This window comes from Pan paniscus, chromosome 4, assembly GCF_029289425.2.
Source record: "Pan paniscus chromosome 4, NHGRI_mPanPan1-v2.0_pri, whole genome shotgun sequence".
Taxonomy (NCBI): Eukaryota; Metazoa; Chordata; class Mammalia; order Primates; family Hominidae; genus Pan; species Pan paniscus.
This window is the reverse complement of record NC_073253.2, coordinates 50,910,198-51,049,610: the sequence shown is the minus strand read 5'-3', so window position 1 is coordinate 51,049,610 and position 139,413 is coordinate 50,910,198. Positions and strand designations below refer to the sequence as shown.

General features: G+C 37.7%; 1 long non-coding RNA gene across 1 annotated transcript; it reads left to right on the top strand.

The window, feature by feature from the left end:
- The first annotated feature begins 24,933 nt into the window (after nt 1–24,933).
- Nucleotides 24,934–107,669, top strand: LOC129397772 (uncharacterized). The gene is made up of 4 exons (XR_008625372.1): nt 24,934–24,996; nt 103,883–103,933; nt 107,109–107,207; nt 107,566–107,669. It is a non-coding gene; the product is annotated as an uncharacterized LOC129397772 (long non-coding RNA).
- Nucleotides 107,670–139,413: the final 31,744 nt, after the last annotated feature.

The following is a 139,413-nucleotide window of genomic DNA, read 5'->3' as shown; positions in this document are numbered from 1 at the left end:
GTTAAATTATTATTAGAGTGAGGAAAAAAATAAAAATATTTTCAGAGAAAGTCACTGAGAGTTTATCACCAGCACATCATTGCTGAAAGAAATACTAAAGGACAGACATAAAGAAGAATGAAATTCAATCTAGAAAGTGCTCAATTGTTTAAAAAAGAAAGAAAGAAAGGATAAGCAAAGGAATTGCTAAATATGTAGGCAATGTGAATAAATATTGACTAAAAAGTAATAATGATGACTAACTTGGAGAGTTATAAAAACAAAGTCAAATGAAAATATTAGACACTAGAATGCATGGAAGGTCCTTGTACTGCTCAAGAGGAGGTTAGAAATACTGATTTTGTCAATTCAAATATTTATGTTAAAAATGTAAGAATAATCATTTTATGCCAGGAAATAAAATAACTTCCAACCAGTGAAGAGGAAAAGAAGGGAGAAGGAAAATACAAAAAAACAAACAGAAGACAAGAAAGAAGAAAAAAAGCATCTCCCCCTCCAACAAAAGAACATTAAATAGAAGACATGAAGTAAAATGGTAAAAGTAAATAAAAATATATTAGTAAATTGGATAAAAATCATAATCCTGCCATGTTCAGTTTATACTTATATAAAAAGAGTTATAACAAGTTTGAAAAGATGTAAAAGGCAAATGCTACCTCAAAAACAGCTGAAATAGCCAAATTAACATCAGCCAAAATCCACTAGAGTATAAAAGCATTAATAGGAGTAAAGAGGGTTACTATATAATGATTAAAAAATTCACCATGAAGATTAAATAATCTTGAACTTTCAAACTGTTAACATATTTTCAAATTTTATACATTAAAAATCAAAAGAATCACAAAAGAAGATGATAATTCTACAATAATAATGGGAGTTTTAAGTAAACCTCTCATTGAAAAATCACCTGGAGAAGAAAATTAATAAGAATTAAAAAAACTTGAACAATAAATAAGATTTATTAGTCAAATTCTGAACCCAACAATTAAAGAGGATACTTTAAAAAACATGCATAAAGCATACACAAAAATTGTTAGTTTACAAAACAAGTTTCTGCAAATACAATTAAAGTTATCTCATAGACATAATCTCTGACCAAAATCCAATAAAATTAAAATAGATAACAAAATAATAGACAAATAGGTCAATGGAACAAAATGGAGAGACAAGAAGTAGGCCTACGTAAATAGAGTCAATTGATCTTTGACAAAATAGCAAGAGCAATCCAAAAAAGAAAATGTAGTCTTTTCAACAAACAGTGCTGGAGCAACTGGACATTCACACGCAAAAAAATGAATCTGGACTTAGACCTTACACCTGTCACAAAAATTAACTGATATGAATAACAGTCCCATGTGTATAAAACTCTTAGAAGATAACATAGGAGAAAAGCTAGATGAACTTGGTTATGCTAATGACTTTTTATATATGACACCAAAGGCACAGTCCACAAAAGAAACAATTGATAAGCTGGATTTCATTAAAATAAAAAACTTCTTCTCTGTAAAAGACATTATCAAGAGAAAAAGACAAGCCACAGAATGGGGGAAGATGTCTGCAAAGACGTATTTTTTAAAGAATATTTATCCAAAAGATACAAAGAACTCTTAAAACTCAACAAAAAGAAAATAAAAAACCTGATTAAAAAATGAGCGCAAGACCTGAAAAGACACCTCACCAAAGAAGATGTATAGATGGCATATAAATTTACGAAAAGATGTTCAACAGCGTATGTCATTAGGGAACTGCAAATTAAAACAGTGAGATACCACTACCAACTTATTGGAATGGCCAAAATCCAAAACACTGACAAGATCAAATGCTGGCAAGGATGTGGAGCAACAGGAACTCTCATTCATTGTTGGTATGAATGCAAAATGGTACATTCATTTTGGAAAACAGTTAGCAATTTCTTACAAAATGAAACATATTTTTACCATGCAGCTTAACAATCATGCTCCTCGATATTTACCCAAATGAGTTGAAAACTTACATCTATACAAAAACCTTCTCACAGATGTTTATATTAATAGCAATTTTATCCATGATTACCAAAACCTGAAGCAACCAAGATGTTGTTCAGTAGGTGGATGGATAACTAAATTGTAGTATATCCAGACTATGGAACATTATTTATTACTAACAAGAAATGAGCTATCAAGCCATGAAAAAAGACATGGAGGAAACGTAAGTGCATATTAATAAGTGAAAGAAGCCCAGCCAAAAAGGCTACATACTGTATAATTTCAGCTATATGACATTTTGGAAAAGGCAAAACTACAGAGACAGTAAAAAGATCAATGGCTGCCAGTGGAGGGAGGGATGAATAGATGAATTTTTATGGCAGTAAAGGTATTTTGCATGCTATCTGAAATCTTTTATTTTATTTTTTTTTTTTTGAGGCGGAGCCTCCCAAGTAGCAGCCTCCCAAACATCTGGGACTACAGGCACATGACACCACACCCAACTAGTTTTTGTATTTTTAGTAGAGATGGGGTTTCACCATGTTGGCCAGGATGGCCTCGATCTCTTGACCTCGTGATCTGCCTGCCTTGGCCTCCCAAAGTGCTGGATTGCAGGCATGAGCCACTGTGCCTGGCCTAAAATCTTTATCTTAAATAGACTCAAATGGGCTATTTTACTCTTAATTGGCATGACTAGAAAATCCCGATTAAATAATGCTTTTGAAAAACTGCGAAAACTTGGCTTTAGGTCAATCAATATTGTAAAAATGTAAATTCTCTCTAAACTTATAAACAGTCCAATTTCAAATTATCAGTATGCTTTTGTTGCAACTTGACAAAAATAATTCTAATGATTTCTAAAAGCATGTACATGCAACAATGGATAAGAAATTCTAAAACAGGGAATATAAACAGGGTTTACCTTGTCAAATATTAAAATGGGTTAAGACAATATAATTTTGAGGTACTGTGAAAATAAATTTTAAAGTGTATGGAAATTTATATCACGATATCATTTTAAATTAATTAAATAAAGATGGATTATTTGGAAAAAAATTGGTGCTGGGAAAATTTTCTAGTTATTTGGAAAATAATGAATCTGAGTTCACTGATGTAAATTCTAAGTAGACCACAGACTTAGTGTATCTATACAAGCAAAAAACCCAAAAAACTAATAGACTAAATAAAAACTATAAAAGCAATATTTTCTAAGTGCTAGGCACTGTTTTGAGCTTTTCTTAAAAAACTGTATATCTTTTACAGACTTGAATACAGAGGCAGATGGAGGTTAAGAAACTGGCCAAGTTCACACAGCAAGAGGAAAAGCAGGGATTCTGAACACAGTTGGATTTCAGACCCAAATTTGCCCTAGGCACTGTGTTGCACAGCATGGCTGCAACGGTCAATTTTATGTGTTATCTTTTCTGGACCATGGATGCCCAACTAAGCGTTTAAACATTTTGACTGGGTGAGTCTGTGAACCCTTTCAGAACCCCTTTCTGAAAGAGATTAGCATTTGAATTGGCAGATTGAGCAAAGCAGACTGCTGTACCCAATACGGATGGGCCTCATCCAATCTGTTGAGGGTCTGAATAGAACGAAAAGGCAGAGAGGAAGGTTGCATTCACTCTGGCTGACTGCTTGAGTTGGGACATCGATCTCCTCCTGACCTTGGAGCCTCTAGTTCTTTAGCCTTCAGACCTAGACTGGAACTTACACAATTGGCTCTCAGGCCTCCAAACTACACCACTGGATTTTCTGGGTCTCCAGCTTGCAGACAGTGGATAGTGGAACATCTTACCTAGCCTTCGTAAGTGAGCAAGCCGGTACTTATAATGAATTTCTTCATAAATCTGTTTCTCGAAAATCCTAATACAGCTACCCTAGATAACATGAAAAAATGTATGCAGCAGGGTGGCCAAGGCGGGCAGATCACAAGGTCAGGAGTTCGAGACCAGCCTGGTCAATATGGTGAAACCCGATTGCTACTAAAAAATACAAAAATTAGGTGGGCGTGGTGGCACATTCCTGTGCTACTTGGGAGGCTGAGGCAGGAGAATCACTGGAACCCGGGAGGCAGAGGTTGCAGTGAGCCGAGATTGTAACACTGAACTCCAGCCTGGGTGACAGAGCGAGACTCTGTCTCAAAAAACAAACAAACAAAAAAGTGCACAGCAAAAGATCAGTATAAAATCAAAAGAAAAATAGCAAACAGGAAATTGCTAATAATACAATTATCTACCACCAGCTGAAGGTCAATGTGCCTTACACAAAATTAACAATAATTAATTTTAAAAAGATACCCATTTAATATAAAGACAGGCAAATTCCATGAAATAACAATTCACACAATTAGGAACACAGATAACTGATAAATATATGAAAGGATCTTTATTCCCATTGATTAAAGCAATACAAATTAAAACAATGCAATAGCTTTTGTAACTATCACATTGTCAATGATTAAAATATTGATAATACCAGTGTGCCAAAATGTGGAGAGACAATTACTCTTTTACGCATTATTACTTAGTGGCAGCTTATATTGGTGCAATACTTTAAAGTGACAATTTAGCAATATTTATTAAAATATAACACATCTACATCCAGGAATTCCTTTAAAAGAAATATCCCTACATGTATGCAAAGATATGTAAATATAGAACATTATTCATTGCAATATTGTTTATAATAGCAAAAAACTTGCAGGCTTTTTGCTATTACAAACAATATTGGAATGAATATTGTAATATTTTTATGTTACAATGGGGGACTAGTTAAATTCAAAATAAGCTGAAGAATTAATAGTAATGATTTCTACAGGAGGAGTTGGAGGATCATGGGAGAATTCCAGTTTTTTTCTTTTTATGTGCCTTATTTCAATCTTTCCCATACTAAAGTAGCACTTTTACAATAAGAAAAATAATTAAGATATAAAACATTACTTTTAGAAAAGCCTCACAATTTTTTAAACAGAATAATAACACCAAATAAATGTTCACAAGTGGATACTCAGCATTATATTGAAAGGATTAAATGATAATATAATAAACTATAATATGATAACAAAGGATAATTTCAGGAATCCAAGAATGTTTTAGTATTAGAGAATATATTTACAATATGTGAAAAAGTCTAAGGAAAAGTCGATTTGACCATCTTAGTAGATGTTCTAAAGACTAGATGGATGTCAATGTTGATTTTAAAATATATAAATATATTAGTAGATGTAGAAGAATATCTCACTAACTCTTGTAAGATGATCTCTCTGAACCCAGTAGCCAATGTCATACTTAACAGAAACCTGTAGAATAATTTCTTTGAAATTTGTAAAATATAAGAATATCCCAAGGATCTCAAAGGATATCCACTATTCTTACTTGACAAGATTCCGGATATTTCAATAATAAGAAATATAAACATAAATGGGGAAGAAAAAATATTTTTAAAAATGATGTAACTGCGTATTTGGAAAACTCAAGTAAAGTAACTGAAATAAAATTACAGCTAATAAGAGAGTTCAGCAAGATGGTCAAAGACAAAATAAATATGTGAAATATCAACAGCTCTGCTATATACCAGTGAAAACTAGTTAGGAGGAAAGGGAGAACCCATTTATCTTCATAAGTAGTTTAACAGATAGTTAGAAAGTAGTCTACAAATATATTGGTAGATATTTATTAAACCATGTTACAAAAACGGTTGTAACAATAGTCAACAAAATATTAATTGTGGTTACTATTGAGTGGTTAGATAATGCTGGATAATAAAAATATTATTTTTATTTTCTTCTATCTTTCTTGTTTTTTAATTTTATGTTTTCTCTATATCTTCTATAATATATAAAATTATAAATTATTTATTTTAAAAATAATTATCTTTTTATAGATTCGGGGGCACAAGTGCAGCTGTGTTACATGGATATATTGTGTACTGGTCAAGTCTGGTTAAATTATTAGTTTAAATATATGTCATAATCTGTGATTACTAGAATCACTAACACCATCACCTGTAAATTGATTACCACAACAGTAAGCCACATTTCAATTCGTACTGTTGAGAAAATATCAAAATTTGCATAACAGTTTGCCCATCATATGTCAATTCATTCTGCCACATTTAAAAAGAAGTCATGGGAGATAAGTGTGGGTGCTAGTTCAGAATGAGATTCAGCATTTGTTCAATATATTTCAAACATTTTAACACATTGCAAAGGTGCTGTTCATTTATCAAAGCATCACAGATACTTCTATGAGTAAATTTTGAAGGAGTAATCTTGTGACTGTTCAACCACCTGGAATAAAACAAAATGTTCCAAATTCAATTTATTTTATCTTTTAAGTAAACAAAATGAAGTGCACAGGCCTTGACACTGTCCTTGTTGAAGAAAGTGCATCTCCACAGTGGAGATGGATTCTGATTTACTGTCTGAAGATATGCTATTGTCCTTTAATAATGTTTTGAAGGCAGATACTAGCCCTGATGATCATATCCAATGTGATTGTGTTATTTACTTGCCACAGTGCTACAAAATAAATTAATTTTCCTAAATAATAACAGGATGATCTAAAAAGAAAGTTATAGTACTTGACCCCTGTCTTTTAAAGTAACCAATTCCTAGTGCTTTAATTGAAAGGATGGCTGTGTTAAGGACAAACTCTGCTGTTGAGCAAAAATCCAGTTAGTTATTAAGAGCACTTTCTGAGGTAACTTCAGTTAGACTTTTTCTCTAAAGCTGCTTACAGCTGTGAGAGGGAGTCAATAAAGAGTGAGGCTAGAGGGAAGGAGAGAAAAGGAGAATTCAGTATGATACTTCTTATTTGAGAAAAGAGCATTGTGGACAAGCTCTCTTGAATTAGTCAAAGAAACATATCTAGACTAATAAAAATGTCTTCTTGATTCAGGCAGAAGGGAAGTCAGATAGGACCAAAGCAGGCAGAGCCAGGCTTTAAAACCAGGGGTGTGGGTGGGGGGTGCTATGCTGATTGGGGCTGTGTGGTACACTTAGAGGGAGTTATGCTTGCATGCCTTCTCCACCAGGTCTTGGGCACCCCTCATGCCCTGCCCTCAGTTCTCCCTCTGTGGTAGAGAGAGAATAAAGGATTTGATAGTGTCTGTGATACCTGGGAAACCCAATTATTTGTTTTTTGTTTGTTTTGTTTTGCTTTTATTTTAGTACAGACAGGGTTTCACTAGGCTGCTCTCCAACTCCTGACCTCAAGCAATATGCCTGCCTTGGCCTCCCAAAGTGATGGGATTACAGGCATGAGCCACTGCACCCAAGGAAACCCAATTATTTTGGGCTCTGGATTGTCAGGCGGGAGACCTGAGTTACTCATTTTGTGTTTTCACTGCTTCCCTGGTTTTAAAAGGTCGTTGTGACAAGAGCGATAGAAGGAGCTTGTTCAAGATGCTGATTCCTGGCCACCACGCCCTGTGCTTCTGGTGCAGTAGGTCTTCAGTAGGACACAGGGACTTGCATCTTTAGCCAGATCTCTGGGTGATTCTAATGTGATTTTTTTTTTTTTTGAGATGGAGTCTCTCTCTCTCTCTTGCCAGGCTGGAGTGCAGTGGTGTGATCTCAGCTCACTGCAACCTCTGCCTCTTGGGTTCAAGTGATTCCCCTGCCTCAGCCTCACAAGTAGCTGGGACTACAGGTGCGTCCCACCACACCCAGCTAATTTTTGTATTTTTAGTAGAGGCGGGGTTTCACCATATTGGTCAGGATGGTCTTGATCTCTTGACCTCATGATCCACGTGCCTCGGCCTCGCAAAGTGCTGGGATTACAGTTGTGAGCCACCGTGCCTGGCCTGATGTGATTTTTGACTGTATCCCAGATACACTGAATTAGGTGATCCTGACAGGTAAAAGTCAAGGCTGAATGGAGACATGGGGTGAAATAGTATAGGACATTGTGGGCAGTGTACCTTCTTCTCCTTATTCTCTGCTGCATCTAATTTACTATAATTGGCCTTTTAGGTGGAGAGGAGTAAGTGGTAGTATGTGAGTTCATCAAGGCACTTGGATGAAACCTGACAGAGAATCCCTTCTGTATGGGAATTCCTAATTTATATTCATTGTTAGTAGAGAGGTAAGTCAATAGAAAGGAAAGTGAGATGTTGGGAGGAATGGTCTCTATCAGAATCATGCCTTTTTCCTTCTTATCAATATCTCAGAATTTGCAAGGTCTTTCGAAGAGAAAGTTGATGCAACTTCTGAGGAGATGGCTCAGTACAAAGTACACTGAATTATTACCAAGTCTTAGTAGGGCTGTGGGTTGAGTCAAGTAATCATCTCACAGAAAGAAAAATAAGCTTCAACAGAGCTAATCCTGACTGAGTTGAGAATTCCTAAATGAACTGTAAAATTATAACTGTGCAAAGGGACTCTATAAAGGCCATGTTTATGTATATATATTTGGCAAAGCCTGAAAAGCACAGAGAGTCTCCAGCTCTAATCAGCCCATTTAAAAATTGTGCCTACTAAAGCTCTAGTATAATAGACCATTTGATCCTTATTTTAAGAGAACTAAAGGCTTTCCAGATTCTGCACAGGACTTTACTCTGTGAATAGGTCCTTAGTGTGCAATTAGTCACTTTTGTAGCCATTAATTTTAGACCACTTATTGCAGAATTATTTGTTCTCAAGTCTGCCTGCCAAGAGTACATATGTGCTAAGGTGCTTACTGTACTAATTAATAACATGGCTGAGAATGATGAAGTGATCTGATGGAATGGTTCATTTTTCAAATTAGGGGCTCCCAATTGGGGGATTAATTCAAAGATGAGTTTTTGCCATCATACTCACAAGTGAGACTTTAAAAAGTCTGGAAGTGCGGCGCTTGTACCTGAGAACTGGGGTTAAAAAGGATTTTAGAAGACACTTCCCTGACAGAGAAGGCTGAAGAAGAAGACTGTGAGAGACAGCAGCTGCCTGGCAGGGTTGGCCTTAAAGCTCTCTGCATTAGTCTCAGGAGGTCTCATGTTATGCTCAGTAGAGTTTAAATGTAGCCAAGATATTGGAATAACACTGAAGAAGAAGAAACACACATGTCAAATTATAACTTTGGGAATCATTGATTTTATGCCCAGGAAGGGAGAAGATTTTGGTAATGGGTTCTGAAGCCATTTATTGGGCCAAATGCTGGAGGGAAGTGGTGAGAACACAACTAAAGATGTATGGTTAAGTTGTGTTAAAATCTGTCCTGTTTTAAACCGTCATAGTTCATGGGTTTATTTTTGTCTAGTACTGTGTTCTAGAGGTAAAAATTTGGTATAAATTATAACTTGAAGAACGAATTGCCAAAGATTCTTTCCTGAGCTGGACCATCTGGGAAGAAAATAGATACATTGTTTAAAGATAGGAGAACAGACCGGTGAGATGGCTCCCACCTATAATCCCAGCACTTTGGGAGGCTGAGGTGGGAGGATTGTTTAAGTCCACGAGTTTGAGACCAGCTTAGGCAATATCGTGGAACCCTGTCTCTACAAACGATAAAAAAATTAGCCACGTGTGGTGGCCTTGTGTCTGTAGTCCCAGTTACTTGGGAGGCAGAGGTGGGAGGATCGCTTGAGCATGGGAGGTTGAGGTTGCAGTGAGCTGAGTTTGTGTCACTGCACTCCAGCCTGGGCAACAGAGCAAGACTCCATCTCAAGAAAAAAAAAGATAGGAGGACAATGTTGTTCTAGAGTTTAAAGCACCACAGATTGTCTTTCTGAGATAATCTAATGACCTCAAAATATATTTGGTACTAGACATGTAGAAAAGCTAGACCTACCTTGGAGGACCTATCAAGATTTGTGTGTTTATCAGACCCACAAACATATTATATTATTCTCAGCCATAACAGCCTCACTGTCTGGGGCTTTTAGAGTGATAAAATATTAGGCAGTGACTAGATTTTGCACATAACTTTGACGTCATAGTATTTTGTTTTGATGACTTGTTAGCTAATTGTTTGAGTTGCAGGATTACAAAACGTGTGAAGCAGTACAGATTTGATTTTAGTGGAAAAGGCCTAATGATGGAATAAAATGCAAATTTGTTTCTGTAAAATATAACCAAGGGACAAGTAGTAGAAATCAAACTGAATCCTCTTTAGAAATATTTCGTTTCTTATACTTTCATCTCTATTAGCAATTTACATGTTCATTTTTTCAGTGCTAATTTAAAAGAAAATTTAGCTACATTAAGAATGAATTTAAGACCAGGCGTGGTGGCTCATGCCTGTAATCCTAGCACTCTGGGAGGCTGAGGTGGGAGGATCACTTGAGGCCAAGAGCTCGAGACCAGGCTGGTCAGCACAGCGAGATCTGTCTCTACAGTTATAAAAATAAAAATTAGCTGGGTGTGGTGGCGCATGTCTGTAGTCCCAGCTAATTGGGAGGCCAAGGCAAGAGGATCCCTTGTGCCTAGGAGTTTGAGGCTGCAGTGAGCCATGATTGTGCCACTGCACTCCAGCCTGGGTGACAGAGTGAGACTGTCTCAAAAAAAATTAAATTAATAATTAATTTGAGTTGGTGTTCATGGCAAGCCTATAATATATTCATTAGAGTGGATATTTAAGTGTTCCAGTTACTTCTGGGCATAGGCATTTTTATAACATTAGAGAATCCTTCTATTTACCTTTCTTTTATTTTTTTTAAAGTCTCTTAAGTACCAAAAGATCAAACCCAAAGGACTAAAGTTGTTTATGTAACTCAAAAGAAACTCCAGCATAATATAAAAAAGATGATAAGTCAGGAAAAAGGAAACCACTGTCACCACTCTCAAATTAGTCTGTTCAAAATGTTTACTGTCAGGATCATTTTTCCCAAGGAACATATACATTTTCCCATTCTCCTGTTACAGCTGACATTTTTTGAGGTGGGGGGGGGCAGAAAAAAATTTATGGAATTAACCATTATTATAACTTTATGTTTTTCTCATTGTATTCATCAATTTTTTGATTTTAAATATTGTGAAAGATAAAGAGAGGATCAAATAGTTTATCTTCACATGAGGTAAGACTGTTTATGTCTGATAATGAGACTTGCCAGTGTTGTACCTTCAAACTTTTAGATGTTGCATTTGTTATTGTTTAAAGAATAATCCGTGGAGTGATTCTAAAATGTACACAGTTGGTCCTTCATATCTGTGAGTTCTGCATCTGTGGATTCAACCAATTTTGGATTGAAAATATCCAGAAAAAAATGTGTTCGTACTGAACATGTACAGACTTTATTGTCATTATTCCCTAAACAATACAGTATAACAACTATTTATATAACATTTGCATTATATTAGGTATCATAAGTAATGTAGAAGTGATTTAAAGTATACAGAAGGATGTGCTGGGTAATATGCAAATACTGTGCCATTTTATATCAGGGACTTGAGTGTTGATAGATTTTGGGATTTGAGGGAGGTTCTGGAACCAATCCCCTGCCGATACCAAGGGACTACCTATCGTATGTGCTTTAGGGAAAGTTGTAAAGTGAAAACTTTCTGATAGTATTTTTAAAGCATTTGAACATGTCATCCAAATTATCCAAATGTGTGCATTTTATAGTATAATGATATCTCATATTTAATCATGCAGAAGCACCTTCTGTGGAATCTATGAATTTTAGAGGATTTTGGAGAGTTTTAACAAGAGAGACATTTTGTGTAGTGAAGAGCGCAATGAACTGGGAGTTGGTCTGTGGCCTCTTCTGAGGATGATTTTTTCCTACTTTCTCAGGCGAAATTAATCACAGTATTGTTAACCTTGAGGGGTGGTATGACTGAAGGAGGCTTCTCAGGTGCTGGTTTTGGATTGTGGCGCTAATTACACAAGTGTGTTCATTTTATGAAAATGATTTATATACTTATGCATGTATGTAACACTTTAAAAAGTTTTAAAAAACTGCTGTCTAAAATTTAAGAGGAAAATACAGTTATGGCTTTGATAACAGCAGCAACAAAATCATGTCCATCCTATTCCCACTGCCTCCATGCACACCTCCACTGCTGTGTTTTCCACATTGTATTCTAATAATCTGTTATGATGTCACCACTGTCAGACACATCACCAGGGTAGAGAAGAAAGTGGCATTGCAGGAAATGTCTACAGTGGTGCCTGGCACTAGTGTACTTGTCATGTAGAAAAATAAGAGATTTCACTATGGGGTGGCTAAGACTTTTTCTAGTTTGAAAATTCTGAGAATATATTAAAAATACAAATATATATGTACCAGAAATATATTAGAATGTTAATAACATCCCATGGTGATTGAAGTTAGTGAAAATAAGGATAACTAAAAAATAAAAACTACAAATAAAAGATGGTTTCAAAATATAAGCAGGGCTTCCAATTTATGAAACTAAAAATTGAATTAATCTTCTGAGGGTCATACTTACTAGTTTAATTCAACCTTGCATTTTCTGTTAGAGGAAAGCATTTTATATAATTTGAACTTGTGGTGATAAGGAAAAAATCAAAAGCAATATTACTTGAAAGTAGACTATGGTAAGTTAAAGATGTATACTATAAACATTAAAGCAATCAGTAAATTAACACAAAAAAGTTATAGCTAATAAGCTAACAGTAGAGATAAAATGAAATAAAAATATAGTTAATACTAAACAGGGAAGAAAAAGAGGTACATAGGACTGAAGAACAAATGGGAAAATAGAAAACAAATAGGAAGATGATACATTTTAATCCAACATCAGTGATCACAATCATTGTAAAATAGAAACTATTTTCAACTGAATAAAAATAAAACATCAGATGTAAAAATTTTTGCTAAAGTAACTGGCATAGTACTCAGAAGGAAATTTATAGTTATAAATACTTATATTAAAAATACACGTCTGAAATAAAAGAAACTAGGAAAAGAGAGTCAATTATAAGCAGAGCAAGCAGAAGAAAGGAATTAATGAAAAGAGTAAAAATCAATGAACTAGAAAACAGAAAAGCAATAGAGAAAATCAAATAACCCAGAAGCGGATTCTTTGAGAAATTTAATAACATTGATAAACGTCTAGTCATACTGAGAAGGAATAAAAGGGAAGATACAAATTACCAATATCAGACTTTACCACAGATTCTACAGATATTAAAAAGATAACAAGGGAATCTCAGGAATAACGTTATGCCAACAGATTCAAAGACCTTGAGAGACGCCAGCAGATTCAAAGACCTTGAGAGACATGAATTACCAATCTCTCTCAAGAAGTAAACTTGAGATAGATATTCCTTGTGAACATAGAGGTAAAAAACTCTAAGCTAACTGAATCCAACAACATATAAAATTAATAAGACGTCATGTCCAAGTGAAGTTTATCCCACGAATTTGTCAGTTTAACATTTGAAGATATCAATTAATGTAATTACCCATTCTAACAAATTAAAAAGGAAACACCATGTGATTATTTCAAAGATTTTTTTTTAAAAAAGCATTGAACAAAATTCAGCACTTGTTCATGAATAGAAGGGAACTTTTTCAACCAGGTAAAGGGCATCAGTGAAAAACCTACAGCTACCATTGTACTTAATGGTGAAATCATATATATTTATAGCTTAAGATCAGGAACAAGGCCATTATACCTGGATGATAAGATACATATTATAGATTAAAAAATATCTGAATAGCTTCCTTTGGCTTTTGGCATTTTATCAACATGATAATAACAATAATACAAATAAAAATCATGGCTAATATTTATTGTATATATATTATAATATTGTAAGTGCTCTAAATACATTATCTCATTTAACCCTCACAATAACCTTTAGTTATCCTCCCTATTTTATAGCTGAGTTTTAAAGACATTAAGTAACTTGTCAAAGTTCATATAGATGGTCAGTGGAATTCACATCTTCATAACTCCAGTGGTGATATCTTTCAGCCAAATAAAACAAAAATCTTCACTCAGGAAAATTTTTTATAGTAGCTATTGATAACAACTCTGGTCTGAACTTTATTTTTCTGTTAGTTCATTATTTTTGTGCTACTTATTGCTGGATAAATCTCGGCTGATGTTTAGCATCTTTGTTTTATCCATGGAGACTCCTTAGTTACCTGCTTCTCTTGAGCATCTGGAAATCCTGGGTATTATTTGGGACCTGGGTTTACAGAATTTCTCGTATCATGCCTTGAACATACGAAATTAAACTCCTACCCACACTCTAGCCTTCTTTCCCACTCCTCCCTCCACCAACTACCCACGCCCATAAGGTTAGTTATTTTCCTTTGCTCAGTTGACAGCTTGGCTAAAAATGAAAAGAAAAATTCCACTGCTTGTAGCTACTAGCCAAGAGAGAAAGACAAAAAACACCCAATTATCTGGAACTAAGGTAATTTTTTTTCTGTGTTTATTATAGATATGTCCTTACTCCCATTTCAGTGTTGGAATAACTATGCTTCTGCAATTGACTGCCAGATATTATTTTTTGGAAGCCTTTAAATATTTCTGGTTTTCTTCCTTCCAGGCCCGTGATAGGATTGTGTTTCTTGGCCACGTTGTGGTTGAGTGGGTTCTGGCTAATGAGTTGTGAAAAGTGATGTATGTCACATTTAGCTGTTGATGTGAGACCACTGGAATTCCTTTCATCCTCTGCAAAGTGACCTGCAATGTAAGAGATGGTGGCTCCTTTATCAGCCTGAGTTCCTCAGTGATGATGATAAGCAGCTTCTCTGTCTATCTGTGGCTGGACATATAGTCTGAGTAAAAAATTGATCTTTTTTGTTTTAAGCCATGAAAACTTTCTTCCACAAAAAGAATGGTATTTGTGGGAATAGATGTTATGCTTCTATAAAAATATTTTAAAATGTGGATATTTTAAGAACTAAAATCATAGAGAAAATTTATAGTTACACCTTAAAATTTTTTTAAAGGATGTAGTGTGGTAAAGCAGAAAGCACATTGCCTTTTGTGTGACATTAGGGTCAAGTCAGCTTTGCCACCCCAAAGTCAAAGCAGGTAACTCTCTGAGCTCAGTTGCCTCAGCTGAAAGGGATATGCCTATGTCTGCACTGCTGTAATTTTTAAGTGAGACCATATATGAAATGCCTAGCATGAGAATAATAGTAAGTAACATTTGTTTAGTGCTTGATGCATGCTAGGCACTGGTCTAAACCCTTTATACATATTGCTATGGACTTAGTTGTCCCCCTGCCTCAAAATTTGTATATTGAAGGCTTAACCCCAGTGTGAATATATTTGGAGATTGTGGTCTTTGGGAGGTAATTAGGGTTAGATGACATCATGAGGGTGTGGCTCCTCTGTTGAGATTAGTGGCTTTATAACAAGAGGAAGAGAGAGAGAGACCACTCTCTCTCCACAATGTGAAGACACAATGAGAAGGTGGCCATCTGTAAGGCAGAAAGAGAGCCCTTACCAGAAACCAAATCTTGCCAGAACTTTAACCTTGGACTCTAACCTCCAGAAGTGTGAGAAAATAAATTTCTGTTGTTTAAGCCACCCAGTCTGTGGTGTTTTGTTATAGCAGTCTGAGCAGAGTAATATTATTTAATCCATTTTTTCATCACAACCCTCTGAAGTAATTTCTATTATTATCTTCTCTCTACAGATAAATAAACTGAGGTATGGAGAGGAAAGTTATTTGTGCAGGGTCACACAGTGATTCCAACCCAGGCAGCCAGTCTTTAAGCCCATTCTCTTCACCATTGTGCAATACATGAGAACACAAGTATAAATTTCAAGTTACAAGCTGTTAGTAGAGTAATGCACACTTATTAGGGGGAGACACATTCCAAGACCCCCAAGGATGCCTGGAACCTCTGTAGTACTGAATCCTACATATACTATGTTTTCTCCTACACATACATCCCTATGATAAAGTTTAATTTTTAAATTAGGCACAGTAAAAGATGAACAGCAAATAATGAATTACAAAATAGACCACATAACAATATACTGCAATACTGCAATAAAATTATGTGAATGTGATCTTTCTCTCTCTCTCTCTCAAAATATCTTATTGTACTGTACTCACCTATTTTTGGACCTCAATTGACTGAGGGTAACTGGAACCTTGGAAAGCGAAACCATGAATAAGGAAGGACTAGTGTCCCGAAAAACTCACTATCCAGGAGGATAGTGGCCAGCTCAGGGAGTGGTCCTCACATTTCATGTTGCGGCTCCTCATAGGTACAGGGTGTAGTGCAACTGGTATAGTCATTTGGTTTGCTCATTTATAATTATAGGGTAGAAAACAACGCTTGTATTGTGTTTGAGCCTGGAGAATGGGCCTCTATTTGGGAATGTGAGGTGGGGAGACAGATACCCAGAAAACGTAATTAGGCTTCCTAAATATGAGATAGACTAGAAGAGTCTGAATGTGGGCTCTTTGTGCCCTGGTGTGAGTAGCTGCAGAACAACTCCTAGCAATGATGCTCATGATCTTGAAGTCAAAATTCTGAGGAAAGTGAAATTTTGTACTCAAAAGGTTCCAAGCTTATGGGGTAATTGTGCATTCAGTGATCCTCTCATCCTATCTCTAAATGCAAAGTCGGTCTTCGTGTGGACATGATGCTAATGTCACTCTGTTTCCTCTGCATACAGATAGAGCATGCAGAGGACCCAGATGTATTTGTTGTGACTTAAGGACAAGGCTTCAGTAGGAGATTATATTAATCACCAACTCATAGGCCTGTAAACTTGAGTTCTATGTAGTTAAGTATACCATATTTTTCGTAAACACTAAATTAATTGCAAATGTTTTTTTATTGTCATCATTTTGGAGAGATTTATCTTTCAAAGCAAAGAATTATCTCTAACTCATAAATTTGGTCCATGCTTCACTTAGAGGAGTGTTTGTTTTTCTAACTCTAATCCTCAGAAATCAGCCATGAGGTTCCCAAATATTTCAATCTTGTTAATGACTCGCTTTCAATTCAAATCCCACTTCTCAATATCTCTTTGAAATAGTTGAGAAGCCCTGTCATTTTTCAATTATTCCTAGTATGGTAAGAGGATTTGAAGTTATCTATTAATGAGCCCTGTTCCCCTCTGGTCCTTCCCTACAGCAATTCTCCATAGCAGGGAGGAGGTTGATACATGGCCCTAGATTTGGGGAAGGAGGGTGGACTAAACAAGTTTGAGATAATGTTAAGATTGAAATAGAGGGTCTTTTGGTCACAAGCATGCTACCCTCAATTCAGTTCTCTAAGGGTAGGTTGATATTTGATGTTCAATGTTAGAAAGAATATAAAAATATGGGCAAGACAGCCCCCATTTACTTAGCACTCACAATGTACAAGCCATTGTTTACCAGTCACATCTTATCATTAAATCCTTACAATAACACCATGAGTAAGTATTACAGTAATCACCATTTAAAGGTGAGCAAATGGAAGCTTAGAGGGGTTAATAACTTGCTTACTTGAGACATAAGGTTGCAAAGCTGCTTAGTAGCATTGCTAGGATTTGAACCTGAGTGTGTCTGAGCCCAATATCTTAGTTTTTAGCCCCGTGCAATGCTCCATCACCTAAACAGAGAATATTGGGGAGAATCAGAGCAGGGAGTCAGAAAAAAGCATTTTCTTACTTCTATACGCAAAAGACAACAAGATCCTCAGTTTTCAACATTTATTCAGCAAACATTTATTAAGCCCCCATAATATGTAGGGTGCTGTGTGAGGGGGTAGTGTGTTAGAGGCACAGTGTTAGGGGCACTCTGTTATGTACACTCTGTTAGGGGCACTGGCATCTTAAGGTGCCAACTCTATTACAACTCTCACCTATGACAAAGAGTCAGAATGTAAAGAGAAAGCTCACTTATCTAATGGAGACCAAAATGCTAAGACAGCAGTTCAAAGTTCTAAATAGTTTTTCAGACTCTCTCAAAGATTTCCTGGGGATATTTCAAAATTCAATTCAATTCAATTCGGTAAGTGTTAATATATTAAGGCTGACTATATGCCTAGCAGAGTGTCTGTACTGAGGATACAAAGATGAATAAGGCAACTTCCCTGCCCCTGAAGAGCTCTCAGTCTAATGGGGACTATTTATCTGTTTCAGTTGCAAATGCAGAGATTCTGTTACACACCTAGATAGATGAATGTATCAATGCCTCTATTCCCAATAAGGTTTGAAAAGCATTACATTAAGTGCCTACAATAAAATCCCATGGAGAGAAAAATGTAAAGTAATGAAGAAAAGGGGAAAAAGGTTAGAGTAGGGAAATTACGCTTGGAGAAATTATTAGTATATGAGACTAATATTTCTAATTAGTTTAATGTTCTGCAGAACTTTTCTTTTTTTAAATTTATTTTGCTTAAGTTCTGGGATACATGTGCTGAAAGTGCAGGTTTGTCACATAGGTATACATGTGCCATGGTGGTTTGCTGTACCCATCAACCCGTCATCTAGGTTTTAAGCCCTGCATGCATTAGGTATTTGTCCTAATGCTCTCCCTCCCCTTGCCCCCCACACCCTGACAGGCCCTGCTGTGTGATGTTCCCCTCCCTGTGTCCATGTGTTCTCATTGTTCAACTCCCACTTATGAGTGAGAACATACGGTGTTTGGTTTTCTGTTCCTGTGTTAGTTTGCTGAGAATAATGGCTTCCAGCTTCATACATGTCCCTGCAAAGGACATCAACTCATTCTTTATTATGGCTACAAAGTATTCCATGGTGTATATGTGATACAGTTTCTTTATACAGTCAATTATTGCTGGGCATTTGGGTTGGTTCTGAGTCTTTGCTATTGTAAATAGTGCTGCAGTAAACATACATGTGAATGTGTCTTTATAGTAGAATGATTTATAATCCTTTGGGCATATACCCAGTAATGGGATTACTGGGTCAAATGGTATTTCTGCTTCTAGATCCTTGAGGAATTGCCACACTGCCTTCCACAATGGTAGAACTAATTTACACTCCCACCAACAGTGTAAAAGTGTTCCTGTTTCTCCACATCCTCTCCAGCATCTGTTGTTTCCAGACTTTTTAATGATCGCCATTCTAACTGGTGTGAGATGGTATCTCATTGTGGTTTTGATTTGCATTTCTCTAATGACCAGTGATGATGAGCTTTTCTTCATATGTTTGTAGGACTGCATAAATGTCTTCTTTTTAGAAGTGTCTGTTCATATCCTTTGCCCACTTTTTGATAGGGTTGTTTGATTTTTTCTTGTAAATTTGTTTAAGGTTCCTTGTAGATTCTGGATATTAGCCCTTTGTCAGATGGATAGATTGCAAAAATGTTCTCCCATTCTGTAGGTTGCCTGTTCACTCTGATGATAGTTTCTTTTGCTGTGCAGAAGCTCTTTAGTTTAATTAGATCCCATTTGTCAATTTTGGCTTCTGTTGCAATTGCTTTTGGTGTTTTAGTTATGAAGACTTTTCCCATGCCTGTGTCCTGAATGGTATTGCCTAGGTTTTCTTCTAGGGTTTTTATGGTATTAGGTTTTACCTTTAAGTCTTTAATCCATCTTGAGTTAATTTTTGTATAAGGTGTAAGGAAGGGGTCCAGTTTCAGTTTTCTGCATATGACTAGCCAGTTTTCCTAGCACCATTTATTACATAGGGAATCCTTTCCCCATTGCTTGCTTTTGTCAGGTTTGTCGAAGATCAGATGGTTGTAGATGTGTGGTGTTATGTCTGAAGCCTGTGTTTTTTTCCATTGATCTGTATCTCTGTTTTGGTACCAGTAGCATGCTGTTTTGGTTACTGTAGCCTTGTAGTGTAGTTTGAAGTCAGGTAGCTTGATGCCTCCAGCTTTGTTCTTTTTCTTATGATTGTCTTGGCAATGCGGGCTCTTTTTTTGGTTCCATATGAAATTTAAAGTAGCGTTTTCCAATTCTGTGAAGAAAGCCAATGGTAGCTTGATGGGGATAGCATTGAATCTATAAATTACTTTGGGCAGTATGGCCATTTTCACAATGTTGATTCTTCCTATCCATGAGCATGGAATATTTTTTTTCCATTTGTTTGTGTCCTCTCTTATTTCCTTGAGCTGTGGTTTGTAGTTCTCCTTGAAGAGGTCCTTCATATCCCTTGTAAGTTATGTTCCTATATACTTTATATTTGTAGCAATTGTGAATGGGAGTTCATTCATGATTTGGCTCTCTGCTTGTCTATTATTGGTGTATAGGAATGCTTGTGATTTTTGCACATTGATTTTGTATCTAGAGACTTTGCTGAAGTTGTTTATCAGCTTAAGAAGTTTTTTGGCTAAGATGATGGGGTTTTCTAAATATACAATCATGTCATCTGCAAACAGAGACAATTTGACTTCCTCTCTCCCTGTTTGAATATCCTTTATTTCTTTCTCTTGTCTGATTGCCCTGGCCAGAACTTCCAATACTATGTTGAATAGGAGTGGTGAGAGAGGGCATCCTTTCTTGTGCCAGTTCTCAAAGGGAATGTTTCCAGATTTTTCCCATTCAGTATGATATTGGCTATGGGTTTGTCATAAATAGCTCTTATTATTTTGAGATATGTTCCATCAATACCTAGTATTGAGAGCTTTTGTCATGAAGGGGTGTTGAATTTTATCGAAGGCCTTTTCTGCATCTATTAAGATAATCTTGTGGTTTTTGTCATTGGTTCTGTTTATGTGATGGATTATGTTTATTGATTTGAGTATGTTGAACCAGGCTTGCATCCCAGGGATGAAGCCGACTTGATCATGTTGGATAAGCTTTTTGATGTGCTGCTGGATTTGGTTTGCCAGTATTTTATTGAGGATTTTCACATTGATGTTCATCAAGGATATTGGCCTGAAATTTTCTTTTTTTGTTGTGTCTCTGCCATGTTTTGGAATCAGGATGATGCTGGCTTCATAAAATGAGTTAGGAAGGAGTCCCTCTTTTTCTATTGATTGGAATAGTTTCAGAAGAAATGGTACCAGCTCCTCTTTGTACCTCTGGTAGAATTTGGCTCTGAATCCATTTGGTCCTGGACTTTTTTTTGGTTGGTAGGCTATAAATTACTGCCTCAATTTCAGAACTTGTTATTGGTTTCTTCAGGGATTCGACTTCTTCCTGGTGTATTCTTGGGAGGGGGAATGTTTTGGGGAATGTATCCATTTCTTCTAGATTTTCTAGTTTATTTGCATAGAGGTGTTTAGAGTATTCTCTGATGGTAGTTTGTATTTCTGTGGGATCTGTGGTGATATCCCCTTTATCATTTTTTATTGCATCTATTTGATGCTTCTCTCTTTTCTTCTTTATTTGTCTGGCTATCTGCCTATCTGTTTTGTTAATCTTTTCAAGAAACCAGCTCTGGGATTCACTGATTTTTTTGAAGGGTTTTTTTTTTGTGTGTCTCTATCTCCTTCAATTCTGCTTTGATCTTAGTTATTTCTTGTCTTCTACTAGCTTTCGAATTTGTTTGATCTTGCTTCTCTAGTTCTTTTAATTGTAATGTTAGGGTGTCAATTTTGGATCTTTCCCACTTTCTCTTGTGGGCATTTAGTGCTATAAATTTCTCTCTACACACTGCTTTAAATGTGTCCCAGAGATTCTGGTATGTTGTGTCTTTTTTCTCATTGGTTTCAAAGAACTTTGTTATTTCTGCCTTAATTTCATAATTTACCTAGTAGTCATTCAGGAGCAGGTTGTTCAGTTTCCATGTAGTAGTGTGGTTTTGGGTGAGTTTCTTAATCCTGAGTTCTAATTTGATTGCACTGTGGTCTGAGAGACTGTTATGATTTCCATTCTTTTGCATTTGCTGACGAGTGTTTTACTACCAATTATGTGGTCAACTTTAGAATAAGTGCTATGTGGTGCTGAAAAGAATGTATATTCTGTTGATTTGGGGTGGAGAGTTCTGTAGATGTCTATTAGGTCTGCTTGGTCCAGAGCTGAGTTCAAGTCCTGAATATTATTGTTAATTTTCTGTCTTGTTGGTCTGTCTAATATTGACAGTGGGGTGCTAAAGTCTCCCACTATTATTGTGTGGGAGTCTAAGTCTCTTTGTTGGTATCTAAAAATTGTTTTATGAATCTGGGTGCTTCCTTATGGGGTGCATATATATTTAGGATAGTTAGCTCTTCTTGTTGCATTGATCCCTTTACCATTATGTAATGCCCTTCTTTGTCTTTTTTTGTCTTCATTGGTTTAAAGTCTGTTTTATCAGAGACTAGGATGGTGACCTCTGCTTTTTTTTGCTTTCCATTTGCTTGGTAAATCTTCCTCCATCCTGTATTTTGAGCCTATGCATGTCTTTGCACGTGAGATAGGTCTCCTGAAAACAGCACAGCAATGAGTCTTGTCTCTTTGTCCAATTTGGGAGTCTGTGTCTTTTAATTGGGGCATTTAGCCCATTTACATTTAAGGTTAATATTGTTATGTGTGAATTTGATCCTGTCATCATGATGCTAGCTGTTTATTTTGCACATTAGTTGAAGTAGTTTCTTCATAGTGTCATTGGTCTTTATATTTTGGTGTGTTTTGGCAGTGGCTGGTACTGTTTTTTCCTTTCCATATTTAGTGCTTCCTTGAGAAGCTCTTATAAGGCAGGTCTGATGGTGACAAAATCCCTCAGCATTTTCTTGTTTGTAGGATTTTATTTCTCCTTCACTTATGAAGCTTAGTTTGGTCGGATATGAAATTCTGAGTTGAAAATTCTTTAAGAATGTTGAATATTGGCTCCTACTCTCTTCTGGCATGTAGGGTTTCTGCTGAGAGATCTGCTGTTATTCTGATGGGTTTCCCTTTGTGGGTAACCCAACCTTTCTCTCTGGCTGCCCTTAACATTTTTTCCTTCATTTCAACCTTGGAGAATCTGAAGATTATGTGTCTTGGGGTTGCTCTTCTTGAGGAGTATCCTAGTGGTGTTCTCTGTATTTTCTGAATTTGAAAGTTGACTTGTCTTGCTAGGTTGGGGAAGTTCTCCTGGATAATATCCTGAAGTGTGTTTTCCAACTTGGTTCCATTCTCCCCATCACTTTTGGGGACCCCAGTCAATTGTAGGTTTGGTCTTTTCACATAGCCCCATGTTTCTTGGAGGCTTTTTTCATTCTTTTTTCTCTAATCTTGTCTTCATGCTGTATTTCAGTAAGTTGATCTTCAATCTCTGATATCCTTTATTCTGCTTGATTGATTTGGCTATTGATACTTGTGTATGCTTCACAAAGTTATCGTGCTGTGTTTTTCAGCTCCATCAGGTCATTTATGTTCTTCTCTAAACTGGTTATTCTATTTAGCAGTTCCTGTAACCTTTTTTCAAGGTTCTTAGCTTCCTTGCATTGGGTTAGAACATGCTCCTTTAGCTCAGAGGAGTTTGTTATTACCTACCTTCTGAAGCCTACTTGTGTCAATTTGTCAAACTCTTTCTCTGTCCAGTTTTGTTCCCTTGCTGGCAACGAGTTGTGATCCTTTGGAGGAGAAGAGGTGTTTTGGTTTTTGGAATTTTCAGCATTTTTGCACTGGTTTTTCCTCATCTTCATGGATTTACTTTGGATGGGGTTTTGTTTGGGGGCATTTTTTGTTGATGTTGATGTTATTGCTTTCTGTTTGTTTGTCTTTCTTCTAACAATCAGGTCCCTCTTCTGCAGGTTTGTGGCAGTTTGCTGGAGGTCCACTGCACCCTATTTTCTTAGGTATCACCAGCCAAGGCCGTGGAACAGCAAAGATTGCTGCCTGCTCTTTTGCCTGGGAGGTTCCTTCCAGTGGGGCACTAATCTGCTGCCAGCTGGAGCTCCCCTGTATGAGGTGTCTGTCAGTCCCCATTGGGAGGTCTCTCCCTGTCAGGAGGCATGGGGGTTAGGGACCCACTTGAGGAGGCAGTCTGTCTCTTAGCAGAGCTCCAGCGCTGTGCTGGGGGAACCCTCCTTGTCAGGATCTGCTGCTCTCTTCAGAGCTAGCAGGCAGGGACGTTTAAGTCTGCTGAAGCTGTGCCTTCCCCCAGGTGATCTGTCCCAGGGAGATGGGAGTGTTATCTATAAGCCCCTGACTGGGGCTGCTGCCTTTCTTTCAGAGATGCCCTGCCTAGAGAGAAGGAACCTAGATAGGCAGTCTGGCCACAGCCACTTTGCCACACTGTGTTGAATTCCACTCAGTCCAAACTTCCAGGTCTCCTTAGCAGTTTCAGAGGAAAACCACCTACTCAAGCCTCAGTAATGGCGGACGCCCCTCCCCCCATCAAGCTCAATCATCCCAGGTCAACTGCAGACTGTTGTGCTGGCAGTGAGAATTTAAAGCCAGTAGTTCTTAGCTTGCCGGGCTCTGTGGGAATGGGACCCACTGAGCAAGACCACTTGGCTCCCTGGCTTCAGCCCTCTTTCCAGGGGAGTGAACGGTTCTGTCTCGCTGGGGTTCCAGGCACCACTGGGGCATGAAACAAACAAACAAACAAACTCGTGCAGCTAACTTGGTGTCTGCCCAAACAGCTGCCCAGTTTTTTGCTTGAAATCCAGGGCCCCAGTGGTGTAGGCACATGAATCACCTGGTCTCCAGATTGCAAAAACCATGGGGAAAGCATAGTATCTTGGCCAGATAGCACAGTCCCTCACGGCTTCCCTTGGCTGGGAAAGGGAGGCCTCCCTGCTCCTTGCACTTCCCGGGTGAGGCAATGCCCCACCATGCTTCTGCTAGCCCTCTGTGGGCTGCACCCACCGCCTAACCAGTCCCAGTGAGATGAACAGAGTACCTCAGTTGGAAATGCAGAAATCACCCTCCTTCTGCATTGGTCTCTCTGGGAGCTGCAGACCAGAGCTGTTCCTATTCAGCCATCTTGCCTGCCTCTTCTGCAGAACTTTTCATGGTCAGCTGTTTGGCTTGATCTTAAGCTTCCTGGCTGTCTAAGCACAAAGGGAAATAGGATCAGTTACAATGCTCAGAATATCCACAAAAACATATCTGTTGCTTAGATGCAGCATACATTTTTCCTGGCATTAAAACCTGAGGAAAATTTTGGCTCTGAGTTTTCCTAAAGGAGAACCATGTGAAATAGTGACTCATTCTCAACACCACAGCACATTTCAATAATAAGCACAATAGAAATTTGCAAATGGTGGTTTATTAGCCCACCAGCCAAGTTAATAATGCCAAAGTGAAATTCTGAAAATAAACATCTGCAAGGACCATAGTGGTAAGTCCAAGGGCCCAGGTGCCTATTTCTCTGGCTTAAGCTGGAGCTAGAAATTCACCTGTAGTCTGGGAGATGATCTGTCTTAAATTACAAGCTCCTAAAGGAAAGAGTAGTTGTGAGCTGCTTTGCTGCTTTACTTAACCTTAAGTGCTTATGGCAGTTTAATCACCTGTCCGCCTTATGCCAGTGATTGCTCTCTCTCTCTCTCTCTCTCTCTCTCGCTGTGTGTGTGTGTGTGGGTGTGTGTGTGTGGGTGGTGTTTTGTTATTACATGTGTTGGAGTGAGACAGATTGGGGTTTGTCTCTGCTCTGTTACCTAAGTTGTGTTACCTTGGGCAATTTGCTTATCCTCCCTAAGCTTTAGTTTTTATCGTCTGTGGATTTGGGAGAGTAATATCTGCTTCATAAGTTTATTGGGAAAAACAGGTGAGGTAGTATACACAAGCACAAAGCTCTGTGCTCAGGGTAAAGCACTTGTTTAACAGTAGCTATTAAGGTGATGAAACTACTGTAATATTGGTAAAAATGTTACTGGCTTTTAAATTGCAGAGGGAGTCTCCCTTTTCCCTTTATGATTTTAATAACATCAAAAACTTTTATTATGCTAGTAAATTTTGCTAGATTCTATTCCTACTAGGAATTCAGTATAGCACTTATAATGCTTTATTTAATTTTGAATAATTTTTAAATATAATCCTAAAGCTTTTTTGGCTACTAGCCAAGACAAACACATGAGAATCCCAGATTTATAAAAGAAAATGCAAAACAAAATGAAACAAAACAAAAGCAGTTTAGCCTCACCAGGCTTTCCCAAGACTCTAGGCTAGTATCCCATAGGAAAATAGCATACATAGCTTAAAGAAATATACTGGAGAGTTGTACGGCTGTATGTCTAATTTTAATTAAAATTAAGAATTTCAGAAGGAGTGCTTTAGTTAATGCTCTTGGTTAATAGACAAGTGCTAATTTGCATATCTGGACAATGCATATTGAAAGCAGGTGATAAAGGCTTGTAATATTAAGGCTTAGAAAACAAATTGCTGGCTGACCTAGGACTGCATGTTCAACGTGTGTCAAGTCCACATGTCCATGTGCCTCCCAAAATGGCCTATACCTCTTTAAATGCTCATGGGTATAAATGTGTGCTCTTGATATTTTTCTTACCTTGAGGTCTTTCTTTTCTTTTCTCTTACATTATAGGTCTTTTGGGCAGCTTCCCTCAGGTTTGGTGACTCAAGGGCCAACTGAGTCTCTGACCCCACTCCAAGTCAATTCTCCGGGGACAATTTCCTCAGTAGACACAGAGAGATGTGGTTGAGCATTACAAATCTTTTGTTGAGTTTCACTGGAAATAGGAACGATTTGAATTCCAACAACTATTTGTTAAAAATCAGATCTCTGTGAATTAGAGCATGTAGTTATGATTTGAATGTTGCCTGAATGGCAGGTGGCATTGCATAGGGTCACACTGTCCCAGGCTTATTACATAGTTCAGTTTGGATGGTGGACTAGAGAACATCTCATTAAGTGTGCAAATTAGATGATGTTAAGTGGCTTGAGTATATGGGAGAAAAAGATTGAATTTTAAAGTAATCTTACAGAATGAATCACACATAAATAGAGGAAGGTTAGACATGATTATGCATTTAGTATAAGCAGAGAGAGAGAGGGAGAGACAGAGACAGAGACAGAGTGAGCGAGAGCAGCAGACTGGGATGATGATACCCACTGTGTCTAGTGAAGCCTGATGCAGAGTAATTGTTAAATAGACATTGGTTTAATTGGATTAACCCAATAAAGGTTCACTCAGAAAAGACTGCTCTTCCATTAACCTGGTTCATGAAGGCATCCAAAGTTATGGCTCTACGTAAACTTTGTAATTTTATAGCTATCTTCAGTGCCAGTTGCTTTAGTTGCTAAAAACAAAAGCAAAATCACCTCCTCCTCCAAAAGCCCTCACGGTGCAACAAAGAAGCAAAAGATCGTGTACTTTTTAGTCCTTTTATTTCCTCTTACTTCTATCCTGAAAATGCAGTTGAAGCTATAAGAGATGCTGATATAACTTTTAATTTAGATTTGGAGACTGATTGTACAGGGCCTACTTCCCATTTCTTGTTTACAAAAAATCCCCTTCACCGACAGGAAAATATTGAGTCCCCTTAGTAATTCTGGACCACACTCTCTCCTCTTACTGTGAACACAGTTGGGGTAGACACAACCGTTAGAATTATTGATATGCAATCTTGCTCAGGAATGAAGAGGATGGTGAAGAATCACAATTTATTGGCAGAAGGCTAAGTGTAGGTCAAAGGGCATCTTTTTCACAGGGACCCTTGGCAGACAACCAGAGAAGGTCCATCTGTTTAAAGGAGTGGTGTGCTTTGTCCCTTTCTGGAATATTCCAGTTCATATTCCTATCAAGTACTGGAAGTTTCTTTGCTGTGTGGCCTCTGTACACTGTCTCAAGCAGTTCTTTCCATTAGTCAGACTAAATTTAGAGGAAAATGACATTTGAAACAATTTATCATTATCTTTAATAGATGAGGTAAAATTAGTGTTTTGCTTTTCTCTTTCACTTATCTTTACTATTTGCTTTATTGTAAAGTCTACTTTGAACTCTGGAGCCCTGAAAGCCAAATTTCTGGGGGAAAGTAACCCAGGATTAAATACAGATTGACACTTGTCCCTTCTTGCTCGTGTGATTTTGGGCTGCTTCCCCCTCTGTAAAATTAATACAATGACACTTGCTTCCCAGGACTGAAATACTGATTACATGCTCTGATCCATGTAAAGCTTTTAGGATGGTATAGGAAAAGTAGCAAGGGCTGAATAAATGGCACTCATTATTATTATTTAGTAATGAGTTAATCTAGCCAGTAAGATTATCCCATTAGAATTATAGTCATAGTGAAGATAGTCGTATTAAAATATTATCAAATTTGAGACTTGCTGACTTTTGAGAAACCACCCATTTAGTTTTCTTGTATGTAGTGATACATTGTTTATCACAAGAAATTTAAAATCTATGCAGACAATACCACATTTTGATTTGCAGTTTTACTTAGGGAACAGGAATGAGTTAAGGCTTTTAGGAGGACAGGATGAAGTGGTATCTACTCAGACCACTAAAACAGCATTCCCATTCTGTGCTTCACAGACACTGGTATTTTATCACTTGCTAAGAAGCATAGCAGGAGAAAGGGTTCTGCAGTCAAATACATTCAGGCAATTTCTGTCATTGCGATAACTGGATGGATTTTGCCTTGGGCTGCTCAAGTGAAAAACCTAGGAATCTTTTAAATCCCTTTTGCCCTTGCCCCACAGTATCCATTTCACCAACAAGTCTTCTCTCTCTGCTTCCAAGTTACACCCTCTGCACATCCACATCTTCTTGGCTATCCCTTCTTACAGCGTATTCTAGGCTACCAAGAAACCTACCTGCCAGCTCCAATGCTTTGTGCTCTCTAGAGCATATCCAGACTGATCTTGGAACAGCTAAATCCCATTATACTTAATTCCCCTGCTCCAATTGCTCCTTGGCTTTCCATTGCACTTAAATCCAAATGCCTTCCTTTTCTCTGCCTGTCTCTGATCTTCTCTCATGTTCCATTCTGCTCCATTCACTCCACTCTGGCTCTGTAGCCCTTAGTTCTGTCCTTGAATATGACAGTCTCACTTCTGGTTTAGGGCATTTGCCTGGTAATCACCTGCCCAGAGAGCTCTCCCTTCAGAGCTCTGTTTTGTAGCCAACTCCTCAGACCACTTACCCTTACGTGCTGTATCACATCTCCTTGTTTCATGTTATTTTACTTTTGGAGGCTAAATTATCTTGTCCATTTGTTTGTTACTTCTTCCTAGCCTGCCTGGGGTGTAAGTTTTTGAAAGCAGGGATGTTGTTTGACCATCAGGAGCTTGGAACGGTGCCTGGCATTTCACAGGCATGCAGATGTTTACTGTATGAATGAATGAAATACTAGCTAAATAACAGCAGATGCTACACCTTACACAGCCTTAAAACTACTAATGTATGTTAGGAATCTCTGAGTAAATACAGCTATAGGAAGTTGTTTCCCTGCCTTATTTGACCACAGAACACTTTTTTGTGTGTGAAATATCTGTTCATAGGACACTGGTATTTTACTGAATATAATTTGAGAAACATTGTATTATGAATATTGTTGATAAAAGATAGTACTAAGCCTATTTCTGCATACTAGAGTTCATGGTGTGAGGGGTTCAAATTTATTCCTATTTTGAAAAGCCTGCCTTTGGACTGCTGCAGTGCCAGAAATGCATGCTGTTCTCATTCTTTTGCACTAATATATTGAAGCCTCTTATAATAACAATGTGCTATTTTGGAGCAAAATCACATTAAGTTTTCATTGGCCAATCATCTTGGCATGAATTAGTCCTCTTCTGTCAGACCACCTAGCAGAGGCCTGACTCTAAACCATCAGAGCTTTGACAGGTAAACTGTGACAAGAGAGGAGAGGGAGAGGCAGAGCATGGGCTACCCAGGCCTGGAGTAGGCTTGTGGGAACCAGGGAATTGCTGGGAGGATGGAGCCTCTGAAGGAGCAACTCGACAGAAGGAGTAGGGAAGGGAAGGTATGGAAGGGCTGTAGAGACCAACTCCCACTGCAGTTTTGAGCTGTCATTATTCCAGGAGTCCGGTTCCTGTAAGACTTGAGTTTTCTATTAGAAATGTGCTTAGCTTTCTGGAAATCTTCCACCTAGACAGCCATTTTAGGAAAAGTAGCCAAGTGGTGTTGAGGGCCAGCCTCCTGTTTTTGATTTAAAGATATATTGAATAGTAGTTCTTGAGGTCTTTTCCCGCAAACTCTAGTTTGCAAGCAATAGAAACAAAAATGGCAAAATAACATTTGTGTTCCCTAGATTTTTTAAAGATAAGCCTGTTAGCCATAAAGTAAATCATCATTTTGCTTTCTGTATAATCATATTTTTAGATGAAACTTGCAAAATGAAAACTTGGGGACAATTTTAAAATTTTAAATAAGGAAGAATATCTTGGGCACTATGACTGTAAAATGATTTGAAGTGCTATAAAAATGTTCCTAGATGTTCAATTAAATGCTTTTCTTAGACCTTGCAGAAGTTGTTAAACATCACACGTTAAACAAACGTTATTTCTTTCATTGTATATTTCACCTTCAAATGACGTGTGTGTGTGAGTGTGTGTATGATAAATATAATGTGTGTATTTTAAACCCTAAAGCAATTCTAGAAAAGTGAATGTCAGGTGGAAATTTGTTTTTCAAAATTCTTAGAATGGCTACATAGAATACTTTATTAGATGGCTACTTTAATTTTTTTTTTTTTTTTGAGACAGAGTCTCAAACTGTGGCCCAGGCTGGAGTGCAGTGGCCTGATCTCTGCTTTCATCCATTGGTGTGATCTCTGCTCACTGCAACCTCCGCCTCCCGGGTTTAAGCGATTCTCCTGCCTCAGCCTCCAGAGTAGCTGAGATTACAGGTGCCCACCATTGCGATTGGCTAATTTTTTGTATTTTTAGTGGAGACGGGGTTTCACTATGTTGACCAGGCTGGTCTCGAACTCCTGACATCATGATCCGCCAGCCTTAGCCTCCCAAAGTGCTGGGATTATAGGCGTGAGCCACCGCGCCCAGAGCTCCAGAATATTTCATTTGAAAAATGTTTCTTCTGGTTTCAAACAGTTTAATAACCATAATCTATTTAGGAAATCTTCTAGTAAAAAGGAATGAATACCAAAATGTTACTGAACTGATTTCTGATCAACAAAACTTAAAAAAAAGTAATTATTAATTATTACTGTTCCTGTTGATTTTTCTGTTAGAATTGTGCTTAGCTTTCTGGAACTCTTCCACCTAGACAGCCATTTTAGAAAGAGTAGCCAAGTGGTGTTGAGGGCCAGCCTCCTGTTTTTGATTTAAAGATATATTGAATAGTGGTTGTTGAGGTCTTTTCCCCCAAACTTAATAATTATTAATTGTTAAGAATGTTTTTAAGTTTTGTTGATCAGAAATCAATTTAGTAACATTTTAGTATTCTTTCCTCTTTACTAGAAGATTTCCTAAATAGATTCTGGTTTTTAAACTTTTTGAAATCAGCAGAAACGCTTTTCAAATGGAATATCCTGGAGCTCCAATATATAGAACAAATATCCTGACTTGCATGCTCATAAATTATGTGAATTTTAGAAAAATTTCTTAACATTTTTTACTCTATTTATTCTTCTACAAAGTGGAGATAACAATATTTATTTTATGGACTTGTTGCAAGGACTAAATTATATAATCTGTGGGTTATCTTGTGCTCAGTGCATGACATAAAACAGATCCTCAACAAATGCCCATTTTTTTCCCCTACATTTCTTCTTCGCTGTCCTTCTCTTTGCTCCAGTCATACCCACTGAGTTCCTACTATGTGCCTAGCACTTGCTAGATACTAGGGATACCAACAGTGAACAAGGCCTGGTTCCTGACCTCAGTCTGGTTAGAGAGGCCCTTTTCATTACACACCTTTACTGTGGCTTGAAGCTTGATGATATGACTTATCATCTTATAACGATGGAGATAATAGAGGAATATCAATATAAGTTCACATATAGTAGCCAGGGTTCCAAAGTCAAGTTAAAAATCACTCGAGGTAGACAAGTGATTTTGTGGGAGATTAATAAGTGTTTGGTACCCAGGATTCCAAAGTCAAGTTAGAAAACATTAGGGCAGACCAAATTAAGCTGGTTTCTTCACAGCATGGCTTCTCAGATCTTCTCTCTTGAGAATGTGCAATATGACTTTCTAAGGAAATTTCTGGCACTTCTGTGCACATATTAGGGGCTCAACAAATATTCGTTTATTCAAATCAGTGGTACACATATTTTGTGGGACTTTATAGAGAAGAAAAGGAAATTTCCAGCAGAGGCTACCATTCTCCTGTTGGCTATACTTCCTTTCCCTGTGTGGGATTCACATTGGACATAAAAATTTCCTACTTTCAATAAGTAGAAAAGGGGGTGAAGAGGGCACTCTAGGAAGGAGAAAGAGAATGTGATAAGTTCTACTTCGTTGTGGAGTAAACAGTAAACAACTATTTTTCTATGGAGGATTATGAATTATAGTAATTGAATAAAAGTTAGAATAAGAAGAAAATAGCATTCATGCAGTGCTTGAAAAGCTGAATAAAGTCTCAGTGAAGATGTTTTATAAGATTGTTCACTTTTCCACTGAGAATTTTGTAATAATTTTGGATTTCATGCCTGTTATTTCAACCCTGTGAAATGGTTAGGGCATTTTGTATAGTTGCATGATTCTAAAGCTCTTCCAAAGCAAGATAAGTAAAATGATAAGACCCTTTTAAAAAAAAAAAATCTGAAGTCACTAACATTTTAGAATGAAGCAGAAGCTGGTGAAAATGTAAACGTGTTTAGAAGTAATTTTATGTGTGTATGATAAAGTTGTTTACTGTTCCTCAAACAATATACCATATACCTAATTCTTACCATCTTCCCTAGTATGTTAGTCTGTTTTCACACTGCTATAAAGAAATACTACCTAAGACTGACAATTTATAAAGAAAAGAGGTTTAATTGACTCAGTTTCGCATGGCTGGGAGGCCTTAGGAAACATAATCATGGTGGAAGGGGAAGGAAGGCATGTCTTATGTGGTGGAAGGAGAGAGAGAAGGAAAACTGCCACTTATCAGATCTTGTGAGAACTCCCTCACTATCACGAGAACAGCATGGGGTTCTCCCCACCCCGCCATGATCAAATCACCTCCCACCTGGTCCCTTCCCTGAATTGTGGGTATTATAATTCGAGATGAGAATTGGGTGGGGACACAGAGTCAAACCATATCACCTACCTTCTTTTAATCCTCCTATTCCAGATATTTGTGCTAGGAATCCCACTGCCCTGATCCTGCCTCATGTTGCCCTCACCCTGACCACCTGGGGTCTTACTTCTCCCCATTTCCTTTCCATCTGCTTGCATGGACCACTATATTGGCTTTCCTGATGTTTGGGCTTGCACCGGAAAAGTATCTGTTCTAGATCCCATATTCCTTCTATCCTTGCTAGAGGTACTAACTCATCAGTCTACTAAACTGGTACTCATAGGAGAAGCTTAAAGAAGAGCTGAAAGACTCTCCTTCAGGTTCCCCAAAATTCTGTAAATTTTACTAGGATCTTTCTGAAGGCCAAATTCCATCTTTATGGATTGAATCCCAGTGTTCCTGAATCTGTCAATCACAAAGACCTCTTATAATTTTTTCCCACAATTTTATAAGATTTTTGTCTACTAAACAAACACAACCAATGATATACTTTTCCTATTAATTAGAGTTTCTGTTTAGCTTGAAGTAGGTATCAGCACACTGAGTTCTACAACTAAAATCACAAGAAACTTGATGTGCACATGTATTTCAGTCAAATGTAGGATATATAAAGAGACCTTTGATATTAAAAAAAGCTCTAGTACCCTAATTAGGAAAATCACTTAAACTAAATGAAGATTTAGTGAAAGATTTCAGGAGGCGGTATTATCTCTGGCTTGTTGGGAGATTTTGAAGAGCAATAGGATTTGATGCACCCTCAATTCATATTATATTAGCAGTTGCCAGTAGCTATTAGCTATTTCCCTTACTCTCATGAATATTTACACAACATATGTGTGAAAATTTCTCCTTTGTAGATGTATAGTTGGGGGAGGGGATTTCTGAAATGCAACTTTGCACTGATAATTTGTAGTATGAACTTAATGGTCATTCTTCTCCAAAGTTAGCAAATAATTGAGGGTAATCTTAAGCTAGTACCACAGAGGTTCCAAAAAATATACTAAATGTCAAGGATTTAGTGATTAAGAAAAGACAAATGCCAGGTCTTCCCTTACTACCATTCTCACTAGAAGATCGTTTTATCAGCTGATCTTCCCAGGAGGTGAAATCCTTTAACTACACAAGCTATATTTATTCTTGAGAACTGACCTTTTTATTTATGGCAATTTGAAGAAATAAAGGACTTCAATTCTTCATCGTGTTTAAGGAGAGCCACAATAGAGCTTCTGTACTAGCAGAGGAGAGAACAAACTGGAAAATCAGTCAGGAGCTGAAGTGGAGGAGTAAGTGTCTGTGACAGCACCTGAGAGTTAATGTTGAGAGAGAAAAATGAAGATCTTGCAAATCTATACTTGCTGTCAGATTCTGCAAATGAAATCATATTAATACTAAAGCAAATTGTGTGGTTTTTGGACTTCGACAAAAAGAGAAGAGAAAAGTTAAGGCTTAAAGGAGAAAAAATCAAATTCTTTCTATGAAATACAATAGTAAGGTAGAGAGTGGGAGAAAAAAAAATCGCTGGAAAAGGCCAGAGAGTAAACTTTTCATATTTGGTAACCAGGATAATAGATGTAAAGGGAGTCATTATTGAAGAAGAAATAAATGATTCTATACATTTATTAAAAAAAATGAATTGGAACCAACAAGTTTCATTTAAAAAAAGCACTTGGTATTAGAGTAGTTTTAAATTTATGGAAGCATTGCAAAGATAGTGCAGAGTTCTCATATAATCCACACCTAGTTTCCTCAACTGTTAACATCTTACATTAGTATATACATTTATCACAATTAGTGAACCAATACTGACACATTATTATTAACTGAAGTCCGTGCTTTATTCAGATTTTCTAAGTTTTTTCCTGATGTCTTTTTTTTTTTTTCATTCTAGGATCCCATCCAGGATACCACAGAGCATTTAGTTGTCCATGTCCCTTAAGCTCCTCTTGGTTGTGATAGTTTCTCTGACTTCTTTTGTTTCTGATGACCTTGACAGTTTCGAGGAGTACTAGTCAGGTATTTTCTAGAATGTTCCTTAGCTGGGATTTGTCTAATGTTTTTCTTATGATTACACTAGGTTATGAATTTTTGGGAGGAAAGCCACAGAGATAAAGTGCCATTCTCATCCCATCATGTCACGGGTGCATACTACCAATATGACCTATCACCGTTGATGTAAACTTCGGTCACCTGGCAGAGTTACTGTGTCTGTTAAGTTCACTGTAAAGTTATTCTTTTACCCCACACCCCATACTCTTTGGAAAGAAGTCACTATACGCAGCCCACACTTAAGAAGTAGTGAGTTACGTTCTACCACCTTGAGGGCAGAGTATCTATATAAATTATTTGGAATTCTTCTACAGAGATATATTTATTCTCCTCTAATTATTTATTCAATCATTTATGTATAGCAATATGGACTCATGGATATTTATTTTATACTTTGGGTTATACATCAATACTTCTTTATTTATTTTGTTGCCCAAATTATTCCAGGTTTGGCCATTGGGGACTCATTCAGTCGGCTCCTGTGTCTCTTTGACAAACACATTTTTGTGGTTAAAAACTTTTTTTTTTGAGAACTTTTTACTTGTGACACCACAAGATGCTCCAGGCTCATCTTCTGTGTTTCCTGCCTCAGTCTTAGAATCAGCCATTTCTCCAAAGAGCTCTAATTCCCTTTATTGGAGAATAATATTTTAAACCAAGATCTGGGCACTATATGCTGCCAGCAGGGTTTTAATGGTTTAAGGGAAGATGTATAGTGAAGCCTCATAACTTTATTCAGGAGTGAAATAATCTGCTTTTCCTTAAATATAATTTTTTTTTCATTTAAAATGTTAGTGTAGACTGCAACTTTTAGAAAAACAATCTCCAAATAATGGATAAAACCAGGGTTGGCAATTTTTTTTTCTGTAAATAATGAGATAGTAAATATTTTAGGTTTTGTGGACAACTCTGTCTCTACTCTGCCACTGCAGTGCAAAAGCAGTCATAGGCAATATGTAAATGAATAGAAGTTGCTATCTTCTAATCAAATTTTATTTACAAAAAAAACCAGGCTGGATTTTGTCCATGAGGCCATAGTTGCCAACCTTTGAATAAGACCAATGAAAATCAAACAAAAAATATTTATTGGGCACTTACAAGGTGTAAGGAATATACTAAAAGTAGATGTGGCAAATAAAAATAACAGAAAATGAAACAGAAAAATGGAAAGATTCAGAGATTAGGTGAATGACCTAAAGTGACTTGACTCTGGTCCCTTTCTTCCTCTTTAGAGGGAGGATTAGATGAATATCTCTGAGCCACTTATCAGCTCGAAATTCTACGGTCAAATAATTCACCCTCATTACTTACAGACAAGTGGAAATAGAACGTATGTGTAATAATAGCTTTATACTTTTTTTCTCCCAGATTGAGACTATTGACAACATCTGTTTTTGAGTTATCCTGTGCACAAAGCTATTTGATTTGGTTCTACGATAACTTGATTGGATATTCTGTTCACTACTAGGGCAAGAATTTTTAACCTGGATTCACTGGGTCTCCAGGAGGTTAATGTTTCAAATTTTGTATGACAGTGAGGAGTTTTCTACAAACATGAAATCAAATGCAAAATTTTGTGTGCCTATGTGCATCGTCTGGGTAAGTATTCTATAACTTTCACTAGCTTCCTAAAGAAGTGTGATCCATGTATGAGTTAGGAATAGGTTTACATATAATAGAAAACCTAAAATAATGGTAGCTTAAACAAGAAAGAGGCTTATTTTTCTTTCATGTAACAGAGGTAGGCAGTTGAAGGCTCCTATGGTGGCTCCTTAGTATCTTCATGGATTCAAGCTGCTGAGATCCTTAGCATATGGTTATCATATTCAAGGTCACTTCAGGGTCAGTATGAGTGCTCCATCATCACACCCACAACTAGACAGTAGAAGGGGGATGAGGGAAAGTCTAAAAAGGTGTATCTCCCAACTAAGTCAGCTCCCTTTAAGGAGCCTTCACAGACATTCCACAGAATCCTCCATGTGAGTATCATTGACTAATACTGGCTGCAAAGGAATGTGGGAAATGTACCTGTGAACTGGCCACATTGATACTCTGAATAAATGAAGGGTTCAGTTAAGTGAGGGAGGGATGCATATTGGATGGTCGTGTAGTAGTCTCTGCTTTAACTTTAAAATTCTGAAGGCTAAATTCTATGCTGTTACTCTGAGGCAGAAAACATTTAATTGAATGGTATGGGAGCACATTGTGCTTAGCAAAGAGTTATTCATTTACCCATTTACTATTGAGTAATATTGGGCTATTTATGGAAATAAACTGCACCAACACATTTAATGTTCTATTTGGAATCTGTATTCATTTCCTATTGCTGCTGTAACAATTTACCACAAACTTAATGGCTTATAATAGCATTAATTTATTCTTTTACATTTCCAGTTTCACTGGGCTAAAGTCAAGGTATTGGTAGGGCTAGTTCCCTCTGGAGTCTTAGGGGAGAATTTATTTCCTTGCCTCTTTCAGTTTATAGTGCCCACCTGTATTCCTTTGCTTGTGGCTCCTTCTTCCATCTTTAAAGTCCATCACTCCAAATTCTGCTTCTGTCATTACATTGCCTTTTCCTCTGACTCTGATTGCTTTTGCATTCTTATAAATACTGTTGTGATTACATATGGTCCACCTAGCTAGCACAGGAGAATATCCCTATCTCAAGATCTTTAACTTAATTATACCTGCAAATTCCTTTTTGCCATAAACCTTTTGTTTCTGTAGTATAATATCCCCCCAATATTCCCATGCCCTATTCCCAAGATTTTGAGGCATATTTGGGGGGATATGATATCACAGAAACCATCCTTTTGGGGTATCATACCTGTCACAAATCTGTTAATCATTTAGCCCCCACCACTTTTGGCTACAGAAGTTTCTATTTAATAAATAGATGCTTGTGGTTGAATTGAATTGTTGAAATGGGCATACAGGAAGCAGGTCTTTCAATTTCTGCTCAGGGAGAATTAAATTCATTCGTTCATAATTCAACACATGTTTATTTATTCAGCACCTGTTATGTGTTAGGCACTGTTTTATCCTTCTTCCCTTCCAAAATTACTTCTTCTGTAGTAAACGGAGATACAGTTGATTCAATTTTCTTATTTTATTTTTAGATTCAGTGGGTACACGTAGAGGTTTGTTACATGGGTATATTGCATAATGCTGAGGTTTGGACTTCTAGTGAGTCCATGACTTAAATAGAGAACATAGTACCCAATAGGCAGTTTTTCAACCCTCATCCCCACCTAACCTCCCTGCTTTTGTAGTCCCCAGGGCTTAATATTTCCCTCTTTATGTCCATGTGTACCCACTGTTTAGCTCCCACTTGTAAGTGAGAACATGTGGTATTTGATTTTCTATTTCTATCCGTAGTGAGTTATTTCACTTAGGATAATGACCTCCAGCTCCATCCATGTTGCTGTGATGAAAATGAATTTATTCTTTTTTATGGCTGCATAATATTCTATGGTCTGTATATATACACCAAATTTTCTTTATCCAGTCCATCATCAATGGACACTTAGGCTGATTTCATGACTTTGCTATTGTGAATAGTGCTGCAATACACACACAAGTGCAAGTGTCTTTTTGATAGAATGATTTTTTTCCTTTGGGTAGATATCCAGTGGTGGGACTGCTGAGTCATTATGATGCTTCTATTTTTAGTTCTTTGAGAAGTCTCCATACTGTTTTCCATAGAGGTTGAACTAATTTACATTCCCATCAATGGTGTATAAGCATTCCCTTTTCTCTGCATCCTTGCCAACATCTGCTATTAAATATTTTTTCACTTTTTAATATAGCCATTCTGACTAGTGTGAGATGGTATCTCATTGTGGTTTTGATTTGCATTTCTCTGATGATTAGTGATGTTGAACATTTTTTCATATGTTTATTGGCTGCCTTTAGGTCTTCTTTTGAGAAGTATCTGTTGGTGTCTTTTGTGCACTTTTTAAAGGAATTATTATTATTTTTATTATTATTTTCATGGATTTGTTTAAGTTTCTTATAGATTCTGAATATTAGTTTCAAATGCATTGTTTGCAAATATTTTCTGCCATTCTGTAGGTTGTCTGTTTGTTCTGTTGATTATTTCTTTTGCTGTGCAGAAGCTCTTTAGTTTAATTAAGTCCCATTTGTCTATTTTTGTTTTTGTTGCATTTGTTTTTGAGGTATTAGTCATAAGTTCTTTGTCTAAGACAATACCCAGAAGAATACTTCTTAGGTTTTCTTCTAGAATTATTATAGTTTGAAGTATTATATTTAAGTTTTTAATCCATCTTGAGTTAATTTTTTATATGGTGACAGGTAAGGGTCCAGTTTCATTCTTCTGCACATGGCTAGCCAGTTTTCCCAGTACAGTTTATTGACTAGAGTGTCCTTTCCCCATTGTTTATCTTTATCTACTTCATCAAAGATCAGTTGGTTGTAGGTATGTGGTTTTATTTATGGGTTCTTTATTCTGTTCCATTGATCTATGTGTCTATTTCTATATCAGTACAATGTTGTTTGGGTTTCTATAGCCTTGTAGTATAGTTTGTAGTATAGTTTGAAGTCAGGCAATGTGATGCCTCTGGCTTTTTTCTTTTTACTTAAGATTGCTTTAGCTATTCAGGTTCTGTTTCTGGTTTCATATGAATTTTAGAACTGTTTTTTCTAATTCTGTGAAAAATGATGTTGGTAATTTGATAGGAATTGTGTTGAATCTGGGATTGCTTTGGGTAATATAGTCATTTTAGCAATATTGAGTCTTCCTATCCATGAATGTAAGATGTTTTTCCATGGTAGTGTCATCTGCGATTTTTTTCATCAGTGTTTTGTAGTTCATTTTATAGAGAACTTTTAATTCTTTGATTAGATGTATTCCTAATATTTTATTTTTTGTGTGTGGCTATTATAGATGGCATTGCATTCTTGATTTGATTCTCTGCTTAAACGTTGGTGTATAGAAACACAACTGATTTTTGTGCATGAATTTTGTATCCTGAAACTTTTCTGAATTATCTACCAGGTCTAGGAGTCTTTTGGAGGAATCTTTAGGGTTTTCTAAGTATGGGATTGTGTCATCAGTGAACACAGATAATTGGACTTCCTCTTTTTCTATTTGGATATCTATTATTTCTTTATCATGCCTGATTGCTTTGGCTAGGACTTACAGTACTCTGTTGAATAGGAGTGGCAAGCGTGGATCAGCATCCTTGCCTTGTTCCAGTTCTTAAGAAGAATGCTTTTAACTTTCCCCTATTCAGTATGATGTTGGCTGTGGGTTTGCCATAGAAGGTTCTTAATATTTTGAGGTGTCTTCCTTCCATGCCTAGTTTCTTGAGGGTTTTTATCATGAAGGGATGTTGGATTTTATTGAGTGCTTTTTCTGCATCTGTTGAGATAAGATGATTATATGGTTTTTGTTTTTAATTCTGTTTATGTGGTGTTGATTCAATTTTCTACATCTGAAACCTGAGACTCATAAATTTTCTCTCACATCACACTTAATCAATTCCCAAATTGTGTTGACCCAGCCTCCAAAATAATCTGTCCACTTGTCTCCATTTCTTATGCTATGACCCAAGTCCAAGCCACATTTTTCCTCTTTTAGATTCTGCAATGTCTTTTAGATGCTGCAGATGTTTCTCTGCACCTGTTCCGAGCTCCCTCCATTTCATTCTCCACCACGCAGTGATCTTTTAAAAATGCAAATCCAATTATATCAGTTTTTTTGTTTAAAACATTTCCATAGATTTCGGTTGCTTTTAGAACAAAGGGAAAACTTCTTATTAGCAGCTGTCTTAAGGGGCCCTCTGCTTACTTTTCCAGCCTCACCTAACTATGGTGCCTCTTCAGTCCTCAAACATCCTAAAAAGATCTCTTCTTCCTTAATGCCTTTCTATGTGCTGCTTCATCTGTCTGGACTACTTCTTTCTCTGATTAATCCCTTGCTTGGTTTACTTTGGTGGGAAGACTTCTTTTTTTTTTTTGAGACAGAGTCTCGCTCATTGCCCAGGCTGGAGTGCAGTGGCGCAATCTCCGCTTACTGCAAACTCTGCCTCCTGGGTTCACGCCATTCTCCTGCCTCAGCCTCCCGAGTAGCTGGGACTACGGGCACCCGCCACCACGCCCAGCTAATTTTTTGTATTTTTAGTAGAGACAGGGTTTCACCGTGTTAGCCAGCATGGTCTCGATCTCCTGACCTCGTGATCCGCCTGCCTCGGCCTCCCAAAGTGCTGGGATTACAGGGGTAAGCCACTGCGCCCAGCCAGGGAAGCCTTCTTTAACCCTTCAGACCAAATTAGATCTAGGGAGATCTAAGAAATGTATTCTTTCATTGCAACATTTTTTTCATTGTACATTTTAGAACCATATGGAAATAATTAATAGTACAACTTTGGGTGTAACGTCTGTCTTTCCCGCTAGATTAAAAATCATTTGAGGATGGAAAGAGTATTTTATCAACATATCTCCAGTGCCTTGAATCATGCTTCTCACATACTAGGGGCTCAGCAAGCAGTTGCTTAATTGGTGATGGGAAAAAACTCCAGGGTATCTTCAAAACCTAAGTGGAACAATGAAAAGCAATACTCAGCTATTTTGTATTCTTATGAACCTTCTGTCTACTGTCTATTAATTGTGCACATAAGCTTATAGAGAACAATGAAACATTTTCATTTCTGAAGATAGTATTGCTGTTTGATGAGTGGTTCTCAAACTTTAATGTGTATTAGAGTCACCTGTGTCACCTGCCTGGTTTGTTAAAATACAATTGCTTGATCCCACCCTCAAAGTTTCTGATTCAGTAGGTCTGGGCTGGGGCATGAGACTTTTCAGGTCTCAATAGTTCAACAGTGATGCTTCTGCTACTGGTCTGAGGATCATACTTTGAGAAACACTGGCATAGACTGTCAGCTGCCAAGCAGCTTGACAGGCAATTCCATCTTTCTCGTTGGAAGGATATATTTTGCTCTCTTCAATCGGTTGAACTCACTGGAGATTGTACACTGGCTAAGGGTATATCTCAGTGTAGACAGTGAGTGACCTGCTACTAGCTATCTCCTCCTTATCTTCATCCTCTCTCTGAAGAAAGGGGTCAATGGCAATGGAAACTGACTTAGGTATCTGCCCAGTAGAGATTTGGTACTGAGAAATCCACTGTTGGGGGCTTCAGTTTAACTTGCAGTTGTGTTAAGATCAGTTCAAACATGTGTATGTTGCTGAATATATACACAAATTGGCATTGATAACCTGCATTTTACCTCATCTTTGAAAATCTTTAGTAAGAATTTGGCTTGCTCAGTCTAAATGTGTGGGGGTATATGGCTTACAGTTTGATTTTCACTGCTCGCAATCGAGTTCTGTGGAGCCACGTTTCGCTTGGTAACTGAGCACCAAAATAAATGTGGTTTTTTTTTTCCTTCAAACTAAAGAGGCAAACAAAACTACCCTTGAGCTAAAAGGAATTGAATGCCTGCAATCTTCAATGCCATGAACCCATTAAAACTCCCACTTGCTATTCCATGTATCCAATCAGTAAGGTGCAAATCAACCATCATACATTTCTCTGCCTGGGAAGCAGTGTGCATTTCTGTGTAATCAGAAGCGTGTTACAAGTGAAACTTAGTCACCTGCTTTTCCAGTGGTGTACTCTCTTAGGAAAGTGAGAGAGAAAAGCAGCTTTAAAAATAGGTCCAACAAAAAAGAAACAAGCATGCAAGTTGGATAGTAATAATAGATTATTAGCTATGCAAGGGAGGGTTGGGGTCAACTGATCCAATCTTGTTATTTTACAGGGGAGAAAGCCTCAGAGAAGCTAAGTCCCCTGCCAAGGTCATTGAACTAAATAGGGCAGACCTGGAATTCGGGACTTCTGTCTTCTAGGCCAGTGCTGTTTTCATGATGCCTTATACTTAAAAATTAAACTCTTATACCTGATTTATGTTCAATGTCCTTGGCAAGTCTTGAAATAGATTATACCTCTCTTAGGTTTCCTCTCTTCTCCTGGGGAGAAAACATATCCTTTCAGTGGAAAGCAGGGAAGCTTATGGAGACATCATTTTTAACTCCTCAGACAGAATTTGAAAGTCAGATGTTAAGCCTGCATCAGCAAAACCAGGGTCAGGGTATGCAAAGGGGATGCTAGCACTGAAATTGTTTTTGTATCTCACATCCTTAGCTTTATTATTGGGAATCTTTGATTAATGTCCAAATTCAGGATATAGCATCATTTCAACGATTTTTTGAAGACTCGTTGGCCGCAAAGATGAGAAATTCAGTCTTGCACAACTTAAAGGAGATTATTAAAATAACATAATAATTAGTGTCATATATTCAAAGATAGGGAATGATATACTACCAAGCCCAGGGGATTGAAATTGAAGCATTCTCAGAGGACCCTATAGTCAGTAAGAAAATTTACTAAGTACCTGTTATAGACCAGGTACTTGGGGACACGAGACCAAAAATCTTAAAGTCATTACCTCAAGGTACTGACATTGCAATAGGCTGTTCAGACAGTAAACATGCAAATGAATAAATAGATTATTTTCAGATCCTAATAAGTGCTGTGAAGAAAATAAAATAGGGAAATATGATAGGTAGTAATGGAGGAGGAGTTGTACTTTGGCTAAGATGGTCAGGAAAGGCCTTTCTGAGGAGGTGACATTTGAATTATGAAAGGAAGGCAGGGGAAGGATCTTAGGGAAGACACTTCCAACTGGAAGAAACAATAAGTGCATTTGCCTTCAAACAAAACTGAACTCGAAATGTATGCAGGATGAAAATAAGGGTGGTATAGTTCAAATGTGAGAATTGAGGAGAGGAGTAGAGATAAGATCAAGGAAGTGAGCCAAGAACAGATCATGCGGGGCCTTCTACACCTTGCTAAGAGTTTGTATTTTAATTTTAATTTGGACTCAGTGGAAATTCATTAAAGAATGATAAGCATAATAGTAGCCAATTTTGCTGCTATTTGTAGAATGGACTATTGTTTTAAGGCTGTTGCTAAAATTTGCTGGGAGATGATGATGAGGTGGTGGTGAAGAATTGGTGAGGGGCAGTCAAATTCAGGATAAGTTTTGAAATTTGAGCTTGCTGGACTTGCTGATGGGTTAGATATGGAATAATCAGAGAAGGAGAAGAATTAAGGATGACTTGTAAGACTTTTGACCTGAATGACTGAGTGAATATTTGTGCCATTTATTGAAAGGAGGCAGACTAGGAAGGTGTGGAGTGAGGAATCAAAAATTCTTTTTTGGCCATGGTAAAGGTGAGGTAATTGTTAAAGAGCCATGGGAAGATGTTGAATAGGTAGTTGGAAATTTGAATGTAGCATTCAGGGACAAATTAAGACTGGCAATGAAAAACTGAGTTGTCAGAATGTGTTTACAGTGTTTAAAACAAAGATATTGGAGGAGACTATCTAGGAAGAGAATATAGAGATGAGAAGAGAGTCAAAGGCAGAATCCCAGAGGCATAACAGTGGTTAGAAGAAACTGCCAGCAAAGGAGATAAAAGGAGAAACTAAAGAAGGTAGGAGGAAGCCTGGAGTCATAAAACTGTGAAAAAGTGATTTCAAGAAGAAATATCAACGCTATCAAATGCTGCTGAGAGGTCAAGTAAGCTGAGGACATTTGCAGTCATTTATGACTATAATAAGAGTTGTTTCTCTTATACAAAAGTCCTCATTGCATTGGGTTGGGAAGACAATTGGAGGCAAGGAAACATCTTTCACCACATACGGTAATATTCATTCTTTTGCCATATCAGGTAATCACCATTGGTTCTAGGGATTAGGATGTAGACATATCTTTTTTTGGGACCACCATCTAGCCCACTATGGAAAACTACTTGAAAACTTAAAACTGTTTTTCAGGACTTTCCTCTTTTTATAAATTTCTAAAGGATAAGAATTTGGAGACAAGATACAAATGTTAGAGTCAAAATTTGTGTTGAATCATTCTCTGAATAACCATCTCATCAAAAGGATTTGTGGTAATTTAAATTTATTAACTGAGAGTCCTGCTGAGCACTAGCACTAATTGGCACCCTTTGGGTTATGTGCCAAAAGATGCATTTGAACCAAACCTGTTTTCTTCCTGTTGAACATCTATACATACAGGATGGAACCAACAAATAAGTGTGGAAGAGAAATTGACTATATAGGTATTTTTCCATCTAATCTGGGCTTTATGAGATGTAATCAATTTATTAAAGAAGCAATCTGCTGTTACCTTGCTGTCCTTGTCGATCAAAAAGGGAAAAAAAGTATAAAAATAGAAAGTACCTTCTGGGCTTAGAAGAGGATGAGAAAAAATATTTGTAGCTTTATTAAGGCTGTTAGAGTTATTTCCTTTGCGACGTTGTGCGTTCTTTGTGAAATTCCCTCATTTTGCCTTCTTAGCTTGTGAAAGCAGTTACACTGCTGTCCTTCAGTCAGCCTTTCTTGGTGAAATCTCCCTCTTAGATAGCTGTTCTTGTCAGTGTATTTTCCTCCAGTCATCCAACCCCCAGATCCTGTGCACTAAATTAGAAAAGAGGAATTATTCTAAGTGTTCTGTTAATAACTGTCTCTTCAGGGATGACTAAAAACCCCGGTTTTTTTCCTTTGAGAAGCACTGTCCTCATGTTTACATCTAGTTTGCCTAATTAGACTTCAGATTAAACAGGGGCCTTGTTTATTCTGCAGTCTGTGGAGCATTTAGCAGTGTCTACAATGACTAGATCCACTTCTTTTGCCCCTGTTCCTACCCATGGGAACATGAATGGGCTGTAGGAATTGTATAAAGGAAGACATAAGCATTCTGGAGGAAGAGTATGGGTGGTTCCTCTTTGGCTTTTTAGCCCATAGAAGAGCTTGTTGGTCATCTGCACCTTCAGAGTGGTGTCTAGACTTGCTGGCCTGCCTCCCATGCAGAGGCAACAGGTAACATCTGCTGCCTTCCTCCTCTCTGGTTAGAGATAGCCATAAACCAGCATGCAATGGAGCCTTTTGGGATGGATTAGAGAGAAGCTTATCGGCTTTCTACAGTGCCAGGTGTAGAGGATCTATTTGATTGAAACAATAGACAGAATTACATTCCCAAAAGCATCCTGAGAGGGCATATGGCTTTAGTGTTTAGGTAAATTTCTGAATAAGAACCGGTCTCCAAACTTGAACAGGCTGCTTCTAGGTACTGAAGACTGGGTGATAAATGACATTCTCTAGGTATAGCCAATATCCCTTGCTTTAATCTCTTTTCTCCAGCAGAGTATTCCAAAGCATAGTGCTGACTGCCCAAAACCTCCCTTTGGAAAGACCTTTCTTATTTGAGGACAATAATTACATCATTCTTTAGCTTTCTTTTTTTCTAGGCAAATTTCTTAATATTCCCTCTTTGGACCTATTTTCTATTTCTTTAGTCATTTCCACAGCTCTTCCCTGAAACTCTGCCTTTTCTCTATGTTCCTGTAAAGGTATGGTGACCGAAACTACCCATAATGTTCTTATACAGGCCTCAGTGGGCCTCAGGATAGTACACAGTTGATCTATCGGCTAGATATCACTACTCTCATTTTTTGCTTAAAGTGAATATCATGGAGAAATAGTTTACTTGTGATGGTTAATTTTGTGTCAACTTGACTGGGCCAAAAGATGCCCAGATATTTGGTGAAATGTTATTTCTGAGTGTGTCTGTAAGGATATTTCTGGATGAGATTAATATTTGAATGTTAGACTGAGTAAAGCAGATTGCCCTCCACAATATAGGTGGGCCTCATCCAATCTGTTGAAAGCCTGAATAGAAGAAAAGGCTGACTAACAAAGAATTTTTCTTCTCTGCCTGACCATCTTGAAACTGGGACATCATTCATCTCCTGCTTCTTCAGACTTGGACTCAGACTAGAACCTTACCATCAGCTTTCCTGGGTCTTTAAACATATATTGTTCTATTTAAAGAATAGAAGTAAAAAAACATATATTGTTCTTATTTAAAGAACATGTAGCCAGTGCGGTGGCTCATGCCCGTAATCCCAGCACTTTGGGAGGCCAAGGTGGGTGGATAACTTGAGGTCAGGAGTTTAAGATCAGCCTGGCCAACATGGTGAAACCCCATCTCTACTAACAATACAAAAATTAGCTGAGTGTGGTGGTGCATGCCTGTAGTCCCAGCTATTCAGGAGGCTGAGGCAGGAGAATTGCTTAAATCTGTGAGGCAGAGGTTGCAGTGAGCCAAGATCCTGCCACTGCACTCCAGCCTGGGCAACAGAGTGAGACTCTGTCTCAAAAAAAGAAAAAAACCAGAATGTATATACTCATTCATAGCATTTTATGTGTGTGTGTGTGTATATATACCCACACATATATGTATGCATATGTATGTGTGTATATATGTATGTGTGTATATATATCTATATCTATATATCAGCTTTCCTGGTCATTAAACATATGCTCTATTTAAAGAATATAAGTAAAGAAACACATATTGTTCTTATTTAAAGAACGTGTATACTCAATCATAGCATTTTATATGTATCCATATATATACACATACGTATATATACACATGTGTATATGTATATATTTGTATGTGTATATATGTATGCTTCTCTATATATGTCTGTATCTATACATATGTATGTATGTAGCTATCAAAGACTTCCTGGGTCACACCAATAGGACACAGGAGTCAACTTCTGGGAGCTCCTACTGGCCAAAGATGGGAATATTTGAGCTTCAAAAAAAAAAAAAAAAAAAAAGGTTTGCTCTCCAAACACATTAGTCTCAGAAAAAAAATTGCTGCCATAGATTGAAATAATAAAAATCTATACATTCATAATTGTACTTCAAAAGGAAAAGAGTGTTCCATACTGACATTCTTTGTAGGTTGCTAGAGTACAAACTCATTTCCTCTGAAGAGTAACGATTAAAGGTAAAGAATTAAGTATGTATCCTCTTTTTCCTGTATAGACTGTATTTCATGATAGCCAAATAGATATAAATGTTCTTCTCCCACATCCCCACATCTTGAGTCATAGACCTCCAAGAACACACCTGTAGCTCAGCAAGTCAGGTGTACTACTTGTTGCAGTGAGGGAAAAATGCATGCCATGGAGAACTGTGGGGTATCTCGGTAACAGGGTGTTAAAAAGAACATATATAATTTGGGTGGCAGTTAGATGATATTGGGGATGGTTCAAGAAAAAGGGAATTTGCTCTGGATTGAGTGTCGTTAGGAAGGGAGGATAATGCTATGATTGGACATTTTTAATCTTATTTAAGAATGCCATATATGATTGAGTATTCAATAAATCTTGTAGGGCAGGCTAGAGCAAGGCTGAAGCTGTAATTATTACAGAAGAAGCAGTCACTCATATTATTTGGAAAAGAGGGGTGTTTGGTATTTTTGCGGTCTGCATAGTGACCTTGTTTTTGCTTGTGATTAAACAATATTATGAAATGGTCTTGTTTTTTTAAACCTCACTTCTTCAAAGTCACAAGCTGACCTGATGTTCTGGGAGATTGTTTACGTCCAACAAGAGAACATTGAAGTATAGCTGTGAGTGTCAAGCCAGCCTGCAGCCCTCAGAGTTTAGGAGCTGCTTTTCTGTTTCTCAGAAGGAGAATAGAGTAAAATAAAAGTGAAAGAAATAAAAGATTTGGATAATTCCATTTTCAACCTCTAATGAAATAATGGACCTGGCAATCCAGATGCTAAAATCATTAGGTGAAATGTTAATGAGGTATTTTATTATGGATGGTTCAGGCTGATATTACCTGAACCACTGAACAAAGCAAGACCCTGTCTCTCAAAACTAAAAAAAGGAAATATATCGTGTTGTTTATAAAAATGATATGGTGGTTACTTTAACCTGTTCTTATCTGTTAGAGATGCATTCTAAAGTATTTAGGAATAGAATGATATGATGTCTGGCATTTGCTCCAGAAAAGAGAAAAACATTTGGAAAGTTGATAGATGAAATAAAAACAACAGAAAGTTGCTAGTTCTTAAAGCTGCAGGATGAATCTATGGAGGTTGACCATTCTTTCTACTTCTGGATATATTTGAGAAGTTCCAGAACAAACAGCTTTTTGAAAAGGTGAGCATTGCTTTTGTATCACACCATTTGTTTGATTGTCCTCTCCTCTCATCAGGGCACCACAGCCTGCTATTAAGAATTAAAGAGAATAAGACAGTAACTCATCTCCTTTTCCAAGCTCTCAAGCAGAAATAGGCCTATTTCCTGAAGATCTGTTCCATGATTCCCAGATACTGCTTTTGCTCAGTCTCTGTTTAATATGGACTTTATGGGATAGGGCTCCCTAAAATGACAAAGGCTTCTAATGGTTATCAGTTTAAAACTTTATTTTTGCCTCATTCATTTTCTCAAGGTCATGTATCCATTGGAATAGAAAGGCATTTATTGAAAGAATTGAATACATCATAATATGGGCTATAAATAGTTCTTACATGGTGGGAGTCATATTCAACATTTCAAGGTTGAGCTGACAGTTGGTTGACCATAATATTACTTTGAAAATTTCTGTGGAATTAAGCATTTCATAGCATTTTCTACTCAGGAGCAAATTTTCTATAAATGTTCAAATTTTTAGAATCCTTAGGGAGCTGGGATAATAGTCATTGCTTAAAATGTATGAAGACTAAAAGCCAGTCCTAAACAAGTATTGCCTTTCTCTTGTGCTGTGCATTTTCAGTCTCAGTTTTGATCCCAGAGATAGAGGTGAATAACTTTCTTGCCCATTTCCCCTTACTAAACATGCATTGGACCTTTTCTTTTTACTCATCAGATTGGCATTTTTTATTTCTAATCCTTTTCAGCCGTTCTGACCAACTTAAAGTTTCATAATAATTCAAGGACACTTCCACAATGAAATACTATGTTTGTGCACACACCCGCAGAGTATCTGGAAGCAGAATTCTGTGTTATAGAATGCATGCTGAATAGAGTAATGAACAGCAGTTAGTTTGCTTTCTTGAAGATTGTTCTTTCTCAATTTTGGAAGAGTTTTTTTATAAAATAGATAGGGTATTTCTCTGGTCCCTAGACTAATATATAGGGTATTTCTCTGGTCCCTAGACTTCTATGGCATGGTTTTATTTACTTGTTCATCAAAATTTTATCTAATAAATGTCATGTTGATTTGAAGGTAACCCAGGTCACCATTTTAGATTGGCTTCATTTAAAAAGGGACGTTGATGAGAGGAAATGGAAAATGATTTATTCTGCATAAGGACAAGGTTAATAGCACAGACACTGAAAGTTAAATTCTTAAATCTTTTCCTTTAATTTGGAGGGGCTATTTCTCTTCCTTCTGTTTTTTTCATCTTTTCCAGCCCTGTGTTTTAGGGGGTTCTGACAGAAATAATCAAACAAAGCTGTTTGCTCTCCCAAACAATTTAGCCAAGTGCTCATCTGTGGACTGGTAGGACATCTTTCTCTGCATCATCTTTATGTAAGGAGACCAAATGAAGGAATGATATATGGGGCCTCTTGAGGGCTCAAAGAAAGAATGGTCAGAGCCTGCCCTGAGGGAGGGAGTGAGGAAAGATTTCACAGCAAAGATGATGTTTAAATGGATTGTTAAAGGAAGGGAAAGTACATGCTAGAAAGTGAGAGAGCTATGGGGAGATCTAAAACAGTAAAGTACATTTAGGAATTGCAACTAGTTCAGTACTGCTGAAGGATAGTGTGTGTGTGTGTGTGTGTGCGTGCACGTGCGCACCTACGTGTATGTGTGTTGGTGAAGGCAAAGTAGGAATGGCAATGAGTAGAGAGGGTATAACAAGGAATGACGATGGAGATGTAAACAAGGGTAAGATCACAAAGGGCTTTGTGTGTCTCATTAAGAAATAGAGCCAGACATGGTAGCTCACACCTGTAATCCCGGCACTTTGTGAGGCCAAGGCAGGTGGGCAGCTTGAGCCCAGGAACTCAAGACCAGCCTGGGCAACATGGTGAAATCCCATCCCTACGAAAAATACAAAAATTAGCTGAGCATGATGGCGGGTGCCTGTGGTCTCAGCTGCTCAGGAGGCTGAAGTGGGAGGATCACATAAGCCTGGGAAATTGAGGTTGTAGTGAGCCATGATATAGCATCACTGCACTTAGGTCTGGATGACAGAGTGAGAACCTGTCTCTAAATGAATGAATGAATGAATGAAATAGAACTTTATCCTGTAGGTGATGGGGAGGCTTTTGGATGCTGACCTCTTAATATTAGCCTATATCTGTCATGGGCTTTCACTAGAAACCCAAGTACCCTTCTGCAGTTAAAGGCCTAAGATTGTCTTTGGAGAGTCCATAGTTCTTAAAGTAAGGTATGGAGTATATATGCGTTTATATCAGTGTTTCTTTCTGAGTTTGGATGTAGCTCAAGATTAAGCTTTTGCGAATTTTGGCACATTTCTTATTTCAGAGGGCAAGAGCATAGGGCAGAGTAGTAATCTAACAGAAGCTTATTGAAGGTGGGATTTATAGCAGATATATATATAGCCTTTCCAAGATGCCATCTTAATTAGTACTCCTAGAATAGCTATGCTTGGATTCTATGTAAGAGGTTGATATTCCCTTGTAAAACTCTCTGACCTCTTCTTGTCTTCACATTTCAATGTACTTTCACTAGTTTTTTGGTCATTTACTTTAAGCTATTTATTGCATATACCCTGTTCATTATTTAAAAGAGGACTTCATTTGGCTAATATTTCCATTTTTATAAATAGAAGTCTCTGATATCATAATTTAGTCTTTGATTTGTATAGAAAAGCATAAAAGGTTCAGACATCAAATATTCTTGAAATAACAGTTCCAATTAATTATTTGACAAACTTTAGAGCAAGCAATTAACTCATCATTCCTCAGAGAAGATCATGGTGATTCCAGTTTGTTCTCTAACAGGATACATTACATTAAACTTCTCCAGAAGGTTAGAAGAGGAAAGTATCATGGTAATCCAGAGCTCCCTTAGTGAATCAGACAAACAGTTGTCTTCCTGAAGGACTTAGGTGCAATAAAAATCTGTTTGGAGAACATCAGACCGTTGAATTTTTGACAGTTTATATTAAGAACTACCTGGAAGCAGCTGCATTTTTCTATTAAAGTGATGCAATTTGCTCATTCTAACCAGGCTCTTCAACACAAAAGGCACTTTGAGATATTCTGTCCTTCAGAGTTGGTTGACTCTAAACCTGTGCCTGGTTGGTGAAATCCCAAAGAGGCTCCTTCACTGAGTGTCTGGTTACCTATGGTTGCTTGGCATACTACCCCCAAACATAGTGGCTTAAACCATTTTTTTTTGGATTTGAGGGTCGGGAATTCAGACATAGCAGAATGGGGAAGTCATGTCTTTGGTCCCAGAGCCTGGGGTCTCAGCTGGGATGATTTAAATAGATGGAGACTTGTACAGCTAGGGACTGGTATGGCATCTTTCCCTTCATGTAGTGTCGGGCTTGTCCATATGGCCTCCTCATGTGATTCTTCTAGCATCATGGTCTTGGGGTAGCAAGACTTCTCATGCAACAGTTCAGGGTTCTGAGAGTGAGTGATCCAGAACACCAAAGTAGAGTGGCAGAGCCTTTTTCCACCTGGTCTTGGAAGTCATTCAGCATGGCTCTGTCATATCTAGTTGGTCCCTCAGGGGCAGCCCCCATTCAGCATGGGAGGGGACCACATAAGGATGTGAATACTGGGTGGTGTGGCTCACTGGGGAAGGGGGTGGGAGCATTTTGGAGGCTGCGTCATTACCAAGGGTAGTACACCCCATTTCTTCAGTTCATGGCACTAGCTCTTCTTGGTAATAAACTCATTTTCTCCCAGGCATCCACTCTTATCCATAGCACTGCATCCCCACTCTACCCCAACATTCTTTTTCATGGACAGGTAGAGAGACCTTAAAATCTTCTATATGATTATGACTCTTCACATTTAAAGCTTTCAGTGGCTTATTAGTGTTCTAAGGATGAAGATCTTTATTCAACAAATATTTACTGAGTGCTTACTCTGTTTAGGCAATATTCCAGGCCTCTGGGATAACATAGTGATTAAAACTGATAGAAATTCCAGTCCTCCATAGGCATGGGAAAAGACTTCATGGCTAAAACAACAAGAGCAATTGCAACAAAAGCCAAAGTTGACAAATGGGATCTAATTAAACTAAAGAGCTTCTGCACAGCAAAAGAAACTATCATCAGAGTGAACAGGCAACCTAGAGAATGGGAGAAAATTTTTGCAATCTATCCATCTGACAAAGGGCTAATATCCAGAATCTACAAGGAACTTAAACACATTTACAAGAAAAAAACAAACAACCTCATCAAAAAGTGGGTGAAGGATATGAACAGACAGTTCTCAAAAGAAGACAGTCATGTGGCCAAAAACATGAAAAAAAGCTCATCATCACTGGTCATTAGAAGAACGCAAATCAAAACCACAATGAGTTACCATCTCACACCAGTTAGAATGGCGATCATTAAAAAGTCAGGAAACAACAGATGCTGGAGAGGATGTGGAGAAATAGGAATGCTTTTACACTGTTGGTGGGAGTGTAAATTAGTTCATCCATTGTGGAAGACATTGTGGTGATTCCTCAAGGATCTAGAACAAGAAATACCATTTGACCCAGCAATCCCATTACTGGCTATATACCCAAAGGATTATAAATCATTCTATAAAGACACATGCACACATATGTTTATTGCAGTACTATTCACAAGAGCAAAGACTTGGAACCAACCTAAATGCCCACCAGTGATAGACTGGATAAAGAAAATGTGGCACATAGACGCCATGGAATACTATGCAGCCATAAAAAGGATGAGTTTTTGTCCTTTGCAGGGACATGGATGAAGCTAGAAACCATAATTCTCAGCAAACTAACCCAGGAGCAAAAAACCAAACACCACATGTTCTCAGTCATAAGTGGGATTTGAACAATGAGAACACATGGACAAAGGGAGGGGATAATTACACACTGAGGCCTGTCGGGGGGTGGGGGGCAAGGAGAGGGAGAGCATTAGGACAAATGCCTAATGCTTGAGGGACTTAAAACCTAGATGATGGGTTGATAGGTACAGCAAACCACCATGGCACATGTATAACTATGTAACGAACCCGCATGTTCTGCACATGTATCCCAGAACTTAAATTAAAAAAAATTTGCAAATAACAACAACAAAAAAAAGAAGAAATTCCAGTCCTCGTGGAATCATGCATTCTAGTGTGTGTGTGTGTGTGTGTGTGTGTGTGTGTGTGCGCGCGCGCGCGCGCATGTTGGAAAGGAGCTGTAAATAAGTGCAAATATTTATCATGATAGAAATAAACCCGGTAAAGAAAAAGGGAAGAGCAGGCTCAGTTTTAAACAGGACAGTTAGGGAAAGCCTCAGTGAGAAGACAACAAAGATTTGAAGTAGGTGAGGGTGTGAGCCATGTGGATATTGGCAGAGGGAACAGCAAGTGCAAAAGTTCTGAGAGGGAAGCATGCCTGCCTTTCAAGGGAAGCCAGGATACTGGGTTTGGGGCATGTGGAATGAGGACAAGAGTAATGAGAGATGAAGTCAGAGATTTAACAGCAGACTAGACAGGATCTGGACTTGTAGGTCATTTTAAGAACTTTAATTTTCACTTTTGAGAAGAGCAGCATTAAGGTCTGACTCATGTTTTAGAAGAATCATTCTTGGGGGGTAAAGGTAGAAATAGAAAGAACATTTATATGATTATTGCAATAACCTAGGAGAGGGAAGAGGGTGAATTGGATCAGGATGGTATGGTAAAAAGGATGATAAGTGGCTCAGTAAAAAATATATTTTGAAGGTAGAATTGATAAGTTTTACTGATAAACTGAATGTAGGATATGAAAGAAAGAGAGGAGTCACAGATGATGTCAAGTAACTAGAACGAGTTGCCGTTTATCGAGATGAGAGAATCTATCAGTAGGACAGATTTAGAAGAGAGTTGTTTTGACATGTTTTCAACCTTAAAATAATGAGATTCAGAAAATATGATTAAGTATAGAGTCTGAGTCCAAAGCTTGAGGATGGCCACCCGGAAGCATAGATTCAAGTTGCCCTGTATATACACTCCATTTAGCAGCAGTTACAAGTGTTTTTTTTGTTTGTTTTTGTTTTTGGTTATTGTTGTTGTTTGTTTGTTTGTTTTGAGACAATGTTTCACTCTTGTTGCCCATGCTGGAGTGCAATGGCGTGATCTCGGCTCACCGCAATCTCTGCCTCCCAGGCTCAAGCGATTCTCCTGCCTCAGCCTCTCCAGTAGCTGGGATTACAGGCATGTGACACCATGCCCAGCTAATTTTGTATTTTTAGTAGAGACGGGGTTTCTCCATTTTGGTCAGGCTGGTCTTGAACTCCTGACCTCAGGTGATCCGCCCGCCTCAGCCTCCCAAAGTGCTGGGATTACAGGTGTAAGCCACCGCCCCCATCCACAAGTGGGTTAAGAAAAAAAGGAGGCCGTTTCCCAGTTGTTATCAATAATTTACATTAAAATAACAAACTATTGATTGACCATACACTGTTTTTTGCATCACAAATTCCAGGAACATGAAGGTAGTGGCTGAGACAGCTAGTCAGGAACAAAATGCCTTTAAACAATTGCGTGGGTGTGGGGGAACAAATGGTAGAGGGGTTGCCTGAGTCATGACTGAAGTCCCATACTCATGTCTTTCTGGGCCTGCTACATTTTGCGTATTTCATGTCATTCAGGCTGCTCTGAGCTAGTTTTGTTTTGTCATTTTAAAAATAAAAATCTTTAATATGTCCCTGAATACTGTGATGGTTAATTTTAGATGTCAATTTGACTGGATTAATTGATACCCAGATTTTTGGGTGTGTCTGTGAGGTTGTTTCCAGAGGAGCTGGCATTTATTCAGTGAACTGAGAAGGGAAGATCCACCTTCACCCATTGTGGGCAGGCTCAGTAGAATCAGGGAGGGCCGAGTAGAACAAAAAGGCAGAGGAAAGGTGAACTTGTGTTCTTTCTTCTGGACCTGGGACACCCATCTTCTCCTATCCTTGGGCATCAGAGTTCCAGGTTCTCTGACCTTGAGACTCGGAGACTTGCACCAGTGGGACCCATTTCTCAGGCTTTTGACTTTGCACTGAGGGCTACATGTTGGCCCCTCCAGGTTCTCAGGCCTTTGGACCTGGACTGAGCCATGCTCTCAGCTCCAGCTTGCAGATGGCTTGTTGTGGGACTTAGCCTCCAGAATTATGTAAGCCAATTTCCCAGAAAATAACCGCTTATATCTCTATATATCTTATTGGTTCTGTTTCTCTGGAAAACTCTGACTAATGAAAAAACCATGTTTGCCTCACCATATCTTTAACTCCTGACCCTGTGCTTCTTGCACTCCATGTTTAGTCATGCTGCTTTCTCTCATTTTCTGGAGCGATGGGTGCCCCCTTGCTTCCTACAGCTATGGTACACTTTCCCCTCTGGCCTGAATGCTCTCCCTATCCCCTTTTTCTCTGCAACTAGTTAATCCCTAGTCCTTTAAGATTCATCTCAACTATTATTTCCTGAAAGAAGCCTTCCTGATCTCTTTAGATATGTGTTCCTATAGCACCCTGTCAGGCCTCTGAGCCCAAGCTAAGCCATCATATCCCCTGTGACCTGCATGTATACATCCAGATGGCCTGAAGCAACTGAAGATCCACAAAATAAGTGAAAATAGTCTTAACTGATGACATTCCACCATTGTGATTTGTTCCTGCCCCACCCTAACTGATATGATATATTCTGCCCCACCCTTAAGAAGGTACTTCGTAATATTCTCCTCCACCCTTAAGAAGGCACTTTGTAATATTCTCTCCACCCTTAAGAAGGTGCTTTGTACGCCTATCCCAAACCTATAAGAACTAATGATAATCCTACAACCCTTTGCTGACTCCTTTTTCGGACTCAGCCCCCCTGCACCCAGGTGAAATAAACAGCCTTGTTGCTCACACAAAGCCTGTTGGTGAACTCTCTTCACATGGATGCTTGTGACACACCCTGTAAGGAAGGGATAAGTTTGCTTAATGTCTGCAGGTACTCTCTGCAAGCATGTACGCTATGTAGGGAGAAGGACCCCTTCACAGCTGCCCACCCCAATGTCTCCAATGCCTGCTTGGGGCCTGGAACCTGGCAGTGCTCAATAATCATTTTAATAATCTCCATTCATTCAAAGATTATGACATAACTACTCCTCATTTTATTCTTTCTAACAGACTGACTCAAACTACTTCCTTAATACAGAATGTTCAGGAGGATAGAGATTCAGCTGACAGCTCTGGAAATTCTCTTGAATGCCTGAGGATTCTTTCTTACTATCAGCAAGGCCATATTATATTTGTATTAGACTTGTGTAGGAATTTTCTCCATTTGAAAACACACTCAAGTGTTGAGTGGCAGGTCAGTCAGCAAAGAGAGAATGTCATGTACTTCCCACTTTCCCACCCTTTGGGCTGCCATCATTCCCTAGAGTCTTACATTTCCCCAGTATGGCAGCCCTTGTCAGACTTCTGAAACACTTATGCTCTTTCAATGAGAGGAGATGCTGCTTCACTGCTAGTGAAATGCCATTTCAATTCCTTGCTACCTTTCATGGAGAAGATTTGTAGATGTGACTTCAACACAGAAAGTGAGAAAGGAAACTGAAGTGTCTGAGAGGTAGAAGACAGTTTGTTACCAGCACTAGCTCACTGGCTTACTCCCTAGCTGTTCCGATGAAACACATTCAGCAAAGCGTGCCGAAGCACAGGGAAAGAACCAGTCTGTAATGAGGCTGATAATGCCAGATGAGCATGGCATTTGGGGCAACTTCATATTTTTAGTTACCTGTAGTTTAGATTTAATTGTTGTCAATATATCAGGTTTATCTTTATTAAATAGTATAGTGCAATTTTCTGGAACTAGCAAGTGAAGTATTTGGGGACATGGCTTTTGTCCTGAAAACCTGTCTAGAAATCTTCATGGGCATTTTAAATTAACACTATAGCATTAGCCAGATATAAATCCTCTTGTGAAGATAAGCTAGAGATCAAGGTCCCCTTTGCCTGCTTTAAAGAGTTGGAGTGTGACAGCAAGGGCCTATTCTCAGTAAATCAGTAAATGCACAGTGATTGTCACTGGAGTCTCCTCCAATGCCAAGGCACCTTGAGGACAGTCCCCTCCCTAATGTTTTGTGATTCCTGCCCTTCTCTTACCTGAGATTCCTGGAGATATTAACATCTCATTTCTAATTTTGTAATGAAAGCTTCCATTCTTTGCACAGGGACATTGAATGTCACGGGTTATTAATGTAGCATTTTGGGGGGTAGGCTGTAATGGCCCCTCTTACTCCAGAAATCCTCCGGGAAACAGGTAGGCAAGTTTCTACATAAGTTAAGGTAGGTCTAGGAGACGGTTCTTCATCTCTTACCTTTTCAATTTTCTCTTGAGCCGATCATTCAACTTCTGATTCCTCTGTGCTTTGCTGACTCCACCCAGCAGCACACCTGTCAGCCTTTCTCTTCCAGTTAGAGTCAGTGCCAGGAAAACTTGTGAAGAAAGATCTATCCTTCTGGATGTATTCACACAAATTATTTTGGTTGTAGGTGATTGAAACTAGTAGCAGTGGCACGATCTTGGCTCACTGCAACCTCCACCTCCCAGGTTCAAGTGATTCTCCTGCCTCAGCCTCCCAAGTAGCTAGGATTACAGGCGTCTGCCACCACACCTGCTAATTTTTGTATTTTTAGTAGAGATAGGGTTTCTCCATGTTGGCCAGGGTGGTCTCGAACTCCCGACCTCAGGTGATCCGCCCACCTTGGCATCCCAAAGTGTTGGGATTATGGGTGTGAGCCACCGCCCCTGGCCCAAACTAACTTTAAAAGGGAATTTATTGGTTTATTTAACCAGAGAGTCAAAAGGAAGGTATACCAGGCACAACTGATGGCATCCAGGGTTTCAAATAATGGGGTCAGGTTCCTGTCACACCGCATTCAGATCTGGGATCTGCAAGCCATCATTTCACACAGCTTCCAATCTCTGGATGGGACAGGCTCCCTCTTTCCCTCCCAGTGTGTGTATCTAAAAAGAACTTGCACTCCAGGGGTCAGAATATTTTGATTAGTCAGCTCAGATCATATTCCTACTTCTGTGGTTGGGGAGGTAAGATTCTGTGACATTTTCACCCAAGTCACATGGGTGGTGCAGTCCCCCAGAGGAAGAAATTCAGAGACAACTGTGTAATGATGATGTCTGCAATACTGCCCTCACCACATGCTGCATAAGGTTTACCCTGCTGCGGAGGAGTTTTTATTCATCAGAGTCTATTTCTGTTCATCGCCACGGGGTGATTCTTTTCCACCCAACAGCCTAACTCTGCTGCTCCCAAGGGCAGAACAAGGACGGATAGATGGATGTTTCAGGGAAGTAAATTTCAGCTAAATATAAGGCAGAACTTTTACGAGACTTTTTAGAAGAGTCAAAAAATGTATTGTCTTAAAAATGGTGGCTTCTGTGTCACTGGTTTTTAAGCAAGTGCCTGCTGTCCACATGTAGAATATATTTTTTAGAGATGATTTGTATAATAGGGAGTAGTAGAAACAAATGACCAGCACTTCTGACTCCATATGAAAAGTGTTCCTCTCTGAGCATGCCCAGGTGTACAAACACACTTGCTTAACAGGTTTGAAGCGTAGGTCAGATAAACAGGTAGGGCCTGACACACAACTTTTTTGTTAAGTTTTTAATTATTGTCTCTTAAAAGGTTCTTAAGATGGTTTTTCTCTCTCAAAATTTTTTATGCACATAGAAGACTGAACTATTTTTAGCTTTATACATTACATGTAAAGGTTTTACCTTGAAATAGATTTTCATTTATTTATTCAGCCTTCAGATTTTCCTTATATTGACTCATTTCTTTAGTAAAATATAATATATAATAATTTGACCGATGAATTTTCTGATCGACTCTAATATTTTTATAAATACATTCTCATCTTTAATGTGAACATTATCAAAAAGTTATGAAGTTTTCTTTAAGGTTATAGTCTCCAATTATTTTTCATGAGTTAAAACATAAAAATAGATTTTTATGTTAGAGATTTCACTTGCAAGATGAGAAGTTTTATGTAAATGGCTGTATTAAATATTTATTTTGTAATATCAAAACCATATATTTTGAGTATTTGGGGTTTTATTTGGCAACGAGAACAAAAATAGTGATTAAAACAATAAAATTAAAATCCTTAAAGGTTTGTGATGTATCAGCCTTTAAAGATTTAGAGCTTGGGTACTGGATTCAGATACCTGGGTTCAAATCAAATGCATTTTCTAGCTGTGTGACTTAGGAAGGCTGATGACTTTTTCATGCTTCCATTTCCAACTATGTAGAATGTTAACAATAGAAGTGCCTGCTTTTCAGAACTGCGGTGAGTTTAAAAGAGAGAATGCAGGTAAAGTCCATGGCATAACACCTATCACATAGTAACAACCCAGCAAACTTCTAGCTCTTTTAATATTATTTTCTGCTTAATAACCTCCAGAGACATAAAGCACTGTACAGAGGAAAAGTGTACTAGCTCTGCCAGTCATCAACAAATAGCAATTTTAGTTGTTCATGGTCATTGCATTTTGTTTTTGACCCTGATCTTTTGCTTTGTGTGAACTTTATTTTGAGGTGAGTTGAAGCGTTAACTTCTTCATGTTTAATAAGTGCAACAATTGTTAGTGTTAAATGCCCTTGTATGAAGGTTATGATTCTGACTGAAACTAAAGTGGAGAAAAATTTGAATCATAAGTGGGATAAGAAATGTTACATGTTGGAGATGCATGTGAGATAAACTCTTCAATTGTGGCAGTGATTCAGAAGGCAAAGACTGTCTCATGAACCATGGAAAATGTATGATGTCCTTCAAAAAGAGACAAGGGCAAGTGATCAAATAGCTCTAAAATATGTGGCTAGATTATAGCAAATGAAAATCAGATGCTAGGACTAATCCAAGGCAGTGTTTAAAAAAACAACTGAATCTGGGTAGGTGTGAAGGGGCTGCCAATGTGAGGTGGCTATGATAGTGCCTGCTGCCTGTCAGCTGAGTGCTAGGGGCTCTGACACTGTCTGAGAACTGAAAACTGAGCACGGGAAAGAGCTGCTGCTAAAAAGTTGTACAAAAAAGGCTTATAAAGGCTTATTATTAAAAATGTCATTTATTTTTAAATTAATGGGAGTTAATTAGTATACCTTCCTAGGTGCCAAGGGGTTCCCTCTAAAACTGCCTCAACGGATGAAACTGGTCACTTATGGAAAAAGTAAAAAAAACAACAACAGATTATATATCACCAAGGGGAGGACAGACACGACTGGCTTTAATGCATCAAAGAACTAATTTGTACTCTTACTTTGAGGAAATGTGTCTGGGAACCGCAAACTTAAATCTCTCTTCTTTTGAAGTTAACATACCTACAGAGTTAATTAAAAAACAACATTTCAGAGTCTAACCTGCCTTGAAGAAGAGAAGCTTCTGTGTGAGCAGTTCTGCTTACACAGAAATTTATTTAGGAAATACCCTTTGGAATTATTTCTATATAACTAAAAATGACATGGAAAATATAATTTTTGAAATTAACTTGAAACTCAAATTAACTTGAAACACTATAGAGTTCAAACCTTCTTGCTTGGTCATAGGATGTGAAGGAAAAGTTTTCATGCTAGAATTAATTTCCATGGCCCTTTCTCACAAGATAATAGCTAAAATACAATGTGTTTTGTACTATTTAATTTTATTCTTCCCACCTGTTAAAGTTTTTTTTTGTGTGTTATGAAATAAACAGCTTTTCAAAAAGATTCTCAAATTTCCTCAAGTGCTCCGTATGTCAAATGTACTAACAATTATCATCTTTTCTTTAAGTGGTTCAGTCTTTTCAGAAGTAAGAGTTATGGTACTGAAGCATACAAAACACACTCAATAATAGCACAACATGATGGGGAGAGGCAAATGGGTCATTGTAAAACACCTCAATTTTCCTTTTTCCTTTTTATGAACTATAACTTAAAACAGTAAAAAATAGATCATTTTATAATGCTGATATAAAACCAGGTGAACAAGTAGACAAATTAAAGGGTAATGCCATACTTTACATGTTGTAATAAAAATTCAACAATTTATCACGAATCTGAGTTAAAAGTCACCATTATTTAAAAATAACTATCAAAATGATTGGAAACCCAATTCTTCCTGCTCTGTGAGGCCTGCTGCTCAGGTGTCTGCTGTTAATTGATCTGCCTGGATGCACTCACAGACGAGCCACTTCTGTTGGGTACCACTGTCTCCCACTGGGCATGTTCACATCTGCCAGGCAACACTGCTCCTCTTGCTCAGCGCTGCTGTACCCCACTGGTGCCAGGCTGACGCTGTGTTCCTGGAGCTCTGCACTTTGTTCCATGTAGAAATGAGGAATATGTTCCATGTTGGTACTGACGTCATCACAGTTTGCTTCCACTGTCTTACTGATTTTTAACTAAAACAGCTGCCAGCTTTTATGCCCAGACAGCTCTCCCATCCCACCCCACCTTCAACAGGTCTCTAACACATATTCACTAGAAGCTAAGTCTTCACATGGGTACTGCTGATCTCTTCCCCATAGATCATTGTTTCTAATGTGACTTCTTTTGACTGTGTTTGACTCAGCATGAATAGCATACAATTCAAGGTTTACTTATTCTTTTAGGATCAAAACACATAGAAGGAATATCTATTTTGGGGGTCCTGGGTTTGGAAAATGTAATTGGCTTTTCAGTTGGGTTCTTTTACTTGTGAGTAGTAGTCTGAAAATTCATAAACAAAATTATTACTTCACATTCATTATTGGATATAAGATAAATTATTAATTGAGTCAACTAAGTTCAGATTAATAAGATTTACCTTGTTTTAATTCATTTGGAAAATTGAGCCATTAGTACCTACCTCAAGGCTGGGCATGGTGGCTCACTCCTGTAATCCCAGCACTTTGGGAGGCCGAGGCAGGAGGATCACTTGAGCCCAGGAGTTTGAGACCAGCCTGGGAAACACAGTGAGACCCAAGACTCTACAAAACAAATTACCTACCTCAAATATTTTTCTTGAGGGTCCCATTAGCACATGTTAAAATGTCTTACAGTTGGAGTGCCCCTTCCCCTTTCTTTACGTAAATCTTTGATGTGAATGTGAGATATGCAGCCATTCAGAGGCCATGCAGCAAAGCAGATGACAGCCCAGTCTCTGAAGCAGATATGTGCTTGAATTCTGCTTCTTTATTTAATATCTGTGTGTCCTTGAGCAACTTACTTAACCTCTTCATTCCAGTGTTCAAAGTGTAAATAGGAATAATAATCATGGTATCTACCTCACAGGGTTCTTGTGAGGACTGAATGAATTTGAAATTTGTCAACAGCTTAAAACAGCACCTGGCTTATGGTAATCCCTCAATAAATGTTAGCTACTATTGCTAGTATATGCCAGTCTATTCATTTTATTTCACAGAGACAACTTCCCATTTGATAGCAAAACTGGGAAATATTGAAATGATTTAGATTGGTAGTTTTCAAACATGAGCCTCTATCAGAATCACCTAGAGGGCTTGTTATGAGCAGATTGTGGGAAATTCTCATTCTCAGAATTTCTTATTGTGGTGTGGGGTTGAGAGGGCTTGGTGAGAATTTTCATTTCTATGAAGTTTCTGTCGAATGCTGGTGCTGTTTGTTAGGACCATATTTACAAGATTCTTGGCCAGCAACCTAGACCACAAGGGAGTGCAGGGCAGCGAGAGGTCAGTAGGTTGTTAGTAGGTCTTAGCCAACTGTGCTGGAGCTCAGAGAAGGCCTCTATGTCACACGGAGGAATTGGAGGGCAAATTCAGAGAGAATAGTCATGAGCGGGGAGAAAGGGGTGCACAGCTCAGTGGGTACCCCAGGCTTTGGGGTAGGAATGCAGGATTCTAACAGCTACCAAATACAGCAAGCAGCTGAGCGAGCAGGCTGGCTGTATCAGTGCCTGAAATTGAGCACAGCCAGGGAAGACAGTATGACAAGTAACATACTTCTTCATAGCTATGCTTTTTTTTTCCTCACATTTTTTTCTCCTAAAAACAGAGTGTATCTTACAATTAAATGTAGTGGTTCCCACCTCCCCAAAAAGTGGTATTGTGTTGATATTGGTGTTTTAAGATTATCTTAGAATCAAAGAAATTAAGTCCTTTAGCCTTAATTTTACTTATCAAATCTCTTTTCGAATCTTTTTTCCTCCCTCTCTTTAATTTGATTACTAGTGCTTTGTGCCTTAGAGAACAATGACTTTTTTTTAAACAGTGAATTTGCTTAATTTGGCTCTCTAAAAGATACAAGGTTGAATTGTGCCTGGCATTCCTTAGTTGGTGCCATCTAAAGTCACAAATTTAACAAGATAAGGGACATTCATACAACTCTGGAACAATTTGTTAGGACTGAAGCATGAAGCAGAAATATCATCATGTCTTTCCATATCAATATTAATGTTGCAAGGTTGAAAAGAATAAAGGCTTGTTGAGATTTCTAAATTGAATAAATACGGGATGCAGAGAGGAAATGTGTTTATGCCATTCCAAGTGTCATTTATAAAATGATCTCATACACATGAGAAATGCTTTTAAATCAACAGATAGCATACTTACATACGTGTGCTTCTAAACCTAGTGGCAATATATTTGAGAAAAATCTTTTAATATTAAGGAGCTCCAGATATCTGCTCTAGGTGGCACAAGGCCCCTCCCTTCATTTTTACCTTCTTCCTTTTACTATCAGGTCCCTCTCAAGTAACAGAAAGCAAGCATTAATACACCAAGGGAGACAATGACCCATGATGTGGAGCCATTTATTTAATTTGATTATACTAATGCAGCAAAATAACTACTTAAGCGAGTGTTAGTGAAATAGTAGCATTTTTTGCATTAAAGATATACCACAGAATGAATATTATCTGTCTGTCTGTCGGTCTATCTGTCATCTGTCTATCATGTGTAACTTGTGCCAAAATTTATGTCTTATTGCAACTCTTCTTTTGTGTGACGATGGTGGTAGTAAGATGCTGTGATAGAAATATTTTTGCCATGCATTAGAAAGCAATGAACTAAAAAAAAGAACTATATTTATACTTTTCAGAGCAGTAGTAAAATTATATTGCTTTAGTTTTTGTTGGGGAGTTTTTTTTCCAGTGTAATTACAGAGCTTAGAACTTGGTAAGATAGGTAAGAAAGGTTTTTCAATGATGTTGAAATGACACTTGTGTTGTTGGCATTATCAAGCAATGCAGAGGCCACCCAGTATTGTCACTTAGTGCCTTATTAACACTTCTGGAAATGACTTTAAACACTCAAAAGCTTCCTTTTAAGTAAATGTGAAATGATAATATAAAGTTGCCATGGAAGTTTCATAATTAAAATTTTGAAGGCTGTACTGATGCTTCTGCAGTGTGTCCTGAGATTTATTGGTAGGTTTGCTACTGTTTCTAAACTATGTTCTGAGATTTCATGGTGGTATTTCTCTAATTGCATAGCAAGTTGGGGTAAGCCTTTCTGTCCTGGTAGTGTCAGAGAAATGGGCAAAGAATCAAGATCCAAGATCCTTTTCCAAATCTCTTGCTTTATCAGTCATGAACTTTGTTCAGCTGCTAGTAATAGAGACCCGAATTTAGCAGCTGGAAAGGTTGTTTTTATTTCATGTAACAAGAACTCTGAAGTAGGCAGTTACTGGTTTCGGTTTAGTGGCTCAAGAATGTCCTGGCCAAAGTCTCTACATTCTTTTGGTATTCCCTCATGATCAAGAGGCGCTGGACCTTTAGCTATCATATTTGCTTTCCAGTTAACAGGAAAAACGAAGTGCAGAGGGGCAAAAAGAGCTTTCTCAGAAGCTCCAGCAAGAGCTTTTGCTTATTTTTCATAGGCTTATCTCTGTCTTCAAAGGAGATTGGGAAATGGAGTTTTTCAGATGGACTTTTAACCCAGGGTTCTACTGATAAGGAATAAGTTGTCAGACACTTTCCACCACACTGATTGACTCCCAAAGTGGTTTCAGTCCCTAAGAGACTATGTGAGAATCTCTGTATTCTGGCCTAATCTCTTCATCAGCACACTACACCTCAGTCCCATCTACTTGGGCTTCCCTGCCTTTGTTCACATCACCCACTATTTTATTTTGGATTGTCCCAGAAGCAGGCCCTAAGACAAAGTACCGAATGCAAGTGGTTTATTTGGGAAGCACAGTAGGGAAGTAGGGAAGGGAAATAGAGAGGGGAAGGCAGCCAATACAGATTGTGCCCTCAAGCCAGCTACCACTATGGGCAATCAGAGCTTAATTGCATGGGGATCACATCCTGGGGTTGTCTCACCAAAAGTGAAGGAAATGAGGCATTTATATACCAGCTATTGTCAGCCATTGGTTGTTTCCTGCCACTGTTAATTCCTTGGCCCTTTAGATCTGCCATGCCCAGGCAGAGTAGCCTTCCTGGACTTTTGAGAAAGCCTTTAGGCAAAGAGAGTCAGATTCTGGCCATTGGAAGTCACTGAGTGATAAGGTCCAAGAGGTGTGAGTAGGTACCTACAGCATCTGCTCCACCCACCCTGATTGTAAATGTCCTTTCCTTATTTCTGTTGGTCTGAGGAACACCCACTGATTTGCATAACCCTATGAAAGGTGGAGGAGTTACTTCCTTGATATGTTATTTTGCTACTGCTGTGTGACAAATTACGATGAATTTAGTGGCTTAAAACTATGCCCATTTATTACCTCACAGCTCTGTAGGTTAGAAGTCTGGGTAGGTTTGGCTGAGTTTTATGCTCAGGGTATCAAAATGCTGAAATCAAGGTGTCTAGGCTGTTTTAGCTGGAGGCTCTGGGAAAGAATCTGTTGCCGGCTCTTTCAGTTTGTTGGTAGAATTCAGTTCTTTGTGGTTATGGGACTGACGTTCTCATTTGCTTGCTGATTTTCAGCAGGGGCTGCCCTCAGCTCCTAGAGGCTCCCGCATTCCTTCCCATGTGGCTCCCTTCATCTTCAAACCAGCAATGACATGTTGCATTGCTCTCATGTTTGGCATTTCTCTGACTTCCTCTTCTGCCACAAGCCAGAGAAAGCTCTCTGCTGATTAGATCTGGCTCCTTTGGATAATCTTCCTATCTCAGGGCAGCTGTGCCATATAACATAATTTAATTATGGGAGCTATAGATGATCAAAATTACAGGTTCTAGGGATTAGGATATAGAATTTTGGGGAAATTTTTAGAATTTTGCCTACTACACTAAGCTCTTTTCCGGTAAAACCTCTCTACCTTTCTCTGTTCGCTTTGCTCCCACACCCCAAATATAATTGGTACTCTTGCCTTCAAGTTCTTATTGTACTCTGTCCTTTTATCGGAGGATATAGAACTTATTATTGTGCTAATTATTATTCTGAAAGGCAAGTTTAAGAATCATGCAGTGAGGATTTGAATATGATCTTGAGCAGTAAGACTTAGTGCTGATTGCTAAACTCTCCAAGTTTCAACTTTTAAAAAAACTATAAAATTACCTTGCTGGGTTATGAAATTTAAATTTAAATACAAATATGCACAAAACCATCCACACTGACTACAGATAGATAAAGAAAGAGGAAGCAGGTGAACATACAAGAAAGAAAAACTCAAGAGGTTGAGATGGAAGGATCACTTGAGTCCAAGAGTTCAGGGTTACAGTGAGCTATGATCATACTACTGCACTCCCCTCAGGGTAACAGAGAGACCCTGTGTCTAAAACAAAAAGAATCTCCACTGTTTAAAAAATAGTCTATTGTTTTTGTTATCAATATTAGGATGCTATAAAATCAATTGTTCAACTGAGTCTAACTTGTGGAAGCAATGACTTGTGCTAGTTCAACCTAGGACTACAGTATTCAAAAGCATTGCCGTGAGATCATTCCCTGTGAAAATATTTTTCCAGTTTTCAGTGGGTGAGCTCCATAGCCAGTAGTCTGGAATATTCAGGCACAATTTCTGCTGTTCCTAGGCAGCTGCACTGACATGTACTTACCAAGTTGCTTCAGTGATTCGTGAGATTATTTCTAAACAGAAATTCTGAAAGGCAGTGTGATGGGCTTGTCAAATGTTAATGCCATACTGAACTGTTTTCTCTCCTGAGGGGTTTGGAGATTCACATTTTAGGCTACTGGGGGGATATGCAGTGGATTTGGTTCTGGGAAGCATATTGTTTCGAACATAATAATTGTGAAAGATATTTTGAAATAAGACACTCTCAGCTATTTAGGAATACCATTTTTAAACTTTTTTTAAGTGAACAAATATTTTTTGAAGCCCACAGGATGAATATCAACTTTCCTAGAGAGAAACTTAGTGGAAAGTAAATGTGGCTAGCTCCCTCACACTTACAGGATAAGAAACGAGCTTTTAAAAAAGTGACAGATAATACCTTTCATAAAGACAATTGTCCTATTTTTATTACATTTGAAACTTTAGTTCTCAAGGTCTAATTGGGATTTCCAGCCATTCAAGGTATGTCTTAAACCTTTGTTGAGTGATGCATCCCCATTCACGAATGAGTGATGTGGCAATAACATCCCACATATTGAAGAGAGCTATTTTTTTCTTCATTGTATTCTATATTCAGTAGTTGAATCAGATTTTTTTCCAAAGTAAAGTGTTGTCACAAGTTTTGTGTGTGTCTAATTTATTCTCAGTTGAAATTTTATAGGAGAGAAAATTTATAATGGTAAATTTTGATTGACTAATTGATGTTCTTGTTTCTTTTTCAAGAGCCCCACGTGGATGAGATCAGCTGATTGTATTTTTAGGTCATGGTGCACTATTATCAATCCATGCAAACCCATCTTCAGTTTTATTTTTATTTATTTATTTTTTAGTGGAGACAAGGTTTTGCCATGTTGCCCAGGTTGGTCTTGAACTCCTGAACTCAAACAATCCACCTGCCTCAGCCTCTCAAAGTGCTGGGATTACAAGAGTGAGCTAATGTGCCCAGACAGTTTTTTTTAAATGATTAATTTTATCCTTCAGTCCTGATCCTCAGATGCATTCATTCTTGCCCACTAGCCTCCAGTACATTGCATTTACTTAGATATTTGTGTATGCTTGTAAAAATTTAGTGTGTGTGTGTGTTTTAATGTGCATGATTAGATATTATCTACGATTATAATGCTGCATAAGTTTCATTATGTTTCACTCAAAATTATTATTGAGCTCCATCCATGTTGCTATCTTCTACTTCTGACTGCTGCATCTTTTTTTTAACTCTACACATATACCACATTTTACTTTTTTATTCTAAATTCATGGATGCTTGACTAACTTTCTACTCTTCCTCCTGCAACCAATGCTGCAGTAAACATTCGTATACATGGACCTATGTATTTATTTCACAGAATGACCAAAATGAAAGCTCTCTCTATTTCTACTTAATTTCAAGTTCAGATTGCCCCATTTTAAAAATGTTAACTGCTTGGATTACATTCATTTTTCCAATTATTTGTTGATTGGACTATCCTTTTTAGTACATTGGAGTTTTAGTTTGCAGCCTCAAATGGAATTATATTTTTTTCTTTCTCTCTGCGTTCACACTTTCCTACCTAGCAATTTTTGGGTTACCTCCAGGTTTTATATTGAACTTTCTGTCTCACTCTGATAATCAGTATCACTGAGCTTGTGGGCACAGGACTTAGGTCCTGGTTAGGAAGCTGTTTTTGCTTATTTCTGTCTCTTGAGTGTGCAGACATCCTCAGGTAGCAGTCTCAGCTTTTATTATTTCAGCTTCCTTTCAGAGAAAGCGCAGCCAACTCCATTCCTGGTGTTAAGCAGTGAGCCTGGCTTAGATTCCTCTGTTAGAGTACTTTGGGTCCACATTAATAATCATACTGGTCCTTACTGGCTGTATAATTAGCCTTGTTACACAGCATCTGGGTCAGAAGCTCATAGTTATGAATTTTTAAACCTTTTCTTTCATCTGACTTGTTTATACTTGAAGACTTGACATATCATTAAAAGTATACTCCTATTGCTGGTTTTTGAAGCTTTGCTTCTTCCTTCAAGTTTCTTTAACAGTTGAATTTTTTTTTAGACACTCTTTGTTCAAATGACATGGGGTTCAGAACTAGGTTGAAAGGTCCTGAAAATATGTCTGTTTAATTTACTTGCCTTGCTGGTGCAAAAACATGATCTTTGTTCTTTCCACAAGTCTCCAGGGAATCACAGGCCATCTTCCAGGCACTTTGGTATCAAATCTGCCCAGTGCTTTAGTCTGACAAGATGGAACTTGAAGTTCTAATTAAATGATGTTTTGAATTGGAGAGATAGAAATGTCCGTGTGTCTTAATTTTTAAATTGTGGAGTCAGACATAGTTCTCTGAGTAACGTTATCCACCACAACATTTTGAATGTGATTACGATAAATACCCCAATAAACAAGATGTCTCAGGAGCTCCCTCTCTGATGCTTCAGGAAGCAAGCAAGTTATTCAGGAAGTGAGCAAGTTCCTCCTCCACTGAAGAGGACCCAATACACGGGGGGCTGTTTTCACATCTTTCCAGAACAACACTTTTATTGTTTGATTACACATTTTTTTTATCCTAGGATTTAAGCTGTCTGTATCTCAATTTTTGGAAGTATTTTTGGAAGCAGGGGGTGGGGTGGATGCCTCCAGGAATAATATTTGAAAATAGTCCTTTGAATTTAAACCCCTTTGAGTATTTTTAAAGACTTAAAAGTTCAGGATTAGTATTAATTCCAGCATATGCTAGTGTATTTTTTAAAAAGTTTCCTGATGATAACTCAATTTTAAGTGCATAATTTGATGAGTTTTTCTCCTGGTTATGGGTCAGATTTTCCTGATTTTTGCATGCTTGGTTATTTGAGATCATATACTGAATATTGTGAATTTTACATTGTTAATGCTGATTTTGTTGTGTTATTTTAAATACTGTTGAACTTTGTTCTAGGACACAGTTAAATCACTTGAAATTAGTGTGGTCTTTCCAAAGCTTCTTTTTAAGCTTTGTTAGTATAGGTCTGATCAGCTCTTAGTCAAGGGCTAATTTGGTCTCATTATTAAAATCATATCTTTTGGAGGATTCTACCCAATGCCCTATGTATTAGGACGCATTTCCACTCAGACTGGTGGGAACATAAGCTATTCCCAGTTCTATGTGAACTCTATAGAGATTGTTTCGCCTATTTCTTCCAGGTTGTTTATTCCCTAGGCCTTCGGTACTTTCTTCTTATACATGAGAAGAATAGTACTCAGACAAAGTCTTCAGGGAGTCTCCTGCAGAACTCTGCAGATAACTTTTATGCAGTTTCTTCTCTTACTTTGTTTTGTCCCACAGTTCCTGGATATCTTTGCCTACTTGATCTTACATTTCTCTCTCCTCAATTCAGGCAATTTGCTGGGCTCTGTTTGGATTACCTCTCTCTGTGCTGTGGGCTGGAATTCTCTCTGGGTAGTAAGCTATGATATTTGTAATACTAATCTCATTTGTTTTCCTTATATTCAGGATCACTGCCCTTTACTGCTTGTTTCCTAATGTTTTAAAACTGTGGTTTCCTGTTTTATCTGGTTTTCTAGTTTATATAAGGCATTATTTTAAGAATCAATCCAGTTATTACTCCATTATAGACTGAAGTGAAAGTTGGTGACTGAAATTTCCCTGGGGATAAAACTGGGCACTTGGGCACTTGGGATAATTCAAGACAACTGGTCATTCTTCTGAGAGTTGCTTCTGATGGGAGCTTAGGCTCTATAAAATGTGTCCCATTTGGAATTTTTATTGAAAAATATAAAACTTGGGGAAACAACTTAGGATATTCAATTTATATCTTAAAGTTTACAGATAGCATTTCGAGTTAATGTTTTCAAGCTCAAAGAAAATAAAACACTTAGGAGTACAGCATAGAGAATACATTCAATTAGTGAAAAAGGCTAGAAAGATTTAAAGAATTTTATGGTTTTATTAAGCACAATCTTTTGGTGACATATACTTACATGGAAGAATTATAAAAACATAGGAAGCAAAGAAGTCTACATAATATTAGGTGTTTATCATGATGACTTTAATCTGCATTTAGTTATACAGTGATACATTTATTTTTATTCATGTATGTCACTAGCCTTATCATCTTTTAGTCAAATTCAAGAACAATAAAATTAAAATAGTGCATGATAGTGTTAAACCTGCTTTCGCTGCTTAATTTTAGAGCATCAAGACAGATTGTATTACTTTTTTTTATAGTGACTTCTATTTCTCTCTTTATTTTCAAGAAAGATTTCTTAGAAGCTACCATAATTGGAGAAGTCATAGTTAAAATACAATTTAATTTATTTTTGATGTGCTTGCTATGTTCATAGCACTGTTTATAGCACTGCTACAAAGATTGAAAAAGAAGAAGAAACAACAGTTTCTGCTGTATAAAATTTTGTGTGCTATACGCACAAACAAGATTTATGTGCATGAAACAGCTTCAAGACAAAAGAGTGCGCCTGAGGCAGCACCAAATGAAATAAAACTGATGACAAATGTAGTATGTGAGAGTTGGGTTAATCAGAAAAGTGTTCATAAAAAAGGTGAGGTGTCAGCTGACTCTTAAACCGATATATTAATATTCTTGTGGATGGATGGATCAGTGGGAGGACCTTCTGAACGAGACATAATAAGTAAAGTCTTATATGATGGAAAAATCACGTAGAGAATAATTACAGGAGAGACATATGGGTGTCATTGCAGGGAAGGACAGACTTTAGTGCTTGGTAACAACTTTAGATATTTGATCTGGAAAGCAATGGAAGTCACTGAAGTTTCTTAAGCTGGGATGAATGTGTTTACTATAGAAAGATTATTCTTTGCCTGTAATCCCAGCAATTTGGGAGGCCAAGGCAGGTGGATTGCTTGAGTTCAGGAGTTGGAGACCAGCCTGACCAACATGGTGAAGCCCTGCCTCTACTAAAAATACAAAAATTAGCTGGATATGGTGGTGTGCGCCTGTAATCCCAGCTACTCAGGAGGCTGAGGCAGGAGAATCACTTGAACCCAGGAGGTGGAGGTTGCAGTGAGCCGAGATTGTGCCATGGCACTCCGGCCTTGGGTGACAGAGCACAACTTTTTCTCAAAAAAAAAAGAGAAAAAGAAATATTATTCTTAAAAGCAAGGGCAGGATTTCTATTTCCATCCCTGATTTCTGGTTTGATTTCCAGACCATGTATACAAGATAATTTGAACTTATTATTGATTTCCCTTAAACACAGTCCTCTTTTAGACTTTCTATCACAGAGAATAGAAAGAAGAAACCTAGTAATCATTCTTGAGAGCTACATCTCTCTCTTTTACTCCCCATGTAGAATACATCACCAAAATTTTATTAACTTTTCCACCTGGTAAAGCTCTTGACGCCATCATGTTTCTCCATATTCACTGCTAACCATGTCACCACCATAGTCATCTTTTCTTACCTGACTTTCCTAAGTGGCCGCCATGCATTCACCCGAGTCTCCCTCAAACAGGTGTCCAATTCCCCATTTAGAGTTATTTCTTTGAACTGCAAAATGTCTTTTCATTCCTTATTTAAAGTCCTTCCATGACTCCTCACAGCTTTTAAGACAAAGAGCACATCCTCAACCTGACTTATGAGTGCCCTCAAAGGCTGGCTCCTGTGTACTTCTCCAGTCTCATCTCTGCACTGAAGCCACACTGACCTCCTTGTTCCACAGGCATGCTAGGACCCCTCCTATCATGGGGCCTTTTTACATGCTATCTTCTCTATCCTTGATGCTCTTTCTTCTACCATGGTGGATTAAACATGTCCACAAATTCCTTGACACTCCTCCCTTTGGGAGATGGGGTCTATTCTTGTTCTGTTGCATCTGGGCTCAACTACAATTTCTTTGACAAATTAAGTAGGGTAGAAGTGACATTGTGCCAGCTTTGGACCTAACTTTTTGGACTGGGAGTTTCTACCTTGGTCTCTTAGAACCTTGAGCTGTTACTGAAGAAGAATATCTGTCTGGAAAAATAATGTGGCAAGACTACATGAAAAGAGAGAAGGGGCCTTGTTAAGTCCAGTTTTCCAGACATCCCTGCCAGAAGCCAGCTGTATTTGTGGTGCCACCTTGGACCCTCCAGACTAGTTAAGCTGCCAGCTGAGTACTGTGAAATAACCCCACTTGATGCCACATGGAGTGGAAACTTGTTCAGTCAAAATATGACCCCCCCCAAATTGTGATACATATAATAAAAGTTACTTGAAGCCACTAAGCTTTATTTTCAGCTGATAGGTAATGGAAATAGTCACCTTTCCCCTGCAACCTTGATAACCCCTATTTTCATATTACTTCTTTAAATGTCAGCTAAACATGTCTTCCTCAAGGAAACCAATTTTCCCTATTGTATGCTCTCATGGGACCATGCTCCTCTCCTGTGTACCACTTGTTATAGCGATTTTACAGAGTTTTGTGATAATTTGATTAATAACCATCTCTATGATGAGGGCAGGGCTGTGTCCTTTTTACCATTCACCATTGCATTGATATGGGAAGAGGGCAGGGAAGTGCTGGGTAGAGAAAGGCGGGTCCCTGGCTAGGGCTTCATCCCCAGGACTGTGCCCATGGACGTAAATGAAGACAGACACTTCTGCCTTCGTGCCCAAGTGTTGCATTTTCCAAGACCACCCTGGCCCACCACGCCCCCATCTTGTGCCTATAAAAACCCTGACACCCTAGTAGGCAGAGACACAAGCAGCTGGACGTCAAGAGGAACACATCAGTCGAGCACACTGACAAGTACCGGCAGATGCCAACACAACGGCAGGCCATCGACCAGTGGAATGACGTGGAGTTTGGCCAGGGCAGTCGGAGGGGAGCCCAGCCACTGGGTGGCCTGACTCCAGGGAAAAAACCACCTTCCCACTTCATCTCCCTCTGGCTCCCCCATCTGCTGAGAGCTACTTCACTCAGTAAAACTCAATAAAACCTTGCGCTCATTCTCCAAGCCCACATGTGATCCAATTTTTCCAGTACATCTAGGCAAGAACCCAGGATACAGAAAGCCCTCTGTTGTAATAAGGCAGAGGGTCTAATTGAGCCGGTTAACACAAGCCACCTATAGATGGTAAAACTAAAAGAGCACACGATAACACATGCCCACTGGGGCTTCAAGAGCTGTAAACATACACCCCTAGATGCTGCCATGGGGTTGGAGCCCCACAACCTGCCTGTCTGTGTGTTCCCCTAGAAGTTTGAACAGCGGGGCACTGAAAGAAGTGAGCCACTCTCCCTGTCACACGCCCTGTGATGGGACAAGGAAACCTTTCCCATTCCAGTATGCCCAACACCTATCTATGAGCTTGGCGTAGAGTTTTGTTCAATAATCTTGTTGAATCAATGAATTGATGAATGAATCTAAGATGATGGAGTGGTGAGGAGAGGTTCAAAGCATGTAAATTCACAGCATTTTGTGATAAAACAGGAAGTATACGGCAGTTATAGTTTTCACTTTCCTTTGAGGGGATGGATACTGAAAATCAGTTGATACCTTAGTATTCTCATCAATCAAGTGGGACAAAAATTTCTCCACCAAATGCAGTCTTTAGTTTTAAATATTGAAGGTTATTTTGGAGCTACACAGAAAAAAATGCATCCTCTTAAAATTATTGGGTTTATAGATGACAGGTTGATAGGTGCAGCAAACCATCATGGCACATGCATACCTATGTAACAAACCTGCACATTCTGCACATGTATCCCAGAACTTAAAATAAAAAAAAATTATTAGGTTTATAACCGAATTGACTTATTGGGCAATTTGGTCAAATTGTTAGTTGTCAGTTGATTTGTTCTACTTCTGAAAAATATAAGCCAAACTGGTTGTCTGGTTGAATAACATTTTTAAAACGGTATAAAATAGCATATATCTTTACCACATTTACATTTTATATTAGAGAAAATGCATTCTGGATCCTGAGGGGAAGTGGGAAATTGGCATCTGAAATGTTTCTTTGGAAATTTTGAGATTTATAAGGAAATAAAAGTCATATGAGTACATTTTTTGGCAATTCATGTAATATTTATGGATGGAATGACTCCAAACAACTATGTCTGGCACATTTTAAGTTTCCTTCTAATCACAAAATGACTGAATTCATCAATGAATATTTTAAAAGGTATCTATACTATGTTCTAGAACATGTTAGGCACAGTATGGAAGTCCCTTTCTGCCACAGATTGGCTCAACTGTAGATGCAGAAGAATTTCCCCTGCAGGCTCAGTGCCAGCTCTCACCTCTCACAGCCTAACGCACAAGGGCAGAAACCCCATTTATTCAGCAACCTGATCCCAAAACCTAGCATAATGTGAGGCTTATTATTTATGACTTTAGTTCCTCATTTCAAATGATTCACAACACAAAAAGCAAGGCCAGTCAAGAAGTCTGAACAGAGATGTGTCATGATGAAAGCTGTGCTTTGTCTTGGAATAGAAGGCGGGAAGGTTGTCAGGAAGAGCTCTGTGAAGGAAGTAATCTCAGAGCTGACTGAGGTGCCAGTTTACTAACCTTATCAACAGAGGGAGAGCTGAGAAATATAACCTACAGAAGTGTTGTTGATTTGTGAGCTGTACATTCTCAGATAATTTCTTTTTAATTGTGTCAGATAAAAATAAAATCTTACAGGCTAAAGCTTTGTTTCTGTTTTTTAACAGTGCTATATATGCACACTTGATATAGTATGAATATATGTTGGTTCTCTTGCTGAAAGTTAGTGTTAATTAGTGTTATCCTTGCATCTTATTTATGAAGAAATCAGTTTTTTGGGCCTCTTTTCCCCATAAGCCACCTGATGTTAAACAAAATAAGAGACTACAGACAACTTCAATATTAGCTTACAGGTAAATGCAAATTTTTGTTTTGGTATGTTTCCATACAACGTTGAACAGACCACTTATTAGTAGTGTAGTCTTGGTTCACTGTAATGAACCAAAATGCTCTTCAGTTCTGTTTTATCCTTCATTCATTTATGGACTTTTGAAATGACATATGAATCTATCAGGATTCTATATACCTTCATAATAGAGAACTGCCAACACAAAAACCCGGTATACCCATGTGCTACAGACTAGCCCTTCCTGGAGTAGCAGAGCTATTCTAGAAATCGTTATAACCTTGTGCTGAACAAGTCTGTGATATATGGACTATCTACTGAGCTGTAAGCATAGGCAATGAAACATCCATGCCATCTATAAACAAAGAATAAACTTAAGGTAGGCAATATTTTTTAGTGAGAGATATATTTTACTCAAAATTTTCTCTTGTGATGTTTACTTAGCTTGTTGTGTGTAAATAACAATATTTTATAAAAGGGTTCTCAAATTCTGTTTTCCCACCAGCAGCATCAGCGTCACCTGGGAACATGCTAGAAATCCAGTTATCTGGCCTTATCCCAGGCCCACTGAATAGCAAACTCTGGAGCTGGGCCCACCTATCTGTTTTAACAAGCCCTCCATGTCATTCTGATGACTATTTAAGTTAGAAAATTATTGGTCTATAGAGTTTGGTGGTATAGCAAATTTAGCAGAAAAAAAATTCGAAATACCAGCCCTAAAAAACCTATCTAGATTAATATGTCTGAATTTTTGTCTGTAGACATTTTATTGTCACTATTTTTATAGTATAACTCACCTTAATATCCATGTCCTTAAGAATGTTGTCCCAGCAATCCATCAGCTTATTTGCCTTATGAAAAATGATGTCTCTTTCACAAGAGCTAAGCAATAAACACAGCCCATTTTGTAATTTAAACTGTGGTTGTTTAAATGGAATCAAACTCAGTACTTCAAATTCCCCAATTATTGGACGTAGAACCAAACAGTCTCAGTGAATTTCCAAATGTTCAGCTGAACAATTCATTAGCTGATCTGAGTCTCTTCCAGGTTCTGCAGTGCTTTGTACTGACCTGATGTTCCTAGTACTGAGTTGTAGCAATCCACCTGGGCTGGCCTTCATTAAAGTATCCAGTAAACCAAATTTACTATCCTTTCTTCCTCAATAACATCTTGTGACAAATCTCCGCTAGTCGAAGGAAAAATGCTATAGGACCAAATTAATTCCTGCTAATTGTCCATTGGAAGTAGATACTTTTATACCACTTTCTAACTGAAAGCATTAGAAACATTATGCGAAGGCAGAAGAGGGAATTTCTTTTTTATTATTATTATACTTTAAATTCTTGGGTACATGTGCACAGCGCACAGGTTTGTTACATATGTATACGTGTGCCATGTTGGTGTGCTGCACCGATTAACTCGTCATTTACATTAGGTATATACCCAGTAATGGGATGGCTGGGTCAAATGATATTTCTAGTTCTAAATTCTTGAGGAATCGCCTCACTGTCTTCCACAATGGTTGAACTAGTTTACAGTCCTACCAACAGTGTAAAAGTGTTCCTATTTCTCCACATCCTCTCCAGCACCTGTTGTTTCCTGACTTTTTAATGATCGCCATTCTAACTGGTGTGAGATGGTATCTCATTGTGGTTTTGATTTGCATTTCTCTGATGGCCAGTGATGATGAACATTTTTTCATGTGTCTGTTGGCTGCATAAATGTCTTCTTTTGAGAAGTGTCTGTTCATATCCTTTGCCCACTTTTTGATGGGGTTGTTTGTTTTTTTCTTGTAAATTTGTTTGAGTTCATTGTAGATTCTGGATATTAGCCCTTTGTCAGATGGGTAGATTGCAAAAATTTTCTCCCATTCTGTAGGTTGTCTGTTCACTCTGAAGGTAGTTTCTTTTGCTATGCAGAAGCTCTTTAGTTTAATTAGATCCCACTTGTCAATTCTGGCTTTTGTTGCCATTGCTTTTGATGTTTTAGACATGAAGTCCTTGCCCATGCCTATGTCCTGAATGGTATTGCCTAGGTTTTCTTCTAGGATTTTTATGGTTTTAGGTCTAACATTTAAGTCTTTAATCTATCTTGAATTAATTTTTGTATAAGGTGTAAGGAAGGGATCCAGTTTCAGCTTTCTACATATGGCTAGCCAGTTTTCCCAGCACCATTTATTAAATAGGGAATCCTTTCCCCATTGCTTGTTTTTGTCAGGTTTGTCAAAGATCAGATGGTTGTAGATGTGTGGTATTATTTCTGAGGGCTCTGTTCTGTTCAGTTGGTCTATATCTCTGTTTTGGCTCTAGTACCGTGCTATTTTGGTTACTGTAGCCTTGTAGTATAGTTTGAAATCAGGTAGCATGATGCCTCCAGCTTTGTTCTTTTGGCTTAGGATTGTCTTGGCAATGCGGGCCCTTTTTTGGTTCCATATGAACTTTAAAGTAGGTTTTTCCAATTCTGTGAAGAAAGTCATTGGTAGCTTGATGGGGATGGCATTGAATCTGTAAATTACCTTGGGCAGTATGGCCATTTTCACGATATTGATTCTTCCTGTCCATGAGCATGGAACGTTCTTCCATTTGTTTGTATCCTCTTTTATTTCATTGAGCAGTGGTTTGTAGTTCTCCTTGAAGAGGTCCTTCACATCCCTTGTAAGTTGGATTCCTAGGTATTTTATTCTCTTTGAAGCAATTGTGAATGGGAGTTCACTCATGATTTGGCTCTCTGTTTGTTTGTTATTGGTGTATATGAATGCTTGTGATTTTTGCACATTGATTTTGTATCCTGAGACTTTGCTGAAGTTGTTTATCAGCTTAAGGAGATTTTAGGCTGAGATGATGGGGTTTTCTATATATATAATCATGTCATCTGCAAACAGGGACAATTTGACTTCCTCTTTTCCTAACTGAATACCCTTTATTTCCTTCTTCTGCCTGATTGCCCTGGCCAGAACTTCCAACACTATGTTGAATAGGAGTGGTGAGAGAGGGCATCCCTGTCTTGTGCCAGTTTTCAAAGGGAATGCTTCCAGTTTTTGCCCATTCAGTATGATATTGGCTGTGGGTTTGTCATAAATAGCTCTTATTGTTTTGAGATACATCCAATCAATACCGAATTTATTGAGAGTTTTTAGCATGAAGGGCTGTTGAATTTTGTCAGAGGCCTTATCTGCATCTATTGAGATAATATGTGGTTTTTGTCTTTGGTTCTGTTTATATGCTGGATTATGTTTATTGATTTGCATATGTTGAACCAGCCTTGCATCCCAGGGATTAAGCCCACTTGATCATGCTGGATAAGCTTTTTGATACGCTGCTGGATTCAGTTTTCCAGTATTTTATTGAGGATTTTCACATCGATGTTCATCTGGGATATTGGTCTAAAATTCTCTTTTTTTGTTGTGTCTCTGTCAGGCTTTGGTATCAGGATGATGCTGGCCTCATCAAATGAGTTAGGGAGGATTCCCTGTTTTTCTGTTGATTGGAATAGTTTCAGAAGGAATGGTACCAGCTCCTCCTTGTACCTCTGGTAGAATTCAGCTGTGAATCCATCTGGTCCTGGACTTTTTTTGGTTGGCAAGCTATTAATTATTGCCTCAATTTGAGAGCCTGTTAGTGGTCTAGTCAGGGATTCAACTTCTTCCTGGTTTAGTCTTGGAAGGGTGTATGTGTTGAGGAATTTATCCATTTCTTCTAGTTTTTCTAGTTTATTTGCGTAGGGGTGTTTATAGTATTCTCTGACAGTAGTTTGTATTTCTGTGGGATCGGTGGTGATATCCCCTTTATCATTTTTTATTGTGTCCATTTGATTCTTCTCTCTTTTCTTCTTTATTAGTCTTACTAGCGGTCTATCAATTTTGTTGATCTTTTCAAAAAACCACCTCCTGGATTCATTGATTTTTTGGAGGGTTTTTGTGTCGCTATCTCCTTCAGTTCTGCTCTGATCTTAGTTATTTCTTGCCTTCTGCTAGCTTTTGAATGTGTTTGCTCTTGCTTCTCTAGTTCTTTTAATTGTGATGTTAGGGTGTCAATTTTAGATCTTTCCTGCTTTCTCTTGTGGGCATTTAGTGTTATAAATTTCTGTCTACACACTGCTTTGAATGTGTCCCAGAGATTCTGGTATGTTGTGTCTTTGTTCTCGTTGTTTTCAAAGAACATCTTTATTTCTGCCTTCATTTCGTTATGTACCCAGTAGTCATTCAGGAGCAGGTTGTTCAGTTTCCATGTAGTTGAGCAGTTTGGAGTGAGTTTCTCAATCCTGAGTTCTAGTTTGATTGCACTGTAGTCTGAGAGACAGTTTGTTGTAATTTCTTTTCTTTTACATTTGCTGAGGAGTGCTTTACTTCCAACTATGTGGTCAATTTTGGAATAAGTGTGACATGGTGCTGAGAAGAATGTATATTCTGTTGATTTGGGGTGGAGAGTCCTGTAGATGTCTACTAGGTCTGTTTGGTGCAAAGCTGAGTTCAATTCCTGGATATCTTTGTTAACTTTCTGTCTCGTTGATCTGTCTAATGTTGACAGTGGGGTGTTAAAGTCTCCCATTATTATTGTGTGGGAGTCTAAGTCTCTTTCTAGGTCTCTAAGGACTTGCTTTATGAATCTGGGTGCTCCTGTATTGGGTGCATATATATTTAGGATAGTTAGCTCTTCTTGTTGAATTGATCCCTTTACCATTGTGTAATGGCCTTCTTTGTTTCTTTTGATCTTTGTTGGTTTAAAGTCTGTTTTATCAGAGACTAGGATTGCAACCTCTGCCTTTTTTTGTTTTCCATTTGCTTGGTAGATCTTCCGTCATCCCTTTATTTTGAGCCTATGTGTGTCTCTGCATGTGAGATGGGTCTCCTGAATACTGCACACTGATGGGTCTTGACTCTTTATCCAATTCGCCAGTCTGTGTCTTTTAATTGGAGCATTTAGCCCATTTACATTTAAGGTTGATATTGTTATTTGTGAATTTGATCCTGTCATTGTGATGTTAGCTGGTAATTTTGCTTGTTAGTTGATGCAGTTTCTTCCTAGCATCGATGGTCTTTACAATTTGGCATTTTTTTGCAGTGGCTGGTACTGGTTGTTCCTTTCCATGCTTAGTGCTTCTTTCAGGAGCTCTTGTAGGGCAGGCCTGGTGGTGACATAATCTCTCAGCATTTGCTTGTCTGTAAAGGATTTTATTTCTCCTTCACTTATGAAGCTTAGTTTGGCTGGATATTAAATTCTGTGTTGAAAATTCTTTTCTTTAAGAATGTTGAATATTGGCCCCCACTCAGAAGAGGGAATTTCAAGCACTATGAGGGAGACATTTTGAGTTGTTCAGAACATTTCTGACCTTTAAAAAATAATATGCATAGCTGGCCAGTGTCTTTTTCTACTTTCTAGGCATCATATAGTTTAGTTCTGGGCCAAGTGTTGACAGGTCAGCAATGGCCTCCTTCTCTGAGAACTTTCTTTGACCTGTGTCTAGAGCTCACTCTTGTGAAGGAACATACCAATTGTTAGGACAAAATGAGCAACTAAACTGCTCATATAGTTTTAAAAAATTGGCCAGGAGTGGTTGCTCATGCGTGTAATCCCAGCACTTTGGGAGGCCAAGGTGGGCGGATCACCTGAGGTCAGGAGTTCGAGACCAGCCTCGCCAACATGTTGAAACCCTGTCTCTACTAAAAATACAAAGATTAGCCAGGCTTGGTGACAGGCACCTGTAATCCCAGCTATTCAGGAGGCTGAGGCAGAAGAATCACCTGAACCCTGGAGACAGAGGTTGCAGTGAGCTGAGATGGCACCACTGCACTCCAGCCTGGGGGACAAGAGCGAGAGTTCATCTCAAAGAACAAACAAACAAAACTTCGTAAAAAGTACACAATGTTAAACTTATCTTAATCATTTTTAAGTTCACTAGTGTTAAGTTTGTGTACATTTTTGTAAAAAGATCTCAGAACTTTTCATCTTTCCGATCTGAAACACTGTACCAATTAAGCAACAACTCCCTTAGCCCACCCCCTCCTAGCTCCTGGTAACTACCTTTCTACTTTCTGTTTCTATGAATTTTCCTACTTTAAGTGCCTCATATAAGTGGAATCATGTAGTATTTATCTTTTTTGTGACTGACTTATTTCACTTAATATAATGTCCTCAAGCTTCATTGATGTTGCATCATATGTTTGTATTTTCTTCCTTTATAAAGCAGAATAATATTCCATTGCATGTAGCATATACTATATTTTATGTATCCATTCATTTGTTGATAGATATTTGGGTTTTGTCTACCTTTGACTGTTGTGAATAGTGCTGCTATGAACATGGTAGTGCAAATATCTCTTGGAGATCCTGCAATTCTTTTTTTTGAAAAAAATTATTTGGAATGTGTAGTAAAAGTCAGATTGCTGGACCATATGCTAATTCTATTTTTAACTTTCAGAAAAATGTGCATAGTGTTTTCCATAGTGGTTTTACCATGTTACAATCCCACCAACACTTACCATTTTCTGGGTGATTTTTTTTTTTTTTAGAGTAGCTGTCCTAATGGGTGTAGGGTGATATCTGATTACAGTTTTAATTTAAATTCTCTGATGATTAGTGAAGTTAAGCATCTTTTCATATGCTTGTCAGCCATTTTTATATCATTTTTGGAGAAATGTCCTTTGCCTATTTTTTAGTCAGGATATTATATTTTTCGTTTCTGAGTTATAAGAATTCTTCCTGTATTCTGGCTATTAATCCATTATCACATGTGATTTACAAATATGTTCTCCTAATCCACAGGTTATCTTTTCCCTATGATTGTGTCCTTTGATGCACAAAAGTTTTAATATCTGATGTAGTTCCATTTGTCTATTTTTGCCTTTGTTGTCTGTGCTTTTGTTGTCATATCCAAAAGATCATTCCAAGTCAATGTTATGTAGCTTTCTCCTGTGTTCTCTTTTAAACTGCTCATGTAGTTTTAACTTAAGGAACTAAATTGTCACTTACAGTAACATTTTTTGGGTATGAGTGTAATTATAACCACAAATAGTGATACAATACTGTGGATAAAATAAGAGAAGAAATTTATTTGAAACAGTGGTCTAAAGAAAGACAGTTCTAAAATTTGCCCATTGTTGAGAGATGTTATAACATGAATAAACTATTTCAGGTTTTTCTTTATAATAAATACATAATCCCTTTTCAAAATATTTTTAAAAATGTATTTAAAAATCTTTTAAAATTAGATTTAAAAGATATTTTTTGAAGTATTATGTTTGCAGCATGGAAGACGAACAGACTTTATTTTTAATTAAGATATAAAACATCTCTTCTTTATAAAATGCCTGGCTTTGAGACTTTTTCTATTGCATTCTGGCCAAGTTAACAATCACTAAAATTTCATATTTGGATTATGGCGCAATTGCAAAGATACAATCAGTGATCTCAGAACTAGCAATTTCCTGGGGAAAAGGATTGAATATTTGGCAAAGAAGAGATGACATTTCAAAGTTTAACATTCATCTGTAATTCTGGAAAAAAAAACAATAAACCACCGATTGAAGAGATTCACATTTAACAAATATGGCTTTATATTCATTCTTTTTTTGAGGCAAGATGTAGGTACTACGTCCCAAAAAATTGCCCTAAGACAAGCTATTTTCAGAATAAAATGAAACATAAGTAATTTAATTCTGAAGATATGATGGGATGAAACTGCAGTGATTTTCTAAAATGAGCTCTCTTGAATTCTGTGAAATTTGCCTAAAATAAATGAATAAGCGTTTTCTATCCCCAAAACACAGATATTGAAGTGACTCCTATATATTACCCCAAAATGATGTCTCTTCATAAAATTAACAGCATTGCAAAAAGGAAGTTTGGGAGAATGATTTAAGCCTCATTGACAATGAACAATGGGCATCTGGAAGAACATTTAGTAATTTTAATAACATGAAAGTGAATAACTTCCAGCAAGTTTTAAATACATATTTAAGCCTCTTCTCTTATTTTTCTGGGGGGACGGAAGTTGAGTTTTTTTCATAATTCAGTGGTGTTAGGAGAATGGCAGGATAGATATTGATCACCTGATTCACAAGGCAGGATCAAATAAAAGTCTGACAAGGACAAAGGAGATGATGAAAGTTACCTGTGATTTTCTGAATGACACGAGAAAAGTAAATATATTCTGTAAGTTGCTTCAACAATAATCTGAATGCCTATTTTGTACCAGGCACTATTCTAGGTATTGGGGATTCATCAGTGAAAAAAACAACAAGCGCACCTCTTCATAGAATGCAAAGGGAGGAGAGAGGGGTAGAGGGAGGGAGGGAGGGAGAGACAGAGAGGAGAAGAGAGAGGGAGAGGAGAAGAAGGAGGAGGAGGAGGGAATCAGTCATTTGACATAAATATAATAAGTACTATGATTTTTTAAAAAAGCAATATAAGGGGACTGCTATCTTAGGGTGGTCACAGAAGGACTCTCTAAAGAAGTGACATTTGAACAGAGGCTTGATTGAAATGAGGCAGCAAGACCTGTGATATCTGGAGGAAAGGAGTTCTAGACAAAGGGAACAGAGAAAGTGGTGGCCTTGAGGTCTGTGGTAGGAGTCTGCTTTGAGGAATAGCAAGGTCAGTGTGGTTGGAGTAGAGGGAGCCTGGGAAAGAGCAGGATTGAGAGCAGAGAGCTAAGCACAGGCAGGATCACTCAGGCCTTGTAGATTGTGGATTTTATTTTAAGATTGTTGGGAAGGCCCTGGATGTTTTGAGCAGAGACGTGATATGATTAAATTTGCATTTTTAAAAGCATAGCTCTTATTGCCTTGTGGAGAATAGATTGTAGAGGTGTAGAAGTGGATGTTTCTGAAGATTTATTTCTGCTTTTATTTAAGTAAATAAAAAATTAAACAATTTGTATCATTTTATAGTAATATGTTAAAATTTGGGAGAGGGAAGATATTTCTAGGAATTTTACTACATAATGTTGGACAACTTCTCATGCGTGCACTTGGCATCTGTATGTCCTCTTTGATGAGTTGTCTGTTCAAATCTTTTGCCATTTATTAACTGGGTTGTTTTCTTCAGTAGAGTTTTGAGAATTCTTTATATATTCTAAATTAGAGTTCTTTACCAGATATGTCATTCATTTGTAAATATTTATTTCAAGTCTTTAGCTTGTCTTTTAATTCTCTTAACAGTATCGTTTTCAAAGCAAAAGTTTTAAATTTTTAATGAAATTGACAATTCTTTTCTTTTGTGGATCATGCTTCTTCTGAAGTCACTTCTAAGAAATCTGCCTAACCACAGGTCATTACTGGTTTCTTCTGAAAGTTTTATAATTTTATGTTTTACATTTAGATCTATAATGAATTTTGAGTTAATTTTTTATAAGGTGTGAGGTTTATGTTGTGGTTCATTATTTTTGCATATAGATGTTCAATTGTTTCAGTATCATTTGTTGAAAACACTCATTACTTTTGTGCTTTTGTTAAAAATCAGTGGCCATATTTGTGAGTTACTTTGATAAATGTATTTTACCTTTTTTTCTGGCCTGAACATTCTCTAGAATAAATTGTTTGGATATAATTTTTATTTTCTACTAGGTTTTCTAGCAAATCTTTGACAAGTGATTTGCAAGTAATAATACAAAATGAAGCCATATCTAATATTGAGTGTATTTCACTATGGAGGTTTAGCTACAGGGGACTGATAGGTTGAAGATCTAGATGAAAGAATATTATGAGTGGAGGATTAAGACCAGGATTAGCTGTTTGTGCTGCTAAATCTTGCATGTTAATATCAAATTGGTATGATAGTGGCTATGGACTTACTTTTGCTCTTTTCTCATTTAAGGTGATGCCCTGATATGGTTTGGCCGTGTCCCCACCCAAATCTCATCTTGAATTCTCACATGTTGTGGGAGGGACCCAGTGGGAGGTATTTGAATCATGAGGGTTGGTCTTTTCTGTGCTGTTGTCATGATAGTGAATAAGTCTCATGAGATCTGATGGCTTTATGTGGTGGAGTTTCCCTGCATAAGCTCTCTCTTTGCCTGCTGCCATCCATGTAAGAAGACTCCTCCTGGCTTTCTGCCATGATTGTGAGGCACCCCAGCCACTTGGAACTGTAAGTCCATTAAACCTCTTTCTTGTGTAAATTTCCCAGTCTCAGGTTTGTCTTTATCACCAGTGTGAAAACAGACTAATACATGCCCAGATCAGGTCTGAATTTTGCAGCTTTCGACAGATGGTTAGGTATCTTAGAAACAGTTCCCACATAAGTGACCTAGCCCACCAGCCAGGCAAGTCAGCAAAACTAAAATCTTAGTTTCATCAAGGACTCTTGTCTCTGCCTGTTTTCAACAGCTGACATAAGACAAAAATAAAGTTTTTTGATAGATATGAAAATACATTGGGAATTGCAGTTATCTCTTTATATATAAATGGTGCCACATACTGCAAAATAATTCTGGTGATTATGGAGTGCCCTGTTCCCATGAACACAGACTGTAAACTAACCAGTCTCCTAAAGCCATGAGGCATCATAGCATGAGGGCATGCTCATTTCGGATCTGGCACACTAAAACATTCTTTATGATGATACTGATTTTTCTCCTAAGATTATTCTAGCATAAACAATAGGAACATGTAATTTTTTGGGGGGTGGGTGTAGCCTACCACATATGCAAATATGGTCAAAAGTTATTGAAGAACTGTTAGAATTAATCAGGGAGTTTAAAAGAGATCAACTTTATTGATGTATGATTTACATGTAATAAACGTCACCAAGGAAGTATTAAAGAATTCCTGTGCTTAGGACTCCACCTGCAGAGATGCTGATTCAATTATTGTGGGGTAGGGCCAGGGCCTCAGTACTTTGTAAAAACTCCCCAGGGCTTTCTAATTGGTAACCAGGTTGCAACTTACCTATATAGTCAACCTAATTATTCCCTAAAAGCACCTACCAAAGGAAATTGGCATGTTGCTAATAGGTGATGGAGTCTTAGCGAAAAAGTGTCTTTAATCTCAGGAGCTGTTACAGTGGAAATCTGTCAAGTATCAGGAACAGATATTATAATATGGCTTTGACATTTATGTCCAAAGAACATGAGGCAGATGGAAAGGTTTATTTTTCAGAGATTGTGTCCCACAGAGAATGAGGTGCTGATACCATGATTTCCTCAGCCTGATGGAGAAGGAGGACAGACAGCTGTGAGGGTAGTACAAAATGTAGAAGGACCAGTCCTGTTACCATAAACTTGCTTTCTGCTCCTCCCACTTTATGTCCAAATGAGCAGAGGACTGGAAAGGATTCAGTAAGTGTTGAGACTGGCTTAGTAGGAGGGAGAGACTCTGCCCTCTTCCCTGTACCTTCATCGGGAGGGTGTTTGTGGAATAAAAGCAGCCCCAGGAGAATCTTTTGTAAAGATTTGAGATGCTGTATTAGTCAGGGTTCTCCAGAGGGACAGAATAAATAGAATATATTCATATATGAAAGGGAGTTTATGAAGGAAAATTGACTCATATGATCACAAGGTGAAGTTCCACAATAGACCATCTGCAAGCTGAGGAGCAGGGAAGCTAGTAATGCCTCAGTCAAAGCCGCAAAGCCTCAAAAGCAGGAAAGCCGACAGTGCAGCATTCAGTCTGTGGCAAAGGCCTGGGAGCCCCTGCCAAACCACAGATATAAGTTCGAGAGTCCAGAGGCTGAAGAACCAGGAGTCTGATGTTCAAGGACAGGAAGCATCCAGAATGGGAGAAAGATGAAGACAAATAACTCAGCAAGCCAGCTTAATCAGGGCCCTCCCACACATCCACACTCCAAGTTGCAGGGCCCCATTCTTTTCCAATCAATGCCCACACTTTAACAGTAGACACCTGGCGAGGCTGAGCATGCACCTTTTGTTGCAGGTCAGCCACTTGCACGATAAGAGTTTGTGTCTGATTTTTAGCAATTTCAGCCCTTTGTCTACTGGAGATAAGGCTCTCACTCAGGGCAGTCTTAGAAAATTTGAGGCTAAGTATGTGCTTCTGGAGCTGGGAGTTAGAATCCCTGAGCTCATCCTTTTCTTTCATCACTTTGTCCAGTGAGCGAACTTAGGAGCAACCAACTAACTTCATTATACTTCTTGGCTCCCCACATATGGTCTAAGGCATTATGTATAGAGTCACTAAACTCCTTGGTTCTCAAGAACAGTGAATGAGGAGTATTAAATTTATTTATGTTGCGTAACTCTCTAAACAATTTATGCCAAGGACTATCAGTGTTCTCCATACTCTTAGAAGTAGAGTCCTTAGCATTTTTGAGTCTAATTATGTTAAGCAGCTAACTCCAGAAACCACAAAGCCAACTAAAGAAATCCATCCTTAAAATTCTGTTCCTCTGGAACCACTCCTGGTACCAAAATCTGTATCAGTCCATTTTCACACTGCTATAAATATACTATGTGAGACTGGGTAATTTATGACGACAAAAGGTTTAATTGACTCACAGTTTTGCATAGCTGGAGAGGCCTCAGGAAACTTACAATCATGGTGGAAGGTGAAGGGGAAGCAAGGCACGTCTTACATGGCAGCAGGAGAGAGAGAGAGAGAGAGAGAGAGAGAGAGGAAGTGCCCTACTTTAAAACCATCAGCTCTTGTGAGAACTCACTCATGATCATGAGAACAGTATGGGCGATACCACCCCCATCATCCAGTCACTCTCCACCAGATCCCTCCCTTGACATGTGAGAATTACCATCCGAGATAAGATTTGGGTGGGGACCCAGTGTCAAACCATATCAGATGTCATGAAAGAGCAGGTTGGCACCTTGTTTTCCTGTTGGGTATATGCTTGGCAGTGGACTTGCTCATCTGCTCTTTAAGTCTCTTGAACAGAGAAGTTGAGAATTGGAGAAAGATCATATGGTTAAGAGGGAGGGCAACAATGGAGAGATTTGCACGTCTGGTGGTGTAGCAATGATGTGGAGGTTCCCAAGTCAAGTGGAAGCCAAGAATAAAGCAGAACTTGGGATCCCCTTTCTGTATTTTTTCAACAGAGGCACCTGGGATATGAGCAGAAGAGGAATAGAGTGTGTCACATAATAGGAAGAGGTTGCCAGGTGTATTAGTCTGTTCTCATACTGCTGATAAAGACATACCTGAGACTGGGCAATTTACAAAAGAAAGAGGTTTCATGGACTTACAGTTCCACATGGTTGGGGAGGCCTCACAATCATGGTGGAAGGCAAGGAGGAGCAAGTCTCATCTTACATGGATGGTGGGAGGCAAAAAAGAGAGAACTTGCTCAGGGGAGCTCCTCTTTTTAAAACCATCAAATTTCATGAGACTTATTTACTGTCACGAGAACAGCATGGGAAAGACCTGCCCCCATGATTCAATTACCTCCCATTTGGTCCCTCCCACAACACGTGGGAAATCAAGATGAAATTTGGGTGGGGACAGAGCCAAACCATATCATTCTGCCCCGGACCCTCCCAAATCTCATGTCCTCACATTTCAAAACCAATCATGCCTTGCCAACAGTCCCCCAAACTCTTAACTCATTTCAGCATTAACTCAAAAGTCCATAGTCCAAAGTCTCATCCAAGACAAGGCAAGTCCCTTCTACCTATGAGCCTGTAAAATCAAAAGCAAGTTAGTTACCTCCTAGATAAAATGGGTAAAGGCGTTGGGTAAATACAAGAAGTATGGTACTCATATCTATTGGATTCTGGTGAGGTCTTTAAGCTGCTTCTACTCATGATAGAAGGTTTTCACCTTCTATCATGAAGCCAGTGTGTGCAGAAGTCACATGGCAGGAGAGGAAGAAAAGGGTAGGGGGAATGTGCCAGACTCTTTTTAATGGCCAGCTTTTGTAGGAATGAATAGAATGAGAACCCACCCACTCTTAATGGTTGGTATCTATCTATTCACAAGGGATCTGCCCTCATGACCCAAACATCTTCCATTAGGCCCCACCTCTAACATTGGGGATTGTATTAGTCCATTTTCATGCTGCTGGTAAAGACATATCCAAGACTGGGCAATTTAAAAAAGAAAGAGGTTTTATGGACTTACAGTTCCACTGTAGTGGCTGGGAAAGCCTCACAATCATGGCAGAAGACAAGCAGGAAAAAGTCACATCTCAAATGGCAGCAGACAAGGGAGAAGCTTGTGTAGGGAAACTTCCATTTTTAAAACCATTATATCTTGTGAGATTCATTCACTGTCAAGAGAACAGCACAGGGAAGATCTGCCCCCATAATTCAATCATCTCCCCCAGGGTTCCTCCCACAACATGTGGGAATTGTGGGAGTTATAATTTAAGGTGGTATTTGGGTGGGCACACAGCCAAACCATATTGTTCTGCCCTTAGCCCCTCCCAAATCTACAGTCCTCACATTTCAAAACCAATCATGTCTTCCCGACAGTCCTCCAAAGTCTTAACTCGTTTCAGCATTAACTCAAAAGTCCATAGTTCAATGTCTTATCTGACACAAGGCAAGTTTGTTCCTGCTATGAGCCTGTAGAAACAAAATCAAGCTACTTACTTCCTAGATACAATGGAGGTATGGGCATTGGGTAAATACAACCTTTCCAAATGGGAGAAATTGGCCAAAACAAAGGGGCTACAGTCTGAAATCCAGCAGGGCAGTCAAGTCTTAAAGCTCCAAAATGATCTCCTTTGACTCCATGTCTCATATCCGGGTCATGCTGATGGAAGATGTGGGTTCCCATGGTCTTGGGCAGCTCTGCCCCTGTGGCTTTGCATGGTACAGCCTCCCTTCTGGCTGCTTTCATGGGCTGATGTTGAGTGTCTCTGGATTTTCCATGTGCACCGTGAAAGCTCTTGGTGGGTCTATTATTCTGGGGTCTGGAGGATGGCAGCCCTCTTCTCACAGCTTCCCTAGGTGGTACCCCAGTAGGAACTCTGTTTGGGAGGTCAAACCCCACATTTCCTTTCTGCACTGCCTTAACAGAGGTTCCCCATGAGGGCCTCGCCCCTGCAGCAAACTTTTGCCTAGGCATCCAGCATTGTCATACATGTTCTGAAATCTAGGCAGAGGTTCACAAACCTCAATTCTTGACTTCTGTGCACCTGCAGGCTCTGTGCACAATGTGGAAGCTGCCAAGGCTTGGGGCTTCCTCCCTCTGAAGCAACATCCCAAGCTGTACCTTGGCCCCTTTTAGTCATGGTTGGAGCAGCCTGAATGCACAGCACCAAGTCCCTAACCTCCACACAGCAGATGGACCCTGAGCCCAGCCCATGGAACCATTTTTTCCTCCTAGGCCTCCAGGCCTGTGATGGGAGGGGCTGCTTTGAAGACCTCTAACATGCCCTGGGGACCTTTTCTTCATTGTCTTGGGGATTAACATTTGGCTCCTCATTACTTATGCAAATTTCTGAAGCTGGCTTGAATTTAGAAAAGAAAATAGATTTTCTTTTCTATTGCATTGACAGGCTGCAAATTTCCTGAGCTTTTATGCTCTGTTTTCCATTTAAAACTGAATGACTTTAACAACAACCAAGTCACCTCTTGAATGCTTTGCTGCTTAGAAATTTCTTCCACCAGTTACCCTAAATCATCTCTCTCAAGTTCAAAGTTCCACCAATCTCTCGGACAGGGGCAAAATGCTACCAGTCTCTTTGCTAAAACATAAAAAGTGTTACCTTTGCTCCAGTTCTCAACAAATACCTCATTTACATCTGAAAGCACCTCAGCCTGGACTTTATTGTCCATATTATTAGCAGCATTTTTGTCAAAGCCATTCAACAAGTCTCTAGGAAGTTCCAAACTTTCCCATATTTTCCTGTCTTCTTCTGAGCCAGCCTCTAAACTGTTCCAACCCCTGCCTGTTACCCAGTTCCAAAGTTGCTTCCACGTTTTTGGGTATCTACAGTAGCACCCCACTCTTGGTACCAATTTGCTGTATTAGTCTGTTCTCATACTGCTGATAAAGACATACCCGAGACTGGGCAATTTACAAAAGAAAGAGGTTTAAGGGGCTTACGTTTCCACATTGCTGGGAGGCCTCACAATCATGGCAGAAGGCAAGGAGGAGCAAGTCATGTCTTACATGGATGGCAGCAGGCAAAAAGAGAGAGAACTTGTGCAGGGGAACTTTTCTTTATAAAATCATCAGATTTCATGAGACTTATTCAGTATCATGAGAACAGCATGGGGAATACTTGTCCCCATGATTCAATTACCTCACACTGGGTTACTCCCAGAACACATATAAACTCAAGATGGGATTTGGGTGGGGAAACAGCCAAACCATATCACCAAGATTCCCACTCAAGGGAATTATGTGATGGAGTGGCCCTGAGAGCTTTGCTGGCATCCTTACACATATGCTGTGTTGGAGGACCAACCTTGTTTTACCAAGGTCACTGGACAAGTCAGTCTCAGCTAGAGAGCAGTGACAGCAAAGGAAGATGGCAATTCTCATCCACATATGTGGTAACAAATATCTCAAAGAGGGTACTTAAACCTGAGAAGACTTTGTAACTGTGCCCTTGAGCTGCTTGCTCAGCCTGCTCCCACCCTGTGGAGTCTTTTCTTGCTTCAACAAATCTCTACTTTTGCTGTTTTGTTGCTTTGTTTCATTCCTTTGTTATTTCATTTGTGCATTTTGTTCAATTCTTTGTTCAACATGCCAGGAACCTGGATGTCTCACACTTGAGGCCTGCCTCCTGGTAACACTACTGGCTTTTAATTTTTGTCAGTGTGGTGTGAAATGATATCTCATGATTTTAATTTGCATTTCCCCAGTTACTGACTTTGATAATTTTAAAATGTTTCATATTAATATGTAATATATTCTATTTTCTATTTTGTGAAATACTCGTTTGGAACTTTTGCCCTTATTGAGTTTTTGTTTTCTTGACTTAAGCGAGTTATTTATATGTTTGGGATTCTAATCCTTTCTTGGTTACATAAATTACAAAGATCTATGTGGCTTGGGTGTGGCTTGTGTTTTAACTCTTTTTATGGTAACTTTCATGTAAGAAACTATAAATCTTGTTGCAAATAACACTTCTATAGTACAAGGTTATAAAGATATTCTCTATATTTGAAAAATTTTAGATGTTTTACATTTCACATTGAAATCTCTTTAATTCATATGGAAATGAGTTATTTTGTGTGTGTGTGTTTAGTAACTATTTAATTAGGTATACATGAGTAAAGTTAACATTTTATTATGTAGCAGCCATTTTTCATCTCTGATATTGTGCTTTGCTTTAAAGTCTACTTTTATGCCATAGGTATAATGACATCTTTTTTGGTTAATATTTGCTTTGTACATTGTTGTGAGTTTTCTATTTGTTGTGTGTTTTAATGTTTTTTTTCTTCCTTTCTATATTCATTTTGTGAACCCAGAAAATTTGAGACAGGTCTCATTTAATTTAGAAAGTTTATTTTGTCAAGGTTGAGGATGCGCCCATGACACAGCCTCAGGAAGTCCTGATGACACGTGCCCAAGGTGGTCGGGGCACAGTTTGGTTTTATATATTTTAGGGAGACATGAGACATCAATCAATACATGTAAGAAGTACGTTAGTTCCACCCAGAAAGGCAGAGACACAGATGGTTGCATTCTTTTGAATTTCTCATAAGTCTTTCTGAAGGAGGCAATCAGAATATGCATCTATCTCTGTGAGCAGAGGGATGACTTTGAATAGAATGGGAGGCAGATTTGCCCTGAGCAGTTCCCAGCTTGAAGGGGCCCAAGATATTTTCCTTTCACATTTTGGGTTGTGGTTTTTTCTTTTTTCTCACTCTGTATATTCTCTCTTTACCCTTTCAAATTTATGCACTTCATGTGTATTGTTAAATCAAGTTTAGCTTAAAGCTACCTCCTTACATATTTTAAATTCAGCCTAAAAATTTCTTGGTAAATCTTGAACTATAACCTGAATGGAATTGTAAACAGACTGTAGCCCACTTTTGTGCCAGTCACTGAGTTTTGGCCGATCAAATGTGGCCAACTGTTCAAACTGTGTTCAAATAAGGCAAAAGCCAAGTTGTAACCAATCTACTTGTTTCTCTACCTCACTTCTGTTTTCTGTTACATCGCTTTCCTATTTCTGTCCATAAATCTTCTTCCACCACGTGGCTGCACTGGAGTCTCTGAGCCTACTCTTGCTCAGGAGGCTGCCCTATTCACCAATTGTTCTTTGCTCAATTAAAGTTTTAAATTAAATTCAGCTGCAGTTTTTCTTTTAACAGTATTCTTTTATTAGTTATCCTGGCAATTTTAACATACATGTCTCATACTTAGTCTCAGATTAATTAACATTGTTACTATCCTTCTAAATAATACCAGAACTTTCAGTCATTCTAATGTTCTTAATTTCTATCTATTATACCTTTCTGGAGCCATACACATGCCTAGAATCCAGCAAATTTAGAATAATACTAGGACTTTTGGTTATTCTAATGCTCTTAACTTATATCTATTATACCTTTCTGGAGCCACACACATACCTAGAATCCACTAAATCCAGGATTTAAATTTTGTATTCTGTCTTTTCCCCCAGAATTTTTAAGACCATGGCAACATTTCTAGCGTTCTCACTTTTTAAAATCTGTGTTCAACAATCGAATAGGAATGGTGAGCTTTCAAGAGGCATGAGGAGAAACTCATTCTGATCTGGTAATACTCAGCTCCAAAGGAAAACAGTGTTTTTCTGTTCAGTTTCTGATGTGTTTATTAACTTGAATTTCCCATTTGCTTCTTCCCATTTTTGTGGCTCTTCACCCTCTCTTATGGTGAACTCTACTCTTCTGATTCTGTATGATACAACTTTATGTAAGGAGTTTCTAAGTGATTGACTATAAAATATGTTAGCTTTCTCAAGATCTGAAACTTGTTTCAAAGTACTTGTTACACAACACAGACACCGTCTCTATTATAAGGATGATGATGATAATAATAATTTCACTTTTGTCTTCCCTTTCCTCTGCAGTGTTGCATAAGCTAATTATTTCATGTTAGTTGATGTATCTAGGTCTCCTAAACAGAATGACACAAAAATATGAAGTTGGAATGCATATTTAAAGTAAACAAAGATTTGATTTCCAACTTGCTGCCTCCCTCCACCTGCATCAGCATTTACTATTGATTCCAGTTTTCATCTACATCTAGCATGTTTTGTCTTTCCATCTCATGGGCTCACCCCAGCTCATAAATTCTCCCTCTAAATGCTTTCATAAAAATCACAATTTGAGGCATGATGCTAAATATCAAAGATCTTCACCCACTCCCAAACAAAGCATTTGCCCAGCTGCCACCAACAATACTTCTAAATGCCAGTCAAAGCATGCAAAAGCAAAGTATATGGCATTTTGCTGGGACTTATAATGATAAGTTAAAGCATCTTATTGATGCTCATCAAGGATGAAAAGTAAGAATTTTACATGAAAATAGAAAAAGTGCTTAGAAAAACAAGCTGTGCTTCAAAAGCTATGCTTTTGAAGTTAATATTGTACACAAAATACGAAGATGAAGGCCAAAAAACTCTTTGGAAAATTACTTTAAAATTTTTGAATTTTTAACAACACATTCTGATATTCTAATATTAAAGCTCAAGGGATCAGAGTTTGATCTGATTTGAAAGTAGGGGCTGAAATTGGAGGAGATCTGATCACTATCACCTGTTTTTCTTTTTCAACTCCTACTTATGCTTTTTAAAACTCCCTTTACCTCAATAACTGTGCTTGAATCTAGTTACTGAAAAGAAGAGCAGGGCATTATGTGCATTCAATCGCAGGTCCACATCTTTGTGACCAGCAGTATTGCTAGTAAGTTACATGTGCTTTTAGAAGCCTTTGGCCTCATCACAGTTAATAATAATAATAGCAATTATTTATACGGAAGCCAGGAAGAGAGCCCTCACCAGAAACCGAATTGACTGGCACCTTGATCATGGATATCTAGGCTCCAGAGCTGTAAGAAAATACATTTCTGTTGTGGAAGCCAACCAGCCCATAGTATTTTGTTATGGCAGCCTGAACAGAGATGGTAGCAATGTGGACTGTTTTAGGACTTCTCTGTTGAGGTGTCATGGCAAATGGGAGCCAGGACTAGATTACAGTTCTGACTTGGATGGACAGAGCAGCATGTGGAGGCTCACATCATGAATTTTAGCTCCAGAATGACTGCAGGAATAAATCAGGAAACCTGAGAGGACCCACAGACCCTCTAAATAAAGCAAATTTCTCCTGCAGAACCTGGGAGACACCCCAAATACCATAAGTGCCCAAACTGTGGAAGCAGAAAAGGGAAATCCTCCACCCTGGAACACACACTCTCGCTGGGGAAACTGAAGGTCTAGTTTGCTGGAGAAGATTCTGACCTTACCTGGAGCTGAGTCAATTTAGAGAGCTGAGCGAAATACAGGGGTAGAGGAAGCAGTGGGAAAGGCCCTGGGAGCTCGCTGGGTCCCCAAGCAGGCCATTCCTGCCTGGCACCACAGGGACTCTTCGTCAGGGTGGCCACAGGCATGGGGAAAATGCCACAGAGAGAAGGAAACCACCAGCTGAACTTTGTAACAATCTGAACCTGTCAAGAAGCCTCCTGGCCAGAACTGGGGGGAGGGTGCAAATTCTGCATGCAGACTCCACCCATGACTCAGCAGAGGCAGCCATAATCCTCCTAGGTACATAACTCCATTGACCTGGAAACCTCACCCCCATTCCCTATAGCAGCCGAAGCAAGACCCGCCCAAGGAGAGTCTGAGCTCAGAACCGCCAAGCCCTGCCCCCACCTGATGGTCCTTCCCTACCCACCTCAGTAACTGAACACAAAGGGCATATACCCTTGGGAGTTCTAGGGCCCTGCCCACCACTGCTTCCTCTCCATACTACCACAACTGATGCTCTCTGGAAAGCGCCACCTCCCGGCAGGAGGCCAATCAGCACAAAAATAGAGCATTAAACCACCAAAGCTAAGAACTCTCACAAAGACCATTTCATCCCCCTGCCACCTCCACCAGAACAGGTGCTGGTATCCATGGCTGAGAGACCCACAGATGGTTCACATCACAGGACTCCATGTGGACAACCCCCAGTACCAGCCTGGCATCTGGTAGACTTGCTGGGTGGCTAGATCCAGAAAAGCGATAACAATCAATATAGCTTGGTTCTTAGGAACCCGCATCCATAGAAAAAGGAGGAGAGTATTACATCAAGGGAATACCCTGTGGGACAAAAAAATCTGTACAACAGCCTTCAGCCCCAGACCTTCCCTCTGACAGAGCCTACCCAAATGAGAAAGAACCAGAAGACCAATTCTGGTAATATGACAGAACAATGCTCTTTAATACCCCCCCAAAATCACACTAGCTCACCAGCAATGGATCCAAAACAAGAAGAAATCCATAATTTACCTGAAAAAGAATTCAGGAGGTTAGTTATTAAGCTAATCAGGGAGGCACCAGAGAAAGGTGAAGCCCATTGCGAGGAAATCCAAAAAAATGATACAAGAAGTGAAGGGAGAAATATTTAAGGAAATAGATGGCATAAAGAAAAATAATCAAAACTTCAGGAAACATTGGACACACTTATAGAAATGCAAAATGATCTGGAAAGTCTCAGCAAAAGAATTGAAAAAGTAGAAGAAAGAAACTCAGAGCATGAGGACAAGATCTTTGAATTAACCCAATCCAACCAAGACAATGAAAAAAGAATAAAAATAGGCACATAGACCTATGGAACACAATAGAGAATCCAGAAATAAACCCAAATACTTACAACTAACTGATCTTTGACAAAGCAAAGAAAAATTTAAGTGGGGAAAGGACACCCTTTTCAACAAATGTTGCTGGGATAATTGTCTAGCTACATGTAGGATAATAAAACTGGATCCTCATTTCTCACCTTATACAAAAATCAACTCAAGATGGATTAAGGAATTAAATCAAAGACCTGAAACTGTAAAAATTCTAGAAGATAACATTGGAAAAACCTTTCTAGACATTGGCTTAGGCAAGGATTTTATGACCAAGAACCCCCAAATCAAATGCAATAAAAACAAAGATGAATAGCTGTTAATTAAACTAAAGAGCTTTTGCACAGCAAAAGGAATAGTCAGCTGAGTAAACACACAACCCAAGGAATGGGAGAAAATCTTTACAATCTGTACATCTGACAAAGGACTAATATCCAGAATTTACAACAAACTCAAATAAATCAGCAAGAAAAATCAAATAACCCCATCAAAAAGTGGGCTAAGGACATGAATGGACAATTCTCAAAAGAAGATATACAAATGTCCAACAAACATATGGAAAAATGCTCAACAATCACTAATGATTAGGGAAATGCAAATCAAAACCACAATGTGATACCATCTTACTCCTGCAAGAATGGCCATAATAAAAAATCATAAACAGTAGATATTGGCATGGATGCAGTGATCAGGGAACACTTCTACTCTGCTGGTGGTAATTTGAACTAGTACAACCACTGTGGAAAACAGTGTGGAGATTCCTTAAAGAACTAAAAGTAGAACTACCATTTGATCCAGCAATCCCACTACTGGGTATCTACCCATGGAAAAGAAGTCATTATATAAAAAAGATACTTGCACATGCATGTGTATAGCAATACAATTTGCAATTGCAAAGGTGTGGAACCAACCCAAATGCTCATCAATCAACAAGTAGATTAAAAAACTATGGCATATATATATATATATATATATATATATATGGAATAATACTCAACCATAAAAAGGAATGAATTAATGGCATTCACAGTGATGTGGATGAAATTGGAGACTATAATTCTAAGTGAAGTAACTAAGGAATGGAAAACCAAATATTGTATGTTCTCACTCATAAGTGGGAGCTAAGCTATGAGGATGCAAAGGCATAAGAATGATACAATGGACTTTGGGGACTTGGGGGGAAGGGTGGGAGGGGGCCAAGGGATAAAAGAGTACAAGTAGGGTGCAGTGTATACTGCTTGGATGATGGGTACACCTAAATCTCACAAGTCACCACTTAAGAACTTACTCATGTAACCAAATACCACCTATACCCCAATAACCTATGGAAAAATAAAAATTTTAAAAATAATAATAATTAAATAAAACATGGCTAAAAATTTTCAAAAAATATTTGTATGGAGCTTACTCTGGATAAAGCACAGTATTAAAAGTATTTTATGTGTTAACTTATACTTAGCACAATTTTATATTACTGATAAGGAAACCGAGTTACAGACAAGTTATGTTACTTGCTGTAGCTTTAGAGTAGCAGATTTGAACTGGGTCATCTGGCCCCTAGACTTCAGGCTCTTACCCTTTGTTTTACAATGCCTAAGGTCTTTTAATTATTATAGAAGGGGTCATAGTCTATTCTTTTCTGAGAATTTGGCAGTGTTAAAATGTCCATCATCTCAAATCAAGTTTTCATTGCTCCATCCTGCACTGCTATAAGTCCTCCTTTGCCCACATCCATCTTCAGACTAAAGTCTCTAAATTCTAGAGGCACTTCCTGCATTCAGCTAATAGTGATGGAATATAATCTATTTTTAATACTATCTCTATTTTTTTTAATGTGGACCTGTTTTCCTTCTTAGAGTGTAGGCATTTGGAAAGTAGAGACTATGTCTTACATTATATGGTTACCAACTCCTAGCACAATCCTATTGCCTAGGAACTATTTATATGGCATATGGGTGGATAAATGGGAAAATAATAATTGGAGATCAAAGACAGAAAAATTGTTTGAATACCTAAGACAGGTTCTAAAATGGGTTGGGAAAGACAAAAGAAAAAGAAAAACTACTAACTTCCAAGTAGAAGCATTCCAGAACAGGAAAACGGTATGATGAGTTCATTTGACAGTCAGAATTCTTTATTTTTAACTTTTGTTATTTTTTAGAGACAGGGCTTCACTCTGTTGCCCAGGCTGGAGTGCAGTGGTGTTAACATAGCTCACTGCAGCCTTGGACTCCTGGACTCAAGGGGTCCTGCCACCGTACCCTCCTGTGCAGCTAGGACTAAAGGTATGTAGCACTGTGACTGGCTGATTTGTAAATTTTTTGTATAGATAGGCTCACTATGTTGCTCAGGCTGGTCTTGAACTCCTGGCTCCAAGCAATCTTCCTGCCTTGCCTCCCCAAATACTAGAATTACAAGGGTGGGTTACTGTACCAAGCCAGAATTCTTTCTAATTTAGGGGGAACAAAGCTCAACTTGGATCTTCCTTTGTGGTTGTATATGTGTATATGTAGATACAAATATACAATCATATGTATATATGTTGTATGCACATATATATCCTGCAATAAAGACATTTTTTTTCTATGCTCAGAAAGGCCAGCCTGGCAATATAGTGCTGTTATAAAGAATAACCATGAAGATGAATAGAAGGATCTATAAGAGAATGGCTACATTGTAAGGTCAAAGTCATAGCAAAATCCAAAGCTCTTGGAAACAGCAGCAAAGTTAGGAATTTATTGAGTGTACTTGTAACCCCTTTGTTCCCTGGGAATTCCTCTGTAGAGTTTAAGTCATGTGGCATAGTGGGTATCCTGGCAACATTAGCAGACAGCAGACCTCATTACCTTATATTAATATTTTTATTATTGTATTAGATTAGGTAAAGTGGAAGCTTGTTTTAGTAAGAAAGAGGAAAAACATCTGAAAGGCCTAAGCCATGCTTGGAGGAATGATGAAAAGATTTGATCAGACATAAAATTAGGGAATTTTACAGTGACTATGTAAGATTTTAGTTTGATGCATATTTTTGTGCCATTAATTTTAATAATATACTTTAAATAAATTTAATTGAATGAAATTTTTTTTTATTGTAATCTATTCTTTTTCCATAAGTCACATTTACAGGCAGTTCTAATGAGTTTGGCTTTTGCTCTGGTATATGTGTTTCCCTCTATCCAGACTTCTCATTTAATTTTACTGTTTTTACTCTCTAAACTGTTTCTGAAATAAGAAATTTTAAGCAAGCCTCCCTCCCACCCAATCTTCTGGAAGACTGTTGTTCCAAGAGAACCACAATTGATTCATTAATTTTCTTCGTAGTCTAATTAGTGGCTGTTATCAGATTAATCTGTAATTATCTGGAAGGAGTTCATAGAATAGCCTTTTGGTAAAGTAAAATTGTGCTTTGAATTATTTTAAAATCACATATCGTGTAAAGATTCTAACTGCAACTCCTACAAAATTGCTTATAATTGCTCAAAATGTAACTCAAGGTTGTTTTTCTTTACAAGACTTTTCATAAAAATATTTCCTTAAAACCAGTCCACTGCAGCCCTAATCAGTGAATATGTGTATTCTCGCCTGTCTGGTAGATCTCTATTGATTTGAATTTGGATGTCTGAGGCTGTCATTGCGCCATGACAAGGGTTTTAAAGTCATTTAAATAATTCCCTTTCCTTTGCCTCCATGCACTCAGCACAATTTTCTGATTATGCTATGGTTTCTAAATAGATTTTTAAAGAGAATTCATGCATTACTGAGTGACCCTGGATCTTGTGGTCTGTTTTTTCTCATTGGAATTTTGGCAGATGCAGCAGTCTGTTGGGAGTTTCGTTAACATGAAAGAATGATGTTAGCTCCTTAGAAAGTGAGGAACTCTGAGTACCCTGGCAAAATCATAATTTTAGACTTTAAAAGTGGTACTATACCAAAGAAATGCCTCTCTGACGTGGTCCACTAAAGGGCTAGCTTGTCCTAGAGCATCTTCATCTCATGCTCTATAAATGCTGCATAGGTATCATGTGCTGGCCATGCGACTAGGAAGGATTGGCTTCCTTGACACAACTGGGGAGTCTTTATTGTCTCTCTCCTCCTAACTAGCTATAACATGGAGTGGGGAGAATCTTCTTGTTTGATAGCTCATTTCCTGGTAAGAGCAGAGTAGAACATAGTCTTGGTCCAGCTTCATGGACTAATTCTACTGCTGTATACATGGCTTAACTTTTCCTCTTGCTTCTTCTCATTATTATTTTCAGAGATGAGCCACATATTTTTCTACATTTTAACCCTGAAATGACCTGCTGGGTATTACCAAATATTACCATAATAGTTTATGTATCATCACAAGAGACATATGAATTACCTCAAATAATTTGTCATATACAGGATGACATATATGAAGTTACAGCTTCAGGAAATACTTATCCCTCATTAGTTATTTACCATGCATAAATATATATCCTGTCTTCATAAAGTCTTAAAAATAAATTTCTTTCTTTCCATATCCAACAATGCCTGTACAGACCAGGTCCTCAATTGCTGTAGTCAGAATATTACTCTTTAAATGTCTTTTGTCCTACATGGGTATAGTCATAAGGTCTTGGGACTGGGAACCAGGAGACATAGGCCACTAATTAACATAAATGTGAATAAATTAGTCACCTACCTGGACCTCAGTTTTTTAAGTATAAAAGAATAGGGATAGACTAGAAGGTTTCTAGAAGTCCTTGCTGCACTGAAAAGGAATTGCATTGTCAATCCCCCAGTTCCCACCTCTACCCCAAAGTCCCAATAGCTCTCCACTCTTTAAAGAAGAAACTTTAGCATCTGAGGCCTTTATATTTATGGTAAATCTAATTTAAAACACTTTCCTCCTACTTGATCTTGTTCTACTGATGGTTCTAACCACATGGTTTACATTGATGACTTCTCCCTCTTTGCTCCTGCTGCTCTTCCCATCTCTTCCCTCTTCTGTGCTTGTTTCAGTTTTACCCTTCTTTCAACATCTGGATGAGGCATGCAGCTGTAATGCCTTCCCTAATCATCTTTCAACACTTGCCATGATTTTTGCCTTCATTAGGTTCACATTTGGCCTGAATATGCATTCCTGGGAACCTTGTATTCTGCAAAATTGTGCACTAATCAAGTATCAGAACTTACAAGGAAAATGTGCTTGGGGCAGGTCACTCAAAACCTAAGCTTTGTGACCAGACCACTAACAAGAATAACAGTAATCTGATATGGTTTTGCTCTGTGTCCCCCCCCGCCAAATTTTGTGTTGAGTTGTAATTCCTAATGTTGGGGGAGGGACATGGTGGATGATGATTGGATCATGGGGGCGGACTCCCCCTTGCTGTTCTCATGGTATTGAGTGAGTTCTCATGAGATCTGATGGTTTAAAAGTGTGTGACACTTCCGTCTTCACTCTCTCTTCCTCCTAGTTTGCCATATGAAGAAAAGGCTTGCTTCCCTATTGCCCTTCTGCCATAATTGTAAGTTTCCTGAGGCATCCCCAGCCATACCCTCTGTACTGCCTGTGGAACTGTGAGCCAATTAAACCTCTTTTCTTTATAAATTACTCAGTCTCAGGTAGTTCTTTGTAGCAGTGTGAGAACAGACTAATACATAATCCTAATACAAATTTTAGTTTCAAAAGACCTAAATTCCAAATAAATAAAATACTGCCATAAATGTATTTTAAAATTGAAAACAAAGGTATTTTCATAATGGGAGTGGCATGGGGGGAAGATATCAGGCATAACTACTGAGTTAGAAAGACAAGAGCAAACTGTAGCAACATCTAGAAGAACCTGAAATAACCGTTTTCAAGACAGAGTACATGACCAAACTGAGTCAAGAGTACATGACCAAACTGGTGCAAATCTGCAGTGGCTTGTTGTATTCAGCTGTATTGCTATATTCAATTTTGTTAGTGTTCTTTGAGTTCAACTGCTAGTACTTGGTGGCACAAATTATTACTGGGCCAAAATAATCATGTATAAATCAATACAACTTTAACGTTATCCTGGTATCATTTCTTCATTTACCAATCCCATATAATCCTATTTGTATTTATATCAAAACAAATTATTTACTTTTTTTGCTTTAGGTATTTTATGTGTCACTAGCAGATATTTTATTTCAGTAATAATGAAAAAGGGCCCAGGCATATGAAAGATTTCACTGAGTGCTCAGCTTGCTAATTTGTCTTCCTTACAAATGATTTCTGAAAACAATTACTTACATGATGGGAATCTCTTTTACTGTCTTGTAAATTCCTTGAAGAGGATCATGCCTGAAATCTTTTTAGATTCCCAGAGGCACTGTATTTTGATCTACTGCGTGCTCAAAATGTTCTTGACTAATGACTGATTGCTGAAAACACACACACAACTATAACTGGAGGCAAATATTTAAATCTTATTTCTCTAACTAATGATGGTCTTTAAACCATTATTCTAAATATTTATCTTACCAATCATGAATACAATTAAGGAAATAGATTAAGGTTTGCATTCAGTAAATCAAGGGAGGAAAAACTATACAATTATCTATATGTTATGTCTTATTGAGCTCGTTATTGTTCTGGTTAGAAATGAAATACAGCTGCTGAGGGAAACCACCTTTGTGTACAGCACTTTTGCCATTGTGGACCTGTGGGAAAAAGAGAGCCCAAACAATTCGAAGCATTTCCGCAATTCTACCCTTAACAAATTAAAAGTACCAGTCCCAAAGGAATGGATAGCAGCTACTTAAAGCAGAAAGTGTCTCTGTATGTGGGAGCCAGCATACTTCCTGTGCTCAGCAGGCATGAGGTGCTGGTGTGGGGAACTTGTCAATGAGTGCATGTCGGGTGCCATCGTGCACTTCACACATGGAGGAAATCTGCTGCCAGGTTCTGTGTGCTGCCAGTAAACAGGTTGCTAAACCTATATTACTCTGAAAATAATCAGAATACGAAAATATGTTTCCTCTCTCCACTTTCTAACAGAATGCCGATAACGTGGTCTCTAATGAGCTATGTGTCACTCACATTTTCTAAGTTGAGAGAAAGGAAAAAACAGGACATACTATTTTAGAATCTGGTGGTGTTTTGTGTTCCTCAGAAGCCACTTTGGCCAAAGAGAACTTGATGTCAGGGTGGGTGAAATTATTAGATTTCTCCCTGGGGAAAGAGATATTGCTATGGGAAACAGATGGAAGTAATTGTGTGACGTATAGGCCATCACAGAGGCACTACTGATGAGCACGGACACTAATAATAGGTGACAGATTCTTTTTTAGCGGTGGGCTTATGGTAAAGGGAGCAACTGAAGAGAGGTTTATTTATAGGAATACCTTGCGTTGTGGAGCACGGAAACTCAGCCTTCCAAATAGTTACTTGGTTTCACTGCAACAATTAGCTACCTGCAGCCAATATCTTTTATCTGCTAGATGTGACTAAGAATGTGACTCTAATTATGACAAATGACAAACACACTGAAAGCCGGAGTCCAAGGCCAAGTGCTTGAAGTCCTGGTAGTTATTAATGGTATTCGCTGGTTCTCAGATGAATTAATTTAAAGCCTATTTATCCTCTGGCCATTTTTCCTCTTTTAAAAATATTAAGAAAATGACCCCTTTTATAATGGTAATTTTCTCCTGCACTTTATAAATTTTAGACATATTACATGTTTTGATTAGAAAGAATATGACATGAGTCAATGTAGCTTCCATTCCAAGTACTTGCTGCTATTTGGCAATAGTATAGAAAAATAGTTTAAAAATATAATATTTAGAAGAATGCAGACCTGAACCTGAATGATGGCCAGGGTTAATAACAATGTCTGCCCAAAGATTTTCGTGAGAATTGAATTTTCAGGGACTCTCAGTATTCACTGTCCTTCAGAATCTCTTGGGGAAATGTAAAAAATACGGACATCTAAGTCCTACCCTTAAAAAATCTAAAACAATTGATCTGTAGCAGACCTGGGCAGCTGTATTTTTACAAGCTCTTGATGTTCTAAGGTGCAGCTAGAACTGAGAGCAATTTACTTTAGATCATACATGTGCAAGCAGTATGTTAAAAGGGCAATGCCTGCTATAAGTTGTTATTTAGTTAATGGTAGTGATGATGATGGTGAAGGAAGAGAAGGACTTTCTTTGTTCATCTAGGCAGATAATGGGCACAAGGAACTCTCAGTTAATTTTCACCTCAGAACAAATCACATTCTGATTTCTAAAATCGTAACACTCGGAAAAGAGTTTTGGAAAAATGAGGAAATAGCCTGTGACTTTCCCTTCCCATTCAAGTTTGAAGGGTCATCACCCAGTAAAATTAGCCTAATTAATGATGGGAGTCTCCAGGAAAGTGTCTGTTTAAAAACAACATAACGAAATCACCTTATTCAGGGAGGAGGGTGGGGAAGATTTCCTCTCTCTGTGCATTTCAGTAAAGTCCAAATAAGTTTATCTCTAAGAAGTTCCTTTTTCCAATTTCAAATATGGTGCATTGCTGATACTGCTGCACAAGTCATCAAAATGCTTTTCATCACTTGTAATGGGGAAAGTTAGAAAGTTTGTGCGTGCAAGGTGTTAAAGACACTGAAAAATAAAACAAGCCAACTGAACTGCTGAATCAGGTTTTTTTCCCGCCTCTCTGAGACGGGGTCTCATTCTGTCCCCCAGGCTGGAGTGCAAGTGGTGTGATCTCAGCTCACTGCAACCTCTGCCTCCCGGGTTCAAGCGATTCTCCTACCTCAGCCTCCTGAGTTGCTGGTATTACAGGTGCGTGCCATCATGTCCAGCTGATTCTTATATTTTTAGTAGAGGTAGGGTTTTGCCACATTGGCCAGGTGGTCTTGAACTCCTGACCTCAAGTGATCCACCTGCCTCAGCCTCACAAAGTGCTGGGATTACAGGCATGAGCCACCATGCCTGGCCTAAATCAGGTTCTTAAAGGACAACTTGAGGAAAAAAATACTATACCTTATACCTAGAGATTGAATTATATATTAGCTCATCAGATCAAAAAAGTTCATTTTTCTGATATGAAAAAATAAATTGAATTTCAAATCTTGAAAGGTCTCATAATTTAGTTGTACTTTTTCGTATAAAATAATTTTCTTTCTCTTTTGTCTTGCAGATCATTGTGATCTCAACAGGATGTTAAATTTCTCAGAAGTTAGCATAGTATCTGTGAAAGATATCTTATAAAACGAATTTTAATGAACTGTTTGATCTTTTTTTCTGGAGTAATCCCTTTTTACAAGTGTTCTTGTGTTTTGTATATTATACTATTGGAAAGACAGTAGCCTTTGGCCTTCCTCTTTCTGAACTTTATAGACTCACAAAATAAAGATATCTGTTTCTTTAGCAGTAGATAACTAGTTTATGGTTACTTATTCTATCTCTGATAGCACAAAGAAACCAGAGAGATTATGGATGTATTTCTTTATATCCAAAGAATATATATATTAATATAAGTATTCTTATATATAATATATACACCCAAATAATATATATTTATACAATATATATAAAATATATGTGTGTGTGTGTGTGTGTGTGTATATATATATATGTATATATATGTATGTATATACACACAATTTTTTTAGAGATGGGGTCTTTCTCAGTCACCCAGGCTGGAGTAGAGTGGCACCATCATAGCTCATTACAGGCTTCAACTCTTGAACTCAAGCAAACCTCCCTCCTTAGCCTCCCCACTAGACTATAGGCATGTGCCATCATGCTCACCTAATGTTTTTTTCCATTTTTTTAGACACAAGGTCTCACTATGTTGCCCAGGCTGGTTTCAAACTCCTGGACTCCAGTGATCCTCCCTCCACAGCCTACCAAGTAGCTGGGATTACAGGTGAGAGCCACTGTGCCTGGCTCTTTGGACATACTAAATTTCTAGACATAATCTTATATATTTATTGTTGAGCAATTTTACCCCTACTGCAAATATAAAATCAGAATACCTAATGAACAATGTCAGAGCACGTGCACATTAAATTTTTGCTGACTCCAAAAGTTTTTGCTGACTCTACCATCTCCATGTTTTTACTTTAGGAGAGTATTGAAATATGATACTTAACTATTTCACTTAAGATTTTCGTTATGAGTAGGACAATGATTGAGGAAAGCAAAAAAGAGAAAAGACTGCATCTGTAAATTTTCTGCAAGTTACCTATGGTGAGAGTATCTTCATTTGCTTTGAGGTCTATTTAGAGATAATTGGAGGAGGAACGAGCTCAAAGAATGTTCCCTCAGACAGAGTTGTTTAAACTCGGCTTATCAGAGATGAAAACAGTTTCTGACATTATCATCTGCACAGGTATTTGCCTGATTTTCAAACTATAAATAGACATTTCAAATTAGAAAAGAAAGGGTTCTTTATTTTTAAAGAAAGAAATTCTAGAAGAACATGGCAATATTTCTGTAAAGGACTGGGTATTTGTTAATTTTGGACTTCAGCAGACAGACCAGTTTGCTCAACAAACCAGTTGCTGCTGATATTCCACAGGATTAAATGTATCAGCAGGAGAAATATCAGCAGCAACTGATTTGTTGAGAAGACTCTGTACTTAGTTGAGACACAAACATGAAATGCATTCATTTTTAAATCAACTGTATTTTGTGGATCCTCCTTTTCCTATGGCTTGGTAATATTTTGGGCTGGTTTCCAAACTTTGTGGTCATGCTGCAATATGGATGAAACTTGAATTACAGTAAGTGAAAAAGGACAGTTACAAAAAGAAAAATATTTTAGGATTACACTTTTTTTAGGTACCTAGAGTAATCAAATTTATAGAGACAGAAAGTAGAATTGTGGTTTCCAGGGCAGTGGCGAGGGAGGAATGGGGAATTATTGTTTAATGGGTACAAATTTTCAGTTTTACAAGACGAAAAGAATTCTGGAGACGGATGGTGGTGATGGTTGCACAACAATGTGAATTTACTTAATGCTACTGAACTATACATTCAAAAATGGTTAAAATGATACATTTTATGTTGTGTGTATTTTAGTACAATTAAAAATGATATTGTAATGTTTTTGTTCTTGGGTTGGATAGTGGCCTCATGGATATTTGTTACATTATCAAGCTTTATTACTAACATCTTACTTACGTATTGCATAGATGAACAAGGTATTGAAAAAGATAATAAGTGAAAGGTCCATTAAAAGGTCCACATCTCCATCTCATGCCCACTTTACTGCTTATCTACTTCTTTCTTTGCCCTCTGGACTAGACTAAGGGACCGGATGTTTAGACGGGCATCATCTGTCCTCTCTCTCTTTCTCTCACCCATCTTCTGGCTCCCTTTTTCTCCTGGAGTGTTGCCTTGCAGAGGAAGATGATGGAAAGAAAAGCATCTGTTACTTAACTGCAGATTTAGTTTATCTTGGCGGTCTTTGTCTCCTGCTAAGACGGATTGGCTGATATTGTGGTATGCAAAGGCTTCTCCATGGGTGGCCTGGGCTCTCCCTTGACACAATCTTCTGAAGGCAGAGACAGCCTCCGACCCCACCTCTTTCTGACTTCCATCAACTACTGCCTCTTGTTCAAGACATCTTCCGAGTTCACTGGCCCCTGAGAGTCTCAAGCTTCCCAGCCCTACCAGGCTCCTACTGCTCCCTGCTGGGTCTTCTCTTACCATTTCTTTCCTCATCTTCCTCAGATAAGCAGAAAGTGCACACCAGAAAATGTAACATGTAACTAGGGAATGAGAAAGCAGCCTCCTCTTCTTGCAATATTTTTTGTTAAATGTAACTACTTACTTATTTTTTGGAACAGGTAATGCATTCACATAATTCAAAATGTAAAATATACAAAAGAGTAGAGTGTGAAAAGTCTCCTTCTACCCGTCTCCAGCTTCCCACAGGTAACCTGTGTTATTGTGTTCTTATGAATCTTTCTGGAGAGTACAATCAAACATTTATATTCTTTCCTCTCTTGTTGACACAATGGAAACATACTATACACACTATGCTGTATCTTGTTTTACCACTTAACTTATATTGAGATTGTTTTGTCTCAGTAGATAAAAAATTGTTTTACTGCATTCTTAACAGTTTCAGAATATTCTTTTATTTATTCAACTAATTCCCTATTAGTGACATTTGGTTTGTTTTGAATCTATTGCTATCTGAAATAATATTAAAATATATAACTTTGTATGTAGGTCATTTTGTATAAATGTATATGTAGAATATGTATGTACTTATATGTAGAATGTGTGCATTTATATGTAAAATAGGTTCCTAAAATTGGAATTGTGGGGCAAAAGGGCATGTACATTTGTAATTTTTATAGATGTTGCTGAAACCCATCATAGATCTGTGCGCCAACTAGCAAGATGCAAGTGTTCCTGTAACCTCTAACATATAATCTGGATAGCATAAATATTATCAATCATTTTATCATTGCAACTCTAATATGTAAAATATATCAGTAGTTTAAATTTCATTTCTCTTATGAAAAAATTTTTATATTGTCTTAAAGAGTTGCCGATATTTTCTTATTGATGACTAGTGCCTATTATATAATAATAAAAGCAGGTATGCTTGTGTGTGTGTGTGTGGGTGTGTGTGCATGTGTTGTGAAATTGCTTTTGATTGTGGATTTTTCTCCCTACCTTTTTGGTAATCATGTATTTTGACTTTTCTGTGGTGGAGTTCGCTATGAACAAATATTTAAAATTTTAGCAGAACTTACCCTTATTTTACTTTATGGTCTCCAGGTTTTGTGTCATGGTGAAAAAGCCTATACCACTGAAAGATTAGAGAAGATGTCTCCCAGGGCTCTATTCAGTACCTTTATAGTTTTACTTTTTATTTTAAATTTTTGATTTAATTTGAATTTATTATGTTATAAAATTTTAGGTAGATGTCCAACTTTATTATTTTTCCAGGTGGTTACATTTTCCCCCAATATCATATTTTGAAAGATAAAAATCTAGCATCACCTTACTAATGTGAGATCATTTTTAGTATTTACAGAATTACCACATAGATTTGAGTTTATTTCTACTCTTTTTATTCTCTTCTATTGGTTTGAAATTTTGTTCATGCAAAATCACCACACTGCTTTAGTTATTTTGTCTTAAAGAGGATTTGATATTAATACATAAAGAGAATGTAGAATACCACTTTGTTTTTTTGATAGGGTCTCGCTCTGTTGCCCAGGCTGGAGTGCCCAGTGGTGCGATCTCGGCTCACTGCAAGCTCCACCTTCCGGGTTCACGCCATTCTCCTTCCTCAGCCTCTCGAGTAGCTGGGGCTACAGGTGCCTGCCACCATGCCCGGCTAATTTTTTTGTATTTTTAGTAGAGATGGGGTTTCACTGTGTTAGCCAGGATGGTCTCGATCTCCTGACCTTGTGACCTGTCCCCCTCAACCTCCCAAAGTGCTGGGATTATAGGTGCGAGCCACTATGCCCAGCCATCTCTTTTATTACTCTTTTTTTCATAGATTTTTTCTGGTTATTAATGCTTTCTGTTTTATATATATATAAAACAGTTTGTGTAATTAAAAATCCTGTTGGTATTTTTTACTGGGATTGTGTTATATTTGTAGTTTAACTTATAGAGATTTAATTTTATGATACTAAATATTCTTATCTAAGAACATGATATACCTTGAGCCCTTTATAGCTTCAAGTTGAATTTTAAACCTTTGTTTACCTATGTGGTTTTCCATAATAGTGGTTTTTAAAAATAGACTTAAGTTTGATAGAAGTTTTGGGTTCACAGTAAAATTGAGTGAAAAATAGAGTTCCCACATATCCCTTCCCTGCCTGTCCCCCACCGTCTCCCCCACTCTCAATATCCCATACCAGAGTGGTACATTTTTTACAATTGATAAACATATATTGATACATTATTGTCACCCAAAGTCCATTGCTTGTCTTCTTATTCTCTTGACACAGTCTTTTATAGAGCACAAGTGTTAAGTTTTAATGAATTTCAGTGTGTCAGTTATTATTTTCTAGGAACATGCCTTTATGTCATATCTAAAAAGTCATTGCCTTCAAAAAGCCAGAATGTCCTCTTACTTCCAAAGAAGCCCACTAGTACACAAGAAATAGTTAAATGAATCAGAAATAACTGAAATGACAGATATAGAATTCAGAATCTGGATGACAAGGAAGCTCACGAAGTTTCAGGAGAGAGTTGAAAGCCAATCCAGGCAATTCAAGGAATCCAGTAAAATGATCCAAGAGCTGAAAAATGGAATAGTCAAGAAAGAAGAAAACCGAAATTCTAGAGCTAAAATTTCACTACCAGAGTTTCATAATACACTCGGAAGTATTAACACCCTAATAGACAAAGCTAAGGAAGGAATTTCTGAGCTCAAAGACTGGTCCTTTGAATCAACTTAGTCAGACAAAAATAAAGAAAAAAGAATTTTAAAAATGAATAAAAGTTTTGAGAAATATGGAATTATGTAAAGAGACCAAATCTGTGACTCATTGGCATTCCTGAGAGAGAATGAAAGAGAATAAACAACTCAAAAAATATATTTGAGGATATAGTCCATAAAAAATTCCCTAATCTTGCTAGAAAGGTTGAAGGTTTACATGCAAATCCAAAAACCCTGGCTAGATACTATAGAATATGACTTTCCCCAAGGCACATAGTTATTAGATTCACCAAGATCAATGCAAAAGAAAAATTCTTAAGGGCCACTAGAGAGAATGGTCAAGTCATATAGAGAAGGAACCCCATCAGGCTATCAGCAGGCCTCTCAGCAGAAACCTTAAAAACAAGAAGACTTGGGGCCTATTTTCAGCATCTTTAAAGAAAAGAAATTCCAACCAAGAATTTCATATCTTGCAAAAGTAAGCTTATAAGTGAAGGAGAAATAAGATCCTTCTCAGACAAGCAAACACTGAGGGAATTCATCTCAACTAGGCCAGTCTTACCAGTCCTTTAGGGAATGCTAAACATGAAACCAAAAAATGACACCAGTTACCACAAAAACATGCTTAGTCACACAGCTCATAGGCGCTATAAAGCAATCATATAATCAAGTCTACACAATAACTAGCTAACAACATGATGATAGGATCAAAATCTCACATATCAATACCAATCCTTAATATAAATTGGCTAAATGCCCCACTTAAGAGTCATATAATGGCAAGCTGGATAAAAAGAATATCCAACCATCTGCTGTCTTCAACAGATCCATCTCACAAGTGATGACACCCACAGGCTAAAAGTAAAGTGATAGAGTAAGATCTACCATACAAACACAAAACAAGAAACAACAGGAGTCACTATTCTTATATCAGATAAAATAGATTTTAAACCAGTAAAAATTAAGATGGACAAAGGAGGGCATTACATAATAATAGGGGTACAACCCAACAAGAAGACTTAACTATCCTAAATATATACATACGCAACACTGGAGGGCCCAGATTAATAAAACACGTTATTCTTGGCCTATGAAAAGACTTAAAATACCACACAATAATAGTGGGAGACTTCAACACTCCACTGACAGCATTAGACAGATCATCAAGGCAGAATACTAACAAAAAAACTCTGGATTTAAACTCAATGCTTGATCAATTGAACATAACAGACATTCCAGAACACTCCACCTAGCAACCACAGAATATACATTCTTCTCATCTCCACATGAAACATATTCTAAGATTGATCACATCTTGGTTATAAAGCAAATCTCAATAAATTAAAAAAATTAAACCAGACCTTGCACACTCTCAGACCATAGTGCAATAAAAACAGAAATTAATATCAAGAAGATCTCTCAAAACTACACAAATTCATGGAAATTAAACAATTTGCTCCTGAATAACTCCTGGGTGAACACCAAAATTAAAACAGAAATAAAAAATGTTTTTGAAATTAATGAAAATAAGGACACAGCTTACCAAAACCTTTGGGATGCAGCTAAACCAATGTTTAGAGGAAAGGTTATAGCATTAAATGTCTTCATTGAGAAGTTAGAATAATATCAAATTAACAATCTAATTTTGCACCCAAAGGAACTAGAGAAAAACCCAAACCAACCCCAAGGGTGGCAGAAAAAAAATAACTAAAACCAAAGAAGAATTGAACAAAATTGAGTTGTAAAAATCCATATAAAAGAGCAATGAAACCAAGGATTGGTTTTTTGAAAAAAGTAAACAAGATTGATATGATTCTAGCTAGATTAACAAAGATAAAAGTGAAGATCCAAATAAATACAATCAGAAATGACCAAGATGACATTACAACCAATCCCACAGAAATACAAAAGATTCTCAGAGAGTACTATGAAAATCCTATGCACACAAATTAGAAAATCTAGAGGAAATGGATAAATTCCTGGAAACATACAATCTCCCAGGACTGGATCAGGAAGATATTGAAACCCTGAATAGACCAATATCAAGCACTAATTAGGAATAAAAAACCTACCAACCAAAAAAAGTCTGGGACCAGATGGACTCAGAGCTGAATTCTATCAGATGTGCAAAGAAGAAATAGTACCAATCCTACTGAAACTATTCAAAAATATCAAGGAACAGGGGCTGCTCCCTAACTCATTCTATGATGCCAACATTAGCCTAATGCCAAAATCTGGCAAAGACACAATGAAAACAGAAAACTTCAGGCCAATATCCATGATAAACATAGATGCAAAAATCATTTACAAAATACTAGCAAACCGAAGCCAGCAGCACTTTACAAAGTTAATACACCATGATCAAATAGACTTCATTCCTGGAATGCAAGGCTGGCTTAGCAAATGTAAATACATAAATATGATTTACTACATAAAAGAATTAAGAGCAAAAAACCATATGATCATCTCAATAGACACAGAAAAAGCTTTTAATAAATTACAACATCTTTTCATGATAAAAACCTTCAACAGACTATGAGTCAAATAAACACGTTTTAAAATAATAAAAGCCATCTATGATAAATCCACATCCAACATGATACTGAATGTGCAAAAGTTGGAACCATTCCCCATTAGAACTGGAATAATACAAGTTTGCCCACTCTTATTACTCCTATCCAACATAGTACTGGGAGCCCTAGCCAGAGCAATCAGGCAAGATAAAGAAATAAAAGCATCCAAATAAGAAAAGAAAAAGTCAAACTCTTTCTTTTCACTGAAAATATGATTCTATACCTAGAAAACCCTAAATACTTTGCCAAAAGGCTCCTAGAATGGATAAACAATTTTAGTAAGGTTAAAGATACAAAATCAATGTACAAAACCAGCAGCATTTCTATACACCAGTAATATCCAGGCTAAGAGTCAAATCAAGAACACAATATATTTACAATAGTCATGAAGAAAATATAATACCTATGAATACAGCTAACCAAGGCAGTGAAAGATATCTACAAGGAAAACTACAAAACAATGCTGAAAGAAATCAGAGACAACACAAATAAATGAAAAAAAATTCCGTGCTCCTGGATAGGAAGAATCAATATCATTAAAATGGCCAATTTTACTGCCAATGGCCAATGAACTGCCCAAAACAATGTACAGATTCAATGCTGTCTTTATCAAACTACCAATGTCATTCTTCACAGAATTAGAAAAAAAAGAAACTATTTTAAAATTCATGTGGAACCAAAAAAGAGCCTAAATAACAAAGACAATCTTAAGCAAAAAGAATAAAGTCAGAGGAATCACACCACCTGACTTCAAGCTATACTATAAAGTAACCCAAACAGCATAGTACTGGTACAAAAACAGACACATAGACCAGTGGAACAGAATGGAAAACTCAGAAATAAAGCTGCATACTTAGAGCCATCTTCTCTTTAACAAGGCCCACAAAAGCAATCAATGGGGAAAGGACTCTCTATTCAACAAATGGTGCTGGGATAACTGGCTAGCCATGTGTGGAAGAATGAAACTGGACCCTTACATTTACCATATACAAAAATTAACTCAAGATGAATTAAAGATTTAAATGTCAGACCCCAAACCTTAAAAATCCTAGAAGAGAACCCGGGGTATACCCTTTTAAGCATAAGCCTTGGCAAAGAATTTTTGTCTAAGTCCTCAAAAGTAATTGCAACAGAAACAAAAATTGACAAGTGGAACCTAATTAAGGAGTTCTGCACAGCAAAAGAAACTATTAATAGAGTAAACAGACAACCTGTAGGATGAGAGAAAATATTCACAAGCTATGCATCTAACAAAGATGTAATATCTAGAATCTATAAGAAACATAAACAAATCAACAAGCAAAAACCAAATTACCCCATTAAAAAATGAGCAAAGTGTGTGAAAAGACACTTTCCTGAAGAAGACAAGTGGCCTGCAAACATGAAAAAATACTCATCATCACCAATCATCAGAGAAATGCAAGTCAAAACCCACAATGAGATACTATCTCATACCAGTCAGAATGGCTATTATTAAAAAGTCAAAAAACAACAAATGTTGGTGAAGCTGCAGAGAAAAAGGAACACTTATTCACTTTTGGTGGAAATGCAAATTAGTTCAGCTCTTACGGAGAGCAGTTTGGAGATTTCTTGAAGAACTTAAAACAGAACTACCATTTGACCCAACAATCCCCTTACTGAGTATATAACCTGTTGTTCACATTGAACAACTTCAATGTGAGTTGTTCTCACATTGCTATAAAGAATGACCTGAGACTGAGTAATTTATAAACAAAAGAGGTTTAATCAGCTCGTGGTTCTGCAGGCTGTACAGGAAGCATGGCTGAGGAGGCCTCAGGAAACTTACAATCATGGCAGGAGGCAAAGAGGAAAGAGGTACGTCTTACATGACTGGAGAAGGGGGAAGAAAGCACAGGGGGAGGAGCTACATACTTTAAAAAAATACAGATCTCATGAGAGCTCACTCACTATCTCACTGTCATGAGAACAAGGGGGAAGTTTGCCCCCATGATCCAATCACCTCCCGCCAGGCCCCTTTTCCAACATTGAGGATTGCAATTCAACATGAGATTTGGGCAGGGACACAAATTCAAATCACATCATAACCCAAAGAAAAATAGATCATTATACGGAAAAGACACAGGCATTTGTATGTTCATTACCACACTATTCACAATAGCAAAGATATGAAGTCAACCTAGGTACCCACAAATGATGGATTAGATAAAGAAAATGTGATATTTATACAGCATGGACTACAACACAGCCATAAAAAGAATGAAATCATGCCCTTTGCAGCAACATGGATGAACCTGGAAGCCATAATCCTAAGTGAATTGATACAGGAACAGAAAATCAAATACCACAGATTCTCACTTATAAGTAGGAGCTAATCATTGAGCACACACATGGACACAAACATGGGAACAACAGACACTGTGGACTACTAGAAGGGGGAGGGTTGGAAACTACCTATTGGATACACTGTGGACTAGTTGTGGGGGAGGGTTTGAAAAACTGCCTAATGGGTACTATGCTTACTACCTGGATGCAATATTTAACAATACGTAACAAACCTGCAAATATAACCCCTGTATCTGAAATATAAATTGAATTTAAAAAAAAAAAGTCATTGCCATACCCAAGGTTATCTAGATTTTTCTCTTATATTATCTCATGGTAGTTTTGTAGTTTTGCATTTTACATTTAGGTCTGTAATGTATATTGAGTTAATTTTTGTGAAGGATATAAGGTTTTTGTCTGGATTGTTTTTCTTGTTTTTTAATATTGATGTTCAGCTGTTCTATCATAGCACCATTTGTTGAAAAGACTATCTTTTCTTCAATTTATTGCCTTTTCTACTTTGTCAAAGACCAGTTGACTATATTTATATAGGTCTAGTTTTGTTTCCTATTCTGTTTCCTTGATCTATTTACCTATTCTCTAACCAATATCGCACTGTTTTGGTTACTGTAGCTTTATGGTAAGTCTATAAGTCAGATTGTGACAGTTCTCTGACTTTGTTCTTTTTCTTCAATCTTGTTTGGTTATTTTGGGTGTTTTGAATCTCAGAAGAAACTTTAGAACTAGTTTGACAATAGCTACAAAATAATTTTTTAGAATTTTGATTAGGATTGCATTGAATCTATAGATCAAGTTGGGGAGAATGAACATTTTGACAATATTGAGTTTTCTATCCATGAGCATGACATATCTCTCTATTTATTTAGTTCTTTGATTTCTTCCATTAGAGTTTTGTAGTTTTCTTTATACAGATTCTGTACATATTTTGTTATGTTTATGCCTAAGTGTTTCACTTTTGGGGATGCCAATGCAAATAATAGTATGTTTTAAATTTCAAATTCCACTTGTTCATTGCTGATATGTTAGAAAGCAATTAACTTTTGTATATTAACCTTGCATCCCATAACCTGGCTGTAATTGCTTATTAGTTCCCGGAGATTTTTTTTTCTGATGAATTCTTTAGGATTTTCTACATATACAATCATGTCACTGGTAAACCGAGACAGTTTTATGTTTTCCTTCCCAATTAGCATAACATTTTTTCCTTTTCTTGTCTTACTGAATTAGCTAGGACTTCCAGTATAATGTTTTAAAGGAGTATTAAGAGAAAATCTCCCTGTGTTGTTTCTGATCTTTTTGGGAAAACTTCTCCTTTTCCCTATTAAGTATTAATATGGTGTTAGCTGTACATTTTTTGTAGCTGTTCTTTATCCAATTGAAGAATTTCTCTTTATTCCTACTTTGCTGAGGGTTTTTATCATCAATGAGTGTTCAATCTTGTCAAATGCTATTTATATGCTTATTAAAATGATGATGTGATTTTCTCCTTGAGGCTATTGATGTGATAGATCACATTAATTAATTACTGAATGTTGAACTAGCCTTGCATTCCTAGAATAAATTCCACTTGGTTATGGTATATAATTCTTTTCATAAATTGTTGGATTCAATTTGCTATTTACTTTGAGGATTTTTGCATCTTTATGAGGATATTTGTCTGTGGTTTTCTTGTGATATCTTTGGTTTTAATATCAGAGTAATGCTGACCTCATAACATGAGTTAGGAATTATTCCCTCTGCTTCTACATTCTGGCAGTTATTGAATTGATATAATTTCTCTTAAATGTTTGTTAGAATTTGCTAACAAATCCATCTGGGCAAGAGATTTTCTGTTTGGGATGGTTACTAGTTATTGATTCAATTTCTTTAATTGATAAAGGCCCATTCAGGCTGTCTGTTTTTTCCTGTGAGAATTTTGGCAGATTGTGTATTTTAAGGAATTGGTTCATTTCATCTAGATTATCAATTTTGGGGGACATAGAGTTGTTAATAATATTCCTTTATTATCTTTTTAGTGTCCATGAGATCTGTGATTATGTCTCCTTTTTCATTTCCAATCTTAGTTATTTGTGTCTTCTCTTTTTATTCTTAGTCTGGCTGGAGGTTTGTTGATTTTGCTGATCTTTTCAAAGAACCAACATTTGCTTTCATTGACTTTTCTTCATTGATTTTCTGTCTTTAATTTATTAATTTTTGCTGTAATTTTTATTAGTTTGTTTCATCTGCTTGCTTTGGAATTGATTTGCCTTGTTTTCTGGTTTCCTATGGTAGAAGCTTAGATTATTGATTTGAAATATTTATTATTTTCTAACATATACATTTTAATGTTAGAAAATTTGCAAAGCACTGATTTGCTACATCCACAAAGTTTGATAATTATATGTTTATTTTCATTTAGTTCAAAATGTTTTGAAGTTTTCCTTGAGATTTATTTTTTGATCCATGATGTCTTAGTCCATTTTGTGTTGCTATACATAAAGAGGATGGTTAATTTATGAAGAAAAGACATTTATTTAGTTCATGTTTCTTTAGGCTGTACAAGAAGTATAGCGCTCATATCTATTGGATTTTGGTGAGGGCTTCAAGCTGTTTCCCTTCATGATAGGAGGTGAAAGAGAGCCAGTGTGTGTAGAGATTACATGGCAGGAGAGGAAGAAAAGGGTGGGGGGATGTGCCAGGCTCTTTTTTAATGCCAAGCTCTTGTAGGAACTATTACAGTGAGAACTCACTCACTCTCAATGGATTCATGAGGGATCTGCCCCCATGACCAAATATCCTCCATTAAGCCCCACCTCTAACGTTGGGAATTTATTAATCTGTTTTCATGCTACTAATAAAGACATACCTGAGACTGGGCAATTTACAAAAGAGAGAGGCTTAATAGACTTATAGTTTCATGTGGCTGGGGAAGCCTCAAATTGTGGCAGAAGGCAAGGAGGAACAAGTCACATTTTTCATGGTGGCAGAGAAGAGAAGAGCTTATGCAGGAAAACCCCTGTTTTTGAAACCATCATATCTCGTGAGACTCATTCACTATCATGAGAACAGCATAGGAAAGATCCACACCCATAATTCAATCACCTCCCACTGTGTTCCTCCCATGACATGTGGGAATTGTGGAAGTTAGAATTCAAGATGAGATTTGGGTGTGGACACAGCCAAACCATACCGTTTCATCCTTGGTTCCTCCCAAATCTCATGTCCTCATATTTCAAAACCAATCATGCATTCCCAACAGCCCCTCAAAGTCTTAACTCACTTCAGCATTAACTCAAAAATCCACAGTCCAACATCTTGTCTGAGACAAGGCAGGTTTCTTCTGCCTATGAGTCTGTAGAATCAAAAGCAAGTTAGTTACTTCCTAGATGCAATGGGGGGTACAGGAATTGGGTAAATACAGCCATCCCACACACTGATGCAAGAGGTGGGCTCCCATCATCTTGGGCAGCTCCACCTCTGTGGCTTTGGAGGGTACAGCCTTCCTCCTGGATGCTTTCATGGGTTGACACTGAGTGTCTGCAGCTTTTCCAGGAGCATGGTGCAAGGTGTTGGTGGATCTATAATTCTGGGGTTTGGAGGACAGTGGCACTCTTCTCACAGCTCCCCTAGGTGGTGCCCCAGTAGGAACTCTGTGTGGGGGCTCCAACCCTACATTTCCCTTCTGCAGTCCCCTAGTAGAGGTTCTCCATGAGGGCCCTGCCCCTGCAGCAAACCTTTGTTGAGGCATCCAGGCATTTGTATACATCTTCTGAAATCTAGTGGGAGGTTCCCAAATCTCAATTCTTGACTTTTATGTACCTTCAGGCTCAACACCATGTGGAAGCTGCCAGGCTTGGCACTTCCCCCATCTGAAGCAATAGCCCAAGCTGTACCTTGGTCCCTTTTAGTCATGGCTGGAGCAGCTGAGATGCAGGGCACCAAGTCCCTAGACTGCCCACAGCAGAGGGATTCTGAGCCTGGCCAACAAAACCATTTTTTCCTCCTAGGCCTCTGGGTCTGTGATGGGAGGGGCTGATGTGAAGACCTCTGACATGCCCTGGAGACATTTTCTCCATTGTGTGGGGGATTAACATTTGGCTCCTTGTTACTCATGCAAATTTCTGCAGCCAGCTTGAATTTCTCCCCAGAAAATGGGATTTTCTTTTCTATCACATTGTCAGGCTGCAAATTTCTCAAACTTTTTTGCTCTGTTTTCCTTTTAAAACCGAGTGCCTTTAACAGCACTCAAGTCATCTCTTGAATGCTTTGCTGCTTAGAAATTTCTTCCACCAGATACCCTAACTTATCTCTCTCAAGTTCAAAGTTCCACAAATCTCTAAGTCAGGGGCAAAATATCACCAGCCTCTTTTCTAAAACATAACAAGACTCACCTTTGTTTCAGTTCCCAACAAGTTCCTCATTTTCATCTGAGACCACCTTAGCCTGGACCTTATTATCCATGTTGCTATCAGCATTTTTGTCAAAGCCATTCAACAAGTCTCTAGGGAGTTCCAAACTTTCCCACATTTTTCTATCTTCTTCTGAGCCCTCCAAACTGTTCCAACCTTTGCCTGTTAACCAGTTCCAAAGTTGCTTCCACATTTTCAGGTATCTACAGCAGCACCCTACTCCTGGTACCAATTTACTGTATTAGTCTGTTCTCACACTGCTGATAAAGACATATCCGAGACTGGGCAATTTACAAAAGAAAGAGGCTTAATGGATTTACATTTCCACATGGCTGGGAGGCCTCACAATCATGGCGGAAGGCAAGGAGGAACAAATCATGTCTTACATGGCAGCAGACAAGAGAGGACCTTGTGCAGGGAAATTCCCATTTTTAAAACCATCAGATCTCATGAGACTCATTCACTATCATACGAACAGTGCAGGAAAGATCTGCCCCCATATTTCAATCACTTCCCACTGGGTTCCTCCCATGACATGTGGGAATTGTGGGAGTTACAATTCAAGATGAGATTTGGGTGGGGAGACAACCAAACCATATCAGGGATCAAATTTCAACATGAGGTTTAGGGGAGGACAGACATCTAAACTATAGCAAATACGTCATGTAAAAGTGAGTCATTTAATATCCAAAGATTTTGGAAGTTTTTGGCTATCTTTCTGTTATTTATTTCCAGGTTAATTCTATTGTGCTCTGATAACAGATATTGTATAATTTCTATTCTTTTAAATTTGTTAATGTGTGTGCTTTACAGTTCAGAGTTTCCTCTAGCTTTATGAATGTTTCATTTGAGTTTGAGAATAATGTGTAATCTGCTGTTGTTGGATGACGTAGTCTATAGATGTTGATTATATCTAGTTGATTTATGGTGCTGTTGAGTTCAACTATTTCCTCACTGATTTTTCTGCCTGCTGGAAGTATCTATTTCTGATAGGGGGCACTGAAGTATCCTACTGTAATAGTGGATTCATATATCTCTCTTTATTATTCGGTCAGTTTTTGCCTCACATATTTTGATGTTTTGTTGTTGAGTTCATAAACATTAAAGATTGTTGTGTTGTCTTGGAGAATTGAACCCTTTTTAATTATGTAATGTCAATGTTTATTGTTGATAATTCTTGCTCTGAAGTCTGCTCTGTCTGAAATTATTGTCTTCTTTTGTGTTTAGCTGCAGTTTTGTAGGTTTTCTATTTTCTTTTTGTAGTAACGTTTATTTTCTCATTTTATTTTGTGTAACACTGTAATTTGAATTTATAGCAGTGTAATTTCAGTAACATGCAAAATTTCTGTTTCCCATTTTCCTTTGATTAGTTTTACCAAGATATATGTTTCTTCATCCCTTTACTTTTAAAGTATATGTTTCTTTGTATTTGAAGTACGTTTCTTATAAACAACATATAAATGGGTCTCGCATTTTGATCTGCTCTAGTCCAATCTTGGTCTCTTAAATGGTATATTTAGGCCTGTCACATTTAAAGTGATTATTTATATATTTGGAGTCATAAATACTATATTTGTTACTGTTTGCTATTCATTGAGTTTGTAATATATATTTACAACTAATCCAAGTCCACTTTCAAATAACACTATATATCTTCACAGTAGCGCAAGTTCATCATAATATTAACAAAATAATTCTAGTTCCTCCCTTCTCTCTCTTATTGCTGTAATTTATTTCATACATAAGTAAATATATATGCTACACACAATCAAATACATTGCTGCTATCATTATTTTGAACAAACTATTGTCTCTTAGATCAATTAAGAATAAGAAAAATAAAAGTTTTCATTTTGCCTTCACTTATTTCTTCTCCAATCTACTTTTTTTCTTTACTTGGATCTAGGTTTTTGGCTTATATTATTTTCCTTCTCTCTGAAGAACTTTTTAAAACATTTGTTGCAAGGCAGGAGAACTACAAAAATTTCCTCTGTTTAAATTTTGTTTGAGGAAGTCTTTATTTCTCCTTCATTTTTGAAATGTTATTTTTCAGGGTACAGAATTTTAGGTTGGTGGTTTTTTATCTCAATGCTTTAAACGTTACACTGCATCCTCTTCTCATTTGCATGCTATCTTAATCTGTTTGAGCTTCTATAACAAACTACCACAGACTGTGTGGTTTACAAACAACAGACATTTATTCCTGACAATTTTGAAGGCTGGAAGGTCCAACATCAAGGCACTGGTGGATATGGAGTTAGGTGAAGGCCTATTTCCCTCTTAGACAGCCATCTTCTCACTGTTACTTCACATGGTGGATGAGGTGAGAGATCTCTCTGTTTGTTTGTTTGTTTATTTATTTATTTATTTATTTTAAATAAGGGCACTATTCACCTTCACAAGGCTTCTGCCCTTGTGACCTAATCATCTCCCAGAGGCCCCACCTCCTGGTAACATTACTTAACGGGTTACTATGTCAACATGAATTTTGAAGGAACATAAACATTCAACCCATTGCACATGGTATCTGAGAAGTTGAACTGAATTTTTATCTTTGCTTTTATATTATAGGTAAGGTGTTTTTCCCCTCTGGCTTCTTTCAAGAATTTTTCTTTAATTTTCTGCAGTTTGTATATGATATGCCTGGGTTTAGTTTTTTGGCATTTATCTTGGCTGGGTGTTCTTTGAGTTTCCTAGATTGGTGATTTGGTCATGCCATTAATTTGGGGGAAATTTTTGGTTGTTTTTGTCTCAAATATTTCTTTTGTTCCCTTTAATCTTTCTTCTGCTGGTATTCCATTTACATTTATGTTACACCTTTTGTAGTTGTTTCACAATTCTTGGATATTCTGATCTCTTTTTCCCATTCCTTTTTTTTCTTTACTTTTCAGTTTTGGAAGCTTTTATTAATATATTTTCAAAGCTCAGAGATTCTTTTTGCAACTATATTCAATCCACAAATGAGCTCATCAAAGACATTCTTCATTTCCATTAGAGTGCCTTAATCGCTAGCATTTCTTTTTGATTCTGTCTTAGAATCTCTATCTCTTTACTTATATTACCCATCTGTTCTTACATGTTATTTACTTTTTCCGTTAGCATATTAATCATAGTTGTTTTAAATTCCTGCTAACCCCAATATCTCTGCCATATGTGAGTCTAGTTCTGGTGCTTGCTCTATCTCTTTAATCTGTGCCTTTTGCCTTTTAGTATGCTTTATAATTTTTGTTGAAAGCCAGACAGAATGTATTACATAAATTGTACTCCAGTAAATAGGCCTTCAGTGGCTATGGTAAGGTGTGAAGAAAGGCATTTTATAGTCTTATAATTAGGTCTCACTTTCTTCGTAAGCCTATGCCCCTGTGCTGTCAACTCCATCAGTGCTTCTCAATCCTCCTCCGACCCCTTTAAATAAGAAAGGATAACTAGAATGGGCTAGAATTGGGTATTTTTCTTTACCCTGGTCAATTAGGCTTTGATAAAACACAAGAGGTTAGGCTTTAGTAAAATAGTTTCTCTTGAAGGCAGTTCTTGTTACAGACAGAATGCTTTGGTGTCTTTCAAAATACTTTTTATTCCTCTCCTGCCAGGGAAAGCATAAGGGGATTTTTCTCTAATATTTACCATGAGAACCTGATCAAGCTCCTGGAGGGAAACTCACAAAAGTGTGGGCACCTACAATGTCTAGGCCTCCTTGTAGTTTTTAATCTCTCAGATATGTTCATACTAAGCCTCCACCAATTTGTCAGTGACAGTGTAGGTTTTTCTACCGTTACTGGTCCCTAGGGGAAGTTTCTGCTTGTGGGTTTCTGCTCCAGTATATTGTAATTCTCCCTGTCTCTCTGTCCAATTTTTGTAAAAGCCATTTGTTCTGTGATCTCACTTGTATGATGAATCTAAGAATAATTATTGATTTTCTGTTTGCTTAGCTTTTCATTTGTTGTCAGAATGGAGCAACAACTTCCAATTTCCTTACATACTGAACTGGAAGCTAGAAGTCTCATATTACCCTTTAATATTAGGTTTAATTCTAGGTATTTAATACTTCAAAATTGCAATTTTAAATTGGATCTTTTCCACCATTTCATATGCCAATTAGTGTTACATAGAAGCTATGTTTTCTTTGTATTAATTTCATTCAGTCATTTTGCTACATTATTTTATTATTGTAAATAATTTTTTAGTGGATTCTCTTGGTTTTCCAGATATACAGTCATGCTGGGTCACCACTGGGTCACCACAGTGTACAACCAGAATACAATGGCAATAGTGGCTTCTGAGTTTTGCAACATGATAGATATATAATAGTATTCCTTATCTAAAATGCTTGGGATCAGATTTGTTTTGAATTTTGGATTTTGGATATTTGCATATACATGATGGGATACCTTGGGGGATAGGACCCAAGTCTAAACATAAGATTCATTTATGTTTTATATATACCTTATACACATAGGCTACAGTTAATTTTGTATACTATTGAAAATAATTTTGTGCATGGAACCAAGTTTGTAAACATTGAACCATGAGAAAGCAAAGGTATCAGGTGTGAAAATTTCCACTTGTGGCATTATGTTGATGCTCAAAAAGTTTTGGATTTTAAGTATTTTGGATTTTGAATGTTCAGATTAAGGATGCTCAACATATATATATTATATATATTATATATATATATTCTGTTAAAGATAGCTTGAATTCTTTCTTCTTGTTAATGTTTTAAAAAATTTAAGTAGAAGTGATTTTTTTTTTTTAGCACAGATGATACTTGAGGTTATCAGTGTCATTGTGGTTACAAGGAAGAGCAAGTGTATAGATAGAGAAGACAAGAAAAATAGATTAAACTTGAGGAAACACCAGAATTTAGAGGGGAGGAGAATAAAGGTCATAGGGATGCAGTAAAAAGAGCATCCAAGGGAAGATATAACTGCCTGATAGTGATTTAAAGTGCTAAAAATGTAAGTTATTTATGCTTAAGCAGAAGTTCCAGTGACCAGTAGGGGTAACAAAGTCAGGATACCGCTTCTTTGGTTTGGAAGAATAATATGTATTGGCTCTGTAGAATTGCAGTAGAATTTATAAATGATGTATGAAATAAAAAAGTATCTGTTATTTGCTGCAACGTTGCATTCGAAAGCAATCGGACAGGTCTACTGAGCTCAAGGCCCAAGATGAAGTAAAATGAAATTATTCTCTTCACATTCTGAAACACTGAACCATTTCTTGTTTACCTAATGTTTCACAAAATTGAATCTGTTACTCTCTAGAGATACCTTACATCAGTTCTATGTTACCAACAACATGAAAGTGATTCTCAGTTCTCTAACATTTTCTCAGAAATATTTCTATATAATGCATATTTCAGCAATGCTTTTGAAAAGAAATGGTCAATTTACTCAATTGGAAAGTGCAGATGGAGGTGGCAGTATAATTGCATCACAAGTGAGATCTTGCATATTTTGGAACTGCATAAACATGTAAAATAAATTGAGTAAAGAATCCAGAGAGTAGCTTAGTTTCCTTTGAGAAATTTTCTGTTACCTATCTTCCATTTCTCTTGTTAATTCAAATTTAACTACCTATGGAATTTTTTCATTATTTTAGAGATTTTTTGACATGTAATATAAATTTAGGGCATTATTCTTTGAACTTATTCTTCTACCTAATTATAGGACTATTGGTGGTTCCGCTAGGAGTTGATCTGCAAAAGTCTAGGTTCATAAGCATTTTTGTTTTTTTTGATGGAGAGGGAAGAGGACAGATGAAGCAGCGAGGCACAGAGGCTGCAGAAAGGAAGAAACATGAATAATGTTGAAGACAGCTGTCTCTATTCATTAGTCAACTCCAAGGATTTCTACCTGAACTATAGGAAGAAAAGTGCTGCTGGAAGCAACTCTTTTTATGAAACATTCTTTGAGATTTGGGAACAGACATCATGGATTTGGTGCCCAGAAGATATTTTTGGTAAAATGCCTTAGCTAGGTGTCTGAGAGAAAGCTCTGGAGACATATTCCTTGAGTTTAAATCCCAGATCTGCACATTTCTAGCTTTGTGACTATGGACAAATTACTTTCCAAGCTTCAGTTTCCCATCTGTATTAGTTCTTTAGCTGCCATAACAAATCACCACAAACTTGGTGGTTTAAATAACAGAAATTTATTGTTTCATAATTCTGGCCTCCAGAATTCTAATATCAAGATGTCAGCAGGGCCATGCTCCCTTTGGAGGCTCTGGGTGAGAATTTGTTTCTTGCCTATTCTAGCTTCTGGGGTGACTGCTGATTGGAGGTCCTTGGCTTGTGACTGCATCACTCCAATCTTTTCCTTTGTCTTCACATTCTTTGCTCCCTCTCTCTTTCTCTCTGTGAAATTTCCCTCTGCCTCTCTCTTAAAAAAGAGACATCTGTGATTTAATTTAGGACCTACACAAATAATCTAGGATAATCTTCCCATGAAGTTAAGATCCTTGGCTTAATCACATGTACAAATATTCTTTTTCTTTATGAAGATAATATTTACAGGTTTTGAAGCTGACCCGAATAGTCCCATAGATAGTTTTTTTTTTTTTGATAAATATTAGAGGTTGACCCTTCTGGTCTTAAAGGTTGAAACTTACATTTGTTTTAACTGAGTTCCTTCCTCAGGAAACCTTCAGGCCTCTCAAAATGTCAAAGAACTGAAACTCACCAGATCATCACATCCAGACAATGAGATGCCAGACCCCTCATTCATCGTGATTGCTTCTTTTCCCCTCCCTAATTCTTCTTTCTTGTACACTGTTGCATTTCTTTTCTGCTATATAAACCCCTAGTTTTAGTCAGGGAGGTGGATTTGAGACTGAGCTCCTATCTCCTTGACCACAGCACCCAATTAAAGCCTTCTTTCTTGGCAATAATTGTCATCTCAGTGACTGGCTTTCTGTGTGGTGAACCCCAGGACCTAGACTGAATCCCTTGTGTTTTGGTCACAGTTTTTGAAATTAAGACCTGATACCTGATATCTTTGAATGGCTGTTATTCAGCCTACTACAACAACATCCAATATAATGGTGATAATAACAATGCCTACCTTGTAGCCTTGTGATGATAAAGGAGAAAATGCAGATAAAGTATTTAGCATAATTCCTGGTATACTATAAACATTAATATGTGTCAGATGTGCTTCCTTACTAAACTGTAAATGCGTTATAAGCAGTTACCATGACCCTATTTTCAAACCACTGTTGCCCTAGTGGCCAGGACAGTGCCATTAATAATAAATATTTGTGAAAAGAAGTGTGATAAAAAGGAATATTTTCCCCAAATTTGTTTGCTCAAAATGTGGCATGGGTGCTCGAGGAATCTTGAGGAAATAGCAACGCTTGTAGAGATAGTGCTTGCAGCATTGAAGCATTAGGAGATAGTGTTTCTGAGTGGAATATAAATGTCATCAAGTGTGTACCGCATGATTGGCAGTGGTGAGGAGCCCATCTCCAAGAGGTCTGGAGCAGATCAAGGCAGACACCATTTGATGGCGGATAGAACTGATTATGAACTCATATGAGATACCATAGAAGTTTTCCCAGAATACCTAAGTAAGTGAGATTTTGCTGAGATCTGGAACTCATGTGTTATGAGCAAGATGCTAAGAAAGGTCTAACCAATTAAATAAGCATGGCTGAGTCTTTGTTAAATGAGTATATCTGGATTCTAACTTTCATCTTATTTCTATTGTTTTATTTCCCCCAAATTTATTTATTTGTAAAATTAACATATAAAATAATATGTATTTATCTGTGTATGCATGATGTTTTGAAGTATATATACATTATAGAATGGTTAAATCTAGCTAATTAATGAATGTATTACCTCACATAGTTATCATTTTTGTGGGTGAGAACACAACATCCACCTTCTTAACATTTTTGAAAAATACAATATATCATCAGTAATGATAGTCACCATGCTGTGCAATAGATCTCTGGCACTTATTCTTTTTATCTGACTATAAATATGTATTCTTTGACCAACATTTCTGCACCTTCCCCTCCCCCCAGCCAAGCCTAGCTGTTCATAACCAGCATTCTACTCTCTTCTTCTATAAGATCAGCTTTTTTATATTCCATATATGAGTGAGATCATGTGATATTTGTCTTTCTGTATCTGGCTTGTTTCACTTAACATAATGTTCTCTAGATTCATCCATGCTGTCACAATTATTATGGTTTTCTTCTTTATTATGGCTGAATGGTATTCCATTATGTATAAATACCACATTTTATCTATTCATTCATCGATGGACACTTAAGTTGACACCATATCTTGGCTATTGTCGATAGTGTTGCAATAAATATGGGAGTACAGATATCTCTTTGATATACTGATTTCATATCATTTGAATATATACCCAGTAGTGGGATTGTTGGATCATATGGTAGTTCTATTTTTAATTTTTTGAAGAATCTCTATACTTTTTTACATAATAGCTGTGCTAATCTACATTCCCACTAGCAGTGTACACGGGCTCTCTTTTCTTGACATCCTTGCCAATGCTTGTTATCTTCTATCATTTTGATAACAGCCATTCTAATAGGTTTTAGGTGATAGATTTTAATTTTAATTTGCATTTCCTGATGATTAGTGAAATTGAGCATTTATATTGTGATTTCAATTTGCATTTTCATGATGATTAGTGAAATTGAGTATTTTTAAATATACCTGTTGGCCATTTGTATGTTGCCTTTTGAGAATTTTATATTGAGATATTTTGGCCATTTAAAAATTGGATTATAATAATAGTAATTATTATTATTATTTTTTGCTGTTTGTTTGAACTCCTTTTCTATTCTGGTTGTCAATTTCTTGTCAGATGGATAGATTCCAAATATCTTATCCCATTCTGCATGTTGTTTCTTCATTCTGTTGACTGTTTCCTTGGCTGTGCAAAAGATTTTTACTTTGATGTAATCCCATTTGTCTATTTTTGCTTTTGTTGCCTGTGTTGTAAGGGTCATATTTTAAAAAATCTTCACCCGCACTATATTAGGGTTCTCTAGAGGGACAGCACTAATAGGATAGATGTATATATGAAGGGGAGTTTATTTATTTATTTGTTTATTTTTTAAATTTTATTATTATTATACTTTAAGTTTTAGGGTACATGTGCACAACATGCAGGTTTGTTACATATGTATACATGTGCCATGTTGGTGTGCTGCACCCATTAACTCATCATTTAGCATTAGGTATATCTCCTAATGCTATCTCTCCCCCCCACCCCCACCCCACAACAGTCCCCGGTGTGTGATGTTCCCCTTCCTGTGTCCATGTGTTCTCACTGTTCAATTCCCACCTATGAGTGAGAACATGCGGTGTTTGGTTTTTTGTCCTTGCGATTGTTTGCTGAGAATGATGGTTTCCAGTTTCATCCGTGTCCCTACAAAGGACATGAACTCATCATTTTTTATGGCTGCATAGTATTCCATGGTGTATATGTGCCACATTTTTATTAAGGAGTACTGACCCACACAATCACAGGGTGAAGTCCCACAGTAGGCTATCTGCAAGCTGAGGATCAGGAAAGTCAGTTTGAGTCCTAACCCCTCAAAATTAGGGAAGCCAACAATGCAGCCTTAAGTCTGTGGCTGAAGGCTGGAGAGCCCCTGGCAAACCACTGGTGTAAGTCCAAGAGTCCAAAGCTGAAGAACTTGGAGTCTGATGTTTGAGGGCAGGAAGCATCCAGCACGGGAAAAAGATAAAGGCCAGAAGTCTCAGCAAGTCTGGTCCTTCCATGATCTTCTGTCTGCTTTATTGTAGTTGTGCTGGCAGCTGATTAGATTGTGCCCACCCAGATTGAAGGTGGGTCTGCCTTTCTAAGTCCACTGACTCAAATGTTAATCTTCTTTGGCAACACCCTCACAGACATACCCAAGAACAATACTTCGCATCCTTCAATCCAATCAAGTCGACGTTCAATATTTACCATCATACACACTAATGTCATGGAGCTTTTTGCTTATGTTTTCTTCTACAGTTTTACTGTTTCATGTCTTATATTTAGGTATTTAATCCATTTTGATTTGATTTTGTATGTGGTATGAGATAAGGGTCTAATTTCATTCTTCTGCATGTGGATATCCAGTTTTCCCAACACCATTTATTGAAAAGCCTGTCCTTTCTACATTGTGTGTACTTGGCATCTTTGTAAAATATCAACTGGCTGTAAATTAATGGATTTATTTCTGGGCTGCCTGTTCTATTCTACTGGTTTAAGTGTCTGTTTTTATGCCAGTAATATGCTGTTTTGTTTACAATTGCTTTGTAATATATTTCAAAGTAAAGGAGTATGATGCCTCCAGGTTTGTTCTTTTTACATAAGATTGCTTTGGCTATTTTGGATCTTTTATGGTTTCATATAAATTTTAGGTTTTTTTTACATTTCTGTGAAGAATATCATTGATATTTTGATGTGAATTGCATTGAATCTATAGATAACTTTGGATAGTATAGACATTTTGAAAAGATTAATTTCAATGCACGAACACAATATAGCCTTCCACTTACTGGGGTCTTCTTCAGTTTCTTTCATCAGTGTTTTATAGTTTTCAACATATCCTTGGTTAAATTTATTACCAAATACCTTATTATTTGTAGGTATTTTAAATGAGATTTTCTTGATTTCTTTTTTCAGATTGATTGCTCTTGGTATATAGAAATACTAATGATTTTTGTGTGTTGATTTTGTATTCTCCAACTTTACTTATTCATTTATTAGTTCTAACAGTTTTTCTGGTACAGTCTTTAGGGTTTTCTGTGTGTAAGATCATGTTATCTACAAACAGGGACAATTTAAGTTCTTCCTTTCCAATTTGAATATCTTTGATTTCTTTCTCCTGCCTAATTACTCTGGGTAGAACTTCCAATACTGTATTGAATAAAAGTGGTGAGAGGGGCATCCTTATCTTACTCTATGTTTTAAAGGAAATGTTTTCAACTATTTCCTGTTCAGTATGATGTTACTTGTGGGTTTGTCATATACGGCCCTTATTGTGTTGAGGCACATTCCTTCTATACTTAATTTGTTGAGAGTTTTATCATAAAGGGATGTTAAATTTTGTCAAATGCCTTTTCTGCATCAGTTGAGATGCTCATATTGTTTTTGTTCTTGACTCTGTTAATGTGATGTATCACATTTATTGATTTGCATATGTTGAAACATCCTTTCATCCTTAGAATAAATCCTACTTGATAATGGTGAATGATCTTTTTAATGTATTGTTGAATTTGATTTGCTAGTATGTTGAAGATTTTTGCATCCATGTTCATCAGGGATGTTGGGTGGTAGTTTTCTTTTTTTTGTTGAGTCTTTGTCTGGTTTTGGCATCAGGGTAATGCTGGCCTTGTAAAATGAATTTGGAAGTAATCTCTTTAATTTTTCGAAGAGCTCGAGGATAATTAGTATTATTTCTTTAAATGTTTGGTAGAATTGAACCATTACACCATCAGGTTCTGGGCTTCTCCTTGATGGGAAACTATTTATTACTGATTTAATAAATCTCCTTACTCATTATTGATGTTTTCAGATTTCCTATTTCTTCAAACTTCAATCTTGTTAGCTTACATGTGTCCAGGAATTTATCTGTTTCTTCTAGGTTTTACTTTGTATTTGTTGGCATATAATTGTTCATAATAGTTTATTATGGTTCTTTGCATTTCTGTGGTATTAGTTGTAACGCCTCCTTTTTTTTAAGTCTCTGATTTTATTTGAGCCTTCTCTTTTTTTTTTTTTTACTTAGTTTAGCTAAAGGTTTGTCAGTTTTATCTTTTTAAAAAATCATCTCTTCATTTCATTAATATTTTATGTTGTTTTTCTAGTCTCTGTTTCATTTATTTCTGTTTTTACCATTATCATTTTCTTCCTTCTACTAATTTTGGGCTTTGTTTTTGTTTGTCTAGTTCCTGCAGGTGTAACATTAGGATGTTTGAGTACTTTCCTTTTTTGATGTAGATATTTAATAGTATAATTATTATAGTAATTATAATAATCCTTTTTTCTTAGAATTGCTTTTGCTGTATCCCATAGGTTTTGGTATATTTTATTTCCATTTTCATTTGTCTCAAGAAAGTTTTAAATTTCCATTTTAATTTCTTTATTGACCCATTGATTGTTCAAAGCACGTTGTTTAATTTTGATGTATTTATGAATTTTCTGAAGTTCCTCCTGCTATTGATTTCTAGTTTTATATTATTGTGGTGAGAAAAGATACTTGATATAATTTTATTCCTTTTATATTTGTTAAGACTTGTCTTGTGACCTAATGTATAATCTATACTGGAGTATATGCCATGTGAAACTGAGAAACATATTAAACTGAGAAGGATGTATATTCTTCAGCTGTATCTGTCTGCTGGGTCCATTTGATGTAGAGTACAGTTTAAGTCTGATGTTTCCTTGTTGATTTTCTGCCTGGATGATCTGTCTATTGCTGAAAGTGGGGTGTAAAAATTCTCTACCAATATTATATTGTAGTCTATTTCTCCCTTCAGATCTATTAAAATTTCCTTATACATTTAGGTGTCCCATGTTGGGTACACATATATTTATAACTGTTATGTCCTCTTGCTGAATTGACCCTTTTGTTTTTACATAGTGGCCTTCTTTGTTGCTTTTTATAGTTTTTAACTTAAACTTTATCTGACTTAAATATAGCTACTTCTGCTCTATTTTGGTATCCATTTGTAATAAATATCTTTTTCCATTCCTTCACTTTCAGTCTATGTGTATTTGTATTAGTCTGTTTTCACACTGCTATAAAGAACTACCTGAGACTGGCTGGGCACAGTGGCTTACGCCTGTAATCCCTGCACTTTGGGATGCTGAGGTGGGAAGATCACTTGAGGCCAGGAGTTCGAGACAAGCCTGGCCAACATGGTGAAACCCTGTCTCTACCAAAAATACAAATGTTAGCTGGGTGTGGTGGCGTATGCCTGTAGTCCCAGCTACTCAGGAGGCTGAGGCAGGAGAATCCCTTGAACTCAGGAGGTAGAGGTTGCCGTGAGCCAAGATTACACCACTGCACTCCAGCCTAGGAGACAGAGCAAGACTGTATCAAAAACAAACAAACAAAACTATGTGAGACTGGGTAATTTATAAAGAAAAGAGGTTTAATTGACTCACAGTTCTGCATGGCTAGGGAGGCCCCAGGAAACTTACAATCATGGCAGAAGGTGATGGGGAAGCAAGGCATATCTTACACAGTGGCAGGAGAGTGAGAGCATCGGGGGAAGTGCCACACTTATAAACCATCAGATCTTTTGAGAACTCACTCACTATCAGGAGAACAGCATGGGGGAAATCTGCCTAATCTTGCTGATTATTTTTTAGGTTTTATTTTTGTAGATTCTTTCTTCCTTTCATCCTTTCTTACTGTCTTTCTTTGCAGTTAAGTGATTCTGAGAGGTGACAACATGCTAGCCACCCTCACTGGCTCTCGGCGCCCCCTTGGCCTCCGCGTCCCCTTGGCCTCCGCGTCCGCTCTGGCCTGCTGGAGGAACCCTTCAGCCTGCAGCTGCGCTGTCGGGGCCCCTCTCTGGGACTGGCTGAGGCCGGAGCCGGCTGCCTCTGCTCACCCGCAGGGGTGGAGGGGGAGGCGTGGGTGCAAGCCAGGGCTGCGTGAGGCACTTGTAGGCCAGCGTGGCTTCCGGGTGGTGGCAGGCTCCGCAGGCCCCACACTCCCTGTGGCTGGCCGGCGCCTGCTGGGCTTGATGGGGGGGACGAGCTCCCTCTGGGCTGCTGGAGTTCCCGGGCTAGGTGCTGCAAAGTCCCCTGGTGAGTGCCATTGAGAGGTGAAGCCAGCTGGGCTTCTGGGTCGAGTGGGGACTTGGAGAACTTTTCTGTCTAGCTAAAGGATTGTAAATGCACCAATCAGCACTCTGTGTCTAGCTAGAGGTTTGTAAACACACCAATCAGCACTCTGTGTCTAGCTAAAGGTTTGTACACACACCAATCAGGGCTCTCTGTCTAGCTAAGCTGGTGGGGACTTGGAGAACTTTTCTGCCTAGCTAAAGGATTATAAATGCACCAATCAGCGCTCTGTGTCTAGCTAAAGTTTGTAAATGCACCAATAAGTGCTCTGTCAAAACGTAGCAATCAGCTGTCTGTAAAAGGGACCAATCAGCTCTCTGTAAAATCGACCAATCAGCTCTCTATAAAATGGACCAATCAGCAGGATGTGGGTGGGGCCAGATAAGGCAATAAAAGCAGGTCACCAGAGCTAGCAATGGCAACCTGGTGGGGTCCCCTTGCACACTGTGGAAGTTTTGTTCTTTTGCTCTTCGCAATAAATCTTGCTGCTGCTCACTCTTTGAGTACACGCCACCTTCTCGGAGGTCTGCAGCTTTACTCCTGAGGCCAGTGAGACCACGAACCGACTGGGAGGGACGAACAACTCTGGATGGGAGGGACAAACAACTCCAGACGCGCCACCTTTATGAACTGTAACACTCACAGTGAAGGTCTATAGCTTCACTCCTGAGGCCAGCGAGACCATGAACCCATCAGAAGGAATGAACAACTCCAGACACACCGCCTTTAAGAGCTGTAACACTCACCGCAAAGGTCTGCAGCTTCACTCCTGAAGTCAGCAAGACCACGAACCCACCAGAGGGAAGAAACTCCAGACACATCTGAACATCTGAAGGAACAAACTCTGGACACACCATCTTTAAGAACTGTAACACTCACTGTGAGGGTCCGTGGCTTCATTCTTGAAGTCAGCGAGACCAAGAACCCACCAATTCCAGACACAATTCTTCTCTAATAATATGTTTTGATTCCTTGCTTTCTATTTTTTGTGCATCTATAACAGGTTTTAGTTTTGTAGTTACCATGAAGCTTACCAAAAACATCCTATTTTAAGCTGATAGCAATTTAACTTTGATAGAAAAAAATCCTGTACATTTTACTCCACTATCTCCTATTATGATTTTTTGATGTCACAATTTACTTTTTATACTTCATATTCTTTAACAAATTATTGTAATAATTTAAAAATAGTTGTCTTTCAAACTTGATATTGAAGATATAAGCATTTTACACAATATCTTTACAGTGTTAGAGTATTCTAAATTTGATTCTGTACTTTTACCAATGAGTTTTTTATTTTGAGATAAATATAAAAATAAATAGTGTTACTCATTACTATCCTTTTATTTCAGCTAGAAGAACTCCCTCAGCATTTCCTGTAATACAGGTCTGGTAGTGATGAACTCTTTCAGCTTTTGTTTGTCTGATAATCTTTTATCTCTCCTTCATTTTTGAATGACAGGTTTGCTGGATACAGTGTTCTTGGTTGACAGTTTTCTTTTCCTTTTTTTTTTTTATTAGCACTTTGTATATGTCATCCCACTCCCTCCTGGCCTATAAGATTTCTGGCAAAAATCTTGCTTCTAGATGTATTGGAAGTCCTTTTTGTATTATTTGTTTCTTTTCTTTTGCTACTCTCAGGAACCTGTTTTTGTCTTTAATTTTTGACAGTTTGATGATAATATGTCTTGGGGATGTCTTATTTGGATTGGATCTGATTAATGTCCTTTGATGTTCATATATAGGGATATTTATGTTTCTCTCCATACTTGAAAGGTTTTCTGCTATTGTTCTTTTTTTTGAGACAGAGTCTCACTCTGTTGCCCAGGCTGGAGTATAGTGGTGCAATCTTGGCTCATGGCAAACTCCACCTCTTGGGTTCACACCATTCTCCTGCCTCAGCCTCCCGAGTAGCTGGGACTACAGGCACACGCCACTGCACCTGGTTAATTTTTTGTATTTTTAAATAGAGACAGGGTTTCACTGTGTTAGCCAGGATGGTCTCGATCTCCTGACCTCATGATCTGCCCGCCTCGGCCTCCCAAAGTGTTCTGCTATTATTCTTTAAGTAAGCTTTCTATCTTTCTTTCTCTACTTCCTCTTTAACTCTAATGACTTGAACATTTTCATGTTATCCCATAAATCCTTTCCATGTTATCCCATAGATCCCAGAAGCCTTCTTCATTTTTTCATGCTTTTTGCTTTTGGCTTTTCTGATTGAATAATTCCAATGTTGTGTCTTTAAGCTCACTGATGCTTCTTCTTGATCAAATCTGCTGTTGAAGCTTTCTACTGAAATTTTCAGTAGAGTTATTGTGTTATCTCTAGGATTTATAATTTGTATTGTTTCTATTTCTTTGTCAAACTTCCCATTTTGTTCATGAATTGATTTCCAAATTTTATTTAATTTTCTATCCATATTTCTTGCAGCTCCCTGAATTTCTTTAAAAGCATTATTTTAAATTCTTTTTCAGTCATTTCATAGATCTTTTCTTATGGGTCCATTATTGACCCTTTTATTTATTTTTATTTTTTTCAGTGGTGTCATATGTCCCTGAATTTTAAATAATCCTTGTGTTCTTACATTGATAAGTGTGCTTTTAAGGAGATGGCCACCTTTCCTGTCCTTTGCATGTGTTCTTTGGTGGTGATAGATCTTTACTATTTAGTCTAGATTGGCATTATGGTTGGACTGGCTGGTTGCAACCTTGGACAGGCAGATCTTAGTTGGGTTTTCTAGTTGGGCTGAGTCACTTCCTGTGCTCTGATATCAAACAGTGTTGCTGGCTGTGCTCTGTGGTCCAGTGAGACCACTGGCTGGTCTCTGTTATTAGGTGAGGCTGCTAGCTGGGCTCTGTAACCATCTCTGATTGGGTAGAGTTGCAGGTTGTCTTCCCTGGCTGGGAAGTACTGTTGTTTTGCCTCTGTGCAGTGTTTTCTATTGATACTGATGGTTAGTTTCTCTGATGTGATACCTCTGTTGGCTGGAACGCAGAGCAACTACCATGATTCATGCACTCGTTGGTATGAACCTCTTTTCTTTGTCTCCAACATACCCCCAGTTGTCTAGCCTGATGGCACTCCTGAACATTTCGCATGGGGTGAGGCAGAAGAAAGCCTCCTGCAAGGGGTCACAGAATAGTGAGAAAGCAGAATTCTTTCCCCAACTCACCTCTCCCACTGCAGAAACCATGAGCCTAAGGTAAACCTTTGTGTATAGCACCATGCTCATATGGGGGTGTGCGTGGGCAGCACAGTCAATAAAAACTATTCTTCTCACTGTCTGATTATGACTTTTCTCAATTCTGTGGTCCAAGGGGGTGTCTCTCAGCCTTACTTCTGAGTTCTGGTGTATTTATAATGGTCTTCTTCCCTGTGGATAATTGCTAGCTAGATTTCTGTGGGTGGGGAGTGAAGCTTGTGAACTCCTATTTTACTATCTTGCTGACATCACTTTCTGTTGTTTCTTTTTCTCTACTCATTTTTGTATCTAGAAGTT